The following is a 144,179-nucleotide window of genomic DNA, read 5'->3' on the forward strand; positions in this document are numbered from 1 at the left end:
TTTCCTTTCCTCCACCCAGTTTCCTTTCTCTGAGGCAGGCTATTCTGGTTCATTCTTTACTGAGTGTATCATATTTTGAGGTCCCAGGTTTTGGAGGAGTATCTCACTCTGACCTGATATTTATGTCAGTCCTATGCTTTGTTTTTAAAGTTTAGCAAATTCCATAGTCTTTAGAACACAAGGATTGTCAGAGTCCTCTTTAACAGTTATTTCCCTGGATTCATGCTTTTTGTCCCACAATCTCCTCTTCCCACTCCATTAAACTTTATTTTGAAATTTTTCAAGTCTGCAGAAGTTTGAAGGAACATTATCGCTGCACCCATATATCTTTTTCACTATTTGCTATTGTCACATTTGCATCATATACACACACACACACTTTACCTAAACATTTAAAATAAAATACTTCATCCTAGATATTTCAGTATGCCGTCTCCTAAGAAACAGATGTCCTGTATAAGCACGACCCATTATTACACCTAAGAAAATACACACTCCGGATCATTTAAGAGTTCATATACAAATTTCCACAGGTGTGCCTAAAATGTCCTTAATGGCTAGAATTGTTTAATTCAAGATCAAATGTAAACTCATACACTGCTTGCTGTTTCATCTAGGATAGTCTCCCCACAGTTACTTAAACAGTTAGTTTAAGAATTTATATCAGAAATCTCTGTAATGCCCTATATTCCACTTCTAATTATTCCACATAAGATTCAGGTCAAACACTTCTGGCAAAAATGCTACCAGTGATAGGGTGGAGCTCTGAGCATCCTTCTTCCTTCCTAGCTCAGCAACACATTTAAAGGGTTTGTTTGTTAGTCAATCTTATCCAGCATTTCAGATGTTTTATGTTATCAGCGTTCCTCAGGGCATGCAGTCTGCCATATTGTCAAAAACTGATGCCCCCTCTATGCTGCCTTTCCAAATCACCAACAGTAACATATTTATAAGTGAAAGAATAGTGATATATTTATCACTACCTGAGGCCAGGTAATAGGAAAAGAGGACACTTGAGACAAAACCTGGCATTAGGTATTGTAGCCTACTGGTTCATGTTTGCATTTATTATCTCCTAAAAATCTATAGCAAAATATGGGTATTTGCTGGAATCTTTAGAAGTCTATATATTTAAGAGTTGAGGATAGGTTTAAACATCTTGGGATCTTGTATTAAAGTCTCTTCTCATCCCATCATCAATAAAAAGGGAGAAATTACATTTCTAACCTCCCCCTTTTCATGGCAATAGCAGGAAGATATAGGAAAAAGGAAACTGAGAACTTACTATGGGCTGTATATGACTATCCTCGTTTCACAAATAATCAAAAGTAAAACTCAGAGTCCACATAACCAGTAAACCTAAGTTTGGTTTGAACCTTTTAGTCTGAAATGTTGAAGTCTGCCCAGTAGACAAAATTCATGCTTTTTTCCACTGTACAAAATGCATATAGAATGGTAACAATTTGGAACATTCATTCTGATGTTTTACTTTATTAACATAAGCTCTGTATAACCTAAAGAAAAAACAAAGTCAAATTTCTTGAAAGAACGGTCTACACTCAATCATCTAACCTACTGCACTCTTGCTGCTGCTCAAACTGGAACAGCTCTTACCAGCGTCATCTATGGCTTCTAAATAGTTAACTTCATCATTACTTCATCTCTTGTTCTAGGACTTGTTGTCACTGGTACTTCAAACTGTGGCTCTCCTGGCTTTCCTCCATGACTAATCCATAGTGCCCTTGTGGAGTCTTTTCCCCTAGTTTCCTCTATTATTAAGTATTCTACTCTTATTCTATACATTTCCTAGGCAACATCATACTCTTACATTGTTTTAGTTATCAACTATTATGCAAGTGGCTCAGTGACAGTTGTTTACTGAACGCCTACCGTGTGCTAGGCATATTCATGATGAATAAAACATTTCTGTTGGATCTTACAGCCCAGGGATTTCTCATGAGCACCAGAACTATGGACCTGCACCTTAATTTTCCATAGGTACCTTCAACTCAGCAAATCCCCAAACTAAACTCATTCTCCTCTACTCGTAATCTTTTCTCCCCTGATTATTTTAGTAGATACCATATAAAATATACCTAAGGCAAGTACATGGCCCCAGTTATTGGTCTATTTTACTTTTTAAATCTAAAATTTGACTATTTTCCATTTCCACTGCTAGATAGCCTAGTTTAGGGCTAACCTGGATTACAGCCTACAACTGCCTCTCCACTTCCAGTCTTCTCCATAACTCATTCTTCATAATTAAAACGATCTTTCAAAAAGGCAAGTCTGATTATGTCAACTCTCCAAGCCCCATCCTGCTTAAAATTCTTTTCAGAGACTCCTTGTTGCCCGCAGTGTAAGGCCCAAGCCCTTTAATGTTGAGTTTCAAGACACCCTGCATGAAAAGGACTCTGCTCATTTCTTTAGGTTAGTATTTTAATACTCCAACTTACACTCTACTCCAGCCAAACTGAATTTTTGGGGTCCTGGAATACACAGATGTTCTTTTAATTTTCAGGCTTTTGTAATACTTCTTTTTCATTCTCTCTTTACCTGGTCCACTGTCCTATCTTTCATGAATGAAAGAGAATGCTTCCCTGACCAGCAAAATTGGGGGTCAGATCCCTTCCCATGCGTTACTATCTACATTCTGTGTTAACCCTATCATAGCACTCATCATTCTCAAATACAGTCTAAAGACTTGTGAGGGCAGGAAGGTATTTTATCTTGTTCATGACTGTATCTCCAGTGCCTGGCACATAGTATATATTTTAAAAATAAGTTTAAATGATTAAGTCCCAACTCAAAAAGGAAGGAAAAAAAATTCATTTGAAAATGTTTTCAATTTTCTAATTTAATAGAAATAACCAAAACAATGTGGCTTTCAAACAAGGCTTTAAACTGATCTAATACAACTTCTACAACACGTTCCAGAGCATTATAACAAGAAATATTTACAGGCAGCGAATGCATTAAATAACCAGGAAAGGAAAAGCTTGCTTTTATTACACACCAGCAAAAAACACAGGAAGGGAACAATTAGAAACTGTAACTTTGTTTAAAAAATTAAATATGATTATTTAGAGAATACAATACCACAGAAACAGCACTTTTTCTTTCAGAATCATACTGAAGGATAGTTAACTATGTGCAAAAATAATAGTATTTGTAGTAATGGTAATAATGAGGGGAGGAGACGAGCTGAAATACTGGAAGCAAGGAACTAGTAAGGCTGTGAATTTAACCCTTTCGTGTGTAGGTATGTCTACATAGAAAATTAACAGGCTTTCAGATTGCACAAAATTTTTTATAGGCGTATTTACATATTTCACTGTGATTTAAAACATAGTTAATGCCTACATCTCTCAAACCAGGAGCAGACATGCATTTCGTTCTTAAGACCGAAATTTAGGCCACACTTGAAAGGGAATATTGCAGTGGCACTTACAAAATCATTTCAGTGCCTTCCCACACACAAATTTGGTGAATTTAAAAATCAAAATTAAAAATGCTGTTCTTTTAAGATCACTTGCTAGAAAAGGGCTAAATGTAATTTTGCACATTTTGTAGTTTGATTATAATAAATGTATCCAAATTGACTAATTTTTGAAGACAATTTTGTTTCTCAGACACAATAAAAAAATATATAAAAGACCACAAAGGCAAACACAAGAAACTAAGATGGAAGAAATGCTATACATGCATTTGACCAAGTAAAAGAAACCATTATATCCAAGAGTACGTGTTGAAATCTGAAATGTCTACATAAACTGTGGCATATAAATTTTTTCTTAAAAAAGTACCTTCAATTTTTTTTACTCAAATGCCTACTTTTAAAAAAATATGCAACTTTCCCCAATTTTTAAAATAAAATGCCACAATATAGTCATTAGCTCCAGCATACATTTAAATTTCTTAATTTTTAAAAGATAGACTGGGTGATATGCATACAAACTTTCCTATAAAATCACCATCCAGGAGGATTATGACATGCTATTAGGCAACAGACTTAAAGCAGTGTTATTGCTTTATCGAGGAGGAGATAACCATGGGAAATAAAGCATCCAGGTCTGGTATGTGATCACACTGTGATATACCTTAAGCTTTGGATCACCTCCAGCAGACTATTAATATAGACGGGATGAATTAAGAATTCATGGGATGAATTAAGAACTTGATTGTTTTAATCAGAGAAGTTGGGGTGGATGGATTTTATAAAACTACTCACTGATCCAATGTTAAATACACAAATAAGCAGTGCTGACTTCAAGAAATGAGATTTTTATACTTCATGTGTTGTATGTGAGTGGGTAAGGGACTTAAAAGGCCAAGGGAGAGCAGCTACTCCCATTTTGAATACTAAGAGACTGTTTAACATATGGTAGGCTACAGCCCAAGGGCTGAGTCAGAAACCCTAAATCTACTGGCTAATTAAAACTAATCACTAATAGTTACATGGCAGGATACCTGCTGAGGTAATTAATAAATCTATAATTTCCACACTATAAACCCTTTGCTTGTATTTAAAAGCATTATTTCTTTGGATTAACTGAAAATCTCAAAACTGTTACAACAAAAAATCAGAGTTTAAAATTCCCTTATAAGAAATGGAAGTCAGAAGGTACCTTGTTGATTCCAAAAAAGAATAACTTCAACAGTGGATACAATGCCTTAACCTTTCTCCGTGGTAATGAGTTGATGTTTCTATATAGAACATGACCTACAATTTAACCATACTTTGGAACACACACACTTCACCTTGCAAAGCAATCCGAAGCAATTCCTTCACTCAGTGAATCAGCTGAGCCAACTGCTAAAAAATAAAAATTTAGGCCAATGGAACACGCTGAGGGACACTTTGTTCTTAGTGTTCTGAGGGGAAATGAAAGCAATAAAGTATGGTGAAAACTTTGTAAGCCTTTAAGGAAATATTTAATATCTCCAAATCTAAAACACTGCCTTTAAACCAAACTGCTTTTCAGGGATTGATACTCGATTCTTGTCTTTTTTAAACAAATTAACAGGAAAACATGCTAAGATTATCTGAGTATCAATTTAAGTTTTTGTATTTTTTTAGTTACTGCTAAACAAATTGGCTTATAAACACAATGATTAATGTGCAAGAAAAATCTTAATGAACTCTAAGGTGAACATCTTCATTTAATGGTGGTTTGTTGACAGTTATACAATTTAATAGTAATTCTTCAGCAGTATAAATTATCTTCTGTTAACAGAAATGGAGCCTAGTAAATGCTGACAATAAGTGGCTTTTAAAGAACCAATTTTAAATTAAAAGAAAAAACCCGAAAAACTCCATCTAACATGGAAATGTTTTGAAGGGAACATCTTACCTTTTAAGGCCTCAGATACCAAAGAAATAAATATTTACTTAGAATTTTGTTTTTCCAACCCTGTTGGTATTACTTATTATCTAAGAAGCATAAAAAGGATTCATATGAAGAGCAAACATGAAGTATTAGAACTTGATGGCTTGGCAAAGTGAAGTTATACTGTTACGCATCTCTTTCCAAAAATGTGCCCTTATGTAAGTCTCCTGATAAACTGAAATCATGATGTGCTGGGGAAGAGGAAACACGCTCTGATAAAAAAAAAACGTTTTAAAACAATTTTCTCCTTCTTGTAAGAAAACTTAAGATTTTGAAATTTGAGAAAAATGATGAACTTTAAAACATATACCAAACTGTTTTAACTTATAACAAAACTAAAAAAGAAGCTAAAAGAGAGTCACAGAATGAAATAAGTCAACAGCAATAATAAAACCAACACACCATCAAAAGGCTTGACTCATATTCATGTTTACCCCCACCATTTGTTAAAAGAAAAACCCAAAGAAATTTGTATAATAATTTCTTTATAGCACTTTATTTGATTCAATACGCACTAAAAAATATTTACCTCTTAGACAATTATGTCAACTTTTTTCTGAGTAGTCTACTGTCTGAGCTGTTTATGCTGAATTTTTAAAAAGGCAAAAATGATTTGCCACAAATCTGCTGACATCTGAAAAATATCTAATGGCAAGTCTTCTATTTTGGTCACTTTACATTCTAACATGTCCATACAAAAGTAGGACTAAAATTTTTAACCCAACAAAAGAGAAGCCTGTACACAGTCTAGAACACACATCTTGGATCTGAGCATCACAAATGAAGAGAAGGAAAATGAAACAGAGCCAAGGTGGTTTATCTGCCTCGGGTGCTGAAATCAGAGTAGTAAAGGTGGGTTTACTCCAGTAACCATTCAAGTGGGGATTGATTGGCTCATTTTCAGGATATACTTACAGGTCTCTTCTAAGTCCTTTAAGCCCCTAGTCCATGCAAATGTCCCACTTGGTGGACGGATGAGTTATCTAACCCCACCGGGTTTATTTCAATATTTTGATATTTTAATATAAGCTGCTTCTTGAAGATTTTCTGAGAAGTCTGTTCTCTATTAAAATAAGATAGAACCTCAAAATATGAATGTGAACATTAGAAATAGACAGCATATATTACAAATCCATTCTTGATAGGAACATTAGTAAGAATACATATTAGCTTAAAAAACAGGCTCAGCAAATGTTGCTGATCTGCCAGAAGTTTTAGTTCACTATTTACAAATAAGACAAAGTGAAATACAGAAAATTTTACACATTTGGTAGTTGACAGATTACTGTTTGCCAATAGTGGTCTATCAGAAAACTGATATGAGGGAAGACTGGATAAGAGCCAGTTGTCACCTTCTCAAACAAATGTTAAATGTACAGAAAACTGCATTATTTTCAATTTTCAAACATTCTGCCTTTCATGGGAATAACTGTATGATCCGATGATTTGATTGCGAAGTGCAATTCTGTGAAGTGTCTTCTGGAAATGACTACTGTAATTACATGATCTGCTACTGAAAAGTTACTATATTTATTTCAGTGGACCATTAAAGGTGATTAAATGACGATCAATGGTTGTGTTTCCTAGACTCTTAACTATGAATAGAAAATTAAACTACTGTTGAGTTCTTTAAACCAATATAAAAACTAAGGCCCAACAGCATCAAAATCAGAAAAAAAAATATATAATGGCATGATGTAGGGCACATCTGCACTGACATCAAAGTGGAATCTGAACAACTTGATTTTTAAGTAGAAAATAAGCCAGTATGTGTGTGGAGGGGGAGGCATAAAGTTGTTTTAATAACTGCACTTTAGTCCAAAGAGATAATTTAATAAGCAACATGATCCTCAAGTACTCGAACACTCAGTATCCTGCACCAGTCAACACCAAATGATCGTCAATGTCTGCCCATTCTAACAATGAGTCCTCTTTAGTAACAGAAATCTTCAAATCACTTCACTTTTGCTTTTGTTTTTACTTTTAAAGTTGCAAATAGAGTCCTCTCCCCTTTTCTTGACAAGAATGTGTTTTCTGTCCATTATTTCAATCTAACACTGTGTAAAAGCTATCAGTTTCTTCAAGGAGGTGCCCACTGTAGGCAGGATATTCCAGCAACACTTAAATAAAAGTTTTTCTTTTCTTTCTTTCTTTTTAAACAATTGATTTAAGTTCATATCATTTTACTTTATATGTACTGGTCTCTCATCTGACTTTAGGCGTTTTCTGCGGGGCTGTATAAAGTCTTCGTCAGAGTCCTCAGTTACCTCACCATCATCCTCTTCCTGCTCAAACTCTGGCAAAGGTGCGAAGGTCCTGTCTGAGTAGATCTCTGTGAGTTTATCTTCAAAGTACAATGCAACTGCTTTCCCTGCCTGAGCTACTTCTGAATCAGCCTGCAAGCAAAAGATAGGAATATTCACCTATTGGTAATGCATATTCCTTCACCAAGTTTGCATGGTCTGAAAAGCTTACCTTCAAATTAATCTCTTGTGTTTCTGCATAAACTTGAACAACTTTCATCATCTAAAAAGGATACCAGAGTCAAAAAAAAAAGGGAAATTATAATCCTTTCTAAAGTTATAAGACTGCATAGGATTGGTGACGAAAGTCAGCCATACTAGGAGGAACAAATTGCTATTACCAGATCAAGTGCTTTCTAAAATTATACAGAATACGGACCCACTTTCTTTACAAAGCTACTACTAAAGCTACTGTGAAATTCTCTCAAATTCTGAATTAGTGGCGTCAACCTGAATAGGAGTTGGTCTGACTACATCAATCTACTTAAGTGGTTGTTGAAAGTTTGGCCGTTTTTAAAAGAACACTTACATTTGTTTTACAAATTTTTCACTTAATCAGAATTCTATCTGTATGGCAACTGGTTAATCATAAATTATTTAACTACTATTAAAGCAGTTAAAAGGGGTCTTCTTCCCAGCAAGTGCTAACTATGGTTCATCAAAGCATATTTATTTGAAAATAATCTAACTGGATTGAAAAATAAGACAAAACTTGGGACTGTATTAATTTAACTTTGAGCGAGTGAGGTTTTACTATATTCTTTGTGGCATATTACTATAAAGGTGACTAAACTTTTCACCTAGTAAGAAACTTTTTGTTTAAATTTTTAAAAGTCACCTAGATGCTTCCAGAGGCAACTCTGAGTACATGTTAAATGATTCAATGTGATTTTTTTAGTTAATATTCACATGGCACCCAAATTTCATCAGTAATAAAGATTTTAGTTATTAATCTTTTTGAAGATTTTGTGGATCCTCATCCAATTCCATTTTTTTCTCCTATAATAATGAAAACATTCCTTAACAATAAGAGACTTGACCTTTCACAAAGAAAACAAAAATTTCCTTGAAGGAGGTATATATCTACCACATTTCTTCTGAAAGTATGGAGAGCTCATCTTTAGTCTCAAAAAAATACATAACCAAAGTTAATGAAAGTCACATTGCTGAGATCAGAACTCAGCATTATATACTCAGAGCTACTATTCAGGTGAGCCACCTGAGTTTATAATTTTAAGGCTCTATTATTTATATGGTCAATAATGAAATCAAAGGACACTAGTACAAATACCTTTCCTAAATGTACTCAAAATCATTTTAATCATTGTAATCATTTCCCACAAAATATACTTAACTACAGATTACTTTCTATACTTATCTGAAGCCTCAACATGTTCAGGAAGGGGTATTCAATAATATTCCTAATTTATTATATTATATTTAAGTATATACTTCAAAATACATGCAGTAAGCTTTCTTCTTTGGAGCTGTGGATGCAATCAAATTTCACTTCTGACAGAACTGAAGCAGAATAAATTTTTAAAATCAACTTTGAAAATTTCTTGGCAGAAAAAACAAAAAACAAAATAAGCAAACAAAAACTAGCAATCCAAGACTCTATAGTTTGGAAGCTAACATACTTCATTAAACCTTTCACAGTTCTTGAAGATCAAACGAACATCAGCCACAAAGTCATCTGGGATTTGGTAGTGTTGGGAATGTTTTTTTTGCAGCTTCTTTTTCACGGTGGATAAATCCATTGGTTTCTTTATAATTTTATAGTAGTTTGGTATCTAAAGAAACAAATAAGAATATATAAGGATTCTCCAAAAATGCCAAAGTGTTTAATTTGAATTTGGAAATGCATGGCACATTAATTTTAGAGAGAAACATGTGTTGATTATTGAGCCAGCTGCATGCAAATTCTGAGTAGAGAGAATTGTACTTTAAATCTTCTGCCTCAATCACATCATGAAAATCAAATCATATTCAGAATGTATGGCGGTCTATGGTTAGTGAGGGACCCACAGTTCTATCTTTAATAAGTAAATCTGGAAAGAAAGCAGTCAGCAAGGGCAGCCAGCCACTAGTGTTAAGGACACCAGCCCATCCAAATTGTATGACTCCTATTAAAAAAAGAAAAAAACAGATTCCAAAATGTATTATTATTATTATTATAATACGGTATCTTTTAAAAGAGAGAACCTTGTAACATAAAGAACTTCGGACACAGCAATAGAAGGAAAAAGACTGTAGTAACACAATTCAAGTTTTATTAACCATTTAGTGATCATGCCGGGGAGTTCTGACCCCAACTCTTGGCCAAAACTTTGTAACCTTGGGTAATAACTGAACACAGAGAAACTATTTAAACAGTTATGAAAATAAAATATTGAAAAGTCATTTTCTACTGAAAAGCCCCTTAACTTGAAGACCAGGCTTCCTGGTATCAGATGATTACTATTCAAACAAAACATCTTCCTTGTATCTTTTTGTACTTTAAAATCCATTTCTGAGCCTAGCTAGTAAACAGATTACTATTTCAATGCTCTGTAACAGGCCTGGTATTCAGTAACATCTTAATTCAACAAGTGATGGCAAGTAAATAAAATACATGCAGCATATTTTCATCCCATTTATGAGGCCCCGAGCATCCCTGATATTCCTTTTATTATGGGACTTTGAAGCCTTTATTCCTTACAAAAGGTTCATTTAAGATAAACAAAGGGTGTTGGCTTGCAAAATTTCCCCATAGTCTTTTCTTAATCTTGACTATTCATAAAAGAGGATTTATGAAGGCAGAACCAGTGTGAAAGAGTCAACTTTACACTTTTATTCAAATTAATACTTACATAGAAATTATTTTCTCCCCAAAGTACATATACTAGAATCTTAGAAATAATTTAGTCCAATATCCCCACTGTAAGTTTAAAAAGTAGAGGCAGAAAATTTTGTAATTTCCCCACAGTTATAAAGCTGGTTAATGGCAGAACTAGGAGAAGTAGTTAAGTCTTCTAATTCCTAGTTCAAGACTCTTTCCATTATATTTGTATCCTTTGTGTCCATCTTAAAAATAAAAGAGAACACTAAATTCATTGTCTTCATCATAGCAACAAAAATCTTTAAAAACAAACTCCAGTTTTAACAAGTGAATCTCCATTTAGTCCTAATAACATCAAAAGTACTTATTAATAAGAAATTTATCAGCTTTTATTATGCTAAAAAATTTTACATAGGCTACTGAATCCTAAAAATAATCCAACAAGGGAAGAAACAGTTAAAAAAAAAATTAAAAAAAAAAAATTGTGGGGGGGGGATTAGGTTTATTATTATTAATTTAATGGAGGTACTGGGGATCGAACCCATGGCCTTGTGCTTGCCAAGCATGTGCTCTACCACTGAGCTACACCCTCCACCCAGTAGAAAAGAGAACTTGAGCACCTTGGTTGAGGTCAAGAAGCCTGAGTTTTAACAAAAGAGTTTGGGCTCTGGCCTTAGACTGTTTAAGTATTATACTCAACTTCTTTATCAGGAAGGTACTAAGGTAAACAACTCACCGAAGCAGGAACTGGTTCCTGGAATTCAATACTTAATTCATGGCAATAGAGGTAAAGCAGAAGACGTTCACATTTCTGGCCCAAGAAAAGAAAGGAAAACCCATGAAATGTTTCCTCCTCTAGTAAGATATTCTTGAGAATGAAAACTTTATCAGTACAAAGTATTATTACAACAAACTGAACATAAGCCTCCCACATTACTACCTATCCAAGTAAATATATACACCCAGAGAAAGATACCTTGCTTCCCGTTTAGTTTTGAGACTGTAAGTTCATTTAAAATAGGTCAGAAGATAGTCAACGATAGAGTGCCTTTGTTCTTATCTGATAACTCAAGTAATTCATCTACTATTACCTCAACTATTTATGCAAATGGATAGGAGTCATAAAAGCAACATACAGCATTTTGTACAACAATTTATCACTGTTGCTACTCATTATAATTCCCCAAGGAAGGCAAGATACATGCTACTCCCTTTCTTGAAGGGATTCTTCTGAGGTTCAAAATTAAATAAAACCTGTCCGTGTCTTCTTAATACATTTCTAGAATTTAAAAAATAAAACCAGAAGTAAATTGAAATGCATTTTACATTTATAGTTTCTATTTGCTTATACTTCTTTTAATATAAGTTTGTATACTCTAAACACATACCTTCTCCTCAAAGACAGTGGAGGGCAGATTTTGCAAGTTTATACATCAGATCAAAGCCAAACATAACTGTAATGACCACAGAATTATGTGAAAGATATTTTGTCATTAGAGATCAGACTACAGACCAGATCAGCAGAAATCTGAGTGAAATGAGGAGAGGAATTTGTATTTCATTCTTCATACGATGGGAAGCTATTAGAGGATTTTAAGTAAGGAAGTGATAGTTTTTAATATGTAAACAAGTCTATGCACTGCATAGAAAATGGACTGTAAGTGGGCAAAAGTACAAACAAGGAGTTCAGTGAAGAGATTATTACAATAGTAGTGCAGATGAAAAACTATGATGACTGCCTAAGAAGAATAGTCAGGGGGGAAAAAACAGTATTATAGTCATTCCTGATTCTTCTATTTCTAATACATTTCTGGCTTGAGCAACAGAGATGACTGGTGGTACCATATGATAATGGGGATTATTGAGGGAGGAATGCAAGTTTTTTATGTTGTTATTAGCTTGTTTTTACTGCCTTTGCTTTCTGAAGGAGAGGATTAAAAATCAAGATTTTGGTTAGGAAATGCTAAGTGTGACAAAGCCAGACATAAGAGCCTGGAGCTGAGGGCTAGAGATAAAGATTTCAGAAGTCATGAATACACCATCAGATGCTGAGCTTAAAAAGTGAAAATTTATCAGGTTACATGTATATTACACTGAAGGAAAAAAAAAAAGACATATAGCCAGACAACTACAGAATCCCTAATAATAATCAACTTTTTTGACACTTACCCTTTGGTCCACGGGACTTAACCCCTGTGCAGTTTTCCCCTTCTTAGTATGTTGCAAGTTATCACAATCATATTCAACTTCTGGTTTCCCAATATCCCTGCAAAATGTGCATATCCAGTCTCCACTAAAGAAGGAAATAGGCAATTAGTCCATGTAATCATGATAAAACCCTAGGGAAGCTGATTTCCTAAAGGTAAGTCTACAGTTTCTTTCCAGTTCTGTGGAAAAGAGAAGTTCTGTTTTTGCCAAATCTCATAAAGTGAAGTTGGATGATAAAAACCTCCCAAAACATTTCCATTCTTCAATTGATTACTTTCTGGAAAGCAATATAAAGCCAGTATCTCTGTATTCAAAGGGAGTCTCTTCATAGCACAAAGCTCAAGATCAGAACTTGCAGCACAGGATCAATTCTCAAGACCCTGGTTTTACCATCACAATGACTCCATATGCATGAAGAAGACAAGAGCACAGGATATGGAGTTCTTCAGGTACCTTGTACTGTTTTGGCATGTATTAAACATGCCAAAAAAACAATTCTTTTTTCATGACCAGTCTTTTAAATCTGCTCAGTCAATGGTTTTTTTATATCAGGATTTCTATTAAATCATAAATTCCAATATGATGACTTCAAAAGCATTCTCCCCTTTCCCTCCCCATATATATTTATGTGTGTGTCTAGGGATTATACTAAAACTATGTCAACCATTTCAGTTCCTTCCAAAGCACCTGCCTTTGAGAGAAAGCTTTCAGTGGCAAAATTCTAACATTCCAGATGTTACTATCCAAAGAAGCAAAAAATCTGAAGTCTTAGTTTCAAGACCAAAATGCCAGTGCTTTTCTTTTCTAGAAAAGTTAAAAAAAAAAAAGGCCCTTCTTACATCTATGGCAAATGACTGTATCTTCTAAGATTTAAGTAAGAATTGTAATTCTTCAGAAAAAATATTCTGGCACTCTTCATACATTCACTACTTTTCTAATCCTAAAGGCTGAATTTTGAAAAAGGGGAGCATTATTCAACTAAAATTATTGCTCCTCAGGAATCTGAGAAGAAATGTGAATTTTCTATCTATAGGTAGAAAAGAAGCTGAGTTTTCCCAAGGACACTGGTTTACTTTCTTTCACGTAAAGAATTTGGGGTAAGGACTGGTGAAGAAGGAAGGCTAAAAGAAGTAAGTATGATTCTACTATTTTTGATCTCTGAAATCAACTGGAGATGAAATTGCAAGAACATAAAATATGTTAAATGTAAGAAAAGAAAGAGTCTTCTAATCCAAACTCTGCCACCTGAAGATGCAGAAATTAATGTCTGAAAATTAGTGAACTGTCCAAACTAATTAAGTTAGTTCACTACAGAATTACAACCAGACTACAGGTATCTAACCCAGATTTGTTCTACTCTATTAGCTAGTATCATCAGCTAGTCTTGGGTGCCCACCAATCAATGTTTTAATGCTTGAAATCAGACTTGGATGCCATGGGGTCATACAGCCTGAGGACAATGCTCATACTTTGCCCCAGTCTTTATCTTTACTCCAAGTTCTTCTCTTCTAACTAAGGAATTCAGTTAACTGCCCATTCCAAAGTTAATGTCTAAAAGACATTCCAACTAGAGGATCAAAGAAAAAGTCTGAGAAATCTACACACAGTGCTTCAGCCAGGAACTACCAATTAACTGCTCCCAGTGGTCAAGAGGAAGCTATTCCTAAAAGAACTCAAGACATTCAAGGTGTTTTTACAAAGTACTTGTTTTTTCTTTAAAATGCCTTTTGAGAGCTTTCAAACATGAGAAAAATAAGTCTTTGGCAAGATCCAAATAGAGTTGCCTCAAACTGAATAGCATTCACAAATAAAGCCATTATTATAGACCCTATGAAGATTGATGGCAATAAATAAAAAAATTATCTTCAAGAGGAAATCAACTAAGTTTCTCAACACCCTAATCCTTTGCCCCTCATAATTTAGTTTTATCTCATTTGCCCAAATTAAGTATAAACTGGAGGCCAGGAAATAGTCTATTTTTTATCATTAAAGCACAACTTAGACCTTGGACATTTCATCGTTCAGCTGCTTGTTTCTCTAGAAAGTAATGGAATAATAGGCTCCCTGTTTTATAGAAGTATTATGCACTGGCTAAGAAGACTATCTGTCCTGATTAACTTTGTTTGGGGGGGGGTTGGCTTATAAAAATAAACAACAACGAAAAATCAGTTATTTCACTGGTACCTTGGAAAGCTAAGAAGTGTTGGAACATGACAAGTTAGATGAAAGACCTTTGGACACTTTTCACAGCACAAGAGATCCCCTCCATTTTGGCAGACAGCACACCAGTCTTCATTTGGGTCATCATCTTTGCTGTTGCCATCTCCTCCAATCCTTGTGGACCTGTGCATGAGGCTTCGAATTGGGGACTTTCCATTGACGAGGCTATTGAGCCCTGACTGTTTGCAGCTTTCATTCGTGTCTGTAGGTTCAGTTTTCACGTGGTTTTCCAGGCTTGCTAATGCATCCAACTCACTCTCCAGATGCAGGTTGGTAGAGAGAGGTGGTGTCAAGCTACTCTCAGGACTACTCAACTAAAACAAAGCAAGGACAAATTCTTGAGAATCATTTAATCCTTATTGTAGGCAGTATGTGTTTAGTTTTGTCAACATGTATATACAACATGATATACTGACATGATTATTTTGAAATTTATTATTAATTATAAAATTTGACATCCTATTAGTAACGTAAAAGAATAAAAATAACCTCAAAATTATTTAGGCATGTTAATGTATGATTTCAGCAAGCAGTATAGTATTAGTTCACTTGAATAAAGGAATTAATTAAACTGTTAGACAGACTAACTGGGAATAAGTACAGGGTTATACTTTTCCTGCCAAGAGCTGACTGTGATGCACTATTTTTCACTCAATAATCTGTCGCATAGCTTTGTAGAATTTTGAAATATTCTTCTGCCCACTTATTTTAACATACTAAGATTACGACAGTGTAAACTCTTCCATCATCCTTTTGCATCCAGTTTTTTGGAGGTACTTTCCAAACCAAGTTCTGAATGAAGAGGTAACACTGCTCTCTAAATCTACATAAATTGCATTCAATATACTGATACCCTGAGCTGAAACTTCTATGTGCCAACCATGTGGGAAATGAGACATATGCCTGGGTAGGAAGGAAAAAACCAAGATTAAAATTTCTAAACAAAGAGACAAAGAGGGACTTGGGCCTTCTTTCATATAAATTTTATAAAATGTTCCATCTGAGGAACTCTAAAGTCATTAATAATTCATAAGCCAAAGGCAATCTTCCCATCACAAAACTCTTTGATCGTTAAACTTCTTTCATGTCAGCAGTCTTAATCCTGAGCTCATAGGTCTAGGAAAATAGCCAAGGATCTTTTTGTAGCCTGAGACTCAGTGTAACTACTGAAATGATTAATAAATTTAGAACAAGAACCCAAACTAAAAGATAATTTGAAATGAGTCCTTAATACAAGGACTTAAAACAAGTAAGTCTTTTCTGACCAATTACAGCTGACACTTAGATGAAAAAGATCAGTTAGAAAAAGAGAGATTTGGCTTGTACCAGGCATAAAAATAAAAAAAAAATGAATAAATGCCCAAACGACCACTATTCAGATTAATACACCCCAAAATGGAAGAACTAGTGAAATGATCTCCTTAAATCCCTGACAGACTCCAGGGGGAACTTACCATGCAGGCACTCCTCCTGCCATCCTCTGTCTTTTCTTGTTTCACGGCTCCTGAAAAGCTGCATATTTCATCTTCAGTGCCAGGTTCTTGCTTGACCTTCACTTGATCAGACTTGAAACTAAGACTTGTTTTTTCAGCAGTTCTTCCTGACGACCCACAGCTAATAAAAACAACAAATAAAGATCACATATTTGTAATTGTTTTTATATACACTATACAGTCAAACTTGATGAAATTCCTTAAGTTATATGAAATGTTCATTAAAGTGAAAACAATTTATTAGCTTTATAGCAGATAAGGATATTTCATAACACAGTTAAGAGGAGTATGGTATAAACATAGCTTCAAAATTTTAAAAACGTAGATCGAACTTTCAGAAGACCTTAGAAACACATTTTATGGTCTGAGGCACTTATTGTAACTCATTCACAGAATCTAGGAACAATCATTTTCCCAGGCTTAGTAGTACAGAATATCAGTAATTGCTCCTCTCTCTATGAAAGTTCAAATTCTTCTCTACCCTCAAATATCTGAAGGAAACAAAATCAAAAATGGTGATTCATGAAATGTTCTCAAAGGAATCACTGTTTTAGCCTCTGAGTCTTTACCTGAATTGATGTGATGATAAGCTAAGAAGACAGGTACATGACTAATCAGTTCTATCTAGACCACAAAGCAAAACAACCGGCAAGGGAAGTGAGTAACTAAGACTGCAATACTGCCGAGAACAAAAACATCTTTCACTCAATTTGTACTTTTAGAAGAAATGTACTGATTATTTAAAGTGTAATTCAAAGCCAAGAAAGTATATAATTTAGGACCAGTCTTCAAAATGCATATAACACATATATACAAATAAAAAATTCATGTATCTTAAATAAAGTCTTTATTACATTGCACTAAATTATTCAAACTAAAGAGTAAAAATCAGTCAACATTTATCTTTAACACAACACACACACACACACACACACACACACTCTCTCTCTCTCTCTCTCTCTCTCTCCCTACCCCACCATTTCTTAGCTCTCTGTCCACCAAAAAGACATAAGAAACCATGAATAACCAGTAGCAGTATGTGTCCCTAGTACCCAGGAGACTGTCTCAGAGCACCATTTCCCCATTAACATGACCAGGATTTTAGAAATGGCTTGATTTCAGGCCTATGGCAAGAAATGTACAAGATGAATCTGGAACATCTAAGAGAAAACAAGAATGCTTTCAAAGACTATTGGGGTTAGAGCAAAAGAACTAAGAAGCTAACTTGAAAAAGCTCTGACAGGCCAAATATGGAACAATTTAAGCACCAATAAAAATAACATCTATAATTTTAGAACATAAAATATGTTTAAATGTATGAGCTCATAAAGTTAATAATACTCATTGGTCACTGTTGGAGGGTACTGGGAATCAACTCATTATTATAAAAATAGGTAAATAAGGAGACAAAATCAATGTATTCTGCCTTTAAAATTTATTTATTTATTTATTTATTTATATATTGGAGGGAGGAATTTATTTCATTCGTCTATTTAATGGAAGTACTGGGGATTGACCTCATGCATGCTAGGCATGCATACTACCACGGAGCTATACTCCCCCCATTCTGCCTTTTTTATAATCAAAGAGTTGACAGAAAAAAGTTTCTGCTTACAGAAGTATTCTAAACTAATAATTATTAAAGCATACCTTCTTTGTTTAGCATTTGTAAACCAGTAAAAAGAAAAGAGCTAAGGCAATGATCATTACTGGCTGTTACCACAAAAAACAAACAAAAAAACCAACCAGACATTTTGTGATCCTGATAGAAGCACACATCACTACAACAAAATATTCTTCCCACCTAGTTCCCTCGAATCAAACCTGAAACTAATCAACCTCCCTGATCTAAATACCAATACAGAGAAAAAAAGAACAGGCAAGTGTATTTAATGACAAGATGGGGAAATGAGGAAAACTCTGTAAGAGAAACAATACATTTCCTCAACAAATATATTGAGTTTGACCTCAACACATGTGTTGATGGTAATGATGGAGTTTACCTGAATCTGATTCAAAGAAACCATTAAAAAAAAAAAAAAAAAAGCATTTGTGAGAAAAACTGGGAAATCTGAACATTAACTAGAGCTCTATTGATGTGAGAGAGCAAGCAATTAAATTTTTTTAGGTGTGATAATAGTTGCATGGTTATAAAATTTCTAAATCCTTATCTTTAAGTGATAAATACTAAAACAGTCACAAGTAAAATGATAAAATCCCTGAGATTTATTTCAGAATAATTCAGACCAGGGCGGAATGGGTGCGAGTATAGAAGAAATAAGACTGGTCATAACTTGATCATTGTTGAAGATAAGTGAAAAAGTATATGGGATTTCATTATAATAGTCTACTTTTTAAAATATGTATTTGAAATTTTTCTTAAGAAAAATAAAGCTATTAATAATTTAATACTCACCTGCCTCGACTACCAGTACTAGAAGTACTAGGGGGTCTCACAGGTGTGTGAGAATTGGATAAACCTGAAAAACAGAAAGTCAAATGGGTATGTATGAGGGTAAGAAAATTCAGAATTCTACCTACTAGTTACAGAATTCAAGATTATTATAATGCAATTTAGCAATTCTTGGAAATCAGACCTAGTCTTAGTCTGTAAGTTAAGAATGTCATGTATAATTGTAGGCAGCGATCAATCCAGTTTCTCTCAGCTGAGCCCAGACACCATTCTCAGAATCCTCTCAGAGCAACACTATTTAATCCATGAGAACTACTAGATCAAGAGAAAGCTATTTGCCGTCTCACCCCGTCATTAGGTAAATATCCTACTTATATTCCTATTAATTATTCATTCCTTTAAAAACCCTGGCATACGTATACTAAACCTAAAATATAATGATTCCAAAAAATGTATTAATGATACATCTCATGAAAAACTCTTATTTTAAACCTGAACTGTTCTTACTCTAGAAATAATGAAGTGGTTATATTTCAGTAAGAAAGGAATAATCAATTGACACCAAAAAAATATATCCCATAACGACTTCTGCACTGTCAATTTGTTTAGAGTTGCTTTAATCATTCATTCATGTAAAAGGGTCAATAAAACTGGGATTCTGGAAGAGAGCAATATCTCATGGACTTGATTAACCACACTTTAATAGTTTTCAGTAAATTTTGATGGTTTTTTTTTAACTGCTAATTGAAAATTTACTTGCCCTTCCTCAGTTTTTGCCTTCTAAACAATTTTTCAATTTTTTTCATTATTTAACAACATGTTTTAAACTTGGGTTGAAACCAAAGAATTCTTCAACTGACAACCTGTACTGTAAAATATAAGACATGGAAAGTAAATGCATCTATAAATCCAGCAAAGAACAGGAAAACAGTTAAGGGTTGGGGGAGGGGTACATTAGAGTTCTGAATAGTATACACTACAGATATATATTAATATTATTATTTCAGTTCACTGAAGCCTGCCCACATTATTTGAAGAGAGATAATAGAGCAATTAGGGAAAAAAAAGTTACTATAATAGTTATGTCTCAACTTGGCAGCTGTTTGGTCAAACATCAGTCCAGATTCTGCTGTGAAGATATTTTTTAGATGTGACTAACATTTAAATCAGTAGAATTTGAGTAAAACATAATGACACAGGCCTCATCCAATCAGCTGAAGACTTTAAGAGAAAAGAATGAGGTCCCCAGAGCAAGAAGGAATTTTGCCTGGATTCAAGACTGTAACATCAACTTTCCCCTGGGTCTCCACCCCACCTATCTGCCCTGCAGATTTTGGACTTGTCAGCCCCAACAATCACATGAGCCAATTAATTCCTTAACTTCTCTCTCTACACACACACACTCCCACGTACACCCCCTTTCCTATTGATTCTGTTTCTCTGGAGAATCCTGACTAATACACATACTGAAAGATACTTTTTTAAGGTGTTGAAGAAATGAGGCAGTACCTCAGCTGACTTTACCTGATGATCCTGGAGACAGGGCAGAGGGTCCTGGGGAGGGATTCATGGTGCTTGTGGGCTGTGGGGGTAGGTGACTGCCTGAGATGTATCTACTTAGTAGATTATCTAAACTACTTGAACCAGCATCTTCCAACTAAAGAAAAAGAACAAAGATAAATTTGCTTTGATTGAAGCAGAGGAGAAGTTATTAATTTCATTATCATAATCAACTTATGCACACAGTTTACTAACATATTATCCTATATCAAGCTCAGCTTAATTGTTGTTTCCTTAGGCTTCCCTGAGGACCCACACAGTATAAAGGTGAATTAAGCTGTAATTAATATTATTCAATAAATACCTGGCTGCTCAAGACAAAACCCAATAATCCACCAAATCCTTTATGATTTACTATGAAAATAGTTCTTACACAAATTGACACTTTAGCCTTTTCTCAGAGTTGATGCAGGATCCTGTTTTCAACATCCTCATCCCCTAGCTCGCTACCTTTATTTCAATAACCATAGTCCTGCCAACATCACTCGACCAAGTATGTATCAACATGATTAAACATCTAACTTAAAAGCTTTAAAAAGTCTTTATACTCAACAAAAAATCCTTAGCCTGAGATACAAGGTCCTTTATTACACACACAAAAAGGGCGCAGTCAACAGAAGAACTAAGCCCTTTCCGCACTTATAGGCAGTAGGTTAAAACCAGAGGATCTGGCGTGGTGACTGCAGGCTGGTTCCCAATTTGAACCTCAGTTCCCTAGCTTTAAAACATCCCACCTACAATGAAGAACTGTGATGATGAAATAAAAAAAAATTTATTTAAGAAACAGTAAATAATATTTAATCATGAAAATTACCTTAAGAAAAATTTTACACTATTCCATTATAAGAGATGACCAAATTATTCTATCTTAAATAACTGCTAATCTTCTTGCTTACTGGTCTATTTTTACCCACAGTTGCCACTTTTAATCTTCTCTTCTACTAGAGGCCAGATTACTTTTAAGGCAAATCTAATTCTCATTCAAAACAGAAAACTGAACGTATTAATTTGCTTCTTGCTCTCCTTTCCTCTCAAAATCACTATTTTCAAGGTTATAAGAAAGGAAAGAATGCCTCAAAGTAGAAATTTTGAAGAAAACTATAAATATAAACCAAGATAGAACTGGATTAATAGAAAAAATGATCAGAATAAAGCAGCTCACAACATATTACAGGCAAGGGTGGACTCTGCTAAAGTAAACTGTTTTCATCATAAATGTATGTTGAACCTATCAACAATGTGGGTATAGAGGGAACATACCTCAATATAATGAGGGCCATTTATGATAAGCCAACAGCTAACATCATACCTAACAGTGAAAAGCTGAAGAAGTGAAATCCTCTCCTGTAAGATCAGGAACAAAACAAAGATGCCCACTCTCACCACTTTTATTCAACATAGCATTAGAAGTCTTGAAGCAATTTGGCAAAATAATAAAATAAAATAAAATAAAAAGGCATCCAAATTGGAATAGAAGAAGTAAAACTGTCACTATGTGCAGATGACATATTATATATAGAAAACCCTAAAGACTGCATCAAAAAAACTAAATAAATGAATTCAGTAAAGATGCAAGACACAAAATAAAAATACAAATATCTGTTGCATTTCTATACACTAACAATGGACTATAATAAGAAATAGAAATTAAGAAAACAATCCTACTTACAATCACATGAAAAAGAATAAATTTAAGCAAGGAGGTGAAAATATTTCTACACTGAAATCTGTAAGACACTGATGAAAGAAACTGAAGAATACATAAATGGAAAGATGCTCTGGGCTCGCAGACCGTAAGAGTTAATATTGTTAAAATGTCCATAATACCCAAAACAATCCATAGATTCAATGCAATCCCCATCAAAATTCCAATGGCATTTTTCACAGAAATAGAACAAACAACCCTACAATTTCTATGGAACCACAGAAAAACCCCAATTAGCCAAAGCAATCTGGAGAAAGAAGAAAGTTGGAGGCATCATGGGCCCTGATTTCAAACTACATTACAAAGCTATAGTAATCAAAACAGTATTGTATTAGCATAAAAAAAGACCTACAGATCAATGAAACAGAATAAAGAGTCCAGAAATAAACCCACATATATATGGTCAATTAATTTACAACAAAGGAGCCAATACACAAAAGAGAAAGAACAATCTCTTTAAGAAGCAGTGTTGGGAAAACTGGACAGCCACATGCAAAAGAATGAGACTAGACTATTATCTTGCATCACACAGAGCAATCAACTCAAAATGAATTAAAGACTTGAATGTAACACCTGAAACCATAAAACTCCCAGAAGAAAACATAGGCAGTAAACTCTCTGATGCTGGTCTTGGCAATGAATTTTTGCATCTGATTCCAAAAGCAAAGTAAACAAGTGGCACTACATCAAACTAAAAAGCTTCTGCACAGCTTCTGCACAGAAACCATAAAATGAAAAGGAAACCTAATGAATGAGAGAAAATATTCACAAATCATATATCTGGTAAAGGGTTAATATCCAAAATACATACAGAACTCATATAACTCAACAGCAAAAAAACCAAACAATCCAATTAAAAAATGGGCAGAGGATCTAAATAGAGATATTTTCCAAAGACATACAGATGGCCAATGGGTACATGGAAAGATGCTCAACATCACTAATCATCAGGGAAATGCAAATCAAAACCACAATGAGATGTCATCTCACCCCGGTTAGAATGGCTATTATCAAAAAGAGAAGATATAACAAGTGTTGGAAATGATGTAAAGAAAAGGGAACCCTTGTACACTGTGCTGGGAATGTAAATTGGTGTATCCACTATGGAAAATAGTACAGAGGTTCCTTAAAACATTAAAAGTAGACTATCATATGATCCAGCAATTCCACTTCTAGGTGTTTATCTGAAAACAACTAAAATACTAATTTGAAAAGATATATGTTCACTGAAGCATTATTTATAATAACCAAGATACGGAAGCAACCTAAGTGTCCACTGATAAATGAATGGACAAAGCTATAGATGAATGAATGAAGAAGATGTAAAATATCCACATACACAATGTAATATTAGCCATAAAAAAGGAAATCTTGTCATTTGTGATAATGTGGATGGACCTGAAAGCATTATGCTAAGTGAAATAAGTCAGACAGAAAGACAAATGCCATATGATCTCAGTTATATGTGGAATTCGAAAACAAACCAACAGACAAAAACAGAATCAAACTCATAAACGCAGAGAATAGATTTGTGGTCACCAGAGGTGGTGGGTGGGTGAATGGGTGAAAGGGATCAAAAGGCACACACTTCCAGTTATAAAATAAATAAATCACAGGGAGGTCACATACAGCACGGTGACTATAATTAATACTCTACTGCATATCTGAAAGATATGCTAAGATATGCTAAGAGAGTAAATCTTCAAAGTCCTCATCTCAGACACAAATTTTTAAATTATGTATGGTGACTTATGTTAACTAGACTTATTGTGGTAATCATTTTGAAATGTATACAAACATTGAATTACTGTGTAGTACAACTGAAATGAATGTTATATGTCAATTAATTGAGGTAATTAAAAAAAGCAGGGTAGAGTGCATGTTTAGGATGCATGAGATCTTGGATTCAATCCCCAGTACCTCCAATTAAAAAAAAAAAAACTAAACTACACAGGTCTTTCCCATAAAAGCCCTTAAAAAACCCTCATGTCAGAGACATAAAGGGCTAAAGATGAGTGTGCTGTGGGCTAGCTAGAGGGATGATTAAGGGATATTAGTAGCTGTGCCTGCCCGGTGGTCATAGCTACTGGCTAAGGATTCACTGGTAAGCTATAACTAAAGCCAACTAGAGGATTTATGAAGAGGGGCAGTTCCTAATATGGGCCACAGGTAGAAACTGAGCTATGTCTCACCTAAACACAAAGGAGGAGGGGATGATTCAAAACGGATATGAAAGTCCCATGTTACCTACCTCTACTCCTACTCCTTTTATATTCTCCCACCTGCAATCTATATATCTGGCCAGAGGAAACCCTAAGGCTAAAAGAGTGGAAAGATTAGGAAGAGGCAAACCACACGTACATAAAAGGGCTTCCTTGATGCCACTACACCACCCATCAGGGAAATGCTAGCTGAAGTATTTACCTCAAGGTTTTACCAGATATGGATGAAGGGTCATTATAAATAAAGTTATACATCTAATTGAAAAAACATTCATTCATTTATTCATTAAACCAGTGTTTTTCGAGCACCACTGAATACCTGCATAGAATAGGTAAGTGTTACGTAATTTCTCCAAATTCAAAGGAAAAAGACAATCCACAAAGGAACTCAAATAATCAATGAAACTAAGGATACCTAACCACAGGAATAAAAGAAATCTAAATGAAATCAACAAATCATTTTTACCTACCATCCTGGTAAAGATGGAAGACAGCCAGTGTTGGGAACTACAGTACAAAAATGGGTATTCTATAACATTTAAATGTAAATGTGAGTGTCAGAAAGACACACATGGTTTTCCCAGGACTTCATAATATCCAGTATAGTATCCAGATAAATTAAATTACTAAGTATGCCAAATATGGAAAATTGATTACAAAGATTTTAATAAAATAAAAAATTAGAATACTATATTAAATATAACCTAATCTGAACAGAATCTAATATTCATTTAGCTATTCAAAAAGTATTGAGGTTCATCATGTACCCCTTCCAATCTGCTGGAGATGGATAGTAGAGTGAAGTAAAAAATAAGTCAGGTTGAGAGAATTCTATTTAAATCAACACCTACTCTATACTGGATGGCTGTAATGACCAGTATTAAGACTTATCAACAAACACCTGAAATAGCCTTGTATTTATTTCCTGTTGGCATTGCACAGTTAATGCTACCTTGTCTGCTTCCTGTGTAACCTCCCTCCACTATACCATGGAAACTACAGTATAGGAAGAAAAGTTACTGATTCTTCAAGAGATGATAGGTTTGCTTCCCCTTCTATTTTTGGTTCATATGGTTAACTACTTACTGTGGCTGTACGTTAGTGGTAACCACCTCTAATTGCTTTTAACAGTGGGTGACAATAACAAGTGTTAGCAAGGATGTGGAAAAACTGAAATCCTCACACACTAACACTGCTAGTGGGAATGTAAAATGGTGCAGCCACTGTGGAAAATAGTTCGGCAGTCCCTCAAAAAATTAAACACATTCACAACATGACCCTAAAATTCCACTCCTAGAAATTTACACAGAGAACTGATAACTTATGTTCACAAAAACCTGCTTACAAATGTTCACAGCAGCATTATTCCTAACAGCCAAGAAGCAGAAACCCAAATAAATGTCCATCAACTGATGAATGGATGAACAAATGTGGTAATTCCATAGAATAGAATATTCAGCCATAAAAAGGAATTCGGTACTGGTATATGCTACAACGTGGATGGACCTGGTAAACATGCTAAGTGGAAGCCAGACACAAAAGGCCTGATATTGCATAATTCCATTCATACAAAATGTACAGGAAAGGCAAATCCATAAAAAAACAAAGTAAATTAGTGATTTCTAGGGGCTGCGAAAGAGAGAAATGGAGAGTGACTACTAATGAGGACATGAGTTTCTTTTGGGGTGATAAAGAGATTCTGAAAGTGGATAGTGGAGATGGTTGCATCATCTTGTGAATATACTACAGACCACTGAATTGTACATTTTTTAAAGTTAGAATTTAGGGTATGAATTATATCTCAATTTTTAAAAGTAGACAATACTTTAATAAATAAGTAAATAAAAATAAGGCCAGGCAGCTATCTGCAAGGAAGAGTAAGTTCATAAAAAGAGGCATGGAAAACTAAAGATGGGGGGGATACATTCCAGAGATTCTTGTTTTGATTTCAAAGCTCTTTTGAGCAAGATAACAAGGGAAGTCTAATAAAGACCCATTTCCTTTTGATGCTCAGCTTTTCAAAGATGTGGAACATCTACTCTTCCTCCATTTGCTCTCTATAAGAAAGAACTAAACCAAGGTCAGAGTGGCCCTAGCAAATTAGGTTAAGTTTGACATTAGCAACCTTCCTTCTCCCTTTGAAGGTTTCTCAAGAATTGGAACCAAGTCTTGTTTCTTTTTATTCTCAACACCCAAGCACTTTACATGCACTGAGTGCTTAGTAAAACTTGAATGACTCCTTTAACATCGTACCTATCTCTCTCTGGTTGCCCAAAGCCTCTCAGTACGCTCTCTGTCCATGCCCACAAACCCAAACTATCTCCCTGTTATTTCTACAAATAGTGGGGAGAGAACGAGATTTGTAATTAGAAGCTGGACTTTGAATTTCAAATTATCCATTTACTGGGTAACTCTGAGAAAATCACTAACCTCTCTTACTCTCATCCATAAAATAGGGGTATTATATATCATATGAGATGATTTCAAGCATTAAGCTGAAAGTTTGTAAATTATAAGCTTACATTTAAAAATTTTATTTTTTATTAATATATTTCAAATTTTTCCATTCTATATAGTCCAGTACTCTCAGCACCATTCACTTAACCAAAAAAAAAGAACTTTCCTATTACCAGGGAAGCAATCAAATTAAGAGAATTCACGAGTTAGTGATTTTGAAACAATTCTGAAGTTATAGAAACATCCTTTAAAACTAACTCTTTAAAAATCCACTAAATACATAAAAATATTAAATTGTAGCCACAAAGAGAGTCATAGGTCACAGTGTCTTAGTTTCACTGCTCGTTGCTCCCATGGTGACCCTTGACCCTAAGTAACTCATACAACGCATGAGATGACTCAGTATAACTTCAAATTTTATATTTACATTTAGAAAAAAGATTATTTACATGAATTTATGAAATTTCAGAAGGCACTGAATGGTATTTTTCTTCAGGAAAATGCTACAGGTGAAAGGGACAGGACAACTCAGAGGTCCTTCACGCTCTATCTTCTAGTCCTCACAACTACCTTCTCTCTCAGTATACCCTACAACATGCCAGGTATCTAGACCTTCCAGCCTCTTCCTTTCTCAGTCCAACCTGTATGCACAAGGGTTGGCTATCCCTTCTGTACCTAACAAAAGACTGACAAAAATTTGACTGTATTTCAGCACTAGGCCTCCTTTATGGATCTAAATGTATACCAGAAGTGCTTCATTCAACACACAGTCTGCCTGTCGGCAGATAATACAAAGATCAGCAAAGCTGACACCTTGTAACTTTAAAATATTGAGGAGTGCTAGTTTTTAGCATGTGTAACTTTTAAAAATTTAAATATTCATATTCTACTCTTTGGAAATTTCCCAAAAAAATGTTGCTCCTGAATTTAAAAAGAAAAACCACCAAAAATATATACTCTAACTCCCTAATTAACACAAGTTTTTTAATCTTTCATTCAACTTAAATACAAACCTGTATGGGTGGAATATCTGGCAGCGATGGAAGGTTTTCTGGATTGGTAACTGAGGGAATTAGTTCTATTGCTGTAACAGATGGGCTGGTGGGACCTCGATTTGCATTTGCCATTGTAGCTGTAGTAGGGCTGGTTGGATTGACTGGGTTGTTGTGCACTGACACAACAGGAAAGGGTCCAGCATGCCCTGGGTTTGAGTGCTGTTAGGAAAGAAGATGTTATCATTACTTGATCTGCCAGGATATTCTAATATGAACTAAACCCTGACAACAATTTTTAGTTTTGGAAGGATACACAAGTTTAGTGTTTGATACCTATGGCTGAGACAAAGAAGTAAGCACTCTAAAACTTAGGCAAGGAAAAAAGAAGTCAAACTTAGCCTTTTCATTTTTCTACTCATTTTTGTGTAGCACTTAGGAAAAAAAATAGACTTGCTAAAAATTGTATCCTGTCAGCCTAGTGATACCATTTTACTTCAGAACAAAGATATATATAATAGATAGTCTGGAAGCCCCTAAAGTTTTCAGATGTCAGACCAGGAAAGCCACTGTTCTGTCTATATTTCACTTGGACTTTTTGTCTTTTTTAAAATAAAAATTAATTGTATAATTGTGTATTATGTAACTGATATAGCAGAAAGAACAACAAATTTACAAACAGAAACATGACATCAATTCCTGACTCAAATACTACGTGACTTCAGACCAAATCATAATCTCGGTAATTCAGAAATGTGGATAATGATTAATGAAAATGGATGTCTGTCTTTAAGAGGGCTGTTATGAGGGTCATTTAAGATACTATATAGATGAAAATCTTTGGGAAATAAATTACTATATACATAAATCATTCAAAATATTTAAAAGCTTAACATTCTAACGTTCAGTGATTTCTGTAGGGGCCCAAATGTCTAAGGACAATGTTCTGTGATAGTTGGTCAGTATGACTCTGTAGCTTCTGCACCCTTCCAAAGGGTTTACCTGCTCCCTCGTGATACTTGAAGGCTTTCCATGTACTAAGAGGTACGTGGGTATGTGGGTATGTGAACACTTTTAAGGAAATTAAAGTCCAGATAGTCAACCTTCCTATGTCTCTTTTCTGAAGAAAACTCAATTTGCCTAAGAATGGGCCATGGTCTGTAAGTTCTTTTTTTTCAACTACTTCTTTCACAACTACCCTTCTCCCAAAACAAAATACAAAACAGCACATCTCTAACCCACTCCTAATCTTATCCAGCATACTGCCCCAGGGTTTAAAAAAAAAAAATCCTCCTGGAGAGACAAGCAAAGGTACAGTTAGAAAGGAAGGTGTCAAGCTGTTGACAAAGTACCTGGCTCCAAAACCTGGGTAACAAATCTCTAAGTGGGTTCTGGTAATCAACAAAAATGAAGAAAGATCTGAAGATGCTGTTAACTGATAAAAAATATTTTTTAAATAGTTTTGAATTCCCAGATACATATTTCTGTGAACAAGATTCCCAAGTACCACATGAAAACAAAACAAAACAAAACAATAAAAACTGATGATGAATTCTGACTTACTCTAACAAGGTAACAGACATACAAACATGCATAAATGAATAGGAAGAGGCTCAATCTCTCTCTCATAAAGAAATGTGTATCTAAAAGAATTTTATTTTTTGTTTCCTAAAATTCTTAAACAAGGTAAATATATTTACCTTGTTTAAAAAACTGTATAGGAATAACTGTAATGAAAATGTGGTCTAAAGAAAAAGTTTTATTAAAGCTTAATAACAGCATTATCAACTGGAAATTTAAGAATTTTAAAGCTGAGAACATCTTTCCAGTGGAAATTGCAACAAACTGATTCATATATCAAACATAAACATACTAAGATGAAATTCTGTAAAAGCAGATGGGAAATTCAAGCCCAAGGAGAAAAGGGAGTATAAAATTTAGACTTTCAAAAAGAACTTGCTACAGTATTTGGGACAATAGTGGATCCATTTACAAGAATATTATAATGTCAATATTTACAATATGCTAGACAGAACGTCCTTTGCAACTATTTAAATTTAAAGTTGCAACGGAAGCTTTAAATGTCAACTTTCAAATATGACGGAATGTGTATTTTTCAAAAGTCTTTCCAGAGATAACTGGACCAAAAGTTGGACGACCACTGCTCTAGGACAGCACTTGTCCAACTTCAGTATGCAGATCGATCTGTCAGTAAAAGTTCACACATTTCTGAGTACTCCCCTCCTAGAAATTGATTCAGTGGTTATGACTTAGAATCTATATCTGACAAGGTCCCCCAGTCATTCTGATGGTCTTTAAAGCATGCTTTGAGAAACATCACTTGAACAATTATAAAATGACCTTTTTTTTATATATAACTAGAAATCCTATGTAAAAGTAGCCTCATTTTTATAATTATACCTCTTATACAAATATAATCTACTATTCAAGCAAAGATTAAAAAACAAGTCTCTAAACACACTTATTTTTAAGAGTAGGCATATCTATCCTAAAAGAAGCAATACTGAGTAAAGAGAAGAAAAAAATTACATATAACATAGCTCTACTGTTTTTAAAGTCCTTTTTATGTATTAGGTTCAAAATGTCACATTGAAAGATCAGAGGAACAATTTCAGGAAACAAATTCTAATCTAGATTTTACAATTCTCTCTTGTGACTACAGACAAAAAACAAGTTCCTTTGTTTCTCACTCTGTAAAATGAATTGGTTAGACTAGATCATGGGTTCTCACCCCAAAGTATACAATGGGTTTAATGATATCAAAGAAGTTCTTTAAAATTTAATACAAATGTTATGTGTATTTTTCTGGGACAAGAAGATACACAGCATTAATCAAATTCTCAAAGGTATCAAAGAGCCGTCCTCCCCAACCCACAACTGATTAAGAAAACTGTTGTCTTTTAGTTTTAAAATTATATGATTCTTACAAATGTAACTCTAGGCATACTTGTCTTTGGAGGTGTGGCTGCATCATGGAATACTGAGGGCCGCTGTGCCTGGGTATCCCTGGTATTCGGGCAGCATTCTGAGCCAATCTCATCTGATGGGCTTGGAAAGCTCCACAGTTCATGTTGCCTCTTTGCATTGCTTGCACACTGATCAATCTTGGAGGCTACAAGAGGTAGAAATTGCACTTATGTAATAATATTTATAAAACTATCTTTCAATTATAAAATGTTATTGTAAAAATAATTTAGTGAGGATAGAAGAGCATAAACTAAAAAATGTAAGTCATTCTCATCTCTAGCCTCAATCTCCTCTCAGTATAGGTATGTGTTTTAAAGCCTACCTGCATTAACTTAATCAACACTGCATTAATAATTTTAATGGGAGAGGGGAGAACAGGAGAGGTACAGGGATGGGAATAATTTGAACAAATGCCTAAAGAATCAGACCTTAGGCAGAAACAACATGGGTCTTTGGCCCAAAGCCACATGTGCAAAACAAAAAAGATGTGGCATGGAGGATAAAAATATATATATCTCCACAGTACTAGAGTTAATTTTGTTTCCTATCATACGTATTTACTTTTTGTCCTCCCTCATAACTCCCCACATCCCTGCCACACCCAAGGCAAATATTTAAACTGACCTCTGGGCGCTGTCCCTGCTAGTGACTCTGAAATGTGTAACTCCTCTATATGAGACCGAGTGTAGCCCTGAGGTCTTCATAATGGTATCAATAACGCAGTGACATAGCTCTCACCTGCTGCTGTAACATCTGAGGGGCGGCCTGCCTGGGGAGCTGCTGTGTGGCTGCTGTTGTCGTTGGAACAGGTGCAGGCGGCTGCTGCATCCTCATCTGCTGCAGCTGCTGGTGTTTCTGTGCGTACACTTGCTGTTGCATGTGCTGAAGTCGAAGCTGTGCTAAGTTAATCTGTCCAGGGGTTTTACTAATGTGGTTTGTCCCTGGAGGAACTTGCCCAACTACAACGTTAGGAGTATAACCAGGAGCTGGTTTACTCTCTATTACTAGATTACCTGAAGGATTTAAAAAATAAGAATAATTTGCATAGAATCAACTAACATCTACTTTGTGGATTAATCATTATATTTTCCTCTTTCCTTTGACAACTATCAGCACTCAAAGCTTCCAACAGCACAGAAAGGATGGGAGCTAGGTTTAAAGGTGATGAAAATCAGAAACCTAACATAGTCCAAAGCCAAATAACTGGCTTTTGATTTTTCAGAATATATTATCTATCCTTATTTTCTATTTGTACAGATGTACAGAAAATTAAAGAGACCTGAAAGACAGATATTACTAGAGGAGGCCCATCTAGTCAGTCTAAATCAATTCTCCGCTGACAAGATTTAAGGATACTCAAGATAACTAATACTGATTCCGTCTGCCTTTGGATTGTCAAAATGTGCAGGGCAGAGTACTAGACTGCTACAAAAAAACTTTTCTGGAAAAATATTGAATGTTTTAAAGCATTTATATCCTTGGAAGTAACAAATTTTCCTTGCTTCTTACAGAGTCAAGTGCTTTCTAGGAACAGAAGGCAAATTTTAGGAAGGTTTGATCTTAAATAGAGTTGGCAAACCTTTTTCCTGTAACAGGCCAGATCCTTTAGGCTTTGCAGGCAACAAAAGATCTGTTGTATACTCCTTGCTCTTTACTTGTTTTTACAAGTCTTTACAACGTAAAAACCAAACTTAGCTACCGTGTTGCACAAAAACAGTTTACCGATGCCTAATCTAAGGGTATAGCCAAACTTGAATATACACAAAGATTACTTTTCTTTTTTAAACAAAAGGCCATTCACCTCTGCTTTTACACTTTCAATGGTGAGGACTTGACTACTTTGAAAAATGAGTTTAACCAATCTGTAGACAGCTCTACTTGTTGGTTAGCTTGGGGGGTTTTGTTTTACTATATTGAGTTGTTTGTCTAGCTGCAACTTTCACCTATGGTCCTTAGGTCCACACTGTGGAGTAACAAAAGCAAAGTCCATTTCTTTTCCATGTGAAAAGAGCTACCCTTATCTTTCAAACATGCCTCAGAACAATGGCATGTGGACACATCAGCATCCTGGAGGTCCTCCTCAAGTGGGTAATTTGGTACAATTACTAAGCATCTAAAAAATTATTCCAGAAAACAAAGACTCATTTGCTAAGTTTTTGATACGAAACAGTCAATATCAATTTTAAGAAATGTGGGGGGAAAGTTAGAAATGAGATACACATTTTTAAAAACTACATAGGAGACTCTCAACATTCTTAATGATGTAATAAGCACTGCTGAAATGAGTTTCCAATGAAGAACATATTTTCCAAAAAGTTTACATGTTAGAATGAAGTTTAGAAACTTTAAGTATCTGTAATTTGTTTTAGATGCTTTCTCCTCCTAATCAGTGTTCCAAGTTATAGCCATAAAACTAATTATTTCTCACCTAAATTGACTACATTCTTTGCCCAGAAGGTGGGATCACAATGGAAACGTATTGCTCCATTAGCAGCAGGGACAGGATCACACCGTGCTTTCAAAATATGGCGCAATTGAAAAGTAATCTTAAAGGGAAAAAATTCACATTAGTTTTAAAATTAAATATCACTTAAGAAAACATACAAGATAAAGACATGAAAGCTCATGTAGCCCCACAGTGTCTGTCTCAGATGAGACAGTATCAGTGTTTAAAAGACTATCTATATGAACAATCAAATGCACATGCTTGAATTTCTGCCATTTCTGGCAATAAACTACATTATACTACTAGGTAACTTCAAAACCTATGATTGACTTAAAACCTACTGTATGATTCCGTTTATATGAAATTCTAGAAAATGATAGAAATCAGACTAATGGTTGCCTAGGACCAGGGATAGAGGGGAACAAGAAATCTTTTGTTAGTGATGGAAATTTTCTGTACTTTGATGTGACTGTGATTACATATGATTACACTTTAAATGGGTGCAGTTCACTGAATGTAAATAATATCTTAATAAAGGCAGTTTAAAGAAAATAAGATACTATGTATGTGTCTCACCAGTCGCTTGCTGTACAGCAGTGCTGTGCTGCTGCCACTCGCAATTGCCCAGTTTGTGAAGTTCATTACATGCTTCACCTGCCGGGAAAGGCCTGTGATGTCGTTCTGCTGCTGTAGCAACTTCATCTGTCTCTCTTTTGTAACATTCTGAAACAGAACAAGAGGTTCACTGAAGAATCCTATATGAAAAAAAATCAACTCATATTTTCTATTGCAAATGAAAACAATACCTGTATTTTTTTAAATGGGATCACTTAATAAGCTCCTCATTATTTAATGAGTCTATGATCAAGGAAAAAGTCACTAACAAAAGTGGGACTAAAAGAGTTCTCTAGGCTAAAACAGACATTCCACATATAGAAATTAATACTAATGATGTCTCCCTTTTCCTTCAGAAGATCAAAGTATCTGTTAAAAAGTGTCTACTAGGCTAATCCAACATACAGAGCCTTCACGCGACATCTGAGCTTACTTTTAGAAACAATTTTATATAATCAGTACACTTCTCAGGCCAAAGAAAATTCTGTGTTACCAGTGCCACCTACTGATGTGGAATGAGGCTGAAGTTAAAATCTTTTTTAAAATATTTAAGACAAAAGGAGAAAGATGAATTCCAGAGTTCTAAGAGGAGAGTTAGAGAAACTTCTCATTTGACAAAAATTCATAAAGAACAAGGGAATAAGTGAAGATTGAAGGAAAGACCAATTTGGCGAATTTGCTGCAAAGGAAAAACAAACTGCTTTCTGGGAATTAAAATTTCCAGAAGGGAGAGGTGATGCCCTATGTCCTTTGACAGTCAGCATGCTAAACTACTTGCCTCTTTGTTCTTAACCACTTTCTTACAAAAATGACTCAATTTGTTTACTTAACAACTTTTTCCCTAAGGAAACAAGTTGCTCATTTCAAAATGTAAATCAATGGATAAAAATATTCAACTGACAAAAATTTCATTTACAACTTTCCTGGAAATCATCCCTTAAAACTTAGGAAAACCTCTAGTTTACAAAGTTTAGAAACATATTACACTAGGAAACATCTATTGCTTAAATTATTAGCATGTTAGGAATATGTGGCAGATTTATCATTAGGTATTTGTGTATATATTAGCATTTATTTATTATTCATCTTTTTATTCAAAAGTTCTTGAAACGGTTTCAGAACATTACTTTGGACCTAGAGTTAAAATGTATTTACAGTAAATTAAAAGGTATCAAAAAAAATTGCTTGCTCATGTTCTCCATTTACAAGATTCTTTTGAAAACAAAAATCTTATATGGTGAAATGCAACTTGACTGGACATACAACAGTTGCAGGAGACCTCAAAATTTAATGGTATGTGTGAGAGTATTTTTAACCTCACAATTGTGTCTCAGTGACAAGATGTATTTCAAAAGACAGAAATTCAGAAATAGTACTCTGCTGCCATAATTTCTTTTATTTGTATGTGACTGTATCTAATATTTCCACAATATTTTATGATGGGGTGGAATAGAAAAAAATCTATGAAAAATGTGAGATTAATAAAGGGAAGGGTTATAGCTCAGTAGTAGAGCATATGCTTAGTATGGACGAGGTCCTGGGTTCAATCCCCAGTACCTCCATTAAATAAATACATACATACGTACATACATACATACATACCTAATTACATACTCCCCCCCAAATTGAGGTTAACAGTAATTAAAAGTTAAATAATCAAATATTCACATAATTTAAATTGTTACTATTCAATGTTGCTTTAAACATAACCCCGTATCATCTAAGCCTACTTAAAAGCACAAAATTTGAAAACTCATCAACTATGGTCAGTAAAGCCTTTGATTAAAACTTAATTTGCATTTCACAAATTGACTGGATTCTCATCTAGAAATTTACATCCACAAATTAATCTCGAAACACGCAACACAAAGACTTAATACAACAAAACTATCAGTAAGTTTATAAATTTCAACATGAGCAGCATTTTTAGCAAACTATGGAACACCTAAAAAAATAAAGTGAAGCACACACATGAGTCAGTAAGACACCCAATTCACATGTAAAAGTTAAACCGAGGACCCAACTTGTGGGGAGAAGAGAGGATGTGGTGGGTCAGCTTTGTCTTCATTTACATCACATTTTTAGTAATAATTCTTTCACTCCTAAGAGGACAATACTATCTCCTAATTTATACAGCTAAAATCAGTGTTATTAATTAAATTGGGCTGCAAAGTAACTAACTTGAAAAAGGTCAATTTTCCAATAAAAAACAAACAAAAAAATTTTCAATTTACTTTATTTCCATACTCCCCCCAACCAATCGAAAAGAGCTTTCAATAAACATTAAAAACAGCTAAAGAGCAAGAGAAGCAAGTTTTTGTTTTATTTTGGCTTTGAACCATACCTCTAGCTGCTGTAAGAGAGATTTTCCTTTCTTATTAATTTCATTGATAAGGGTGAAAATGGCCACTTTAATTTCCTGTTCTACTCGTTTGTTAGTCTCATTTACTTCTTTTATCCTGAATAAGAGAAATGCATCATTAGGTTATCGACTTATCCTATGTCTCTGAATCATCAACTGTTACAGAAATTCATCCAACTGGGCACTTAACCGAATAATTAAAATTAAACCTTTGTCAAAATGTACAATTTATGTTTTGGCAGACCTAACCACTCAATTTGGTCCAAACAAGTTAAATATGTAGATAAAGAATGGATTTAGTGACTTTAAATTAAGTTCATAAAGGACAGTTTATTAATCTGGATGGCAATCTCCTTTAGTTCCTATGAATGTGATATACAAACATCTGACATCAACGACTGCTGGTTAGTGCCAAGTGTGGCACATTGGTTCTATTTAATAGTAATGCTTTCTAAGAGCAATGTGCAAAAAACCAATGCTGTAACTGATACTATTATCTTTTGAAACAGTAGGAAGCTTAGAAGTATTTAGTCTCGCTTATAATTTAACCACTTCAAATGTGAATTCAGATACACCCCTTTCATAGGTTCTTCTCAAAATGGTTTCCTATTATATACAGTTAAGGGAATAAACATTTTCAATTCTTTTTTAAAAATACGTTAGATGTTTTAGAAATAGGTATAAGTTCCCATGAGGTTACAAAAGTTTCGGTTGCAAATATGAAATAGCTGCTATCTTGCTATTTATAAAGTAGGAAGAGAAGACTCTCACTGATAAATATATAAAATGTTAACAATCATGAGATGGCAATCTTCAACTTCTATACATTCTACTTCTGTACGAACTATAACCGACACTTTCAATTCCTAAAATTGCCTTTCATTTGCCAAATTCAAATTTGAATAACTTTAATACTCTGTCAAAAATGTAGTATTCCTTCCTTTGTACATCAGTGCTGTTGAGGCACTTTTTGAAAATTTTATTCAGTTGTGTCCTTATCTTAATTGAGTGAACACATTTTTTTAAATGAGAGTGCTGATAACTAGTGATGAGAAATATATGACTCAAACTTAAAATGATTCGGCCAAAAGTTGGAATCATTAAGCATGCTGAAAGCAGAGAATAGTTAGCCACAGTCAAACTCTCCTGGATTTAAGCACAGATACTGTATGTTCCATTGTGAAGGAAGGAAAAAAACAAATGTACATTACAAAGTGGAGAAAGGTCACTGAAGAATCTATCTAAAAAGAAGAAGTATCATTAGAGATTTTAATACTTTTTAAAAGCTTTCTGGAGATGAAATAATCTCCCCAACCCTTTGCAATCTTGTAACACATAAACCTCACGTCTCTACACAGCTTCAGGAACATATATACAAAATATGTACAAAATATATATATATAAAAATATGGGACTGCCATATGAATTGTCTCACTATCCTTTCTCTGAGAAGGACATGTATCTGTAATTTATGAGAAGACAGTTATCTTCTCCAATATCACCTACAATATATGAGCAATATGAAAAACCATTCTGAGATAGCCATAAGAACTAACCATGACTAGTGCATATGTGTGTATTTACACATTATCTACAGCCTCTGAGGAGCCTTTATTTTCCTTTGGTATCACTTTTTAAGATGAAAGTTGTAACACCTTACTAATGTCTAATGTACTATTTTCTAATATAATGTACTATTCATTCATTCATCTTCAATATTTTTGAGTTTTATGTGCCATTTTAAATAGTCATAAATTAATTTTAATATTCTAGAGAATCTAGAAGTCTCAATTTTTGTGAATCTAAAGAATAAACACATACCAACCTTATTCATACCTTTAGGAACATAAGAGTTTTAATTACGCCAGCTCCAAGTGCTTGTCTTTAAGGACTCCCTAAGAGTCTTAATCTTCTCATTTAAGGAACTTAGTCCCACTTGTTTTATCAATAAATTTAGTTTATTTAGAAATGAACCAAAATGGAATTTTCAAAAAACAGGTGGTATTACTGATAAAAATAATAACAACAGCCAAAATCTGAAGGTTTACTATGTGCCAGAAACCGTGCTATATATGCGTCTTATAATAATACCACTAAGTACGGTTTTACAGATGGAAAATTAATTTGTCCACTACTCTTCATACTCTCTCTTCTTCCACAGTCTCTAGTAAATTTTGTAAGTCAACTCTCTACATCTTAATTGTGTTTTCTACATTTAAGGCTTACAAACACTAGAGTCATATTAATTATAAAACAGTCAAAGATGTATCCTAAGACTATTCAAAATTTTAGTCAATTAAATTTTCCTTAATTAACAAATACTATAATTCAAAACTCAAGCATACCATTTACCCCTCCAAAAAGTTTTCTATATATGCTTAATATAATATAGAAGGAAAACAAATTTAAACTGGACGCACTGTGTTTAATGATCCTTTAAGTGATATTACAGTTTTAAGGAAACACACTTACCTATTCTGCACCTGAGTCGCTGCAAAATGAACGTAATTCTTCTTCTCAAGAAGCTTAGCCAGTAGATTCTCAATTGCACCTTTCTGGTTTTGAAAAGCTTCTTCCAAAAACTGATATCTTTAAAAACAAAACAAAAATTACATTTAAAACAAAATTTATGATTATGGTTTGGAAATAAAGAACTGCTGCATTGAGTCAATCTTGAAATCTTACTTAAATGACCAACATTCTGTGCTGGCCACACACCCCTTTGTCATCAGCAATTTTTAACCACCAATTCCTTCCCTCTTAATCCGACCCTGAGAAGCCACTGTAAGACAAAAAGAATCACTCAAAACTGAGTACTCTTACATTAGAGTTTTGATTCAGGATTACATTTTTTTTAACTCCAAATAGTGGCATAAGTTGTATACATTTTAAGTCATAAAATACAACCACATTATATAAAATACCTTTAAAGGTGAGAAAATCACCTACAGTTTCAACATCATAAAACCACTGCTACTACTGTAATATATAGTTCCTTAGTCTTTTTATTACGCATTTTTAAATGCAAGTGTAATCATAACATACATACAACTTTGCATGTGACTTTCATTTTTTAGCTTGTCTTTACAATCACCACTTGAAATAATTTTTTAGTTCTAGATTGTAAATACTGTCAAACTTTTCCAAAAGGGTTCTATCAATTAAAAATATGACCAATACCAGTTTTACTGTAACTTTGTCAACATAGTGGTGTATGTTAAGATTTTCTAATACTATAATAGAGAAAATTAGACTTAATAGTAAAGACTACAGTTCTTCGGTTGCTAGGAAGGCAAAATGGTTTTCTTTGCTAGTTTTATTATCTTTGTGTAAATTATTCATTAAGTCAATAAATACTTTTGGGCTTCTTCTATATGCTACGAATACACAGGTTAAAAAAAATCTATTATAAGGGGGCAGGGAATAGCTCAGAAGTAGATAGTATGCTTAGCATGCAGGAGGTCCTAGGTTCAATTCCTCAATACCTCCATTAAAAAAAAATCCATTATTGTACATATTTTTATAATAAATAGGAACAAATATGAAATGATACCACACTGTGAAAAGAGCTATACTGGAGGCATACACAGTCTGCACAACAACGCAGTATCTAAATCTGACTCAACACCAAGGAATGCTTCACAGAGAAGTCACAACAGTATTATCCTATGCTAAGTACAGAGGCATATCTGGGGAACTACACATATGTTAATATACCTAAAGAAAGCCAAGCAAGGGTCATAATATGAGACAATAACCAATAAAATCCAGAACCAGACTGTGAAGAGCAGGGTATACTATGCTAATTTTTGGATTTTAGTTTTTCAGTAATGGGAAACCCTTGACAAATTCCGAACAAGATGTAATAATCAGATTTACATCCTAGGAAAATTATCAAACAGAAATATAAAATATAGAACTGAAGAACAGAGAAAGGGAAGACCAGCTAGAATTCTAAGACAATAGCTCAGATGAGGTATCAGGGTATGGTACTAACTGGTATAGCTGAACAAACAAGTTTGAACAGTGGAGTCTGTCACAGAGATCGGCACTTTTGGTGATATGGGAGTTTAACTAGAACCATATAAAGTAAGGCCTGTGGTATGACCAAAAACTGAATGCCAAGCTAAGGTCGAGTCAAGAAAAGATCACTGGAAATGAGAAGTTCAAGGTACTACAAAGTTATAATTGTCCACATGGACACTAAAATCATTAAAGGCCAAAACTGAGACAAAGAGGAAGACTATGAGCATCTAGACGTTTGCGCCTTCAGTGAAGGTCTCAGTTAAGGTGAAAAGGCTATGTATTTGTTAACAAAAGGAAAGTTTGCTAAGTGGTGGGGTCCAAGAGGTCAAGAAAAAAATGGAGAGCATTAGATGAGAAAGTTTAGAGCAACAGGGGGATCGATCGGTGTTACTGAGAACAGCTGGCAAATGAGATTTTTATTTTGTGCATTAAGAAATTTTTATTGTATGCACAGGGAACTATATTCAACACTCTGTGGTAACCTATAATAAAAAAGAACATGAAAATGAATATATGTCTATTCATGTATGACTGAAACATTGTGCTGTACACCAGAAATCGACACATTGTAAAATGACTATACCTCAATTAAAAAAAATTTTTTTATTGTAGTAAAATACACACAACAAAAAGCACTGTTTTATGATTTTTAAGAATGTTTTTTCAAGCAAAAGAAACTCTGTCTAAAATTTAAAGTTTAGCACATTATAACACATAGATATTAAATAGCAGAAAAGCATGTGAGTTATTTTAATTTAAAAGGCTTTTAAAAGAGGCTCTACTCTTAACACAGGTGATCTAAAGATTGTTCCTTCATTGAAGGAACACTTTATTTCCTAAACCATAATCTCTGTGGTATGTCCAAAATAAAATTTTACTTTGTTTAATCTGTACAAATAGAACAGGAATATGAGATTATAATGCTAACCCTTTTGACTTAAGCTTTACATTGTGAGGAAGGATCTTTGGACCCAGAATTTAATTTATGTCAGCAAATGAGAAGGCATTTGGTAGAAAAGTCAACTAGTATCATAACACACAAAGTTTCAATTCATAAAATTTAACCCTGTATGTCTCTTCTCGGCCTTTTGGCTAGGATCAAATGTAAAATTTAACGCTGTACAAATTTATTTCTTTTCTCACTTCAAAATAAATGTTTTAGAATTCTGTTTCTAGAAACCTCTTGCTGCATTCATGTGAACATGCAGCAAGCAGACATACCATGACACACCGAGGTGAAAGTATGTGTCCTTCCCTTCCCTCATACAGAAGCTGACATCTGCGCCGGATGTTAAAGAGTGAGTAAGAGCTTTCTAGGTAAACAAACTTAGGAGGGAGGCAAGAGCTTTCACTGGGGGAAAAAAATCTCAACGTACAGAAAAGCACACAGTTCTAAAGCCTCTGTCATTTTCAGGGCTAAGGAAAAGAACACAAAGCTAGAAGCGTAGTGAGGTACCAGATGCTAAAGAGCACTGTACATTTGAAGTTGGATTCAGATAAATAATAGTGAACCATCAAGGGACTGACTGAACACTGATAATCAAAATTCTCTCTGTTCACCTGAGTCAATTTCAACTGTATTAGGAGAAAAATACTACTTGAAGCTTGGAAAACAAAGAAACAATATAGAAGTAGTTTTGGCTACAAGCTACTTCTGATTCTCTTAGCTAACAAAATTAACTAACACTGGATGTTCTTTTTGAACTTATTAAAAGTTACAGTTGAAATACTGCAGGAACGGGGGGAAAGATGAACAACCAATAAATGAACTAAGCATAATTTTGTTAATATGTAAATACATGACAGCAATTAGATTTTGTTTGTTTGTTTAGGGTCGGGGGGATTAGGTTTACTTACTTATTTTTTTAGAGGAGGTACTGGGGATTGAACCCAGGACCTTCTGCATGCTAAGCATGCACTCTATCACTTGAACTATACCCTCCCCCAGCAATTTCTTAGATTTTAACCTTGCATATGAAGCAGTGATTCTTAACATGGGATTCTTAGTCACAGTGAGCTAATTTCAGTATTTCAAAATGTCTTGGTAAAAATTATGCTTTTCTATGATTTAGGCCTTATAAGTAAGACCTTCTGTGATTTTGGCTAGAATTATAAAACTCAGTTTAACACGTATTACCCAATAATAATATTATGAACCATTGATTATTATGTTTTGGACAGAATTATCATGCTTATATATACTTTATTATTAAAAAATAAATTATTATTTAATGTAGTTTTCTAAGAAAAGAAGCTTTTGAAAATATGGTTCTCATAAGTAATGTGAGAATCACTTAGCTAGTAACTGCAAACTGTAACTTTTGAATGCACATGTAGAGTCTGATTAGGTCCTGAGTTATACAAGGATGCTACTCTATTTGCCAAATAATTACAGTATTATCCTTAGTAATTGTCAGAGTGTTTAACAATAAGATTTTACTCTGGCACTTCCAGAGAAACATATCATCTTAGTTTGTATCCAAACTGAAAATGAGGGAAACATTTTTAAAAATTGATATATGTAGTAATTCTGATTCTGTTTCTTTCTTAATTCAGCTACTCCGTAAAACTTAATAAATATGAATCACATAAAATTACATAAATTTCCATGCACATATTAAACTACAGGTTTAATCTCACTGAAACTACCATCCAATAGCAAAAAGTATCCATGTAGAGCCAATTTTGTTAATGTAGCACTCACTCTATCCTCAAGATTACTCTGAAAAAAATCCCAAGCATCTTATTTTATCCAGGCATTTATCAACCTAGATATAGAAAATTTTTAGGCACTGCTAAGTATCTTACATGGATTCTCTCACTTAATCTTAGAAAGACTTAATGACTAGATAATATTACTGTCTTCACAGTAATAGATGATTTGGACAATCTACTGTGTCTCAGTTCTTCAGAAAAATATGTAACAATCATCTTTATCTTACAGGACTATTCCAAGAATTGATCAAAACCACATAAAGCAATAAACATAATATTTTGTTTACTAAAGCACAGTAAGGGCTTAAAACTAGGTACCATTGCTACTTTAGCAGTTAAGAGACATGGAGAATGGTACAAAGGAGTCTAACATACAGATGTCAGAGTTTCAGAAGGAAAGACAAGAACGCAACAGGTGCATTATTTGGAGAGATTATTAATTGAAAGACATAATCCAAAGATTAAGAAAATCAAATCAAAAGAGGTAATCCTAAAAGGCAATGAGAAAACAAAGACAAGTTACCTGAAAAGAATAACAGGTAGAAAAGTTTGCTGACCCCTTAAGGGCAAAAATGCAATGTACAGATATAACCAATGTGCTGACTACAAAAAAACCCTGAAACCTACATAAAATACTATGCCCAGCAAAAATATCTTTCAAAAATGAAAGCAAAATGCAGATATTTTTAGACAAACTAGAACAACATTCACTACAAGTGAACTTTCGGCAGAGTTGGTGGTTAATCAGCAAAGGGTGTCAGGACGCTTGGGGAAGGGTACAAAATGCAGAACACTTCATGAATTTGCGTGTCATCCTTGCACAGGCTCCATGCTAATCTCCTTTGTATAGTTCCAATCTTATTATGTGTGTTGCCAAAGTGAGCACTACCAGTGGACTTTTACTGAAAGATTCTAAAAATAATAAACTTCAGGCAAGGAAGATGAACCAAGGCAAAAGGTCTGGGAAGTAAGAAGGAAAAAAAAAAAAAAAAAAAGAAAGTGAGGTAAAGAAGTGAGAAAAATCTTAAACATTATATAAAAATCAATAATAGAATTTTCAGCAAGGGTTAGAAAACAGAAAGAATATAATACATGATAATTACAAGGAGCAAAGGAGAGAGAAGAATAAAGTTTTATTTTTAAATTAAGGTATAGTTGATGCACAGTATTATATGTTTCAGGTGTACAACATAGTGATTCACAATTTTCAAAGATCATATTCCATTTATAGTTATTATCAAATATTGGCTATATGCCCTGTGCTGAACATTATCTCCTTGAAGCTTATTTATTTTATATATAGCAGTTTGTACTTAATCCTCTGAGTCCAAAATGCCCCTCCTCCCTTCCCTCTCCTGACTAATAATGTAGTTTGTTCTCTATACCTGTGAGTCTGTTTCTTTTAATTCACTAGTTTGTTGTATTCTTTAGATTCCACATATAAGTGATATCATACAGTACTTGTCTTTCTGTTTGACCTATTTCACTTAGCATAATACCCTCCAAGTCTATCCATGTTGTTGCAAATAGCAAAATTTCATTTTTTATGGCTGATTAGTATTCCTCTATGTGTGTGTGCGTGCGTGTGTGTGTATATGTTTAGACACCCCACATCTTCTTTATCCATTCATCTGCTGATGAACATTTGGGCTGCTTCCATATCTTGGCAATTGTAAATAATGCTATTATAAACACTGGGATGAACGTGTATTTTCAAATTAATGTTTTTGGTTTTTATAGATATATGCCCAGGAGTGGAATTGCTGGGTCATATGGTAGCTCTGTTGTTGGTTTTTTGAGGAACCTCCATACTGTTTTCCACAGTGGCTATACCAATTAACACTCCCACTGACAGTGTATGAGGAGGGTCCCCTTTTCTCCACATCCTCGCCAGCATTTGTTTAATCTGTGGGTCTTTTTGTTTATAGTCATTCTGACAGGTGTGAGGTGGTATCTCACTGTGGTTTTGATTTGCATTTCTCTGATGATTAACAACAATGAGCATCTTTTTATGTGCCTGCTGGCCATCTGTATGTCCTCTTTAGAAAAATGTCTATTCAGGTCCTCTGCCCATTTCTAAATCAGATTGCTTGTTTTTCTGATGCTGAGTTGTATGAGCTGTTTATATATTTTGGACATTAACCTCTAATCAGTCCTAACATTTTTAAATATTTTCTCCCAGTCAGTAGGTTCCCTTTTTATTGATGGTTTCCTTTGCTGTGTGCAAAAGCTTTTAAGTTTAATTAGGTCCCATTTGTATATTTTTGCTTTGTTTCCTTTGCCTCAGGAGCAGGTTCAAAGAAATACTGCTACAATTTATGTCAAAGAGTGTCCTGCCTATGTTTTGTTCTAGGAGTTTTATGGTGTCCAGTCTTAAAGTTAGGTCTGTAACTCACTTTGAGTTTATTTTTGTATTATGGTGTTAGAGAATGTTCTAATTCCATTCTTTTACATGTAGCTGTCCAGTTTTCCCAGCACCATTTATTGAATAGACTGCCTTTTTCTCTGTTGCATATTCTTGCCTCCTTTGTCACAGATTAATTGACCATAACTCTGTGGGCTTATTTCTGGGCTTGCCATTCTGTTCTACTGATCTGTGTCTGTTTTTGTGACAGTACCACACTATTTTGATTATTGTAGCTTTGTAGTAGAGTCTGCAGTTAAGAAATGTGATGCCTCCAGCTCTGTTCTTTTTCAAGATTCTTTTGGCTATTTGGGGTCTTTTGTGTTTCCTACAATTTTTTAAATTATTTGAATTCTGTGAAAAATGCCTTTGATATTTTGCTAGGGGTTGCTCAGAATGTCTAGAGTACCCTGAGTAGGATGGTCATTTTAACAATATTAATTCTTCCAATACATGAACATGATATACCCTTCCAAGTACAGGTCTTTTACCTCCTTAGCAGGCTTATTTGTAGTATTTTATTCTTTTTGATGTGACTGTAAAAGCAATTATTTCCTTAATTTCTCTATGTGGTAGTTCATTGTTAGTGTATAGAAATGCAACAGATTTCTGTATCCTGCAACTTTGCCTAATACATCGATGAGCTCTAGAAGTTTTCTAGTAGGGAATGAAGTTTTAAAGTGGTCTAAAATTATTAGGCAGTGGGTGATCATATTAAGCTTATACTTTGATAAGTGTACATATTGTAGTTTCTAGAGTAACAACTAAGAGAAAAAACAGTACAAATAACTTTGAAACTAGTAAAATGTAAGAAATGGAATTATGAAAAATATTAGCCAATCCAAAAGAATAAAAAGGGGGAATGTAAACTAAAATGGGAAGGAAAATAAGAAATGATGAAATGAGATGGTAGATTTAAATGAAAGTAAGCAACTGGAACCTTGAATAATGCAAGAGTTAATCTGCATATAACTCACTGCTAACCCTCTGAATTCATGGTCCCTCTGCATCCAGGGATTCAACTAACCACAGACCACGTAGTACTGTAGTATTCACTACTGAAAATATCCACACGTAAGTGAACCCATGCACTTCAAACCTGTTATTCAAGTCAACTGTTGAACATTAAGTCAACTAAGGGCTCCACTAAAGGATAAAGATTCTTAGACTGAATTTTGAAATAATCCCACCATATTTGTTCATAAGCAACAAAGAGATCATAAGGAAAACAGCAAAGTAGAAAGAAAAAATGAAATGAAAAAGGTATACCATGCAGTACTAGCCAAAAGAAAGCTGGCAACCAAAACAAAATTCAAGGCTAACATGACAAGAGATAGAGGTTGACTCAAACGGTTCAAGTCACCAGTGAGATCATTTTAAGTATGTATGTTACTGACAACATAGCTTGAATATATAGAAAGCAAACAGTGATAAAACAAGAAGAATTTAAGAAATTCAAAATCATAACTGGAGATTTTAACACATCTCTCTTAGTAAAAGAACAAACAGAAGACCTGAGGATACAGACAGAACACAACATACCTGAAGACTACTATACTTGAGTGTGGAACACTATAGCCTAAAGTGCAATATACATTTTTTTCAAATTCACACAGAACCTTTAAAGAAATTAATTTTATACTAGGCCAAAGGTCAGCAAACGTTTTGTGTAAAGGTCCAGACACAGTACATATTTTTAAGTTTATAGGTCCTAATGACTCCATCACAACTATTCAATTGTTCTTCTCCCTTCATAGTGAAGAGAGAGACCATGGTAGCATGGTTGGACTTGGCCTACAGGTCATAGTTTACCAATGAATACACTAGGCCATAGAGTGTTAACAAATTTCAAAGGACTGAAATCATGCAAGCCACATAGTCTAACCACAATGCAAATAAATTAAAACCCATCCCTCCTCCAAAAACAGGTAAGTTTTCCACGTGTTTGGAAGTTAAACAAAAAACAAAAAGCTAATCTATAACCTAATCATTGTTCAAGGAAAACATTATAGTAGAAATTAGAAAATATTTTGATTTGAACTGTTAAAATATCACATATCAAAATGTGAGATAGGGCTATGGCAGTACTTAATAGGAAATTAACATTTATTAGGGGAAAAAAAGATGAAATTTAATAAGCCAAGCATTCATCTCAAGAAGGCAGAAAAAAGAAAAGTAAAATAAACCCAAAGGAAGTAGAACAAATGAATCAGGATGAAAATTGAAAATAATGAGGAAGAAAATACAACTTACTAGAGATCAACAAGCCAAAAGTTGGTTCTTTGAAAAGACTAATAATATTGACAAACCAATGAAAAGACTGATCAAGAAAAACAGATAAGGCATAAATAATCTCAGGGGTTAAAAAAGGGGTCACTATCACTACAGATCTGGAGGCATTAAAAGGATAGTAATAAAACCTTTTATCAAGATATTTAAAATTTAAGATAAAATTTGGACAAATTTATAGAAATTTAGAAAAAAATGGACAAATTTATAGAAAAAATATAATTTTACAGAACCGATATAAGAAGAAATAGAAAACCTGAACCACAAAGAATCTAAATCTATATTAAAAAATAAATATAACCACAAAATTCCTATCCAAAATACAGATCCTAGAGAAACACATGAACCACATGCACATGTATCCCAGGAGACATGAAAGAATGTTCTTATTTTGTATACCAGTCAAAACTAGAAACAATCCAAATTACTATCAATAAAAGAATGGATTAACTATAGCCAAGAGGTTCTGAAACTTTCTCAGATCATGACGACTTTTAGCGTCTCAGCAATTTTTTTCAGAGAACTAGAAAGAAATACCTAGTAGTTCCATTTATCAAGTAGTTAGGTAAAACAAAAAACAAAAGTCCAGATTTTTAAGGACACTTTATTTAATCCTTAAAATTGTTTTTTTTAAGAGAACTCTGGGACAACATGAAGCACACTAATACTCCCATAATAGGGGTCTCAGAAAGAGGAGAGAGAGATAAAGATCCTGAGAAAATTTTTGGAGAGATAATAACTGAAAACTTGCCCAACTTGGCAAAGGAGAGTCACCCAAGCCCAGGAAGTGCAGAGATTTTCACACAGGATCAACCCAAAGAGGAATACACCAAGGTACATAGTAATCAAATTGAAAAAAAAATTAAGGATAAGGAGAAAATATTTAAATCACCAAGAGAAAAGCAACAGATAACATGAAAGGGAATTCCCATAAGGTTATCAGCTGATTTTTCAGCAGCAACTCTACAAGTCAAAAGGGAATGGCACAATATATTTAAAGTGATGAAAGGGAAAAATTTACAACCAAGAATACTCTATCCAGCAAGGCTCTCGTTCAGATTTGATGGAGAAATCAAAAGCTTCACAGATAAACAAAAGCTAAAAGAGTTCAGCACACCCAAACGAGCTTTACAATATACATTAAAGGAACTTCTTTAGTCATCAAACCATAAGAGAACAAAAAGAAGAAAGGAAAAAAAAAAAAGACCTACAAAAGACTGCTTTGGCAATTCAGGTTCTTTTATGGTTCTCCTGAGTTAAGTTCAATAAACAAGCTTCTTATTCTCTAACAATAAATGTACCTCATGAAAACAGTATGTTTGGATAGGAAATCCTGATTTGTTGCCACAGCCATTCCTAAGAAGACTGATGGTAGATAGGAATTTATATGTCATTTCTACCAGCTATTTGGATCACATCTGAAAGGCTTTAGAAGAACTTACAGAAAAACTAAAAATCGAGTTTGGCAAAAGTTCTTCTAAAGTAGTTGTTCTCAATCTTCACTGAATAACAAAAACCACCTGAGGTGATTTATCAGTATTCTTAATATACTGTAAAAAATGTTTGATACCCAGGGTGCAATTTAAGATTCCTATTTAACAGTCTAGAGTAGGACTTAGGCATCAGTATTCTTTTTTAAAGCTCTCTAGGTAGTTCTAACATACATATAGGATTGAGAATATCAGCTCTAAATCTTACATATCCTTCTGTTTTTTTTAAATTTAAAAAAGCCTAATTCCTAGAAAAGCTATTTCTTTAGGAAAATATTTTAAGAGAAATTTCACTTATATAGTTCCACTCAAATGACCACCACTATACTATCTTACTCTTTAACAAAAATATCTGATATTAGATTTTAAGCAACTACTCTCTCATAAACTATACCGATCATCAAAAAAAAAAAAAAAATCCACAAACACCCTTCTCTATAGGAACCTGAAATCAGGGATAAAAAAATTTTAAGGTGGAACAAAGGTGACTTTCACTCAACCATGACAGAGTAACTGGTACCAGACTAGCTCTGCCACCAAGAACTATAAAATAAGACAGAAATACATGACACAACTGTATTCAATCATTGGACTATAGGCAGAGAAATCATGTAATTCTTTAGAGCATCTATCTGTCTGTAGACAATTACATGATGGCAGCAAGGAGGCTGGAGATCAAGCAGAGCACAGAAGTATCTCTGAACTGAGGAAGCAGAAATCAGGGTTAGAGACTACTTAAGCTGTCGGAATCCATGGAGCAAGGCACTGGAATGGAAGAAACTGTGCAGGGTGAGGCTGGGGAGTGGCGGTGAAGGGCGAAGAATAAGTGAATTCCTCAAGTCCTTAGCCAATGTCTGGGCTTTACATACAGAGGATGAGCTCATGCAAGGCTTAACAGAGAGCAGCTGCTATGAATTCCACGTTGTAACAGAGAAACTAGAGGTCAAGCAGTTTTGGAAGGCAGAATTCCAGCTGAGCCAGTGGGGGAAGAGATTTTGTTCACCTCCCCAGGCACCTGAGAAAAGCAGAAAGGCCACACCTTACACAAAAGGACTATACTTGGAATAATTTACTCCCTAGGCCTATGCGTCCTAACAAAGCCTAAAATCAAGCCTTGGTAAGATCTTACAAGAAATAGAGTTTAGAAGTTGAGAGAGGCTTGGGAAATACCTTGGCTTGCCACAGATCCTTCCTAACAAAGGGTAAAACCAAGCTTACACACAATCAGTGTGATCAGACAGTAATTTAAGTGTCTACTAGAACAACAATCAACAGTCTGCAGAGGAAGATAAAAGAATAGAGTTTCTATATCATCCACAATGTCCAAATCTCAATTAAAAATCACTAGGTATTCAAAGAAACAGTAAAGTATGACTCAAAGTAAAGACAATAATACTGAATAGGAAATGGCACTTAGATGGTCCAAGTGCTGTATTTAGCAAAGACTTCAAATGGAATACTACATATGCATTAAAAATTTAAATGAAAACAGGTTCTTAATGAGTGAACTGATAGGAAATCTCAACAGAGAAATGGAAACTATTTTTTAGAAAAAGGAAACTCTAGGAAAGTACAATAACTGAAATGAAATAATTCACTGAATGGGTCTGATAGCAAATGGGAGATGGCTGAAGAAAAGTTGAGTGAAAATGAACACATGAAAAGTTAGGAAGTCTGAAGAAGTGAGAGAAGAGACTGAAGGAAAATGAACAAAGCCTTAGGGACCTGTGTGACAAATCAAATGTCTAACACATGTGTAACTGGAGTCCCAGAAGACAGAATGCGGAGAGAAATTTTTTTTAAATGGCCAACTTTCCAAATTTGATGAAAACCGTAAACATACAGATACAAGAAGTTCAGTGAACTACACACGGGATAAACAGAATGAAATAGATACCTTAAAACATCATGGTCAAATGGCGAAGACCAAAGAATCAGAGAAAATCCTGAAAGCAGCCAGAAAACTGCCAGACAACATTCAGGCAAAAACAGTATGAATGATGTAATTAAAAACAAAGGCAGCCAGAATACAAAGTAATGACAGCTTTTAAATGTTCAAAGAAGAAACTGTCAATCCAGAATTCTATAAATAGTGCAAACATCCCTCCAATGAACAGAAGCTGAGAGTATTCACTGCCAGCAGACCTGCAAAACAAGAAATGCTGAAAGAATATTCTTCAGGACAAAGGAACAGTAGAGATGTAGAGAGATGAAGAAAAACAGTAATGGTAATAAATGGGTAAATATGTAAGACTGAGCTTTTACTTTCTCTTCTCCAAATTTCCCTACAAGACTAAACACTAAAAAAAAATTATAAGGTAAGATTTACAATGCATTTATGAATAAATGATATGGCATTAGTGCAAAGGATGAAGACTTGATAAACCGAATTATTCTTTTGTAAGCTTACTATATTTGTGAAGTGCAAAATTGTACAATACTTTAAGTAGGCTTAAGTTAAAGCTGTGCATCATTAGCCCTAGAGCAATAATTGAAAATAACAGAGGTATACCAAAAAAGCCAAAAGTGGATATAAAATAAAATACCAAAAAACAGTTTTAACTTAAAAGATGGCAGGATATAAACAACAGAACAAGACATAAGAGAAAAAATAAAAACAAAGAGTAAATGGTAAACTTAAACCTATCAGTATCACTAAATACATTAAATGTAACAGGATTAAATATTCCAATTAAAAGAGGAAGAGCCTCCAATTAAGAGAAGGGGCCCTCAACTATTTATGCAATGAAAATATACACATATAATTGATAATTCTTATATTCAAGGAGCTCTACTAGCTTTTTTTCCAGTATCTAAATTAACAAATATTTGTTCAATAGAGGAAATGACTAAATTTGTGTCAAGTACTGTTCTAGGCTCTTGGGACTCAGTGAATAAAACAAAGACACCTACCCTTATGAAACTAATATCTAATGAGAATTACAAAAAAAAAAGCTGTAAATTACAGAATATGTTTAGAAGGTGATAAGCGCCACATAAAAAAGAAAAACAGCAGGAAATGGAGGATTAGGAGTAAAGGGGAAACCTCCAATTTTAAATACAGTGATCAGAGTTGGTCTCACTGGCAAAGGTACATTTAAACAGAGACTTGATGGATATATGAAAGTTAGCTATGCAAACAAGTGGAGCAAGAAAGGTCTAGTTAGAGAAAACAGGAAGGCAGCAGCACCCCTAGCACGTTTTAGAAACAGCAAGAAAGCTGGTGTAGCTGTAGCAGAGTGAGAAGAATAGTAATATGTGAAATGCATGTGTATAGGGCTCTGTAAGGAATCTGACTTTTAGTCTGATTGAACAGGAGAACCACTGCAGGTTTTGAGCAGGGGAGTGACACAGTCTGAGTTGAGAGTCACTCAAGTCGTTTTGTTAAGAATAAACTGAAGGGCAATAGCAGAAGCATGGGGACGATTTAGGGGACTACTGTAGTAATCCACACAAGAACTGATGGTGGCTGAGACCATGAGGTAGTAGAATTTGTGGGATTTGGGGATATATTTTGAAGGTGGAGCCAAAAAGATGTTCTGATAAGTTTGGGTTTGGGTATGAGAAAACAGTGAGGTTGAGGATGATGCCAAGATTTCTGGCCCATGCAATGGAAATGCAAGTGCCACAAACTGAGATGGGGCAAGGCTAGCAGTAAAAAAGGTTTAAAGAAGTTATCAGTTCAACTTTGGATATACAGTTGACCGTTGAACAAACAGAAGTTAGGGATGTCAAATGACTCTGCAGTTAAAAATCCTAGTACAACTTTACAGTTGGCCTACTGCATACACGATTCCCCATCTGTGGATTCAACTCAGATCGTGTATACTACAATTACATATTTATTGAAAAAAATCAACATATCAATGGACCCATGCAGTTCAAACCTGTGTTGTTAAAGAGCTTCCTGCATTATAGTTGAGAAAGCAGACAATCAAGTAGAATAGACAAATCTGAATGAAAGCTCAGGAGAGTGCTGAGGTAGAAATAGAAATTTGGACATCACTGGCATATGGATGGTATTTAAACCCATAAGACTGTAGTTGCAGATCAGAGTAAAAGGCCTGGCACATCCTATATTAGGAATCCAGAAAAAGAGCAAATGAGACAGAGAAAAAATAATCAGTGTGGTAAAAGGAAAACTAAAAGAATGTGGTCTCCTGGTAGCCAAGTAAATAAAATGTATTAAGGGAGTGATCAACCACGTCAAATGTTGCTGATATACAAGGTATTAAGATGATGACCGAAAAGTGATGTCTAAGTTTAGTAATGCAGTGGTTACTGGGTGACCTTAGAAAGAACAATGTTGGTAGAATGCTGACAGTCAAATGTGTAACATATTTAAGAGAGAATGGGACAGGAGAAAATGGAAGCTATGATTATAAGCAATCCTTTCAAAAATTCTTGCTGCACAGAAGGAACAGGGACAGTTGCTGGCAGGCAAAGTGGGTTAAACAGAAAGTTCTGCGTTTTCTTTCATTTTTAAAGTTGAAAGAAAAAAACAAATATTGAAAACTGATGGGAATAACTGCTAGAGATTGAAAAAACTGAAATCGGCAGAGTAGGCCAAACTGCTAAAGCAATATCCCTGACTAAATAAAATGTATATTCATTGGAGCAACTGGCTATAGAGTTCAATTAAGATAATAGAAATATGGAAACATTGGTGCAAGTACTTGGTAGATAAGTAGACATGGTAGAGGGACTGTAGAAGTGCTCTTTTGATTGCTTCATTTTTTTCAGTGAAGTAGGAAGCAATACAAATACCTGGGAGTGAGGATAGAGGATGAAATGTTGGACATTTAAGACAGAAAAGATATGAATGTACAGTATGATTGACAGGCAACATTAGGATCCACCTGAGGTTAAGTGATTGTGAATTAAGAATGAGACCAATCAATCTTATCATCTGTTTTTTTCTCCTGTGATGTTCAGCTGCCATAAGCAAAGCATGATAGAAGGGAAGTAGCATTTAATCAGGATGGTGGTTTTGCCAAGGGAGTTTAACCAAGTGGAATATGAGACTCAAGGCTAAATGCAAGGGAGTGAAAATGATTAGCCACGAAATTAAACTGAAAACAGGTTAAGTGAGAACATAAAGAAATGAGGTAAAGTGAAAGGGTAGTACAATATCAAAATAAGTCACTGTATGTTGAGTAACTGTTGAAGTCTGGTACTAAGCAGAATAAGCCAGAATGATGGGAGATGTGCTCACGAAGAGGAATGCTTGAAATTGAACAAAATTACTGGAAATGCCAAAAGTCTAGTATATGAGCATGGGTGTGAATAGCAATGTAGAGGACATAAACCTTAGAAAGGAGTTCAAAAACACAAAGACCAGAGTGTCAGAAAGATCAAAATTATGTACATTAAAATTACCAGGAATTAAGACAATAGTAGCTTACCACTGAGTTTAGGAACTTAAATCTGTAAGAGATAAAAGAGGAATGACCCAAGAGTTTTTATGTGACAGTACCAATGAGGGATATGAATGATGACATGAGATTAAAATCTGGAGATTTTCAAAGAGGAAGAATAGTCTAAAAAATAAGCAAAGAGAAGACCTACCTCACACCTCAAGGCCCAGTCATACACGAGATATCAAAGAAAAAAACCACCATCCATTAAGGGAAAGCAGTGTCCTAGGGTCCTGTTTCCATTATAGCAAAGGAAGTACAGAAAGGGATCAAAGAGGCTGAGGATATAGATCTTGCTGATGACAAACCATGAATCTCATAGAATAAAGTGGCAGAGATACAGAACTATCACATGGAAAGCCTAGGGGAATTAAAGTATGGTAGATGAGGGGAAACCTGGGAGTGTGGGGCTTTTCTTGAGTGACAAATAGGAATAAAGAATATAATAACATTAGTCCTAGCAGATTTAAAGCATGTAATATCGCAGAGGGTGCAAATATTGGTGGTAAAGAGGGGTTGGGCCTGGGGCTTTCTCTTTTAATCTGTTAATGGAGAAGAGATTCTAGTTCCAGCAAGTCAACCAATTATCTTCACTCCAGATGAGGATAGAAGAGTCAGAATCATGTGGTCTTAGAATGTGAAGGTTTAGCCATGATTTTCATTTTAGGAGAAGCAAACTCACTCTAAATGTATATGTTACATCCTTCCTCATGCTGATAGAGTTAAGGCAACTGAGAAGTTCTGAGAAGATACACTGAATGTGAGTAAACTCTCCACCTGTGATGATGGGGGCAGAAGGTCTATAAGATGCCTTCCAAAATAATAGGTCTTCTTAGAGTTAAAATTCAACACTTAATAACACCATCCACCCTACTTCTATCGTGCTCAATCTAATTTTATCATAAAATAGTGTTTATATTATCACAAAATCTCAGATTTAATATGGTCAAAACTTAACTACCAACTCCCTAAATGCACCTACCAAACCATGTCTTCTCACAGTCTTCCCAACCTCTTTTAAGTTGAAAGCCCAAAGTCTTGGTGTTATTGATATCTATCTCATACAACCCATAGAGCAGCAAATCCACACACCCATTTCAGGCATCAAATCCAAATTCAAAAAATATATAGAATTTGATTACACTTTGCTAACTCCAATGTTAGTACTCTAGTCTAAACCACCATTATTTCTTGACTTAATTACTGAAAACCAGCCTCCTAATGAATCTGATTCTGTTCTTTCTCTTCCTTTAATCGTTCCTCACTACAGGTAGTGTGATCCTTTTAAGACAATAATCAGTCAAACCATTCCACTGCACAAAAGCTTGAGCATTTAACTCAGAGTAAAAGGCAACATTCTTACAACAACCTAGAAAGCACTAAATAATTTGGCCCTTTCTGCCCCTCTGACTTCATCTGATAGAAATCTTTCTCTTGTTCACTGCACTCAGACCATACAGTTCCTCAAAGATGTCAAGTAAGCTATCTCTGGCCCTCTGCACTTGCTTCCTCTCTACCTGAAACATGCTCTTCCTTGCCAAATTTAAGCAAGGCTGGCTCCCATTCTTCCTTCAGTGTCTACTCAAATCTCACCTCCCCCTTGAAGCCTTTTGAAATCACCCTATTTAAAATAAAAACTTACAAGCGCAGAGAGTTCCACAGAGGATGAACCCAAGAAGAACACACCAAGGTACACAGTAATCAAACTGATAAAAATAAAGATAGGGAGAAAATATTAAAGTCAGCAAGAGAAAAGCAACAAATAACATTCAAAGGAACTCTGATAAGCTTATCAGCTGATTCTTCAGCAGAAACTCTACAGGCCAGAAGGGAGTGGCACAATATGTTTTAAGTGATTAAAGGGAAAAACTTACAACCAAGAATACTCTATCCAGCAAGATGGCGCAATCAAAAGCTTCACAGATAAACAAAAGCTAAAATAATTCAGCACCACCAAACCAGCTTCACAACAAATGTTAAAGGAACTTTAGTCATCAAACCACAAGAAAAGAGAGAAAAAAAAACAGAGAGAGAGAAAGAGAAAAAAAAAGACCTACAAAACAAACCCAAAACAACTAACAAAATGGCAATAAGAACATATGCACCGATAATTACCTTAAATGTAAATGGATTAAAGCTCCAACCAAAAGACAGAGACTGGCTGAATGGATATGAAATCAAGACCTGTATATATGCTGTCTACAAGAGACCCACTCAAGAGCGAGAGACACATGTAGGCTGAAAGTGAGGGGATGAGAAAAAATATTCCATGCAAACAGAAACCAAAAGAAAACTGGAGTAACAAGACTTATATCAGACAAAATGGATGTTAAAATAAAGACTATTACAAGAGGCAAAGAAGGACACTACCTAATGCTCAAGGGATCAATCCAAGAATAAAATGTAACAGTTGTAAATATATATGCACCCAACACAGGAGCATCTCAATATTAAAGGCTATTGTTAAGAGACATAAAAGGAGAAATAAACAACAACACAATAATAGTGAGTGGGGGACCTTAACATCCCACTTATATCAATGGACAGATCATCCAGAAAGAAAATCAATAAAGAAATACAGGCACTAAATGACACATTAGACCAGATGGACTTAACTGATATCTATAGAAACCAACAGAATAAACATTGTTCTCAAGTGCACATGGAATATTCTTCAGAATCGATTACATGTTGGCCCACAAAGCAAGCCTGAATAAATTTAAGAAAACTGAAATCATATCAAGCATCTTTTCTACTCAAATGCTATGAGGTTAGAAATCAACTACAAGAAAAAAAACAAAAACTGCAAACATGTGGAGGCTGAACAATATGCTACTAAACAACCAATTGATCACTGAAGAAATCAAAGAGGAAATCAAAAGAATACTCTGAGACAAATGAAAATGAAAACACTACAATTCAAAACCTCTGGGACACAGCAAAAGCAGTTCAAAGACAGAAGTTTATAGAGATAAAAGCCTACCTCAGGAAACAAGAAAAATCTCAAGTAAACAACCTACCCTTACACATAAAGCAGCTAGAAAGTAGAACAAAGAAAACCCAAAGTTAGTACAGGAAAATAAATCATAAAGATTAGAGGAGAAATAAATGAAATTGGGGCCCCCCAAAACAATATTAAAGATCAATGAAACTAAAGGCTGGTTCTTTGAAAAGATAAACAAAATTGATAAACCTTTAGTAACATCCATCAAGAAAAAAAGGGAGAGGGTCCCAAAATAATAAAATCAGAAATGAAAAGGGAGAAGCTACAACTGACACCACAAGAAATACAAGGGATCATAAGAGGCTACTATGAGCAACTATACACCAACAAAAAGGACAACCTAGAAAAAAATGGACAATTTCTTAGAAAGGTACAATTTGCCAAGACTGAATCAGGAAGAAATAGAAAATATGAATAGGCCAATTACCAGTACTGAAATTGAATCAGTAATTAAAAAATTCCCAACAAAAAGTAGTCCAGGACCAGATGGCTTCACAGGTGCATTCTACCAAACACTTAGAGAAGAGTTAACATCTATCCTTCTGAAACCATTCCAAAAATTGCACAGACAGGAACACTTCCAAACTCATACTATGAGGCCACTATCACCCTGATACCAAAATCAAACATACCACAAAAAAAACAAACAAAAAAAAAAAACAGGCCAGTATCACTTATAAATATAGATGCAAAACTCCTCAACAAAATACTAATAAGTCAACTCCAACAATGCATTAAAAAGATCATACATTATGATGAAGTGGGATTTATCCCAGGGATGCACATCAATATCCACAAATCAATCAATGTCAACACCACATTAACAAACTGAAGAATAAAAACCTGATCTGAATCTCAACAGATTCAGAAAAATTTTCGATAAAATTCAACATCCATTTATGATAAAAAAAAAAACTTTGCAGAAAGTGGGCATAGACAGAACATACCTCAAACTAACAAAGGCCATATATGACAAACCCACAACTAACATCATACTTACTGGGGAGAAGCTGAAAGTATTTCCTCTAAGATCAGGAATAAGACAAGGATGCCCACTCTTGCCACTTTTATTCAATATAGTTTTGGAAGTCCCAGCCATAGCAATCAGAGAAGATAAAGAAATAAAGGGAATCCAAAATTTTCCGAATTGGATAGAAAGGTATACTGTGCTCTTAGATTGAAAGAATCAATGTTGCTAAAATGGCCATACTACCCAAGGCAATATACAGATTCAATGCAACCCCTATCAAATTACCAACGACATTTTTCACAGAGCTGGAATAAAAAAATTGTTAAAATTTGTATGGAAACACAAAAGATCCTGAATAGCGAAAACAGTCTTGAAAAAGAACAGAGCTGGGGGGAATCATGCTCCCTGACTTCAGATTATACTACAAAGTTACAGTAATCAAAACAGTATGGTACTGGCACAAAAACAGACACATAGATCTATGCAACAGGATAGAAAGTCCAGAAATAAACCCAGGCACTTATGTATCAATTAATCTGTGGCAAAGGAGGCAAGAATATGCAATGAAGAAAAAGGCAGTCTATTCAATAAATGGTGCTGGGAAAACTGGACAGCTAACTGTGAAAGACTGAAATTAGAACATTCTCTAACACCACATACAAAAATAAATTCAAAATTGGGGGGAGGGTATAGCCCAGGGGTAGAGTGCATGCCTGGCATGCACAAGGTCCTGGGTTCAATCCCTAGTACCTCCACTGAAAAAACAAAAACAAAAAACTGTCAAAATGGCCAGATACTATAAAACTCTTAGAGGAAAACATAGGCAGAACACTCTTGGACATAAATTACAGCAATCTTTTTTGCAAATTAGCTCCTAGAGTAATGGACATAAAAGCAAAAATAAACAAATGGGATATAATAAAACTTAAAAGCTTTTGCATAGCTAAGGATACCATCAACAAAACAAAAAGACAACCTACAGAATAGGAGAAAATATTTGCAAATGATGCACCTGACAAGGGACTAATTTCCAAAATATATAAACAGCTCATATAGCTTAATAACAAAAAAAACAAGCAACGCAATCAAAAAATGGGCAGAAGACCTAAATCGACATCTCTCCAAAGAAGACATTCAGATAGCCAACAAGCACATGAAAAGATGCTCAATATCACTAATTGTTAGAGAAATGCAAATCAAAACTACAATGAGATATATCACTTCACACCAGTCAGAATGGCCATCATTAAAAAGTCCACAAATGATAAATGCTGGAGAGGATGCGGAGAAAAAGAAACCTTCCTACACTGTTGGTGGGAATGTAAATTGTTGCAGTCTCTACTGTTGTAGAGAACAGTACGTAGATTCCTCAAAAAAAAAAAAAAAATTTGACTTATCATATGATCCAGCAATCCCACTTCTGGGCATAAATCCAGAAGAGAACAGAATTTGAAAAGACGTGCACCCCAATGTTCACAGCAGCACTATTTACAATAGCCAAGACATGGAAACAACCTAAATGTGGACATCCACAGAGGATTAGATAAAGATCTGGAACACACATACAATGGAATACTTTTGTAGATTCTGTCTTTAATTTGTGACCAATAGCTTGTCATATTTTTTAGAACATCATAATTTTGACTTTATATTTCCTTTTGTTCCTATATAATCTTATGTCCTTTCATGCCCTTTCATATGGGTGGCTGTGTCAATCAGAAACATGCACAGCTGTAGTGACTAACAGTGGCTCTGTAGGCAGTTGATGGTGTTAGTTCAACAACATCAAATTAAGAGTACCTGAGATGATCTCAGCTTTACCCTCATGAGCAGATAATGGTGTCAGAGTTCTAGGCATCAAATACAAATTCAATGAAGGAAAAAAGGAAGAAAAAGGCTGACCTGAGCAACATTTGTCCTGTTTATCATGAACGTAAAAACTTTCTGAAAATCACCTACTAAGCAGAATTCTAACTTATATTTTTGGGGCATAAACTGTGGATCAAAGCTACCATAATGCCAGGAATGCTGAGAAAGGAAATAGCTTTTCTAGTTTCTATATTTGAAACTAGACAAGAGAGGTATAAGTTGAGTATTCTCAACTATCCCACAATGTATGGCATATGGCATATGGCATATGACAGTGGCTCTCCTCAGAATGTCAGATGATACTTCCATTCATTCATATTTCAATGTACTTTAAAACTGCTTAGAATCATGTGAGAGCGAGCAGAACTTATGAACTGATGGGCTTCACTGTAAGGCAATCTTTTTAAATCGAAATGAACCTCAAATGGCAACATTAAGAGGACTCTTCTAATTATTCACTTTCTCTAGAGCATGAAAAGGCCTCTAATTCCAGGAAACAGGGTAGTGAAGAACAGTGAAACAGAAAAGTGTCATTACAGGCAATCTGGAAGCAAGCTGGGAGAAGTGAAGGTCCCACAGTTTAGAGTGTAGATTTACGTTTAATCTCCCTAATTTCAGTAAAGTACCTTATACTCACCCTCCATCTGGGCCTAATTTCTCCAAGAGTCTCTGATCTTACTTAGAGAATAAGCCCTACTTTTGTCATACTTATCACCTCTAGATCCTGAACCACATAGGTGTCTGGGAAATAAAGAAAATGGCTTCATTTACACCTCATTTGCATGCCCTTGGGTTGTAGCTCATTCAATTCTAGTAGGTCAATTATCAGGTCCAACAAATATTCAATCAATTTCCCTGGTTTTGAAAAACTAACAAATCTCTATTGACGTCTCTTCCTTAATTAAGTCTATACTTTTTAAATTTATTTACTAGAGGGAGGGGGGATAACCCTATGGTTTAGCTAGAAACTATGTAGTGTTCTGAGGTACAAAATTTTACAAAGTTCTATAGATGCTTTCCTTTTTTGAAAACTTCCAAGGCCATAAAGAAAACCAAGACCTCAATAAAGTTTTTTTTTTAAAAGAGAAAAATGTGTAAGTCACAATGTTAGTAACAACAGTTAGACTGTTACAGAGTACTTACTGTGCTAAGCATTTTATAGGGACAATTCTCCACTTAACCCTCACAGCCACCTTATAAGGTTGGTACTGCGTTTTCCCCATTTGTAAGATATACAAGCACGCTCACCACAGTTCATCATCTGTATCACTATACTATGCAGCAATCGTCTTAACAGGGGTGCAGGGGGATGCAAAACTATAATTATAGAGTGTATAAGTCAATAATAATTATGGAATAAGGTTACATTTTAACCAAAGGAAAATTCACATGTTTTTAATGAAATCAAGATTCAACATAAGAATCCTGAAAAAAAAAAAAAAAGATAAAAGAGAACTGTGAGAATTAGAATACTTCAAAAAAATAAACAACTTCAAAAACTAGATCACTAAAATGAAAGACAAAAGACTCAAATCTATGGCTTGGCTAATAAAGAATAAGGAAATAACTCAGCTATTCAACATTATAAACAAGACAGAGATATAACCACAAGTTTTTATAAAATCTTAACAGTCTGCTTATTTCTAAGTAATATATTTTTAAAATCTCTATTAAATAGACGATTTTCTAAGAAAATATAAATTATCACAATTGCATGAGTAAGAAGTTTATACTGTATAGCACAGGGAACTATATTCAATATCTTGTAGTAACTTATGGTTAAAAAGAATATGTATGTTACTATATGACTGATATTGTGCTGTACACCACAAATTGCTACAACATTGTAAACCGACTATACTTCAATTAAAAAAATTAAAATAAAAAAAAAAAAGAAAGACCTGCAGCTGCTGCAGAAATAACCAGAACCCAAAGTCAAATGCCTCCAGAAAAACAAACAAACAAAAAAAACAATTGCATGAGTGACTCAAGAGGTGGGAAATTCAACTTGATCAATAAGCATGTGAGAATCTGAGCCCCTTAAAGAACTAGCCCTAAAAAGCCATAAGTCCAGACAGGGAAATGGGATGGGTAAGATGGAACAAAGGTATTAGGAAAGAAAACACACAGAAATGAACTGGCTTTAAGGTTAAATAGTTCTCTTGACAGTGTTCCGTAAGTTAAGAAACAGCATTTGTAAAGGCAGAGAAGTTTAAAACAGAAGGTTTCCTACTGTAAGAGTGCAAATAGGAGATAACAGATTGTGTAGTTAAGAATTTAGCCTTGCCCAAAGAGAAGTGTGGCCTTTACCCTCAGCTGCTGGGAACGCATCTATAAGCCCTTGAAATGTTCTGCCTGATAAAAATGTTTTTGTTTCCTTGGGGCCTTAGGCCACAGGCTAATGATATGATTTACAGTAGGGTCTTTGGGTCACAGAGTATTAGCTCAACCTCAGGAGAGTCTGGAGACAGGTCAGTCAACTGGACAGTGAACTGTATCTACAATGCAGAGCTCCAATAAAAATTCTGGACACCAAGGCTCATGCAGGACGCCTTGGCTGGCAATATTCTGTTCATGCTGTCACACATCACTGCCAGGAGGAGTCAGCTACATCCAGAATTACACTGAGAAAAGACAACTGGAAGCTCCACATTTAGAACTCTCCTAGACTCTGCCACATGCATTGTTCCCTTGGATGATTTTAATCCATATCCTTTCACTGTAATAAGCATTAACTGTCAGTATACAGCTTTCAGTGAGTTCTAGCAAATTACTGTATCTAAGGGTAGTCTTGGGAAATCCTGAACTTTCAAGTGAACTGTGAGAAGTGAGTATGGTTTTGGGGATCACCATATTCTGCAGTTGGTATCAGAAGTGAGAGGAGACCTGTGAATTGTTCCCTAACAAGCAGTTGGCATCAAAAATGGGATTCACTAAAATGACCCTGACTCACTGAAACATGTGGTTGAGAAGAGGAAGGAAAAAATGACAGAGGTTATGAATCTTTGATTCCTGGATGACTACCTATCTAGCCACTCATGGTATGTAACTGCAAATGCAATTACTAGAGGTAAAACTTACCAACAGAATTTAGAAATGGTAGACCCAACACCATAGGAGTTGAGTCATTGGATAAACAAGGAAATACAAACTAATTAAGAAACAAGTTCATTAAACAATTCCTTGGTTATTGTTATCTGTAGTAGCTAAAATGAAGAAGGTGTTGGGACAGATCCTGACACTGGGCAAAGCTCAGTTTCAGCCAGTCTGAGCTATGGCCACTAGCCTCAGGGCCATTCCAAGGCAGAAAACTGTGCTGAGATAGAAGACAGCACCTCAAAAACTTCCACTTACAATGTAGTTCAGGTTGAGGAAAGACAAAATCAAGAAACTGATAAAACCAGGAAGTACAATGCAAAGGAACTGTCTCACTGTATGGACTGACATTATATGCTTCCTGAAAAAAAACCTCTACTAAAATACTGTGAGACTGACTAATTATGTAGAAGCAGTATCTTTTTAATATTATAACAGCTTTATTGAGGTATAATTTATGTACCCCACAATTCACCTATTAAAAATTACAATTCAGTGGTTTTGAGAATATTCCCAGTAGTATAACCATTACTACGATCAATTTTAGAACATTTTAATCCTCCGCAAGAGAAACCCTGTATACATTTGCAGTCATTCCTCATTTTCCCAACTCCACCCCAGGTCTAAGCAACCACTAATCTACTTTCTGTCTCTGTGGATTTGCCTATTCTGGAACCTGCATATGGAATCATACAATATATGGTCTTCGTTGACTGGCTTTTTTCACTTAGCATACAATGTTTTCCAGGTTTACTATGTTGTACCATGTATCAGTAATTACTCCTTTTTATTGCCAAATACTATTCTATTATATGTTTAGACCACTTTTATTTACCCAACAGTTGATGGACATTTGAATTGTTTCCACTTTTTGGATATTATATCATTGTGAATGCTGCAGAATAGAAGAGCAATGTTTGAGTTGATGCAGGATCCGCAGCTCACTACCACTGTACATAATCCATATATAATCTAGACACACAGCAGGTCATTCCCAAGGGGACAGCCAGCCTGGTGAACTAGATAAAAGCCCCTGTAAAGATTGTTTACCATCAGACAGGTGATTATCCATCTCATATAGGTGCTAAATGGAACTCCCCAGAAGAACTGGCTGATATACTTCTCACACAAGCCATGCCAGATTAGCATTATGAAGATCAGGATATTCATCTACTGAGCATGCCTTTTACCAAGGTCAAGGTAAACAGTATGATTAAGGAGAACCCTTTTACATGGGCACCTCCAAGTAATTTTACTTCTGCAAAATCTAGCAACAATCTGAGAAGCCTTATCAGATTTACTGTCTCAGCTTTATGGGCCTTACAGATGCTAAGAAAATTAGAGTAATTCATGAGAAAATAGGAAAAGATAAAGGGGAGAGTCAAAGGTTTTATACCAGCAGGAAGAGAATCTTTAGATGGCTGTTTTTTTTAAAAAAAAAAAAACAGAGAGGATGAATAAAGCAGACATTGATGGGGTTTAAACAAAGATCTTAATGCAGTGCTCCTGGAGGTTGGGTGGACCAAAGGAAGTCAATGTTGGTCCTCAACATTAAAGGGCACTAAACAACTCTGCTGTATTTACCCCTGGACCAAGAAGTTGTAAAAGCTGGAGGGCAAAGATGATAATGAGAAACCTGACCTTGTATTGCCTGGAGAGACTGTTTCATGGATTACTCAAACTGAAGACTGAAGGAGAGGCCAGGGTCTTCTGGCTCAAACCTCAGCTGAAGAAGCCAAGGCAATATGCACTTGTGTAGGTAAAACAGCCGGGGTGGTGGGGATGTGATAAGAGACACTTCCGGGACTCCTTGGCATGGGAGCCCAATACTCTAAGACCCTAAAACCTACTGAAGGTCTAATGGGGGCTAAGGTTAGACTGGGACGAGAGGGATAGTTGATAGGATTAAGGTTAAAGTTTGGATGAAAGTTGGAACAGCTCATACAACTTAATAACAAAAAAACAAACAAACAAGCCAAAAATAAGCAGCAGACCTAAACAAGCAATTTTCCAATGAAGGCATACAAATGGCCAATAGGCACATGAAAAAAATGCTCAATATCACTAATTCAGAGAAATGCAAATTAAAAACTACAATGAGGTATCATCTCACACCAGTCAGAAGGGCCATCATTAAAAAGTCCACAAATGATAAATGCTGGAGGTGTGGAGAAAAGGGAACACTCCTACTCTGCTGGTGGGAATGTAGTTTGGTGCAGCCATTATGGAAAACAGTATGGAGATTCCTCAAAAAACTAAAAGTAGACCACATGATCCAGCAATCCCACTCCGGGCCTAATTTCTGGAGGGAACCCTAATTTGAAAAGATATATAAACCCCAATGTTCATAGCAGCACTATTTACAATAGTCAGGACATGGAAACACGCTAAATGTCCACTGAGAGAAAACTGGATAAAGAAGTTGTGGTATATTTATACAATGGAATACTATTCAGCTATATATATATATACATAAAAGAATAATTCCATTTGCAGCAACAAAGATGAACCTGGAGACTGTCATTCTAAGTGAAGCAGGCCAGAAAGAGAAAGAAAAATACCATATGATATCGCTTATATGTGGAATCTAAAAAAAAAGACACAAATGAACTTACAAAACAGAAACAGATTCACAGAGAACAAATTTATGGTTACCACTGGGGGAAGCGGGGTGGGAAGGGAAAAAACCGGTAGTTTGAGATTTGCAGATACTAACTACTACATATAAAATCAATAAACAACAGATTTATATTGCATAGCACAGGGAACTATATTCAGTATCTTGTAGTAACTTATAATGAAAAAGAATACCAAAACGAATATATGTATATGTATGACTAAGACATGCTGTACACCAGAGATTGACACAACACTGTAAACTGACTATACTTCAGTAAAAAAAGAGGGGGGAGAAAGTTCAAATATATGAACAGACTTTATGAAATAGTTATATCTCTCCTTTATGTGAATATATTATTGAAATGGATATTAGGTCTGACTGGTATTATAAAAGAGAAGACATAAGTTCACCCTAAGGCTAGTCTTGATTAGACATGCTAAATAAGAACCACTAAAACTGTCCAAGTCCACTGAAGTTAATTTGAGACAGTATAGGATACCTGAATGACCAAGAGATTTTGACTTTAATGACGAATTAAAGCTGGAGTGCCAGCACCAATGAATTCTCTGTACAATAACCATGTGTACCCTGTGAAAAAAGTAAATGGCTCATTAAGAATAACTGCAGACTATTAAAGTTTGAATAAAGTTGTGCCACCATAGCATCAGCAGTCTTTGATATGCGTTCCACAGTACAAAAAATATATATACAGCAGGTTAAAAGAGTGGGACTCAGTGACTGAACCTGCAATTTTTTTTTCTTTAACACTGAAAAGGAGCCAACAATATTTTTCCTTCATGTGGAAGGATCCTAATTTATGTTTATTATACTGCCACAGGGTTATTTCAATTTACCAGCTTACTGGTATAATCTGGTTAGAAGGGATTCAGACTTAACGCAGGTCCTGAGTATAATCAAACACTATACTGATTTCATATCAATAGCAGAAACTAAAGACAAAGGTAGGACTGACTTAACTGCAATGGTGACACACGTGACCAACAGAGGCTATTGCTAAATACAGCAAAGGTTGAAGGACCTACCCAAACTGGTGAAATTCTTAGGAGTGATACAGGCAGGTGTTATCCTTGACATTCAACATGTGAAAAAAAAAAAAAAAAAAAAACTGCTTTTGCCACCTACCCCAAGAACTAAACCAGAAGCCTAACATTTGGTTGGTATATCTGAATTTTAAAGAACACATATTCCACATCTAGGAATATTACCAGCACCGATCAATACAACTACCCAAAAGAAGGTTGCATTTGAATGGGGGCCTGAACAAAACCAGGCCATGTTTGAAATGTAAAAAGCAGTATCTCTCTTGACGCTTTTGGGTCCCTGTGATCCACACTCAGACACGATTTTATAGTATTGGCAGCACATTCTTATGCAGACTGAAACTTACGGCAAAAACCTCTGAGTGTCACTTAGAAAAGACCCACCAGAATTTTGGACCAGAACATTTCTGGATGCCGCAATAAAATTTATATCATTTAAGAGAAAATTATTAACTTGCCACTGGGCATTAAGACAGACTCTGTAACTGAAGGACATAAAATAACCCTAAAACCTGGCTCGTAATGTTTTGGGTGATAGAGGAATACTCTAATAAGAAGAGTTATACAGCCATGTAAACAGAGATGGTTTGTACAGGAACATGCAACCAGGAAGATGCAAAGAGGTATCTATTTATTTTATGTATAAGCAAGTAGCTGGCCTCTTTTCTCCTAAATCTGACATTGAAACCACCTGAGGAGCTGCTGAATGCTATGATCACATAAGTGGTGCCCTATAAACAGCTTGGTTTACAGATGGTAGTTCTAAGGTGAACAGACAGCATTCTGTTTAGAAAACCATCACTCTAACGGAAGAAGGTAATAACAAATCGTATCAATGAGCTGGACTGTATGCTGTTATCCCCTATGTTCAGGTTTTTACTGAACTCTGCACTTGATGTTGAAGAGAGGGTAATCATATGGACTGTTTCTTAACTTCACACAGATGATAAAGAGAAAGAGTTTGGTAAGATTCAATAATGTATGCTATACTGAACACTTTAAACTCTGACTACAGGGTATCACTGAAGAGTGCTTTTAAAGGGGGTGAGGTAGGGCACAACTATACATTAGCCAAATGATACTGGCAGCAATGTAAACAGAATGAATTTGACAAGGGAAAACTCAAAGCACGGAGACTAGTTGTAAATGTGTTTTAGTAATAGGAACTTAGGCTTTTAGGTCCAATGACACTGGTTCTGCAGTAGCCTATTCAGAAAAAATTTAAAGTGTGAACTAAAGAAAAGGGAGGAACATTCAAGAGATAATTAGTACTTCAATATAAGTGGTAAAGGAAAGAGATGAAGGAAAGGGAAGGAATGAATCACGGCTAAACTTTGAGAGAGGGGTGGTTGAACCTATTCTTTCACAGGAAAGAGGATGCCATGTTCCTATTCTTTTTGCTTCACAACATCAATTTAAAGGGCCATAAGAAATCTAAATCCTCAAAGATCCAACTGCAGCTGTGAGAAAGTAATTTAATGTCTTACTGAGATTTATTACAACACAAGGGTAAGATCTGGCCCTGAGCTGAAGGCATCCACAAGATTAGTCACTTCAAGTAAAACATTAGCCAATTTGCAAGTAAGATGAACATTTTGTAACAAAGGTACAAAAGTTTAAAGTAGGACTTCTACACAAATGTTCTGTAAACAGTGAGAGGTGCCTAGAAAAAGAAAAAAGCATTAACTTTATGTGGTCAAGTGTGAGCAATTCCATACACCGTATTCTATATTCTGAATACCACATGGGAGAAAACAAGCACACGGGCGAAAACAGATCTGGAGTCCAACTGCCTATGTTCAAATCCTGGATCTACCACTTATGGTGACACCTTGTACAGCTTGCTAAAAAGCTTTCTGTGAGTAGGCTGGCTCACCTTTAAAACAGTCAGGATACCAGTACCAACACTTCATGGGTGGTTGGTGTGAATTAAATGAGCAAGCAGCATTCAGAAAAGTGCCTAACACAAACTACAGATGCAATAATTGTTAGCAGATAGGATTCATGTACCCTTTTCTTAAAGAGGATTCTAATGAATTCCAATGACTCTAACAAACTAAAAGCTCTAAGACATCCTTTAGTTAATAGGTTTAGGTGTGGTTAATCCAACTTAACACCTGACTAGAAATTTCAGTAGTTTTCAGAACAGTTCAGATGTAACAGGCTGGTGATAAGTGAATACTATTGCATTCTGAGGGTAAAGAGGGTTGAAATACAAAACTATGTAGCAATGAATTAGCAACTATGCTTATTCAGATGCTTATAAATCCTTAGTTTTTCTATAAACTGTGTATCTAACGTGATCGGTATATTTATGTTTTGATGTTAAAATGGGTATCAGTTAGCCATACCCATGGAAATACTACCTTTTAAGATGACAGCCCACAGTCTAAATCCCACAGTATACTTGAAAAAAGTGTATTTGAACCAGAGGCATTGAATACAAAGAAATAATACAATTCCATTCTTGCAACCCAAATCCATGTACTGATATATTTTCAAAAAATATTCATAAGACAATTAGACACAAATATAGAAACCATTAAATAACTTATCAAAAACATATCTTGCATTAGTAAATAAAATATACAAAACTGAAAATTTTTAAATGCTAAAAAAAATTATGAGATAAATATCTGCTTTAGGGAAAATACTTAATTTTACAAGAACTTTTAATAATACTTAATAAGCAATTATGATTTCTGTACCTATGTTCTTTGTGTTCCAACAGCTGACAGTCTCTACACGTCAGTCTATCACATGTTTCACAGAAAAGTTTCAACTGTTCTTGTTTGTGTACAGGGCAGAAAACAGGGCGCTGACCAGATGCTCCAACAGACTCTGCAGTAAAATAAAACATACATTTTTAAACCAAACCAAATTTCTGTCTAACCTTCTAAATTCTTACTGGTATCAAAAGCTTATAAAGATAAGTAGGAATGTTATACAGGCAAAAAGGGGAGATTAACAGTAATCATTAAAACTGCTTCTGTCTTACCTGAGACATCTTCTTTCTTCCTGATCAGGTGATCTTTAGTGAATTTTACTCTCTGATGTGCTTCAATACATGTCTTACATAGCCACTCTCCACATTCCACACAAAATCCAACTGCACTTGCATTGTCTTCACAACTAGTACATACCTAAAGGAGGAAATAAATACTAATCTACATTAAATTTACAAAATATAGATCCACAAAATTAAAAGGTGAAAATATCCCAAGTTGCTCTCAAATATACCAATGCCTTGTACCTAGAATAAAATTATTTTGTTATCCATTTATCTTCAACAAAATCCTTTCCCCTTCAGATCAAACATTCAGGTGGGCAAGAATCTAAGTCTCAGAACACAAAATCCACGTAAGATTTGAATTTTTAGGTAATGACTTTTTGTCTCATTTAACCAGGTCTGAGGGTGTAGAATAAAGATATCCTTCATTTTCAATTTGAAAGATGAAACTAAGGCAGAACTACCCTAAATTATGTAACAATCCAAACATATTTTTCTTCTAATTCACATTTTGATATCAAGATAGGAATATAAAGAAAAATTGAGAAACATACCTGTTCTGATTTCTCGTCAGAACTGCTAGGAGCTTCAGATGTATCTTTCACAAAATAATTATCCACAAGGTCTATCTGTCTGCATTCTTGGCGGCATACTGGGCACCGTATTACACCAACTACAACACAAAACAACATTAAGAAATATCCTTCAAGGAAAAATAAGGAAACTGTACATGATGCCTGTATGTAACCTATCCACTCAAATGTTATAGGCAAGAACAAAGAAATAAGCATTAAGAGCTGAGTAAAATAAGTTATTCCACTGAGGTATATTCCTTTGGGGAAAAATGATAGCCTATTTAGGAAAAGAAAACAGTATTAATATGCAAAAAATTTTTAAGGTGCTTCTTTATTACAATATGTAGTTGGTTGGCTGAATAATGGCCCCCAACGATATCCAGGTCCTAATCCTTAAAAAACCTGATTCACTCTATATGGCAAAGAGGATTCTGCAGATGTGATCAAATTAAGGATCCTGAGATGAGAATGCTGTCCTGGATTATTTCATAGGCCCTAAATGTCATCACAAGTGGTCCAGTAAGAGGGAGGGAAATGAAAATTTGACTACAGAAGAAGAGGCAATTGATAAGGAAAGACAAGGTTAGAGTAATATGCTCTGGAGACGGAGACAAGTCAAGGAATACAGGTGGCTGCAATAAGCTGAAAAAGACAAGAAAATGGATTTTCTCCTCAGAGCCTCCAGAAGGAACCAGACCTGCCAACACTTTGACTCTAGCCAGTAAAACTGGTTTCAGAAACCTGAACCTCCAAGAACAGCAAAAGAATAAAATGTGTGTTGTTTTAAGATTCTTAAATGTATGGCAATTTTGTTACAGCACCAAAAGAAAAACACAATCTCTCATCTTATAAATTCTAACTTGGTTTAGAACTGCTTAAATTTAAGTTAATGTGAGAAGAAAGAACATCTGTGACTTAACCTGCTAGTGTTCTACCATCTATCAGGACAGATAAACATGCTGAGGTAACATATGGAAGTTACAGTTAAGAACTAGAAAATAGCACCATAGTCGACACAACAAACTGACTACTATTGTCAACCATAAAGTTGAGGATATAACTTAAATGATACAGCTCTTGCTTTTAAGAAAGTGTTCAAGACTAGTATGTAATTTTTACAGTTATTCCATGCACAACGATAGGACGCACTATACAAAGACAAGGATATAAACAGAGTTCCAAAGAGTTGTACGTATACAAACTACAGAACCTTGTATAAAACTGTAATGGAAAAAAAAAAAAAAAGTCATGGCTAAAAGTAGGAATATCACTCAACAGACATATATACAATGTTAAAACAAATTCAAATTTACAATTATATATTTGAAAGCAAAATAGTTTTTATAATACAAAATGCATCTTGCTCAAAGGAAATGCACAAAAACAATTTTTCAAATTAAAGGAAGAAACAGTATGGTCAGGAGAAAGAGGAAAATGATTATATATATTTTTGTATCTGAGATGGCATGAGTTACACCTGTTCAAGAAACAAAAGTATAACTACAAAGGAGATAAGTAATTTAGGGGCAAAAATACATGAGTAACTAACTTCTTATCGTGAATAAGGTAAGTTTTCACTGAAGAGGTGGCACTTACACATGGTCTTGAAGAATCAACATGCATTTACTAGTGTACAAGAAAGAGTTTACTTGGTTGGCCTGGGTTCCCTAAACCCTACAAATTCCTAAAGAATGCCTATCTTCAATATCGGCCCTTGACTGGCTCATGGGAGATGATCTCTGAACCCATGGAATATTATGCCTGATAAAAGTGTTTTTGTTTGCCTAAGGCCTTGGGTCATCTGTATTCAGTTTGACTTTTGGGGTCAGCTGGAGTCCAAGTAGGTGGTATCAGTTCTGTGGAGGCTGCATCCCTATGTGACTGATTCCCCAATAAAAACCCCAGACACAGAGGCTCAGGTACACGTCCCTGCTTGGCAATACTCCTGCATGTTGTCAGACACTGTAACTGGGAGACTGAAATATCTCCCTGTGCAACTCCACCGCAAGGAGATACCTGGGAGCTTGCATCTGCTTTCTCCTGGACTTTACACCATGCACTTTTTCTCTCTGCTAATTTTAATCTGCATCCTTTCACTGTAATAAAATGCAACTATGAGCATAACAGTTTTTCTTAATTCTGTGAGTCCTTCCAGCAAATCACTGAATCTGAGGGTGGTCATAGGGACCCCTCAACAAAACAAGGAAAGGAAGAAAGAGCATGCAAATGAAGAATAGCAGGTACAATGTTCAAAAATGGAAGAGAAGAAAAGTAGTCTACAGACAGAAAAATATCTGTATGCATACATAATTATATATATGTAAAATGTTGAAAAAGTTAATTTGCAACATCTAAATGAAGGAATATCTCTGAAGAGACATTCTGTTCTGAGCAAGAAACATTCAATATTATGAAAAATTACCATTATACCCGTGTAAATAAATGATTTGATTCAAGTCATACCAAGTGTTTTGTTTCTTTGAACTCAACAAGCTGATTCTCAGATTCTTAAAATTTCTACTTCAGTCTGGCAAGCTGACATCACTGTTCATAAAAACATAAATTCACCTTTTCCTCATTCCAAACTCCCCCTTAAAATAAAATTAAGGGATTTAAAAGATAAGTTACATAAGGAATGGGGGAATACATTTGAGAAAGACTCTTATTTGCCATAAGGATTTTCAGAGAAGCTTGGAATAAAGAAATTTGAAGCATGAAAGAATTCCCAATGAGACACAAGGAAAATTCAAGACTGCAGCTGTCAGCGAGTGTCATTCCTATGCTGACTACTTACTTCTGTCAGAATACCCAGAAGTCAAGGTGCCTTATCACCAAGACAAAAAGAGCTGAAGCTTCTTTAGAGAACTTTTTTTTCTATCTGCATCTATATTTATAAATAAATTTAAAAATTGTATAAATTTTTGTGTTGAAAATGAGAGTCATTCTCCACTTGAGTTTATGAGTAAGTATTCCCTTGTAATTAGTGTAGATCAGATGAGTGTGCTCCTGACTCAATCACTCAGTACTAGTTGTCATGGTGAGTTTTGATTATTATACAACTGAAACCCAAACTTCAAAGCCAAAGCTACTGACCAGTTTTATACATAATGTCCTTAGAACTGATTTCATTACCTCAAAGCTCAAGTTCTGAGAGTCTCATTCATACCTATTAATTTCTTTTAAATGCCAATTTACTAAAATGTGTAATTACTGACAGGGGGCTGGTGTTAAAGGCCCGAACAGACAAGCCTACGAACTAGTTTATCTCCACAGTGTTATTTTGTTAAGTGGAATTCAGTTTCAGTAAATTGGTGGACTTCCATTCAAGATGGATCACTAAACAGATGTGCAAAGACCACCTGACCCCGACCTGAAACACAGAAATGACTAACCTACAACAAGTTTATGTGTAGATCCAAAAATATACAACTGTGTCTACAACCAAGAAGGCAACGTTTTGAAGTGCCGGAAACAAAAAGGGCACTCAAAGCCCAAGTGGTAAGGCACTGATGCAAGTGGGCCACAGGGGTTATCGGTCCAGCCACTGGAAACATGAAGTGACACAAAGGTTGAAGGTGAAACTGAGCTCCCTCCATAAAGCCGTGGGGCAGGCTCTAAGTACTCTATAACCTAAAATCCTTGCCAGCCCTGGAGTCAACCACAAGAAGTCAGAACACCAAATCAGCTTCACACACAGATGTGTAATCAAAGTGTGTACGGTCTGCACAGTACACAGAAAAGCCTAGTCAAGAAACTAAGAAGCTTGTCTAGTAGAGCTTTCCAGGTTGCTGAACTTGTGGAGATTCGGGGAGAATGACATATTCAACGAGCCTAGAAGTTCCACACCTCTTCCCACATACCTTGGCCCATGCATATCCTTTTTCTGGCTGTTCCTGAGTCATATTCTTTGATAATAAACTGGTAACCTATCCAATGTCAGAGGACTTAAGGGAAGTTCAGGTAGTGATGCAACGTCCAGCCCTGCACCTTCATGTCCTGGCACAAGTTTTCCTGGGACTTCAGAAATGCTGAGTGGAAAATTGGGAGTGAATCTATTATAAACCAGAGGAACCCAAGGAATCCAGTCCATCATACTAGTCATCTTCCCCAAGGCTGAAGTCAATGTTTCTCTTCTATTCTCTAACCTAAGTTCAATATCTTACTTAAAATCTCCTCTTCAATCAATCCAAACAAAATGTCCACAATGCAGAAGTCATTATTTTTGCCAAATATCCACTTCTCTTCCTGGGATTCCTATTTAGGTGAATTCACATATTCATTTAACAACAATAGCAAAAAGAAGCTTGTCTGGACGCTTACAAACATGAAACCATCTCATTAGAACACCTCCCAACCCAAGGCACAAGAGGAACTTCCACTGAAGATAAGCTCATAAGTAAAACTACAGTACACATGAAGAAACCCAATACTATTAAAGTGAGTCAACAAACACAATAAACCAAGAAGTAAAAACCTAAACCACAGAAAACAAAACAGCCTGAAAAAGACTTCAAATATGTGTAAATTGTTCAGAGACATAAAGTGACAAACAGAATCTATGAAAATGGGCAGATCTGAAAAGAATCAAAGAAAATAAAATATTATTGAATAAACTCAAAACACAAGTAAGAGATAACTGTAAAGAAAATTATTAATGTATAAGATAAATATGAAGAAATCACATAGAATTCAACACAGGGATAAACAGAGACAAATTACAAAAGCAGTAAGCTAAAGAACTGAATGAGGAACTCCAGCATGTGCCAAAAGTTCTAAAAGTTCATGAAGGAAATGAGGTAGAGATACTACAGAGATAATGGCTGGAAATTTCAGAACTGAAGAAATGAGACCTCAGATTGCAATCCAAGTCTTGAGTAGGCTAAATAAAAAATAAATCTGCACCTAAACATAGCAAAGATGGAAAAAAAAAAAAAACACTCTTAACAACTACTAGTAACAGAAGAAAATCAGACTTAACAGATGACCTCATCAGTAAAAACAAACTGCCAAAAGAAACAGGAATATCTTCAAAGCTGTTAGAGAAAATAACAGTCAACCAGCAATCTGTATCCTGATAAAGATATTATTCAACAATAAGAGCTAATTAAATTATCGTACATATAACAATACTGCTATATGAACTGCTAATTCACTGCTATAAGAATAAAGCATTAAACTGAACCATGTAAAACTGCCAATAGTAGACCACTTATAACCTGCAAGTATAGCAATTTTACAAAGTTCACCCTGATATTTACTTTAGGAACATCAAAAAAATATTTAGAAGTGAGATATAAAAACTAATAAACAAAGGTATAAAACACATTGGGGGGAGGGTACAACTGAGCAGTACATGTCTAGCATGCACAAGGTCTTGGGTTCAATCCCCAGTATCTCCATTAAATAAATAAACAGACCTAATTACCACCCCTCCAAAAACATATTGATATCTACATATCCATGGGCTAAAAGTAAATATTATATAAATATTAGAGGTTACAAAATAAGAAATTAAAATATCAAAATACGGTAATCTGTTCTAATTAAACTACAGCTTTAAAAAAATCATCCTATATTGGTGTGATATGTATGTACACCCAGCCAAATTTAAAAAAATTAAAGAATGACATCTTAATGAAATTGAAAAAAAATCATTCTAATTACAGTATGAAGGGAAAACAGACATTAAAATTATGCCAATTAAAATAAGGTAAAGCCTTGCATTAACAAAATAAGCAAGGTCCTTAAAACTCAATCACACAAAATAGAGAGTCAAGTTTCAGAAATTCCAAGAATCTCTATTAGTTGGCACCTGTTTCTCAGTATGATTCACAAAAACTGGCTCATGAGACTACTAGGGACACAGGGGCTCTCTCCTAGTCCAACCACGCTCTACCTTGTTCTTCCCCCCTCATCCCACCAAGAATTTTAACCTGCCCATTTGAAAATGAGAACTGTGCTGGGGACAGGGGATAATCATGATCAAATTATATCTATATTTGCATTAGTAGAAGGTTTCACTGTAGTATTTATTGAGAAATTTATATTAGTTCATTTAAACTCTGTAAAGTAGGTTCAATTACTATCTCTACTTCAAAGATGAGGAAATTAAGGTTCAGAGACATTAGACAATGTTCTCAAGTCATATGACAATGTAAATTGAGGGGAGGGAAGACCTAGACCTGAAACCACAATGTCTGAACCTATAGCTCATGCTCTTAAAGCCTATGCTAAACTAGCTTTCTAAATAAAAGGCTTGTCTATTAGTAAAAAAATGAGAGACTAAACCAAGGCAGTCACAATAGAAATGTAGAGGATAAATTATTACTAAGGCAGAATTGACTGACTTAATGAATAAATGTGTGATGATGGAGATGTAACAGTTACAGCAAGGGAAGAAATTAGACATTCTAGAATTGCAAGTTCCTGGTATAGATAATTCATGGATAATTACATAATTACTCAAAGTGAGGGGAAAGTAATTTTAGTCAGAATGTAATGAGTAAGTTTTGGACAGACTGTTTAGCAGAGTTCTAGAGCTAGAGTGAACTACCAGCATGTAAGTAGTAGTGCAAATGTGAAGCACAGTTATGATTAGTGAGGGAGAATAGGATCAAGGACAGTATCCCTTGGTATACTAATATTTGTAAGTCAAGCAAAAGAAAAGGAGTCTTGAGATTTAGGAGACAGATTTCAAACATTTTCAACTGCAAATCACAGTAAGTACATTTTACAGCAAAAGCCAGTGCACAAACACATATGTGTCAGAAATAAATGAGAACCAAAAAGGGGTCAACTACTTTTTCCATGAACAATTCATGATCTTGTCACCACTGTACCAATTTACTTTTAGAATTACGTACTATCCTTAAATGTCGACTGACTCTTGGTGTGACCTAACAATCTTTTTATTCAGCTCTAGCTTCTCTTTCCCATACCTTGGAGCAGTTAGTCCAAATCTTCAATCATCAACTCCCCTCCTTTCCCTTAGAAAATAATGCTGAATGAAAAAATATAAACAGGTTTCAGGTGGAGAAAGGGGTGGAAGGGAATTTACACCTATGGCCTCCAATTACTTAAGTGGGAGGCCAGATCAAGTGATGAGAGTGAGAGTCTTGTGAGCTGAGTGTTGAAAGTTTGAATTGAGTAATTCAGGGAACAAGAGACTGGAGAGAATAATGAGATTACCAGGTAGTACCAAGAGCCTCAAGTTTGAAAGGTACAACCATTCCCAACGCTAATTCCTCCCTCCACTTTGCACCTATCTCTTGTTCATCTCTGATTCTTTCCTGTGTGCACACGGTAACAGGCACTGATGAAGAAGTACGTATTTTCTCAGAGGGAGGAAGGCAAAAAATAACTAGATTCTGAAGCAACAAGTCACTGATCTTTTCTACAGAAATTTTAGAACAATGAAGGTAGCAGCAGAAAGATCTTAGTATGAGTATGGGGGAGTTGGAAATGTGGAATGTTAAGTATGTTACCCATTCTTACAAAAAAAAGTTGACAATCAAGAGGGAGAAAGAGACAACGTACTGAGAGGAGAGGCAAAATAAAAAATACTGCATTACAGGAAAACAATGGACATATAATATAGAAAATAACTAAAATAATTGATTTATAATCAAATTAGCTTATCTCTACAAAATACCATAAATTTTCACAAGTCAGTTTTACCACTGTGGTCATCATTTTGTAATGTATAAAAATACCAAATCACTATGTTGTACACCTGAAAATAATACTGTAAGTCAACTATACTTTAATTTTAAAAATCGAATATTTTATGTGTACATAATATTTATAACATATATGCAGCCTGAACATAATAAAACAAAAACTCAAAAAGCCAAAGACAAAAATTTTTTTTACCACTAAATATAAAATTGGCTTAAGCTGAAGTCACAGTTATATATGGCCACTTATGTGCACAAATGATCATATAAGACCTGACACTGACTATGAAACATAACAAAATACATTTAGGAAATACATTAATAATCATGGATGTTATCATAAAGCCTCTTGGTATTCTTTAAACTTCCTAATTCTTAAAGATGTATCAATCTTTAAATTAAAATTTAGAAACCTCACATACTCAGAAAATTATACGTTCATTACCAAATATAGCAATCTAATTCCAATACTCAGCATTATCTGAAATAGGGTTCCTGTAGTTTTTTCAATATTGACAGAAACTTGTGTAAAAATAACATACTTTTAAAATCGGTAATGTGGACAAGTTATCGTCTGCTATTTTTTAAATGCAGTTTAAAAAACAACAAACAGTTTAACCAATAATTTATTAAGAATGATTTTTATATTTTTATAAGAAAAGAAGGAAAAGGCTACAGGGATAGTATTTGGACTACACAGCATAAATTATTACTATTTGATCCTTTACAGAAAAAGTACTGAATATCTAATTTGAATGAATGATTTTTCACTAACTCAGAAACAATGCCATACAACCAAAAACTTCAAGATAGTTCTTGAATTCAAGTACTCAACTCCAAAACTATAGGAATTCTGTCTTCTTAGTGGGCACATCTCACAGAATAGAGGGCTTCAATTTGTGTATATGTGAGTATATGTGCTTATGTGAGTAAACTTCCATGCACTGAAGTTTTCTCTACTCCCTTTTTGTGGGGGAAGGAGGTATGGAACAGAAAAGGCCCAGTGGAACCTGGGGTCTTGACCATGAAGAGCCAGAATTCCATGGCTGCCTGGTCCACTACATCTGTTTATTCACTGCCTCCTTTAGAAGACCATCTGAATTCTGCACGGACAGGCTCAATTGTTCAGTTTCTGGATTGTGTGAAGACTGCTCCAACCCACGCTGTACAAACTGAGCAGGGTAATAGTAAGGCTCTGCTACTCTTGGGACAAGGTATTTAATTTGAAAATACATTCAGTACTGGGCAGCTGAAACAGTTTATCATGTCTTCCATGGTCTACTCATTCACCATGACCAATAAACACCACCTCCCATAAACTTGACCCTATAAAGAGAGCCATACTAATGAATAGGCAAAGAACAAGTATATTCCATTTGAGGAGGTTCAGTAACTTGAGGGAGACCGAGGTGAACAATCAGAACCAGCTGACTGGCTCCTACTGAGGCAAAACTAATGGAAGAAATAAGAGAACTTGAGTAGGGGGGAAAAAAGGTACTAAGAACTCTCAGAGAAATGCAGTTAAGAGTATACATCACAAGTATAAAGACAAGAGCTCTGCTGGAATTAAGTAAACATGATTATCACACTTCTTTTAAATTTTAAAGAGATTAATAAAAGGTAATTCCTAAAAAGCAAATTGATCAAATTAAAAAACACAGCTAACAAAAGAAAGGTTTAAAGAGAAAAGAATAAACAAATATATACTAGCAAATGAGGGTGGGTGGAAGGAGGTAGAACAAACAAAACAGGGAAAACAATAACAGCCTTAAATAAATGTAATTTGACTTCAAAAAGCATTAAATAGGACAAGGAGGAATTTTATTGAGCAATAAAGGAATAAAAAAGGATACAATTCATAAACTGTCATAAACTTTAATGCAACAAACACGATGGCAGCCACAAACAAAACGTAAAAATATACAAAAATGTACAAACATTAACAGTAAAAGATAAAATTTAGCAGCTCTTGAACTTATTATTTCCTTATCTAAATTCTAAAATCCAGAAAATTTTGATAAAAAGTTTAGCTTTAAAACAAACTTAGTGTGGGTGGGAAGAGACAGACTGGGAGTCTGAGATTGCTAAATACTGACAGGTATATATAGAACAGATAGACAAGTTTATATTGTATTGCACAGGGAAATATATACAAGATCTTGTGGTGGTAGCTCATGGGGAAAATGAATATGAAAGTGAATATATGTATATTCACGTATGACTGAAAAATTGTGCTGTACACCAGAAACTGACACAACATTGTAAACTGACTATAACTCAAAACACACACACACACATACATACACACACACTCTTAATGAAAAAGACCCGATCTGAACTGGCATGAAACTGTATCTGTAGTTACCCTACTTAATGCAAATATCACTGCAAAAATACTACAGTAATTGATTGCAAGGATCCTGCCACAGCCCAGCTGAGAGGTTAAGAACTGTCTTGCCTCTCTAAAATGTGAAAATTTGTGCATCCCAAAATGCATTTGACACCAATTTGAATCCTGAATAGAGTTGTTTAACTTAAAAATAATAAAATATTTTTGTTTTCCTATGTCTATAAAACTTTAATCATATAACTTGGTCATGACAGAAGAAAGTAGAAGGTTTTACTGACCACACGTATGGACATAATCCAATCCAATAACCCTAAAAATACACATTGTAATTGACTGTACTTCAATTAAAATAAAAAATAAATAAATAATGTAGACTCTGGAACCAGACTAATTAGGTTTAAATTCTAGCCCCATCCCCTTCTGTGTTGTGTGACTTTGGGTTAGTTCCTTAACCTTGGAGTCTTGTAAAATAGAGATGGTAATAGTACAAAAAAAAAGTACCTATCGCAAGAGGTGCTGGAAGATTGTATGTGCTAATAAACATAAAATCCAACACAGAGTTAAGTACTCAGAAAATGGCAGCTATTATAATTAGCTACTATTTGTCTCAAAGATTTTAGAACATCACTGTGTAACAGAATTTTCTGTAATAATGGAAATGTGCTATATCTGCACTGTCCAGTGCGGCAGCCAATATAACAGGTGGCCACCAAGCACTTTGAAAGAAGCTTGGTGCAACTGACAAAATGAAATTTTAAATTTAATTTTAGTTAACTAAAATTTAAACAGTCACAAATGACTAGTGGCAATGGTACAGGGCAAATCAGATCTAGAAAATATAACATATGAGATGTTACTTTTTAAAATACTAAACATTTTTTAATTTTTTGACAAAATGAAATTACAAAAGGAAAAATCAACAGCTAGCCAACTTCCACTAATGGAAGAATAAAAAGCAAATCCTCCCCTCAAAATACAGGTATAAAACACAGAAAAAATTGTCACACATAAGCACAAAACCCCCATCTACTTCAAATCACTGGGAAATAACTATTAGACAAAATGAGAAGTGCTTATTCTACAAAAAATGCTAGAGTTTCTGGTAAAACCAGTGGAAGGCACTGGCCTTCTTGCCTGAGGATGATTCTATTCTATGATCCCCACTTCAACTCCAAGTCTGGTCTGCAAGATCAGTAGTTTAACTAGAGTGACATTGGTCATAAAAACAGCAGCTTTGTTCTCATACATACCATATATAAAAATAAATTCAAAATGAATTTTAGACCTAAATGTAAGCCCAGAAACCATAAAACTCCTAGAAGAAAACATAGGCAGAACACTATTTGACATAAATGGTAGCAATGTTTTTTTGGATCGGTCTCCTAAGGCAAAGGAAACAAAAGCAAAAATAAACAAATGGGGCCTAATTAAACGTAAAGGTTTTGTACAGCAAAAGAGACCATTAACAAAATGAAAAAACAACTTACTGAATGGGAGAAAATATTTGCAAATGGTATGACTGAGAAAGGGTTAATATTCAAAATATATAACAGCTCATATAACTCAGTATCAAAAAAAAAAAAACCAATTAAAAAATGGGCAGAAGACCTGAACAGACATTTTTCCAAAGAAGATACAGATGACCAACAAGCACATAAAAAGATGCTCAACATCGCTAATCATAAGAGAAAGGCTTATCAAAACCACAATGAGGTATCACCTTAAACCTGTCAGAATGACTATTATCAAAAAGACCACACGTAACAAACGTTAGCGAGGATGTGGAGAAAAGAGAACCCTTGTACACTGTTGGTGGGAATGTAAATTGATGCAGACACTTTGGAGAGCAGTATGGAGGTTCCTCAAAAAACTAAAAATATAACTACCATATATGATCTAGCAATTCTACTCCTGGGTATATAGCTGGAAAAAATGAAAGAACTAATTTGAAAAGACACATGCACCCCAATGTTTGTAGCAGCATTATTTACAATTGCCAAGATATGGAAGCAACGTTAAGTGTCCATCAACAGATCAATGGGTAAAGAAGTGTTTGTGTGTGTGTGTGTAAACCATGGAATACAACTCATTAAAAAATGAAATTTTGCCAAGAACATGTGTGGACCTGGAATGTATTATGCTTAGTGAAATAAGTTAGACAGAGATAGACAAATACTGTATGTTGCCACTTACATGCAGAATCTAAAAAATAAAAGAAATGAATGGATATAACAAAACAAACAGACTCACAGATATAGAAAACAGAATAGTGCTTACCACTAGGGAGAGGGAAGGGGGAGGGACAAGACAAAGGTAGAGGATTAGGAGGCACAAACTACTATGTATAAAATAAATAAGCTACTAGGATATATTACACAGCACAGAGAATACAGACAATATTTCATAATAACTTTAAATGAAGTATAATCTATAAAAATACTGAATCACTATGTTGTACAGCTGAAACCAACGTAACTCTGTAAATCAACTATAATTTTTAAAAATAAAATTAAAAAATTAAAAAAACAGCAGCTTTGCTGCTATCTGAGGCTGGGGCAGGAGGGCAAGTGTGAAAACAGAATTGTCAGCTAAAAATAGGTATCCAAATTAGGAAAGAACAGTTTTGCTATACTGAGGTTAGGATCACAGCTAAAGCAAGCAGTGACCCAAACACAAATTAATGTAAGATACTTAAAATGAGAGAGTCACGGAACAACTGAAATAAATTCTCACACATACCTGGCTAACTAAAAGGGAGACCCAAGAAAAGCCCAGTAAAAACAAAAGGTGAAGTGAGACTAAAAACTGGCTGCAATTTTTAATGTGTTTCCCAAACCACAGAGATGAATCACTAGTGGTGTGAGGCTGATAGGCTCAAGGTATTTGATCACAACTTCCACCCAAAGCACTGGCTGACCACCAAGCTTTGTAGATACAGGAGCAAACCACAGGAAGCCAGGCTAAACAATAAAAATAAAAATACTGAAAAGAGGTATCAGTGGCTACACTGTACAGTTTCCATTACTTTAAAACCAAGTAAGTTATTGAAAAATGCTAACAACCCACAGAAAAATAAAGAGAATTTAGAGTTGCTAAAATATATATTATAATCTAATTGAAGAAACATTTAAAGAAACAGAAAAGTGTGACAATCTCAGTGGGGAGGAAAGTCAGTCACCTAATCAACTGAGTCCAGACATTGAAGTTAGCAGACAAAGATTTCAAAGCAGCTATTATAAACATTTCCAAGAATAAAGTAAAATATGACAGTCGTGCCTCAACATACAGGAAGTCTCAAGAGAGAATTACATATTATAATGACAATCCATAAGATGAAAAGCAAAATATCCAAAATAAAAATTTCATTATATATCTTGGCTCAATAGCAGACTTGAGTGAAACTGTAGATAGATAAGAGGGGAAAAGATCAAAAGGAAACAGGTTCTCAGAGACTAGGAAGACAACATCAAGAATCCCAACATAAATGTAATGAGAAGTTCCAGAAGATCAGAGTAAAGAATAGGAAAAATGCTTGAGGAAATAATGACCAAAAATGTCCCAAACTCAAAATACATTAATCTGCAGGTCCAAAAAGTTGGAAGAACTCTAAATATAATAAAACGAAGAGAATCAAACCTTGATTTACCATACTCCAACCGTTGAAGGGCAAAGATTTTCTAAGAAAATTTTCAAAGCAGGAAAAGAAAATTCATCCCACATAGGGGAACAACAGTAACATTAACATCTGACTTTTCATCAGAAACAATGGAGGCCAGAAAGCAATGAAATGGCATACTTAAAGTAACTAAAAGACTATAAAACAAAGAATTATATATAAAGCGAAAATATTCTTCAATATGAAAGCAAACTAAAGAAATTCCCAGATAAAATTAAAACTTAGGAGAATGTCACTGGCATATGTATATCACAAAAAAATAATAAAGTCCATTCAGGCTGATAAGAACTGAAATCAGACTGTAACTTGGATCGACACATGGAAATGAGAAGCACTAGAAATGGTAAACATGGAAAACATAAAAGACTATTTTTCCATCTTGATTTCTTTTTTAAAAAACCCACAAGCTTGTTTAAACCAATAATCATAATAATGTGCTGATGGTTTTTAAACATATAAATTGAATAATATGACAACAGTTACAAAAGAGAGGAATGGATCTATAGTAGAACAAAATTGCTACATTTTAACAAAATTAATACAGTTGTACCTTGAAGGGGCTTGTACTAAATTAGACATATAACTGCTAGAGCAACAACTAAAACAAAAACAAAGTAAAAATTCAATGAGAAAATTTTAAAGAACGTTAAAAATACTGGTGAACACAAAAGGTTTAGTAAAGGAAAGGAACCAAGAAATGACATGACAAAGATAGAAAATAAACACCCTAAATCCAACCATATCATTACTTAAATATGAATGCACTTGGCATACCAATGAAAAGGCAGAGATTAAGCACAAAATCCAACTACGTGGTATCTAAAATAAACAATTTTTGACTCAAAGACACAACAGACTGAAAGTAAAAGAAGGGGAAAAGATACACCATGAAAATACTAACCAGAAGAGAGATGGAGTGGTTAACATTAGGAAAAAGAGTCTCAGCTAAAAAGTATTACTAGACACAAAAATACACATTTTATATGCCAAAGGGCCAATACATCAGAAATATATAAAAATTATAAATGCATATGCACCTAAAAAATACCCAAAGCAAAACTAACTGAATGAAAGGAGAAATAGACAACTCAACAATTTCAGCTGGAGATTTCAATACTCATTTTTTCAGGAATTGATAAAACAATTACGTTAATAAAATATAAAAGCCTTGAACATAGTAACCAACTTGATGTAACTGATATGCATAGAACACTCTATGCAAAGATAGTACAATACAAATTCTACCACAGCACAAATGAAACATTCTCAAGGACAGATCATGTATTAGTCCAAAGATGGGCACTAGTACTAAGGCCCATGGGCCAAATCAAGCCTGGTCTGTTTCTGTATGACTCACAACCTAAGAAATGGTTTACATTTTTCAAAGAGTTCTGAAAGGTTTTTTCCTCCTGACACCAAATACCTGTTGTCTTTTCTAACACCACTTCTCCAACTCTCTGACATCAAGTGAGTGTCTTACAATTCAATTCAGTTCTGATCCTACCTACCCAGAGTTAGCATTATACTCTATCTCAGTCTCTCCACTCTCCCCAGAGGTCCAGGAACATTCAAGCCCCACCCTCTTATCACACGGTTGGTTTCTCCTAACAGCACACATCCTGAAGCTATCTAGTAGACCCACTAAGTCACTTATTTAGCATAACCTCAGGTATGGTTAAAAGGGAACTTTCATGAATAATGAAAGATGCACCTACCACCCCTATCATTCAGTCTTATAAGTTTGTTTCAGGAACAAGGGACAAAGACCAAACACGTAACTCAAATTGTATGGGGGGAAGAGGAAGTGGGACACAACAGAGATCTTGTGTGGTGTATAAAGCCTAAAATATATATTATCCGGCCCTTTAAAGAAATAATTTGCCAAGCCTTTGCTAGTTAATAAGAGAAATCTCAATAAGCTGAAAAAGTCTGAAATCATACATAGTATGTTCTCCTACCACAACTGAATTTAATTAGAAAGTAACAACAGAAAGAAATACTGAAAGCCCAGATTTTTGAAAGTTTAAAAACTAAATTCTAAATAACCCATGGGTAAAAGAAGAAATCACAAGGACAATTAGAAAATATCTTGAACTGAAAAATGAAAACTAATATATATAAATTCACAGAATGCAGCCGAAGTAATACTTAAGAGTCCAACAGAAATTCTGCCATAAAATGTTCTGTATCTGCAACATCCAATGGGGTAACCACTAGACACATGAGGTAAGTAAACACATACTAGAGTGACTGAGGAACTCAATCTTCAATTTTATTTAATATTTACTAATAGCCATATATCAGAATTAGCTAACACATTTGACAGCACAGGCTTAGAGAAATTTATAGTTTAAAAACATGCTAAAAAGGAAAAAAAATTTTTTTAAATTGAGGCATAGTTTACAATGTGTCAATTTCTGATGTATAGCACAATTCTTCAGTCATACATGGACATACATACATTCATTTTCATATTCTTTTTCACTGTAAGCTACTACAAGATATTGAATATATTTCCCTGTGCTGAAAAAAATTTCTAATCAATAATCTGAACATGTCCCTCAAGAAGATCAAATCAAACCCAAACTAAACAGAATGAAATAAAGGTGAGTAGGTATCAGTGGAAGGAGAGGGGATGAAACTCAAAGATGGTTCTTTGAAAAGACCAACAAAACTGATGAACAATTAGCTGGATGGGGGACAAGGTGCAGGTAAGGAAGGGAAGGGGGAAAAAGAAGAGGGGTAGATGGGGGACAGAGACACACACTGAGATAGACTGATATAGAGGTTAAAAAAAAAAAAAAGAACAAAGATTACCAAACTTAAGAGTGAAATAGAGGACTTCAGAACAAACTCTACAGAAATCAAAAGAATTAAGGGAATATTATGAAAGTTTTTATACCAACAAGTTAGACAATTTAAATGAGCCAAATTCCTAGACAAATACAAAGTACCAAAACTGGCTTAAGGAAACAGAGAAACTGAATATACTTATATCAAGTAAAGAAACTGGATTAAGTAATTAAAGCTTGCAAAATATAAAGTCCAGGCCCAGTTGGTTGTTTCAATGGTAAATTCTCAAGGAAGAAATAATATGAACTTTATACAAACTCTTTAAACTTCTAAAGATGTGTCTTTAAAAAATACAAAAGGAAAGAAAAATTCACAAGTCATTTTAAGAGGCCAATATTACCCACAGACAAAATATCACCAGAAAATTACAGAGTGGGAACAAAGATATAATCTATCAGAAGAGGAGACAAGGATCATTCCCAAGTTTCTTGCTTAGGGAAGTGGAGTGATTACTCAATAAGAAAGGGCTTACAAGAGGAGATTTGGAAAATTCTGAGACAAGTTCATTTTAAGACATCTGAGATGCATCTGGGTCATTCAAGAAGAGACATTAAAGAGGCAGCTGTGTTAAACAAAACTGTACTTAAGTGAGATTGCATAAGGATAATATAATGTTTTATTCTGAAGTAATGGCCTACCTGACAAGATTGCATGTACTCTCAATAGCTTTCTAGCTGAAATGTTGTTTTAAAATTTCTGGTAAAAAACAATACAATCAGCATTTCATACCTTACAGATTTGTAGGTTTAAATGAGTGATCATTATATAACCATTTATATTGTTCAAAATTTCAACCTCCATGTTTTTATACTTTCAAAATAATTACAAAAGTTGAAATGGTGAAAAAGCATCTTAGCTAAATAATCTTGATCAAGACTCTCTGACTTGCAAATTTTCTCACTTGAAAAAATAAATTATATTGATCATTCCTTCAATTGTTAAAATTAAATGCTTATTTAAGTCTCTCAAACTCCAACATGATATCCTGAGAACCAAAATCATCTAACACTGCCCTATACAAAATGGGAATTTAAGAATTCAATGAGTCATGATTCTATAATTTCACACCTATAAACTGTAAAATGTCAGAAATCCTCAATATATCCACTTCAATAAATGGTGTTGGGAAAACTGGATAGCCACATGCACCCTAAAAAGAATGAAAAGAATGAAAGAATAAAAGAAGGAAACTGGCACCCTATCTTACACCATACACAAAAATCAACCCGAAGTGGATTAAAGATTCAAATTTAAGACTAGAAACTATAAAACTCCTAGAAGAAAACACGATTGGTAAGCTACTTGACATCAGTCTTGGCAAAAGTTTTTTTTTAATTTGATTCCAAAAGTAAAAGCAACTAAACAAAAATGAAAAAGTGGGACTACATCAAACTAAAAATCTTCTGCACAGTAAAGGAAAATATCAACAAAATGAAAAGGTAACCTACAAAATAGGAGAAAGTATTTGCAAATTATATCTGATAAGAGGTTAATGTCCAAAATATATTTAAAAAAATTCACAAAACTCAATAGCAAAACACAAGAATCCAATTTAAAAATGAGCAAAGTAACTTGAATAGATATTTTTCAAGAAAGACATACAAATGGCCAACAGGTACCTAGCAAAGATACTCAACATCACTAACCATCAAGCAAATGGAAGTCAAAACCACAATGAGATATCACCTCAAATCTGTAAGAATGGCTTTCATCAAAAAAACAAGAGAGAACAAGAGTTGGTGAGGTTGTGAAGAAAAGGGAAACCTTGTACACTAATGGTTGGAATGTAAATGATATAGCCATTGTGGAAAACAATATGCAGGTTTTTCAAGAAATTAAAAACAGAACTACAATACAATCCAGCAATTCCATTTCTGGGTATATATCCAAAAACAATGAAAAGAGGGTATCAAAGAGATGCCTGTACTCCCATGTTCATGACAGCATTACAATAGTCAAGATACGGAAACCACCTAAGTGTCCACCTAAGAAGATGTGGTGTGTATGTGTATACATATATACATACACATTCACACACACACAAAGTGGAATAGTATTCAGCCATGAGAAAAAAGGAAGGGAAATTCTGTCATTTGTGAGAACACAGGTGGACCTAAGTAAAATAAGCCAAAGACAAATATCACATAGTATCACTTATATGTGGAAGCTTAAAAAAAATGTTTGTTTTAAGGTCAAACTCATAGAAACAGTAGAAAAGTGGCTGGGGAGACTAGGGGGAGGAATAGAGGGATAGAGAGAGTTTAGTGAAAGGATACAAATTTTCTGCTATGAGATGAATAAGGACTGAGGATCTAATGTATAAGATGGTGACTAATGTTGATAACACTGTATTATATAACCGAAATTTACTCAGGGAGTAGAACTTAAATGTTCTTACCTATATAAATATAACGTGATAGATGTGTTAACTGAATAGACGGTGAGGAACCATTTCACGAGGTGTATGCATATCACATTACAATGTACATTCTAAATATCTCACAATTCTGTCAACTATTCCCCAATAAAGATGGAAAAAAAAATCCTCAGTATTTCTACTATCATCATCTTTTGGGGGGGTGGATTAATTTATTTTTTAATGGAGGTATCAGGAATTGAACCCAGGATTTCATGCATGCTAAGCACATGCTCTACCACTGAGCTATATACTCCCCCCTCCATGGTCATGATCTTAAATAAAGGACCTTTTAATTGAAGCCAACAATTTTTTCTTACCTAACCTACTGAGAAAAATCTCCATGTCAGAGGGTAGTAACAGGGAGCTGAACTTCTATCTCTACCTGGCAATAACAAGAAAGAATAAGGTGGTGTAAAGTAAGGCAAGTCATCACTCTATTTCCTCTCTCTGGTATGCTAAGGTCCCAGGAGTAACTAAAATTCTACTTTTTACCTTGCAGCAAAAAGGTAATGTGAGTTAGCCCTACGCTTCCTCCTTCTCTAGCATCACTGAGGCTCAGCGGAATTGAGTATACATGGCAATAAAGTTGTATGAGTTGGTATCCCACTTTTGTTAGGAAGAAGCAAGTGGGAACTGAAATTCCAAGTCATCAATTTGCAACAAGGCAGTGAGAGTCAGCACTCCACTTTTGCTAGCACAGTGACAATGGGGCCCAGCAAAGAGCGAACATACACACCCACGTGGCCATCACGTCTTCCACAGGAAGACTGCTTGCTAAAAAGATTAAATATGAACTCAAGTATCAGAATATGATATCCAAAATATCGCAACACACTCAAAAATAAGTCAAACTAAAAAAAAGACAACTAATATATGGTCAACAGAATCAGATGTTAGAACTATCTGACAAAGTATTTAAAGGAATCAGCATATAAGTGCTTCAACAAGCAATTACAAATTCTCTTGAAACAAATTTTAAAATAGATCAAAGAGAAATTACAACCAATACCATAGAAATACAAAATTTCATATGAGAATACCATGAACAACTATATGGAAACAAAATGGATAACCTAGAAGAAATGGACAAGTTTCTGGAAACATACAGTCCACCAAGACTGAATCAATAAGAAACTGGCCACTTGAGCAAACCGATTACTAGGAATGAAATTGAATTAGCAATTTAAAAACCTCCCTACAAACAAAAGTCCAGGACCAGATGGCTTCACTGGGGAATTCTACCAAACACAATAAGAAGAACTCACACCAGTCTTTCTCAAACTCTTCCAGAAGACTGAAAAGGAGGAAGTACTCCCAAACTCATTCTATGAAGCCACCATCACCTTGACACCAAAACCAGACAAAGACACTACCAAAAAGGAAAATTACAAATCAGTATCACTGATGAACACAGATGCAAAAATCCTCAAAAAATATTAGCAAACAGAATCCAACAGCACATAAAAAAGATCACACACCATGATCAAGCCGGGTTCATCCCAGGAACACAAGGATGGTTCAACATACGCAAATCAATGTGATACACCACATCAACAAGAGAAAGGACAAAAACCACATGATCATCTCAATAGATGCAGAAAAAGCATTTGATAAAATTCAACACCCATTTATGATAAAAACCTTTACCAAAGTGGGTATACAGAGAACATATTTCAACATAATAAAAGCTATTTATGACAAACCTACAGCCAGCATAGTACTCAATGGTGAAAAACTGAAAATCTTCCCACTAAAATCTGGGACAAGAGAAGGTTGTCCATTCTCACTACTTCTATTCAATATAGTCTTGGAAGTCCTAGCCACAGCAATCAGGCAAGAAAAAGAAATAAAAGGGATCCAAATTGGAAAAGAAGAGGTAAAACTGTTACTATATGCAGACAACATGATACTATATACAGAAAACCCTAAAAACTCCACACAAAAACTACTAGAACTAATAAAAGAATTCAGCAAGATAGCAGGATACAAGATTAATGTACAAAAGTCAGTTACATTTCTTTATACTAACAAAGAATCAACAAGAAAAGAAAGTAAACAAACAATCCCTTTTAAAATAGCACCCAAAGTAATAAAATACCTAGGAATAAATTTAACCAAAGAGATGAAGACTTATACATGGAGAACTACAAAACACTGTTTAAGGAAATTAAAGACTTAAAAAAATGGAAAGATATCCCATGCTCCTGGATTGGAAGAATCAATATTGTTAAAATGGCCATAATGCCCAAGGCAATCTACAGATTTAATGAAATCCCTATCAAATTACCCAGGACATATTTCACAGAACTAGAACAAATCATATTAAAATTTATATGGAACCACAAAAGACCCAGAACTGTCGAAGCATTACTGAAAAAGAAGAATGAGGCTGGAGGAATAACCCTCCCAGACTTCAGACAATACTACAGAGCTACAGTAATCAAAACAGCATGGTATTGGTAGTAGAACAGACATACGGATCAATGGAACAGAACAGAGTGCCCAGAAATGAACCCACAAGTTTTTGTCAATTAATCTTCAACAAAGGAGGCAAGAACATACAATGGAATAAAGACAGTCTTTTAATCAAATGATGTTGGGAAACCTGGACAGCAGCATGTAAATGAATGAAGTTAGAATACTTCCTTACACCATACACAAAAATATACTCAAATGGATTAAAGACTAAAACATAAGATAAGACAAGACACAGTAAGTCTCCTAGAAAACATAGGCAAAACATCTCACATAGATCTCAGCAATGTTCTCCTAGAGCAGTCTACCCAAGTAATAGAAATAAAAGCAAAAATAAACAAATGGGACCTAATTAAATTTACAAGCTTTTGCCCAGTGAAGGAAACCATAAGCAAAACAAAACAACCACCTAACTGAATGGGAGAAAATATTTGCAAAAGATGAAACTGACAAGGGCTTGATTTCCAGAATATGTAAACAGTTCATATGACTTAAGAAAAAAACAAACAACCCAATCCAAAAATGGGCAGAAGACCTAGACAAGCAATTCTCCGATGAAGACATATGAATGACAAATAGGCACATGAAATAATGCTCAATATCACTAATTATCAGAGAAATGCAAATCAAAACTACAATGAGGTTATCACCTCACACCAGTCAAAACAGCCATGATTCAAAAGTCCACAAATGATAAATGCTGGAGGTGTGGAGAAAAGGGACCCTCCTACACTGTTGGTGGGAATGGAGTTTGGTGCAGCCATTGTGGAAAAACAGTATGGAGATTCCTCAAAAGACTAAAAACAGACATACCATATGACCCAGCAATCTCACTCCTGGGCATATATCCAGAGGGAACCCTAATTCAAAAAGACACCTGCACCCCAATGTTAATAGCAGCACTATTTACAATAGCCAAGACATGGAAACAACCTAAATGTCCATTGACAGATGACTGGATAAATAAGCAGTTGTATATTTATACAATGGAATACCACTCAGCCATAAAAATGATAAAGAAATGCCATTTGCAGCAACATGGACGGCCTTAGAGAATGTCATTCTAAGTGAAGTAAGCCAGAAAGAGAAAAAAAAATATCATATGATATCACTCATATGTGGAATCCAAAAGAATAAAAAGACAAATGAACTTACATATAAAACAGAAGGAGACTCACAGACATAAAATACAGACCTGTGGTTGCCAGGGAAGAGGGGGGGTGGGAAGGGATAAACTGGGAGTATGAGACCTGCAGATACTGACTGGTATATATAAAATAGATAAACAAGTTTATACTGTATAGCACAGGGAAATATATTTAATATCTTGTAGTAGCTTACAGTGAAAAAGAATATGAAAATGAATATATGTATATTCATGCATGACTGAAGAATTATGCTGTATACCAGAAATTGACACAACATTGAACTGACTAAATCTCAATTAAAAAAAAAAATCAAAGAAACAGAAGTTACAGAAATTCCAAATGGAAATGATGGACCTAAAAAAATGTAACAATCAAACTAAAAATCTTGATAAATGGCCTCAACAGTAAAGTGAAAATGACAGAGAAGAGAATCATTAACTTCAGAACAAATCAACAGAACTTACCCAAAATTTTTTCGGTGGGGAAAAAAAAAACAGTCTCAAGGACCTGTGAGACAATAGGAAAACAGCTAAAATTCATATCATTGGCATCCCAGGAGAGAAATGAGTGGAACTTAAAAAGTATTTCAACAAATAATGGATAAAAAAATATCCCAAATTTGCCAAGACACAGACCTGCAGAGATCCTTAAAAATTCAAAATAAGATAAATCCAAAGAAATCCACACCAAGAATCATTAAGTTCTGAAAGCTTGCAGGCAAAGAAAAAATCTTGAAAACAGCCAATAACTGCATTACAAGGGAATATCAATTCAAATGACAGTGGATTTCTCAAGCAAACCAAAGGCTAAAAGAAAAGAACTCAAACACAAATCTTATATGCAACAAGAAATATCCTTCAGGAATGGAGAACTAAAAAGATATTCTCATGAAGCAAACTACAAAAATTTGTCACTGGCAAACCTACCCTTAGTGTATGATTAAAAGAAGTCTGCTAAACAGAAAAGGCTTATTAAAAGAAGGAACATCAACTTTCAGAAAAGAACACTGAAAAGGCTAAGAATGAGGGTAAACATACTTCTTCTCACAGGTCCCTTTCTCCACACAGCCCCAATATATAAGGCACAACTCTATTCCAGGCACAGTAGGATAAAAATACTGGGGCAATTTGCTCACTTGCTTGTAGCGCAGAGGTTCCATGCCAAAGAAGAGGCAAGCCAATAAGACCAGAGGCAACTGTACTCCATCTAGCACCCTGCTCATACAGCAGAGAAGTCACTCCAAGAAGTGAGCCACTAGACCCACCTACAACTCCAGAGTAGTGGCTCAGAGAATTTACCCAGGGAGGCAGACTATATAAGAAGAGAAAGGTCTGAAGTCCTCCCCAAAAGAACAGACTTAACCTGGAACAGAGTATGCAAAAGTTGAACTCTAAGAGCACTTGGAAACAAATTTTTGATGGCAAACAATTAAGAGAAAGCTGATACTTTCATGAGAACAATAAGCTAAACCACAAGCCAGCTGGTTTATCAGAGACCCAGGGAACCTAAAATGGAGCTCGCCTGGAGTCATAAAAAACCTCAAAGACAAACCTCAAAAACTACCTTGAAAAGGGATCTGAATTTCATTACAAGAGACCATCATAAAAGTTATGTCTCAGGGCATTGTCAAAAACAACAGAGCAACTAGACCACAATTAGTGGAGTCTAACAGCTTAGTGTAATACCAAAAGAGGTAGAGAGCTTAAAAGATCAAGAAAATTAAGAGTCCTCCTAATATCATGACATCCCAGGGTGACTACACATGCCCAAGATGATGCCCTCTGAGAAGAGATCTCAGAGGCTTCATATTGTAGTGAAAAATAAACTTGACTTAACTAAAATGACCTAGTCAAGTCATCAAACAAACAACTGGCAGCCCTGGGGCAGGGGTGGGGGAAGTGGGGAGGTACAGTACCGCAAAAGAAGGCAACAACAGAAAAGTGGAACAAAGGATATAAGACAAACAGAAAGGAAAATGCAAAATGGCAGGCAAAAATCCAACTATATCAACAGTAACATTAAGTGTAAATAGATTAAACAATCAACCAAAAGACAGAGATTGTTAGGCTGTATTAAAACCAAAACCAAAACCAAAACTAAAACCCAACTACACACTGTCTACAAAAGATACAATTTAGATTCAAATACACAAATAGGTTCAAATTAGAAGGGTGGGAAAAGATATCACCCAAACAGCAGACATAAGGAAGGTAGTGGCTATACTAATTACAGTACTTCTAATCCCCAGAATCTATTGAAGAATGAAAGATCAATGTACAAAACTCAATTGTATTTTTATGCAGTGAGTGAAAAATGAATATGAACTAACAATCTCCAAGAAATGAAATTAAGAAGACAATTTCAATTACAATAGCATTAGAAAGAACACAATACAGTTGACCTTGAACAGCATAGGTTTGAACTGCACGGGTCTACTTACACGCAGATTTTTTTCAATACTAAATACTACAGTACCACACAATTCACAGTTGGTTGAATCTGCAGATGTGGAACCATGGATATGGAGGAAATAAACCATGTATACAGAGGGTGCACTATTAAGTTATGCACTTTCACCTGCATGGAGGATTGGCACTCAACCCTCACATTGTTTAAGGGTCAGCTGTACTTAGACACAAATTTCTTAAAGCATAAAACCTATACTCTGAAAACTATAAAATACTGTTGAAGGAAATTATAGAAGATCTAAATACAGGTATACCTTGAAGACACTGTGGGTTTGGTTCCAGACCATCACAATAAGCAAGTATCACAATAAAGCAAGTCACATAAATTTTTTGGTTTCACACTACATATAAAAGTTACGTTTATGCTGTACTGTAGTCTATTAAGTGTATAACAGCATTATATGTTAAAAAAAAAGTACATACCTTAATTTAAAAATACTTTATTGCTAAAAAATACTAACCACCATCTGAGCCTTCAGCAAGTCATAATCTTACTGCTGGTGAAGGGTTTGAAATATTGTGAAAATTACCAAAATGTGACACAGAGACATGAAGTGAGCAAATGCTGTTGGAAAAATGGTGCTTACTGTCTTGCTTGATGCAGAGTTACCACAAACTTCAATTTGCAAAAACCACAGTATCTGCAAAGCACAACAAAGCAAAGTGTGCTGGTAAATGTAAAGATCTCCTAGGTTCATGGATCAGAAGACTTAATATTGTTAAGATGGCAATACTTATCAAAACTGACTTACAACTTCAACATATAATCTCTATCAAAATCTTGGTTGGCTTCTTTGCAGAAATTGACAGGTCAATGCTAAAATTTATATGGAAAGTCAAGGGACCTAGAATAGCTACAATAAACTTCAAAAAGAACGAAGTTGGGGATTTACTACCAAATTCAAATCTTACTACAAACCTACAGTAGGCAAGACAATTTGCTACAAGTACAAGGATGCACATAAATAGTTGTACCCTGCTATTCATGGGAGGATTGGTTCCAGGACCCCCATGGATATCAAAATCTGTAGATGCTCAAGTCCCTTACATAAAATGAAATAGTATTTGTATATAACCTACACACATCATTCTATATACTTTAAATCATCTTTAGATTACTTATAATACCTAATACAACATATATGCTACGTACATAGGTGCAAATACAACACAAATGCTATATGTAAATAGTTGCCCGGGTGTTTTTGCTCTTCATAACTTTCTGAAAATTTTTTTCTGAATATTATCATCTACAGTTCGTTGAATCCACAAATGTGAAACCTGTGGATATGGAGGGCCAACTGTAGATGAATGGAATGGAAAAGTCCAGAAATAAAAATTCACTTTTATGGATGTTAAGACAATTCAATACAGAAAGAAGAATCTTTTCAATAAATGGTGCTAGGACAATAAATATCCATATGCAAAATACTGAAGCTGGATCTTTACCTCACATACAAATTTTACATACGAAAATTATTTCAACTGCATCATGGATCCAAATGTAAGAGCTAAAACTGTAAACCTCTTAGAAAACATAAGTGTGCATCTTTATGACCTTGGGTTAAGAAATGCTATTTTAGATATGACATCAAACACAAGAGCACAGAAGAAAAAAATTAATTGGACTTCATCAAAGTTCGGTATTAGCATAAAACCTTTTGTGCTGCCAACACTGAATGTAACTCACGTCGATGAGTTGTATGTTTAATAATGGGTAAAGTGGCAAAAATTTTGTTACATATTTTTCCACAAAAAAGTTTTTTAAAAAATCAAATGTTTAAAAATACTTATGTGTAGCAAATGATATCATCAAAAAAATGAATGACAGAAGATACATGCAAATCAGATCTAAGTTTACTATCCGGAATATACAAAGTAATATGACAACTTGATGTCAAATAATCCAACTAAAAAATGGGCAAAAATTTGAACAGACATTTCCTCAAAGAAGATATAAAAATACAATAAGCACTTGAGGAGATGCTCAACATCATCAGCCATTAGGAAAATGCAAATCAAAACCACAATGAAATACTACTTCACAACCACCCGGAGAGCTCTAATAAAAAAGACATAATAACAACTGTTAGCAAGATTATGAAAAAAATGGACCCTCATACACAGTGCTGATGGAATGTATAATATTATAGCCACACTGGAAAACATTCTGGCAGTTCCTCAAAAGATTAAATATAGAGTTATAATACAATCCAAAGATTCTACTCCTAAATACATATACAAGAAAAATTAAAACATACGTTCATGCAAAAACTTGAACAAAAATTGTTCACAGCAACATGATGCATAACAGTCCAAAAAGGGAAAGCAAATCAAATGTTCGTTAACTGATGAATAAACAAAAAGAGGAATAGCCATAAAATGGAGTATTATTTAAAAAGAATAATGTACTGACACTGCTACAGCATGTATGAACCATGAAAGTTTTGTGCTAAGTAAGACAGTCACAAGAGACCACATACTCCATAATCCCATTTACATGAAATGTACAGAACAGGCAATCTACAGAGACAAAAAGGTAAATCAGTGGTTGTCTAGATCTGGGAGTGGGTACTGTGGGTTAATGGGGAGTGACCATTAATGGGTATAGTGTTTCTTTTTGGGGTGATGAAAATGTTCTAAAATTGACTGAGGTGATAGTTACACAATTCTGTGAATACACTAAAAATCACACTTTAAATGCATGAATTACAATGGGCACTCTGTATCAGTGGGTTCCACATCTCCAGATTCAACCAACCACAGATTAAAAAACATTCAAAAAAGAAAACACCTCCAGAAAATTCCAGAAAGCAAAATTTTAATTTGCCACATGTTGGCAACTATTTACATAGCATTTACATTGTGTTAGATTTTATAAGTAATCTAGAGATGATTTAAAGTATAGATTATATGCAAATACTACACCATTTTATAAGGACTTGAGCATCCTCGGATTTTGGTCTGGGGTCCTGGAACCAATATCCTGAGGATACTGAGGAGTAATGTATATGGTTTGTACATTTTATCTCAATGAAGCCCTTATATATATTTTGATACATTTTTAAAGCCTTATCTTAATATCAGATCAAATAGATTCCAGGTCAAAAAATATCTCCAAGATATATTTTTAAGTGAAAAAATTAAATAATGTTATTTATATAAAAGAGAAAAATGGTTTTTATTTGTATTTACATAGTGTCAAGTCTTTAAAAAAAAAAAGGCATAAAAATGAGGAAAACATGTCACAAAATAAACCACAAGGACAGCAGTCTCCAGCATGAAAGTTGAAAAAAGGCAGACAACTACCTTATTCTCCCTGAGCAGGGAACACATGCATTGGACAACTTGAATTTTCTGCCATTTTGCACAATGTCACAAATGAGAAAGTGCCGCAATGATTGACTTTGGGGTTACAGATAAATTTCAGTGAGTAGGAAAATTCTAAAACCCAGAATTCACAAATACTGAGAACTGATTCTAAATAGTTTTATAATCTCTGGAAGGAAAACCAAGTATTTTTTAAACTTCTTTTTTTTTTGTTTGTGGTAAGATATATATACACAAAATTCACTATTTTAACCATTTTTGTGTATCCAATTCTGTAGCATTAATTACATTCACAATGTTATGCAACCATCCAACCATCACCAGCTATCTGTTTTCCACAGTGGCAACACCATCTTACATCCCTACCAGCAACGTACAGGGTTCTAATTTCTCCATATCTTTGCCAACACTTTCTGATTTCTTTATTAGAAACATCCTAGTAGATGTGAAGCAGCATCTCATGGTTTTGATTTACATCTTTAATGACTAATGACCTTGAGAATCTTTTCACGTATTTATTCACCACATGTATATCTTCTTTGGAGAATTGTCTGTTCAGATCTTTTGCTCATTATTTAATTGGATTCTGTATTTATTCTTATGTTGTAAGCATTCTTTATATATTCCAGGTACTAGATTCTTATCTGAGTCTCTCATTCTGTAGGTTGTTTTTTTACCTCCTTGACAATATCCTTTGGTGTACAAAATTTTTAATTTTTGATAAAGTCCAGTTTATTGATTTTTTTCTTTTGTTGCTCACACTTCCGGTGTCATATCAAGAATCCATTACCAAATCCAAAGTCATGAAGATTTACCCCATGTTTTCTTTTAAAATTTTTATGGGTTTACATGTCCTTGGATTGGAAGAATTAATATTGTTAAAATGGGCCATACTACCCAAAGTAATCTACAAATTTAATGCGATCCCTATCAAATTACCCAGGATATTTTTCACAGAACTAGAACAAATAATCCTAAAATTTATATGGAAATCACAAAAGACCCAGAATTGCTGAAGCAATACTGAAGAAAAAGTATGAAGCTGGAGGAATAACACTTTCAGACTTCAGACAATACTGCAGAGCTACAGTAATCAAAACAACATGGTATTGGTACAAAAACAGACATATGGATCAATGGAACATAACAGAAAGCCTAGAAATAAACCCACAGACCTTGAGTCAATTAATCTCTGACAAAGGAGGCAAGAATATACAATGGAGTAAAGAGAGTCTCTTCAGCAAATCGTGTTGGGAAAACTGGACAGTTGCATATAAGTCAATGAAGTTAGAATACTTCCTCACACCATACAGAAAAATAAACTCAAAACAGCTTAAAGACTTAAACATAAGGCAAGACACTATAAATCTCTCAGAAGAAAACATAAGTAAAACATTCTCTTGACATAAATCTTAGCAATGTTCTCCTAGGGCAGTCTACCCAGGCAATAAAAATAAAAGCAAAAAGAAAACCAAATGGGACCTAATTAAACTTATTATAACTTATAGCTTATTTTGCCCAGTGAAGGAAACCATAAGCAAAACAAAACCACCACCTACAGAATGGGAGAAAACATTTGCAAAAGATGAGACTGACAAGGGCTTAATTTCCAGAATACATAAACAGCTCATACAACTCAATAAAAAAATTTTTAAAAACCCCAATCCAAAAATTGGCAGAAGACCTAAACAAGCAATTCTCCAATGAAGGCATACAAATGGCCAATAGGCACATGAAAAAATGCTCATTATCATTAATTTTATGAGAAATGCAAATCAAACTACAATGAGGTATCAATCACCTCAAAACAGTCAGAATGGCCATCATTCAGAAGTCCACAAATGATAAATACTGCAGGAAGTGTGGAGCAAAGGAGACCCTCCTACAGGAGGGTAGTTTGGTATAGCCATTATGGAAAACAGTATGGACAGTCCTCAAAAAACTAAAAGTAGACTTACCATATGATACAGAAATCCTACTCCTGGATATATCAAGAGGGAACTTTAATTCGAAAAGATAAATTTACCCCAAGGTTCACAGCAGCACCATTTACAATAGTCAAGACATGGAAACAAGCTAAATGTCCATCAACAGATGACTGGATAAATAAGTTTTCGTATATTTATACAATTCAGCCATAAAAAATAAAATAATGCCATTTGCAGCAACATGGATGAACCTAGAGATTGTCATTCTAAGTGAAATAAGCCAGAAAGAGAAAGAAAAATACCACATGGTATCACTTATATGTGAATCTAAAAAAAAGACAAACTTATTTACGAAACAGAAACAGACTCATATAGAAAACAAATTTATGGTTATCGGTGGAGGAAAGTAGGAAGTGATAAATTGGGAGTTTGAGATTTGCAGATACTAACTACTATACATAAAATAAACAAGTTTATACTGTATAGCACAGGGAACTATATTCAATATCTTGTAGTAATAATCTATAGTGAAAAAGAATATGAAAATAAATGTATGTACGTATGTATATAAACGACTGAACTATTATGCTGTACACCTGAAATTGACACAACACTGTAAACTGACTATACTTCAATTTTAAAAAATGGGGCAGAGAAATAGAACAGGCAAAATGGAATTTAAAGTCAAAAGCATTAATAAAGACAAAGAGATGCATTACTTAATGAACAACAAATAGCCATTCACTAAAAGGACTCTATGTATCTAAAAATACAGCTCCAAATATATAAACTGAATGTTGACAGAATTAAAATGAGAACCTAATCCATAATCATAGTGAGAGATTTTAACACATCTCATTCAGGAACTGATAAAGTAGACAAATTGACTAGGGATACAAAAGATTTGTATCAAATGAATAAAATAATAAAATTGAGCTAATATATACATATATAAAAAACACAAACCAATTTGATAAGGCTAAATACTGTATGAATCCAACTATATGACATTCTGGAAAAGGCAAAACTATGGAAACAATAAAGGGATCAGTAGTTGCCAGTGGCTGAAGAAAGGGAGGGATGAATCAATGGAATGCAATATTTTTAATGCAGTGAAACTAGTCTGTAAAATACTATAATGGTAAGTCCATGTCATTATACATTTGTCCAAACCTATAGAACATAAAATACAAAGCAAACCTTAATGTAAACTATGGACTTTGGGTGATAATGAAGTTTCAGTTTAGGGTCACTGCTTGTAATAAATGTATCATCATGGTGGAAGATGTTGATAGTGGGAGAGGCTCGGTATGTGGGGGGGAAGGGGGTGTATGGGAACTCTCTGTAATTTAACTTTGCTGTGACCTAAAACTAGTCTAAAAAATAAAGCCTACTTGTGAATTTTTTTAAAAAGTTTCATAGGTTTAGCTCTTATATTTAGGTTGTTGATCCATTTTGAGTTAATTTTTTTTAATATGTTGGGAGGTAGGGGTCCAAATTCATTCTTCTGCTTGTGGAATCCAGTTGTCCCAACATTATTTGCTGAAGAAATGATTCTTACCCCGACTAAATGGATTTGGCATCCTTGCCAAAAACCATCTAAGTGCACTGAGAGGATAAATAAACTATTAATACATGCTATACGTTAGAGAAGATAGGAACTGAATGAGGACAAGGGGTGGGAAGAAGACTTTTCACTATTTAGCTTTGTATAATTTTAAAACTTTTGAGCCCAAGTGAAAGTACTACTTATTCAAAAGCTAAAAAAAAATTCAACTTTTTAAAATACAATTAAATAGGCTAGCCAAAGAATAGGATGTATATCTGACAAAAGACTCATGCTTGGAATATATAAAGAATTCCACAAAAGCATTTGGGAAAACACAAACAATCCATAGGAAAAATATATGGGCACCACTTGAACAGGCATATCACAATAAAAGATATCCAAAGGCCAATAAACATACAAAAAGGTACTCAATTTTACAATTTATCAGGGAAACACAAGTTGAACTACAGAGTTATACTACTACATATCCATCAGAATAGCTAAAATGCCAAAAAGACAAAAAATATCAAGTATTAGCAAGAATATGAAGCAATTAAAAATCACAAACATTACTAGCAGTATTATAAATTGATACAACTTGACACAACATTGTAAAATGATTATAAATCAATAAAAAATGTTAAAAAAAATAAATTGATATAACCACTTAAGAAAACTGGCAATATCCAGTAAAGCTGAATGCACGTGCAACTAATGACTCGGAAAGTCCACCCTAAGATACATCATCAACAGAATGTGTGCATATGTTCCCCAAGAGACATGTTAAACATATTCATAATAGGAAAAAAAAATGAGTAGTAAATAGTAAAAAAAAAAAAAACAACAAAAAATAATATCCACCAACATTTGAATGGATGAATAAATTTTAGTATATTTATAAAACGAATGCTGTGAAGACAATGAACAAACTACAATCATAAGCAATGTGAATAATCTTACAATGCTGAGCAGAAGCAGTCAGTCAAACGAGTACACATTGTTTTGTTCTATTTTTAAAAGTTTTAAAACCAGCAAATTAACCCATGTTGTTAGAAGTCAGGATCATAGGTAGTAACTGGAAGGGGACACAAAGGGCATAGACTTATAGGGTGCTAATAGTGTACTTTCTCACTGTGGTTGCTGGATTTACAAATGTTCTTACTTTACGTATATTTACTGGACTACATATTTAAGATTTTTACACTTTTATTTATGTATATTTCAATAGGATATTTACTTTAAAAATTATACATATCATTAAAAATAAACCAATACTTTAGACTCCCATCACAAAACTATTCTGTATGAGTAAATCTGTTTACTACCATGCTCTCTACTATAAAAGGAAAGTTTTCATACAACTTTTCTTTGGCATAAGATTGCCTTTTTCCAAGCTTCTGCAAAGATAAGCAAGTTCCATTATGTCTTATGCCATATTAAATGATCCACTGGACTCAGCAGTGTATCAAACAGACATCAAATGTGCAATTGTAACAAAAATTAATTTCACACTGTTCAAAATTTGGCAGTAGACCCATAGGTCTACTTATGAAATGCTCAAGTGTAACATGCTGCTATGACATACCACTGAGAACCTCTGATCTAACTCCATTTTGAACATGTAAAAACCCGAGTGTTTCTAAAAGTGAAACACGTAGTTAAATTTCAGAAGTATATCATAACATGGTTTGGTACAGAATTAGTAAAATTATGAAGGCACCTATATTATAGGTTAAATAGGCTTTTGTGATCTTGCTAATCACCATTTTCTAGCATTTCAATCCACTTACCAAATTTGAGTACACAATTCATACTTTGAAAATTCTCTGCGTTTTTTTCTTCTCTAACTAGATGGTAAAAACAATACTGATCATTCTAATGATGCTTAATTCTTATTAACAAAATACTACAATAGCATTTACTGAAATACTCTAAAGGAAAAGTCTACATAAGTACTTCAACTTTTAAAACTACGGTATCAGTCAAACTAATTATAAATTAATTATATTCAACTCAAATAAAAGTGACTAACCAGATTCTGAATAAGGACAAAGGTAGAAAAGTGGTAGTCTGCCTGGTATTATCTGGCCAGGAAAGAGCCTTTTTTTTTTTTTTTTTTTTTTTTTATAAAGCTCAAATTTTACTGCTCTTAGGCTACGCAAGCTTTTATACTCTGTAAGCCTTATACTAGTTAACCTGCCTGGCCCCTGAAGGTATCTATCTGAAGCTGGTCTATTATCTCCACATGGGAAAGCCACGTTTAGGTAAAATTCTACCTCTGCCTCAGTGGGTTCGTTTGTTTAAAAAAAAATTTTTTTTTGAAGATACCATAACCTGAAAGAATTTTTATAAGTAAATACAATAACATGAAAAAATTTTAACTTGGAGCCGATCTTATTTTACAGATAAGGAAAGAGAAGTCTAGTCAGATTCAAACAAACCTGCCCATATCTAATTCTGTCCTGCTGGTACTAATTCAGATATCCTACCTTGAAACCATACAACAAAACTGGGGGTGGAAAACAGAGAAAGAGAAAACTGGATCAATGTTAAAACAGCCTGGATTGCAGCCAAAAGCATGAGCCAAAATCAGTCACATATCATGCACATGAGATCCTCAGCTCCCAGGCATCTTTAAGAGTAAAAGCAATGAATTTCAGCCACGACAAATTTCTACTTCTGAACCATATTTCAAAGTAAAAAATCTTGGTTTCATTTTTTAAGAAATCCTGCTATGATGAGATATTCCATTTTAAATTTTCTGATTTCTCTGTCCATTGCTTTCCTGTGAATTGGGAATACTATGTCTGGTACTTAGTCTGGAATTGTCCACATATGTTGTACTCTTTCAGCAAAGCTATAGTAAAAGTGTATAATAGACACTTTGCCATGTAATTCAAAACAAAATAACCCACATTCCACTGTGCTTTAAAAGTGTGACGTTTGAAATCCACTTTTCTCTTCTCTCATTTGAAAAGATAGGTATGCACCAGTAATAGAAGTATTTTTGTAAATGTTCTGCTACAGCCATACATATACCTATCGAGTTATAATTGCATCACTGCAATTTGTAGTGCCCCAAAAGCAGTACAAAGCAATGAGTACCAGATAGTCTGTCACAACTACTCATGCTGCCATCGTAGTATGAAAGCAATCATATACAATACATAAATAAATGGGTATAACTGTGTTCCAAAATTTTACTTTATGAACACAAACATGAATTTCATAACATTTTCACATAGGACAAAAGACTCTTGATTTTTTTCAACAATTTGAAATGTAAAAATCATCGTTAGCTCACAAGTCATATAAAACCAGGCAGCAAGCTAGATTTGACCCATGGGTCATATTTTGCCAACCCCTGATCTAAAGTAAGGTCCAACAATTAACAAGTACAGAACTTCCAATTAGAATTTTAGTGCCTTACTCAAATAGGAGAATGAAGGATTATCCACTGCTTGAGGAAGTCTCAAGACAAAAAGAGATCAAGATAAAAAGAAAAAAAAGATTAGAAAATAAAGTTAAGGAGATCTTTCAGAACATCAGTTGAACAAGAAAACAAAGAGAAGGAAAGCATAAGAGAAAAAGTAAGAGAGAGTATGAACCTAGAAGTGCTAACATTCAAACAGTAGCAGTTCCAAAAAGAACGGGGGTGTGGGGATCGAGCGGGAAGAGTATGAAGGGAGGGGGTCCAAATGAAAAAAATTTTAAGTTTAAATTTTTTTTTACCATAAATGAAAATGATAAGACTAAGTGAAAAAGCACAGTGCATTTTTAAAAATGATGAAAGGAAAAAAAAAAAAAAACAAACAGACACATCACTGTATTTCAGAACAAGGATAGATATTAAAAGGTTCCAAGAGGTAAATTAAACAAACAAAACCCAACTGGGGTTGTACAAAGGAGCAAAAATCAGACTAGCATCAGCCATCCTGATTACTTTAAGACACTGAAAGAGATATTTTCAAAGTTCTGAGGGAAAAAAAAATTTAACCTAGAATTTCATATCCAGTCAAACTACCATTTAAATGCAAGAATAAAATAAAGAGAAGATCAAAAATGCAAAGGCTCAGAAATTTTACTCTTAGCAATTCTTTTTTAGGATGTACAAACATGGGAGTAAACAAAGAATGGAGAAGCCTGTGTAAAGTAATTAGAACCAAGAGTCTCTTCAGAAAGTGGGCTTGAAAGATTATACTCTCAGTTATAAGGGTGCATAAGCAAATAATGATCGTAAAACTTAAAAAAAATTAATAAATCTGACCAATAGCATAGGAAAAAAATGTTACTGTCTGGTTTCAGAGTGAAACAAAAAATTTCTCCTGAGAAGTTCCAAATTCAAGTTAGCCTATAAAGTAAACTCCAAACCAACATCTGCCAGTTCCAAGCAACACCAAACTAAAAACTTCAGTGATTTTGCACTGGTGGCACCTGAAAGAAGCAAAAACTCTTTGGAGGCTCGCTCCCAAACACCAGGTCAAGCAGGATTTATAGTTAAACCCCTAGTAAACATGCTCACAATCCAAAACTATAAAAACACTGGAAGACACCATCTACTATAATCAGAAGCAAGTAGACAGAAGCAAGTAATAGTAAAATGAGATCTCAAGAACTTCAGATAATGGAATTATAAAATATAAATATGAAATCAGTATACTTCAGATATTTAAAAATAAAAAGGAAAAGGAAAAACAAGAAAACAAAGCAAACACAGCTAAATGTAATTTAAGGGAAACCATTTATAGTAAAAATAAAATATAAAGTATATAGGAATAACTCATAAAAGATATGCAAGATTTTTCTAGAGAAAAAAACTGTATGATATTCAAAACTAAAAGATTTAACCAAATGGAAAGGCATACAATATTTATGAACAGGCAGTCACCGTATTGTAAAGATAGCACTTTCTCCCAAATTAATCTATATATTTAAAATACTAACAAGTTTTTCTAAGTGAACTTTTCACAAAATGATTCTAAAATGTATAAAAGCAAAAAAAATCAAGATCTGTCAAGATAATCTTTAAGATGAACAAAGTATATGTGAAGGGGAATTAAATTACCTTAATGAATAACAAAAGTTTATGATAGCTTTACAATAAGAAATAAAGGCAGAAAAATGAGGGAAAAACTGATTTTTAAAAAAACTCTCCTACATCAAAATACAGCATTCTAAAGAGTAAAAGAAAAAGTCAGGTGTATTAGTTACCTATTGCTGTGGAACAAATTACCCAAAAACTTAATGGGGTAAAACATTACAATAAATCATTATCTCTCACAGTTTCTTTGAGTCAGGAATTTGGGAATGATATGGCAAGTGGTTCTGGCTCTGAGCCTCTAATGAGGTTCAGTCAGATGTCAGCCAGGACTGCAGACATCTGAAAGACGACTGACCATGCTGGAAGATCTACCTCCAAAGAGGCTCATTCACATGGCTGGCAAGTTGGTGCTGGATGTTGGCAGAAGGCCTCAGCTCTTTACAGAACTGCTAGAGAGGCAGCTCTTTTCACCCAGAATGAGGAACCTAGAAAGTAAGGAAAAAGCTGTATACCTTTAGTGAAGCCTCAGAGATAACAGTTAATTTTGCCATATTCTCCTGGTCACTCAAAGAAGGCCTGAGTCACTGAGCAGAGACTATAGGAGGGTGTGAATACCAGGAGAGAAGAACACAGAGGCCATCTTAGAGGCTGGCTACCACGCCAAGCCACAGTGAGTTCGGAATAAATTTTCAACTTAAACAGCCAACCAAGGATCAGTATACAGAACATACCAAGAATTCTTGCAAATCAAAACCAAAAAAAGTAAGCAAACTAAAGAAAAACAGAAGACATGTGGACAAGTAATTCAGAGGCAGCAACATAAATCACACATAATGAGCATTTAAAAAGTATTAGTCATTAGTACCACATAATTCACACTATTTACACATCATTAACGCATAAACTTTAAATATTTTTCTAAAAATGATGCATTTATGGTCATCATCCTTGTTTTTTCCCACTTCCCCTTGGGACCAATGTTCATTCTAGACACTGGCTAGGGATGAAGGTACAGTTTGTGGCCACAGAAGAGATATAGGTTAATGTATCCAACACTGTGAGCCCAACCTTAGAACTTGTCCTCAGAAAAATAGTGACAGAACTCAGTCAACCACTCACAAATATTGGGGGGGGGGGTGTCAATACATCTACAGTGAGCTATTTACAAATGGTCAACTTTAGTTACTTAGCACTTTTTTCATCTTTACATTGTTTTGGGGCAAGCTCTTTATGAACTGTGATGGGTACTCCAAAATGAAGGACTATAAATGTATGAAACTGCCACCTTCTACTATTCAATGTTCTGACATTTTTTCCAGTGGCTCTACATTATCACTTTCTTATTGTCCCTTTAAAGAAGCAGGTCTCAAACTTTTTAGTCTCAGAATCCTTCTTACACTCTTAAACATTGAAGACCTCAGAAACCTAGTTTAGATGGGCTTTATCCATCAATATGTACAGCATTAGAAATAAAAATGAGAATTTTAAAATATTTAATATTGTAACAAATAATTGTTAATAACTAATGTTTCATTAAAAATATTTTATTAATTCATTTAAAAAGAAACTTATTGAATGTTTAACATCTTTATCAGAAATAACTATAATTTCCAAAACAAAATCTTTTTTAAAGAGTGGCACTGATTTCACACTTTTTAAATTTCATTTAGTGTCTAGTTTAACAGAAGTCTGAATACATGCTTTTGCATTTAATCTGTTGTGATCAGTTGTTTTGAGAATATAAAGAAAACTTGGCCTATTACAGCTATGTACTTAAGAAAGATGAAGATTATTTTAATAGCCTTTCAGACAATTTGTGGATATTCTGATATAATTCAAAAATTTTTAAGTGTATTTATTTATTTCTAAAATGTCAGTTGCAATGTGAAATTTCAAACTATACTGATGAATTTTACTACTCCCTTACATTAAAATCTATTGGTCTATTTTTCACTTTGAATGTTTCCTATGCATGATTTTGTAACATCATGCATTGGTCATTTGGAAAATATTGGTTCACTATGTAGATCTTCCAAATGTTGACATTTCATTGCACAATACCAAAAAAAAAGTGTTTAATATCACTACCAATCTCATTAGAAAAGCCTTTAAATAATGAGAAGCTATCAAATCCATGGTAGCAGATACAAGTTTCCAAAATCCTAATTTTCATTTAAAAGCTCAATTTTCATCATTGGCAATATATGTCAGCTGTTTTCCTTGAAGTGACAAGGCTCAAATAAATCATTTCTAAGAAAATGGCTGTCAAATATCTATGCCTGAAAACCACAGTTTGTTAATCATTCCTTCAAGTAAAGATTATTTTCCAAGAAAAAAAGCAGCTAATTCAGCTTGGAATTCAAACAACTGCACAAGTACTTCTCTTATTGCACTTCAGTCTGCAGCAGAAGCACTTTACGCATTATCCCATTTCATCATACAGAATATTAAGGAGCAAGATTTTAAAAATGTTTACTGCTTCATCAAGGACATAAAACTAACATGATTTTTTACTGTTTTTGGTAGTTTTACTCTAAGTGTGTGGTGGTAAAGATACAATGGCTTTTAGAATAGTTTGGAGGTACTATCTTAATTCCTGTTAAGGTGCCTAGCAGTTTTACCCATCACTGTTTTTTGTATCATTAATATAAATGTCAGAACAGTGAATAAGGCAAATGAATCAGTGTTACAATGAAAACAGTTTCAACTGTGCCAGCACCTGAAAGGGTATAAGAAACAATCTCCTTCCAGGGTTCCGTGGACCAACTTCGAGAATCACTACTTTAAGGTATTATTCTCATTTAGTGTCTGCTAAGAGGTGTATACATGAGGAAATGAAAGCAATCAGATTCTCCTAAACTAAAATTTTTGATGTACAGATACCAGACCTTGTACACACTTAGGATTTACAGCAATAGTTCACAAGTTTTTACATTATTTAGGTAGCTGAAGACGTTTGGAATGCAAATGACTTTGTCAGATGTGCTGTACTTCATTAGATGTCAGAAAAACCTAGAAAAAATACCAACAATTTAACTTCTTGCCTCTTCTTTCTGCTTACTATGAGATAATCACAAAGACAATGAGGGACAACTGGAAGTCAACAAAAATAACAGTAGCACAATTTATTGGGCACTTACCAGGTGCCAGGCAATGTACTAAGCAACTTACAATGTACTAACTCACTTAATCCTCAAAATAATACTATGAAATACGTATAATTATTCTTCTTAATTTATGGATGTTCAGTAATATATTCACAATCATTCAAGTAGTAAATAGTGGAGCTCAAATTCAGGTAGTCTGACTTTTTTTTTTGATGCTGAAGCGTCATTTTTTTTTCAGGTAGTCTGACTCTTGAATTGCACGTGTCTAACCAACCACAATGCTAGAAGTTGTTAGAAGTGTTTTTCTTTGACACATCTTTAGTAACTAATTGCTGATAACTATATTATCATTCAAAAACTCAAGTCTGTTTATGTCAAATAGGGCATTAAAGAAAGCAAGGCCTAAAAAAATCCCCTGAACAGATAAGCCACATTCAGAACTAGCAAACTGCCATATATTACACATACTCATGGAGCAAGAACTTCCAAAAGCTCAAACAGAAGACTCCGCAGAGTGGCTCACCATGCTCAGTGGTAGAACAGATCCACAGTGAGCAGGTACTCACTACATCCAGAGGTGCTCCCTCCCACTTCCCACGTGACTGTTGCCATCTTATTAGACTTTTCACAAAAAGTTGAAGATTCATAAATAGAATCATTTTCCCATGTTGATTCTTCCATTATTCCCCACAAAAGGTAAGAATATTAAACTTAAATAGATGTAAAAAGTTAGCACAAAAGGCAATAATAGAATCACATAAGTTTACTAGACAGGAATTAAACTTTACACTGCAGACCTGGAGAGGCTATCTAGGTGACATAAATTAATAGCAGAACCCAATGCAAGTTACTCTCAATCCAGATCTTCATCCACATCACCATGCTGTCTCAGAAATGCCCTACTGCAAAAGTCTCATCTCCTTCAAGAGTTCATTTGAGTTTGCTCAGATGCATCAATACATATTTGTATTTTTATACTGCATTATACATTATAGATTTGTACATACCCACTACAGATAGCTATTCTGACTCAATCTGAAGTAAACCTAAAACAAGTCACAAAAACACTTTAAAAAGTTCACTACTGACACTCAACAAATTTTAACTAGTTCTTCTATTTTGATTTTTTGAATACTCCAACAGCACATAGATCAGCCTTTCTCAAAATATTTAAATTCATGTTTCTCAAAAGTATGGTAGGTTCCAGAATCAGAATTACATGATACTTGTTAAAAATTCAGATTTCTAGAGTCATCCCCAAATCAACTGAAACTGTCTCTGAAACTCCCAAAATTGTATTTTAAAAAGCTTTCCACACAGCAAAGGAAACCATAAACGAAACAGAGACAACCTACAGACTCAGAGAAAATATGTGCAAACGATCCAACTGACAAGGGCTTAACTTCCAGAATATACAAACAGCTCATACAACTCAATAACAACAGCAACAACAACAACAACAAAAACAAGCAACCCAGTCAAAAAATGGGTGGAAGAGCTAAACAGACATTTCTCCAGTGAAGACATCACAGATAGCCAACAGGCACATGAAACGATGCTCAATATTGCTAATTATCAGAGAAATGCTAATCAAAACTACAATGAGGTATCACCTCACACCAGTCAGAATGGCCATCAAAGAAGTCCACAACTGATAAATGCTGGAGAGGATGCGGAGAAAAGGGGACCGTTCCACACTGTTGACAGGAATTTAAGTTGGTGCAGCCACTAGGAAAAACAGCATGGAGATTCCTTTAAAAACTAAAAACATACTTACCCTATAACCCAGCAATCCCACTCCTAGGCATATATCCGGAGGAAACTCTAATTTGAAAAGATACATGCACCCCAATGTTCATAGCAGCACTATTTACAATAGCCAAGACATGGAAGCAATCTAAATGTCCACTGATAGATGACTGGATAAAGAAGCTGTGGTGTGTATATATACACAATGGAATACTACTCAGCAATTAAAAAAGAAAAATGCCATTTGCAGCAACAACATGGATGATCATCATACTAAGTGAAGTCAGTCAGAGAAAGACAAATACCTAGGATATCACTTCTATGTGGAATTTTTTTAAAAATGGCACAAATGAACTTATTTATAAAACAGAAAGAGACTCACAGACAGAAAACAAACTTATGGTTACCAAAGGGGAAGGGTAGGGAGGATAAATTAGGAATTTGTTATTAGAAGATACAAACTATTACATAAAGTAGATCAACAACAAGGTCCTACTGTATAGCAAAGAGAATTATATTTAGTAGCTTGTAATAACCTATAATGAAAAAAGCATATATGTATGTACAACTGCATCACTATGCTGTACACCAGAAACTAACACAACATTTTAAATCAACTATACTTCAATTAAAAAAAGAAAGGGGGGGGGGGACTCTCCAGATGATTCTTATTCATTCAAAGGCTATTTATTAAACATTCACTCTACAGTATTCTAGTGGGAAACACAGAACAAATGAGTACACAAAAACAAGTAAACATTTTGGATTTTAACTGTGCTATGAAGGAAGAAAGGTACTATATCTAAGAGTGACCTGGAGGACCACAGCTGTCCCCAATAACCTCAGGAGATTGGTTCCAAAACACCCATCAGGTACAGAGAGCCAAGTGTACTTTAAAAAGAGCAGCCAGAAACAGAATTTTAAGGGCAGTTAAAATACTCTGTATTATAATGATGGATACAGGTCATTATACATTTGTCCGAACCCACAGAATGTACACCACTAAGCGTGAACCCTAACATAAACTGTGGACTTTGGGTGATTGTGACGTAGGGCCATTAACTCTAAAAAATGTACCACTCTGGTGGGGGATATTGATAATGGGGGAAGCTATGTAGGTCTTGGAGTATATAAGAAATCTCCATACGTTCCACTTAATTTTGCTGTAAACCTGAAACTGCTCTTAAAAAATAAAGCCTTAAAAAAATTAAAATTAAAAAAAAAAAAAGCAGTCAAAGGAAGGTCTTTCTGCAGAGGCAACATCTGAATCCAGGAGTCCTTCATTCAAGAGCAATGGTTCTCAAACTTGGTGTGCATCAAAATCACCTGGAGGATTTGCTAAAAAAGACTTCTGGTTAGAAGGTCTGGAGTGGGGTCCAAGAATATGCATTCCAAACAAGACCACAGGTGATGCTGATGCTGCCAGTCCAGAAATTACACTTGGAGAATCACAGATCTAGAGCTAACAGCTAAAGGGTTTGAATAACACTGGTGTGTTAAAAGAACAGAAAAAAGGCCATTAGGAGGGAAGGTAATGTCACTGTTTCAGAACCACTTAAGTGGTGAGTTAAACTACCAGCTATGGCTACCCAGACCAGAGACGGAATCACAGGTTGTTCAATAATACCTTATACTTGCAAAGAATTTCACAGTTTATAAAAGCACTTTCATATTCATTATTTAACCTGACTCAGTGAAATATAAGTGAAGGACTATTAGCTACATTTCAGAGATAAAGAAACAAGTACAGAAACATTATGAACCTGGGGGAACCAGAAAACAATTAAGTGGCAAAACTATGTCCCTTGACTCTAAATCCAGTGTTCCTTCCAGAACATTATGTTCGATTTTTTTTAAAGAGTAAAGCAAAGGATACATACAGGAGTTAATACTAACAAGTTATTTTCTAGACTAGCTGCCTAAAAACATGGTGGCTTCCAGACTTAATTTGTTTCATATACTGGTTAGAAAGCCACATTACCTTAAGATTGACAATATAAGTCCCATCTATTTATTTCTCTTAGTTTAAAAACAAAGGATGGAGAAATGGAGAGGGAAATTCAGACTATTCTTCTCTCTCCTGCATAAATAACAGAGAGACAATTTCATAAACTCAGTTCCTCAGCCACATCAACCAAGCACAATTTTCATCTTGTGTTCCCTCTAAATCTCTCACCTAACCCAGGGTCCCACAAGAACACTGAATCCCAAATGTCTTACTATACTCATGAGGCCACAAGCAGTTAGTTATATACCCATTATCCACCCTCTATATACCCATTATCGTTTAGTATCTTCTCCGTCAATCAAATCCTTACTCTTAACCTAACAATCTTACCTGTAGGTCTCAATAATACTCCAAACCCAAAACTGAAATTATATCCTCCCTCCACCACATACAACATACATACACACACACACACACACACACACCTGCTTCTGTGCCTGTTTCTTTTATATGCATTAATAGCACTGCCATCTACCAAACAATAAACCTGGAACTCAGCCTAGACACGTGTCTCTCTCATACCAATCTCAATTGGCCCCTTATCTCCATTCCCATAGCTACTTACAATTAGCTACCACTAATAATAAACTAGCAGCCATTTCTTAATAACTACCATGTACTAGTGACTTTACACACTTCATTCTATCAGTAACCCTAGGAGGTCAGTATTTTGTCCTTGTTTCACAAATGAAAAAACTAATGCGTCCAAGTCACAAGTAGAAAGTAACAAAGTAGGCATCCAAACGCAAATGTTTCTCCCAAAGCCTGTACCTTTCCCCCATACCAAAATGCTTCTTTCTTTAATACCTGATATCAGTCCCTTTACTACTTTCTCCAAATGCTAATTTCTCCCCTAGATTACTGCCACGATTGTCCTAACTGGTCCTCCTTGGTTCTTTTCTTCCTTCCCTTCAATATGCGAAGTAGTCTTTCTAGATCACAAATGTGATCCTTTTATCCTACTGATATAAAAATCTGCTGAGGGCTCTCTTAAGTCTAACTACACTGTATACACTCTACAGGATGAATCACAAACCTTTTAGTACAGGTCCACAATCCCCTACCTGCAGTCCCAAAATTCAAAAGCGTCGAAATTTTATATTTTTTTCCTGTTTGCAATAAAACCCACTCTGAATTGCAGAAGATTATCTATCACATTAGAGTGATAATTCACATGGTTCACTGCAGAAACATTAATGTTTGATAATAAGTTGTTAACCCAGACCCCTCTGGAGTGTTAGAGACTTTACCAGAAAAAAAGAAAATTTCCAAACTATTCTGAAGTCTAAAACACACCTGGTCCCGAGGGTTTGGATAAGGGATTGCAGACCCCTTACCTATTCAGCTTATCAGGCCAACCTAATTTCCACCAATCACTTTACACATTCCTTAGCTCCAGGGATGTGTAAGGTGTCCTGTGTCCTGAATACTCTCCAACCCAGTAAGCTACTCACCCTTCAAGAAACCTGCTCAAGGGTTTCCTTTTAAGTGAAGTCTCCCTGACCTTCTCTTGACTGTGCCACAACCACTGTACCAAGTACCCACCTCCACCGCTACACCTTATATGTTTGTTTCCCCTATGCTGGACTGTGAATGAGCTCCTCATTGAGTATTTTATTCAATCCTAGCACAGTATCCGGAACACTGAGGGTTCATTAATGTCCAAGGAACTGAAATTCACGCCCAGCTCTCCCTAATTCCCCATTCCCTTCAAAGTTCATTTTCCCCTAACATGCAAGCCCCTCACAGCTATTTTGTTTCCAGAGTTCCTCCTTCCCAATGTCATCTTGAAACTACTTTCTACCAGACGTCTTCTCTTAGCCCCAAATTCTCCAATGCCTTTAACCTCTATTTAATCCCTAGTCCTTCTCTCCCCTAGCTTTTAACAAGTCAAGTCCTCTCCCGCTAAGGTAATTCATCCTCACAGCCCTTATCTCTTACCCACTCCCTCAATACCACTCCGTGCTGGGCCTTCCCTCCAAAACGCTTCTCACAAGCGGTTTCCCAGAGCCCCTCTTCTATCACAGTCCGGTCCACCCGCTCCCGAACCTGCGCTCGGCCCGAGTCCACGCCTTCCCAGCCCGCATCCGCACATCGCAAACCTCCCCTGCAGCCGGTGTCCCCTCCCCCCGTCTCCTGCAGCCGGCACCCCTCCCTTCACCATTCCCCGAATCTCTGGAGGGCCAGCTTCTCTGGAAACTGTCCCAGGAGCAGTGTCGTTCACCTCTCAGACCCCTCAGGACCACGCCGGTCCGAGAGGCCCCGGGCCTGAGCACCTCCTTCCCCAGAGCCTCCTCGGCCCCGCAAATCCCCTTGGGCCCAGACTGCGGGCAGGGCCTCACGCTCACCTTGCTGGATGTCGCCGTTGCTGCCCCCCGGAATGGGCACGTTGAGCTGGCGCTCGGGCTCGGGCAGGCAGCGCAGGCAGAAGGAGTGAAGACAGGGCAGCAGCTTGGGCTCCGCCTCACGCCGGCTCTGCAGGCTCTGCTGACACACCGCGCAGGTGTCCAGGAGCGAGGCTGGCGGTCCAGGCGGCGGCCCCGCCGAGGGACCCGGAGCTGGAGCCGAGGCTGGAGCTGGGGCCGGCGTCGATACCGCCCCTCCGGGAACTCCAGGGCCCACCGAGGTTGCAGGGGCTGTAGCAGCCGGGGCCGAGACCGAGGAGGCCGCGGCCACCCCCCCGTCGTCGGGCCCGGCCGCGCCGCTCTCCGCGCCGGCCCTGCCGCCTTCCTCCTCCTCCTCCTCCACCAGAACCGCGGCGAGAGGCGGCTCCGCCTCCTGCGCCGCGGGCCCAGCGACCCCGGCAGTTACCGGCGCGCTGCCGCTGCCCCCGCCGCCGCTCTCAGCCTCGCCGCCGCCTTTGTTTTCCGCCATGTTTTCCTCTTTGAACCCGCCGGACCGCCCCGCGCCGCCCGCCGCCGCCGCCGCCGCCCCCAGCCCCAGCCGCAGCCGCAGCAAGAGCGGCCGCCGAGAGCGAGCAAGCAAACGAACGAGCGAGAGCGCGCGCGCACGCGGCGCCCCCACCCTCGCGTCGCGCAGTTGCAGGAGGGCGGGCGCGGCGCGCGCACGTACGCACGGACGTCTTCCGGAGGGAGGCGGGAACTCAGGGCGCGGGCGCGCAGCCGTCCTCACCGCCCATCCCGCCCTCGAGGGCCGGCGAGTCGAGTCCGTACCCCGGCGCTTCAACCCTCAGTGAGCCTTAAAAGCCAAAGGCAGTTGACGCTGAACTACCTGGCCGGGGGTGGTTATGAGCTCGGACGCAGCGGTGGTGCGGGAAGAAGAGCGGGAAAGGATGGAAGGCCGGGGCTGGTTCCTGCCGAGCCAGCGTCTCCCGGGCGGCTCGGTCCCCAGAGGCAGGCGTGTCTCCGCGGAAACCTCCCTCGGCGCACGGTCAGACGCCCCCGCCTTCTGGCTCCAAGGTGCCGACCTCCTGGGTGTCTCTGCTTTAACTGGCTGCGTTCCTGTTGGTGCTTGTACCTCGGAGGAGCAGTAAAGCGAAGCTTTTTTTTTTCTTTTTTTTGACTGGTGGCGTACCAGAAATAGGCCGAAAAGATCTAGTGAGGACGAAACTCTTTAACAGCTATTTTTAGCTTCTTAAGGTGATTGATTCTCTGACGTTGCTACATATCAGAAAACCAATCAACTGAGCAGCTTTTTCAAAGCAGAGATGTGCCAGGACCACACCCCAGACCTGCATCAGGAAGTGGGGGAGAGCTGATGAATGCTGAAAGTCGCTTTTGCTGAATCTGATGTGCGTCAGCTTGGGGAGTCACCGATCTAACCAATATTAATGTCTCGAGAGTCCCACTTAGTGTCCTGGTGAGACTGCAGTTACAAATGCCCTCACAGTGTCGGTAATGGAAGCTTCCAGGAAGGGTTGTCTTTATTTGAGAAACAAGTACGACGGCTTTTTAAATATTAGGATCATGAAGTAGGCTTTATTTCCTCTTCTGATAGTGTTTTCCCAGGAAACTGTTACTCTTGAGCTGGTGTAAGTCCTTAAAATAAGCCACCTCAAAATGTTTTTCATTTATTCGTCAAAAAATACTGACCCCTTACTATGTGTCAGGTAGTGTTTTAGAGATGCTAGGATTACAGCAGAGAACAAAGAAGATCCTTACTTTCAAGGCGTTTGCAATCTAATGGAGGAAGATTGACATAAATATATTGCAGAAGTATATATACATAGATAAATGCTATGAAGAAGAAAAAGTAAAAGAGATTAGAGATGATTGGGGAAGTCCTCTGTTGATAGGTGAACAAGCCTTGTGGTCCTCTTGCAACAGAATGTTATAGGCAGTGGGCTAAACAGTACGAAGGGCCTGAGGCAGGCAGAGATTTTTGGCTTGTTAGAGGAACAGCAAAGAGTCAATGTGGCTGCAGTGGTTTGGAGGAGGGAAAGAGCAGTAGAACATAAGAGAATTAAAGGAGCCAGGACATATACAGAAATGGTCTTCAATTTTTTGAACGTTTGTGCCCTTGAAAAGAACTTTGAAAAACTATTTTCTCCCCTCAGACATATGTTGACTCTTAAAATTTTTTGTAATAACTGTAAATATTTGCAAAGAGTGCGATTTCTGACATTTTGCAATACTAACATTTTTCCATTGTCACATTACTTTTTTTCCATTGTCACAAAACTTTTTTCCAAATTCACTTCAAAAAAATAAATTAGTGGGCCAAATTTCTCAAGCAATATCTTTGCTTCCTTGAATTTTTCTTAACCTTTTGATGCCTGCTACCATTGCCTTTATTAAAATCTAATATAATCAAAATGAGTATATGTATATTCATGTATGACTGAAGCATTATGCTGTACACCAGATATTGATACAACATTGTAAACTGACTGTACTTCAATTATATATATATGTATATATGTATATATATATACAAAAAAATCTAATATAAAAGTGTTTTTGGAGAGGCAGCATGGAGGCTGAATCTGCTCTGGAGCCAAAGTGCCTGGTTTGAAGCCTCGTTCCACCACCTACTAGCTGTGTGATTTGGGTAACTTAGCTTGCCTGAATTTCTTCATTTGTAAAAGGGCATTTGCTCACAGTAAGACCTACTTCAAGGTTGACAATTAAATATTTGTAAAGTGCTAACAGTACCTGGCGATTAGAAACATGAAATGAATGTAAAAGTAGACCCAAAGTTCATGAAGGGAACAGAACTGGAGGGAGAAACAAAGGTACCTCAGAGAAAAATCTCAAGAAGAGAAAGCATGCTGTGGGCTGAACTGAGCAGCGGGTATAAGTAGAGGCTGTATCCAGCCATTCCCCTAACCTAGACTGTCTTTTACCTCGACCTGCTTGCCTGAGCATTATAAGAAAAACTCAGTCCTACTACTCAGCCATAAAAACCAACAACATAACACCATTTGCAGCAACATGGATGCTCCTGGAGAATGTCATTCTAAGTGAAGTAAGCCAGAAAGCTAAAGAAAAATACCATATGAGAGCACTCATATGTGGAATCTTTAAAAAAAAAAAAAAAAACCACAAACAAGGCATAAATACAAAACAGAAATAGACTCATAGACACAGAATACAAACTTGTGGTTGCCAAGGGGGCGGAGGGTGGGAAGGGATAGACTGGGATTTCAAAATTGTAGAATAGATAAACAAGAGTATACTGTATAGCACAGGGAGATATATACAAGATCTTATGGTAGCTCACGGAGAAAAAAATGTGACAATGAATATATATATATTCATGTATAACTGAAAAATTGTGCTCTACACTGGAATTTGATACAACATTGTAAAATGATTATAAATCAATAAAAAAAAAAGTTAAAGAAAAGAAAAAAGAAAAACACAGTCCTGAAATAAAGGAGAGAGCTATCAGTAGGTGTCTAGTAGCTCTGCTTTGGAGAAAACTTCCCTGATATTGCTGGTAACCGGAAGTGAAAAGAACTTTTCAGGTGTCCAGAAGAAAACGCCCTCAAAGGGAATGACATAGATAGGTGAGCAATGGTGAGCATAATTCATCATCTAGACATAGGAGATTGGCAGCAGTAAGGCAGAGTAGCCCAAGATCAGCATTAGGATCTGCAATGGCCAATTCTACCACTTCTGGACGGAGCAACCATGATCGGCAGCAGGAGTGGAAGAGACCATGAGGACCAGGAGAGGAATGCTGAGCTGCAGTTGAGATTTGGGGCATTTCTGTTAATGTACCTTACTTGTAATCATGAGTGGGTGAGGCCAGGGGATGTAAAGGTGACATTTTGTGATTTAAAGTTCACTTCTCTGAACACAGGTACATAGGCACATGTAACTTGGACTTAGCAGGAAGTCCAACTTCAGAGCAGACACATTTCTAGTGCATGTGTCGCAAGAGCAAAATTAAAATGGTGATGTTGAGGAGGGCAAGATTTTTGTCCAGAGGTATGCCCAGTGCTGTGGAAAAGAAAGGCAAACACAAGAAATGATCTGTTTTGGCAGAAGACAGGTCAGGCCCCTGGATTCTCTTATACTGATGACAACAAGAACATCACAAAGGCATCACCTAGGGAGAAATGCATTTGGAGAATCCCAAGAAGTACATCCCTAGAATGAAAATGGTCTTCACTGGCACTAAGAAGAAGGCAGGAAAGGCAGACTTGATAGTTTATCTCAAAGCCACTAATGAGTAGCAGTTGGCCCTCTGCCTTATTTCTTACAGAACAGAAATGTCTCAACTTCTTTTCTGTGTAGCATATTTAAATTCACCTCATATACCGGAATCAGATCATGAATGGCTGATAGAATATTTTTGTTGGACAGTCCTGATTTAAATAATGTTCTCTTGTGGTTAAATTAATATGATCAGCTTTTTGAATTTTGATAGTAATTCCAATTCAGCAAGCACTATCACTGTTTCCCCCTTCTAAAGATATGATTGGACTTGCTTGGTAATGTTCACCTTTTCACAGACATGGTGAATGCCATCTCAAAACCTATAGGTTTTTGGTTTTAATTTAGATTTATATAACTGATTATATGAATATAATATTTAAATGTTGGGGAAGTCCCTTTATTGTCTCAGAGAATTTAGCAAGACTCACCTGTGTTTCAGTCTGTGTTCATCAGGCTGTGAAGGGCTGAAGATAAGGTAACAATGTATACTTTATCTTTTTGGTTTTAACTATGCCAGTCTAAAATCCCCTATATCTAAAATGTTTCCTTTTACTGAATGAAAAACATTTTAGTGTGGTTTCTGTATAGCTATTAAACATTTAGACTATTTAACATATAACATATAGACTATTTAACATTAACATAGACCATTTAACATATAAGACAATTTAACATTTCTCACATTTTATAAATGATCTATAAGGTCAGATGCTTTTAAAAGTCAGTGTGACAAGCTTTAATAGCAAGTTAATCTTTACTTTTAAAACCTTTATTACCTAAGTGAGACTGAGTTATAATTCAGGATTGTCTTTAAACAGCTGTTCAAAAACACATGAAACTGTAAAACACCAGTATGTCAATGATTGGTAATGGTGTTTCTGCAAATTTATTAGAAGGATTAAAGTAGAGGAGATATACTATCAGCACACATTTGTAAATTATGTGATCATAAGGCTTAAGATAGTTAAAAACAAAATCATGGAAAATATAAAGTTCACTTCTCAGCATTTCACGATGTTGTGCAAAGTGCGCTTTGACTTTCAGGTGCTGTGTTGTCTAAGTTTGAGAGCCACTAGTACCAAGAAAAAAGAGACAAATTGCAGAATTCTGAGTCTGGTAGCTAGTTCTTTGGCTGTTCTATATTTCTAAGGCCTTCCAGGGGCACAGTGGTAATCCCAGTAGTAAACACGACATTTGAATAGCAGTTTACAATTTGTAAAGTGACTTCACACACATTATCCCTAATTCTTGCAACCAGTAAGATTCATTCCAGTTTAGACAACAAACAGATTTCATGAGTGTACTGTAATGTATTAGCTGTCTATTTTTACACAATAAGGTTGTTTCTAATTTTTTGCTATTGAAACAATACTGTAATAAACATTATGATGAATAATACTTTGCGTGTCTATAGTTTTTTTTTCTGAATATTCCTAAAGATAGAATTGCTGATTCAACAAGTACACCCATTGTAAAAATTTTTAATATATAAATTCAAAGGGTTCTCACTACGTTATTAAATAAATAGATTGTGTTTGATGTATTTTGCTACTATAAATAAAAGTAAATTAACATGCAATCTTTTTTTCAAATTTGTTTCTCTCTCTAAAGATCTCTTTCCTCATGTCCCACTCATTCCTCTATCTACTCTGGCCTAGCTCCCAACCCCATCACCCTGTCAACACAACTCTTGATAAGGTCATCAATGACCTCCATGCTTTTTAAATCCAGTAGATGTATTTTATTCCTAACCTTACTTGTCTTTTCAGTGGAATTTCACAATGTTGGCCATTCCCCCTTCTGGAATCACTTACTTCCATGGCTTTCTTGACACCACGTGCTGCTGGTTTTCCTCCTACCTCTTGGACTGCTGTCTCTCTTTCACAGACTGTGTCAGGGGTCCCCAAAACCAAACTAGGAGAAGTCACAGAACTCAGAAAAGCTGTTATAGTCATGGTTATGGTGTATTACAGTAAAATGATACAGATTAAAATCAGCAAAAGTAAAAGGTCCCTGGAAAAAAGTCCAGAAGAAAACTGGCACAAGGTGCCAGGTGTCTCCTCCCAGTGGAGTTACTTACACAGGCTCTGATTCTCCCAGCAATGATGTGTGACAACACGTTTGTGAAGTGTTGCTGATACTGAGCAGGACCCTGTAGGCACCCCTGCCAACCTTTGCCTCTTGTTTATAGAAAAGCTGAAGTCTTCCAGGCCTCCCTGAGTCATAGAAGAGCAGGCTCAAGCAGCTGATTAGGACAAGCCTGTAGGCATTGGGGGATGGCAATGATTCTGAGCATCTATCTCAATGATTAACTGAGATTATTCTTCCATTTCCCTTCAAAACTTTCAAGGCTGAACAGAATCTTTGGGTCCACCAGATTGCAGGCATTCTAATTAAAAGCAACTTTCCTTTTTGGCACCAAGGCAGTTGCCCCCAGGATCATACCCTTGTCTCTCCCTCAGATAGAAACCAATTTCTTTCATCTAAGTCTCAGGAGGCAGCTGTAGAGAAGAAACAAGAACTGGCTAGAGTCCACCAAGTCCAAGATGATGGAGGATTTGACTTCTAGTCAACCTTGCGCTTCATTATATGCTCATTGTAATGTATTAGCATGCTAAAAATGACACACACACCAGCGCCATGACAGTTGATAATTGCCATGACAACAACTGGAAAAGCCCATCCAAGGACCAAAAAGCCCATACAAAGACTGATTGGCTCCATCACACCCAGAAGGAGGATGTGATGGCAGAAGCCTCCCATAAAAGTCCACATGGCTGACCTGGGCCAGAGCTGTCTCTACCAGCCATCATGGCTGACAGCTCCCCACTGGAGCAAGCACCTTTTCCTCACTCAAGTGCTTTTCTTTCCTTCTCCCTGCTTGAGCACTTTAATTCCTTTTCCTCTTTTGAGAAATAAAAGCAGTTTTTGCTCTGTCCCTCTGCCTCAGCTGTGATTCCTTCCAGCCAGCAGGCAAGGACCCACACTTTGGTGGGCCTCCTAATTTAGGGGTCTCACTATTGGCTAACATTGCCAAACAGGGACATTCACCCAAGCCTTGGTATTCCGGATTTGTATTGGGCGTAGGGGAAGAGTCTGTCCCATAGGCATGGATCACCCACACAACTGACCTCAACTGCTTGAATTCCAGCCCACAGAGGTCAGACTGATACAGCATGGTCCAGGGCCGCAGACATGCTAAAACAGGTGTTCAACACAAATCACATTGATAGCATAAACAATGGGGTCAAAGTGATACAGTCTGGCCCAAGACCTTAGGCATACAAACCATCTTATTAGGCAGAGTATTCCAAAGGCTCAGAGGTTATCTCTCAGGAATCAGTCAAGGATTAGTTCTAAAAGACAAGCCCTTCTTTGGAATGTGCGGGGTTTGAGCAATCTAGGCCTACTAAGTTAACCCTTTGCTGCACTATTCAACATTGGACTTTCAGAAATACCAACTCTAGACCCCCTTCTCTTCTCAATCAATTTTCTTTCTCTAGGCACACTCATCCATGCTACAGCTTCATTTGCCATCCATAAAATAACTCCAAAGTATATGACTTTAGTCAATTAATATCTCCACATGACTGTCTCAAAGGCACCTCAAACTCAGCATGTCCAAGACTCAATAATCTTTTCCCCAAACCTCTTCATCTTCTTCCATATTCCTTATCTCAGCAAATGGTGTTACCACTCACTTATTTGCACTAGAAAGACATATTTAGAAGATACATTATCTGATTTTGACAGATTAGATACAGGAAGGATCATCCTTGAAACCTACTTCTTAGCCCTTGTATCTAACCTATTACCCAGTCCTGTCAATGTGACTTTCTAAATATTTCTTCAAATCCTTCCATTTGTCTCTATTTCCACTGTCACCACCCTAAGTCAACTTATCACCCTCAAAATATCACAACCCTCATCTCCACATGCACTGTGACTCCACTGTCTAAATTCCCCTGTCCCCATTGTCTAAACTTCATTAGAATAATCTTTTCAAAGGAAAGTGATCCTTGCTTCGCCAATCCTTATTCTCATGGCTTTCTCTTATTCTTAGGATGAAAAACAAAATCCTTAAGGGCCAATAAGGCTGTGTTTTATGTGGCCTGGACTACCTCTCTAGCCACATAATGTTCCACTTTCCCCTTGCTTCTACATTCTAGCTACATTGGCCTTTCACTTTCTTCATTGTGCCATGCTCCCTGTTGCCTTAGGGCCTTTGCATGTTCTGTCCTCTACGTGAAATAATTATTTCTCCTACCACCACCACCATCACCCACTTTGCAGAGTTAATGCCTACTCAAACTTGAGGTCTGAGCTCAGGCAGTACTTCCTCAGGGAGCTCCTGTCTAGATCAGTTTTCTTAGTTAGATCCCTGTTTCTTTCCTTCATCACTACCTGTGAGAAACAGTATAGCATAATGGTTATGAGCAGGGGCTAGACTGAAAAAAAAAAAGCAGGGGCCAGACTATCTGGGTTTGAATTCCAGCTCTATCACTTATTGGCTATGTGACCTTGGGCAAGTTACTTAACCTCTCTCTGACTCAGCTTCATTATCTGCAAGTGGGTATAAGAGTGGTGGGCATAATAAAAACTATATACATATAACAGTACATGTAATACATTATTTATGATTAAATTAATTCCTGGAAAGAGTTTGGACTAGGGACCTACAAATATAAGTACATAATATTTCATTTTATCATTAAGGTCTCAATTTGTAATAATGCATTCGTTAGTGTGATTATCTGATTGATATTTGTCTCTCTCATTAAACTCCATGGAAACAGGGATAATATATGTTTCTGCTTTTCATTCTATTCACACATAGGTGCTCATAAATATTTGATAAATTAATAAGTGATTCTTAAAGGTGGAGTTATACTGGATCAAAAATTGTGCATATTAAATGTTTTCTGCTCAGAGGAGGGTTTAGTTTGTTTGTAAGAATGGAGAGACTTTGACCATGTTTCTGCTTAAAGAAAAGAACTAACAATAATCTATGGTTTGAAAATAAAGGAAAGAAAGGAAACTTTTAAGAAAGAATCTTGGAGAAAATAGAATGTAGAACAAAGAGGGGTAAATTAGCCTTGGATAAGAGAAAGAATATCACTGCCTTGAAATTATGGAAAAGAAGATAGAGTACTGTGGAGATGTAGATCACTTTGTGCCTTTGGGATGTGGAAAGAAGAGGAGAAAAAGCACCTGCAATCTCTGAGAAAGAAGCAAGGCTGTAGGCTGAGAGATGGGCATCAATAAGGTTAGTTGGGCAGTTAGACTCCTTTGGGCTGCAAGTAATAAAAATGGTGGAAAGAATGGTTATTGAGAAGGCAATCAGTAATGTCTGTTACAACTGATAAATGTTAAAAACAGTCACTGAGCTCATCTTCTTCTTTCCCTTTCCTTTACTCTTCCCCAGCAATTCAGCCCAGAAGCCATGAAGTGGGATCAACTATGTAGGTATTTGTGCCTGAGATGGAGAGAGCTGTGGTCCAGAGCAGAGAGTCAAAGACTGAGCAGAGTTTCCCCTGGGGGACAGGGGTCAGCCTCTGCAAGATGAGGAGAGTGGCTACTACATGGGAGGGTGGGCCATCAGGAGTCTGGAGAACAAGCAGGGTGAAGAGGGTGTCCATGCAGGGGACTATTACCCAGCACAGACAGCAAAAGCTAGAGTAGGGTGAGGAGGATGTCCACATGGGGTGGGGCACCCAGTGTGGGACATCAGAGCCAGCACAGGGTGAGGAGGGTGGCCAGGCACAGAGGGATGACCTGGCCCTGGTATCAGAGCCCAAGATGGATGAGGAAGGCATCAGTGTAGAAGAAAGGTCCAGTGTAGGGTGTTGGAGCCTGAACAGGGTAAGGAAGACATCAAAAAGAGAACAGCCTTCCATGGGCATGGGTTGGCCAGCATGGGGTAGCCCAAGAGGGTTACGGATAGGAATTGTCATAATATGTCAGAGCTTCAGTGGGGTGAGGACATCCTCCTCAGTTACAAATATGAAAAGAGAAAACTAGAATGAACTCTGCAGTGCTGGGTTGGAATTGTGGTATCTATGTGTCCTATTGGATGCCAATATTTAGAAAGATAGCTAAAGAAATAAATATAGACATAAATGTATGTTTGTATATGAATGAGAAGCAAAAACTTTACCTCTACTCTCTTAAGATCTCTAGCTGGACCTGAAAATTAAGTTGACATAAGACGGAATAGGAGGAGAAAAGCATACAGACTTATGTAATATAAGTTTTACATGACATGGGGACCCTCATAAATGAAGAACCAAAGCGACAACAAAACCTAAGGGCTTATATATTAGGTTGAACAAAGAGAGGCATTGTGGAAAAGTGACTAAAATATATGGGGAGACTAAAGGAAGATAAGAATTACTTTAACAAGATCTATTTGTATAGAATTCTCTCAGCCTCCCCGACTCCCCACCTCTGGTGATAAGAATGTTTCTTTCCTCATGTGAGAAGGAAGACATCTTTCATATGGGGGTTTCATCCCCTGCTTTCAGGTAGAAAGGGGAAGTCAGTGCACCCGTCCTGCACCTGCTGTTTCTTAAGAACTTTTTGCTCAAAATAATCTTGAGACCAAAGTAGAGTATTTTGGGGTGTCACATTCTGCTACCCTTCATATATATGCATGTATGTGTATGTGTGTATATAAAACATAGATTCCTTAGGCCTGTCCACTGAGAGGCTTGGGAGCAACAATAACCCAACAGCCATAAATATACATAGTACATATTGTACATCAACCATACCCCAATCTTTTAAAAAGTTACATTAAAAAAAGTAAATGTTACAGATTCACAGCCCCTCAGTTACAATTCTAAAACTTCACAGATTTTGAAAATCAGAAATTTTTTGGTTTTATAATATTTGACAGTAAAACCTGACTTCTGCTTTAAAAAGTAAATGCACCTAGCACCAAGATCTTAGATTTTAAATACCTTTCTCTTTTAAAAAGAACTTGGTCCCTTGGTGAAATGGCTGATTCCAAGGCTAAAGTAAAGGCAAGAAAACACAAGATGAACCTGGAATATCTTATTGTTGCAGGAAGTAAGGAAGTCCTCATAGAATGATGGCAACACATTAAAAGGTCAGAGTAACCAGCTTGAATAAGCTCCCAATAGCCAGATCTGGAACAATTTGAGTATCAAAATAAGTAATGATAGGAACAGATTCTAACCCACTGAGTATAATAGAAAACCATGAATCCAAATCAATGAAAATAAGCAAATAAATGGAAACTTTGCTGAGGAAATTTTTTTTTGCCTCTCTCATTAAGGAAATTTGAGGAAATTTCATTAACAGCCTCAAAGTTTACATGTTTGTATAATTTCATATCTCATTTATACTTACATACTGTCAAAATATTACTCACAAACTATTAATTACAAAGAAAAAAAGATTAAATTTTTAGTGGAGAAGACTAGCAGACATTGCCATAATCAAGGAATTGAATTTAAGCCATCAGTAATGAGACAAATCAAAACTGTATTAGGATGACATGAGAACCCAGAACAGATTTCTTTTACACTCCTGCTAGAATTGTATAACCTGCACCTAATCATGATGAAACATCAGACAAATCCAGACTAGGGGATAGTCTACAAAATAGCATGTTTCTAATCTTCAAATGTTTCAAGGTCGTTTGGAAACCATGTTAAGAAGATGGCAAAGCTATGAGATGGAAGAAGCCTGGGCTCTTGAACCACAATCTACTGATCAGGAACGTTGGTTTTGGAATTTATGGGAGTGATAATTAAACTTCTGCTTGAGCCACTATTCATTTGGGGGAACAAAAGAAAAAGTATCAAGGTCACAAATATCAAGAAGAGACTGAAGAACTATTCCAGGTTGAAGAACATTAAAAGACATGACAAAATGCAAATCAAAACCATAATGAGATACCACTTAACATATATTAGGATGGCTATTATCAATAGAAAAGAACAAGTGTTGGCAATTTTGTGGAGAAATTGGAACCTTTATGCACTGCTAACGGAAATGTAAAATGTTACAGCAGCTCCGGAAAACAATATGGCAGTTCCTCAAAAAAATCATGCTTAGAATTATCAAGTGATCCAGCACCATCTTTTCTGGGTATATATCCAAAAGAATTGAAAGCAGGAACTTGAACAGATATTTGTACAGCAATGTTCTTAGTAGCATTAATCACAATACCTGAAAGTGGAAACAACTCAAGTATCCACTGATGAATAAATGGATAAACAAAATGTGGAATATACATACCATTATTTAGCCTTAAGAAGAAACAAAATGCTGACATATGCAACAATGTGGATGAATCTTGAACACATTCTGCTAAGTGAAAAAAGCCAGGCACAAAAAGACAAATCTTGTATGATATATGAGGTACCTAGAGTAGCGAGATTCACCGAAATGGAAAGTAGAATGGTGGTTGCCCTTGTATGGGAAGGGAAAAATGGGGAGTTACTGCTTCATGGATATGGAAAGATAAAAAAATTTGGAGATAGATGGTGGTGATTATTGCACAACAATATGAATGCATTAATGCCACTCAACTCTATATTTTTAAGTTGCTAAAATGGTAAATTGTTTTGATACAAAGGACATTTCTGGAACAACCGGTTAAACTTGAATGGATCTGAGGTAGTAGTGACATATGGATGTTAATTTCCTAATTTTGATGGTTGTCCTGTGGCTATTTAAGAGAATATCCTTGTTTAAAGGAAATACATGGAAATGTTTGAGAATAATGGAGAATCATATCTGCTATTTGCTCTCAAATGATCCAGGAAAAAAAAAAAAAACAAACCCTGTTTTTGTGCTGTGCGTATAACTCTTCAATAAACTTAAGATTATTTCCAAAAAAAACTTTAAAGGTAAAATAAATAATGGAAATTAGCAGTCATCTGTTTAACAGTTGAGAAAAATGAATCCTGGGTTAGTTAAAACTAGCCAAAGCATCAGGAGTTGAGCACAGGTCTCTTGGATTATAATCGGGAGCACTTTCCTATACAGTTAATGAAATGTTAATAAAATAAAGACTCCACTGGTAATAGGTATTTTTGTATATATGAGGTTTTGTTTGTCAAAGGTTGGCTTTTTTTAACTACCTAGCACATTATTGTGTGATGAGTCACTATCCCCCCAGACAATGTATCCTCAGGAAAGATAGCCATAAATTAATAATAAGGAAAAAAGAATGGAAATAGAAAAGCAAGTCTGGTGGACAAAATCTTGTGTCTGTATTCTGAAACTAACTACAAATGATTTTTAAATTTTTTTGTTACTTTGTATTATACTTGTCACAGAAATGTGCGGGCTTACCAGAGGATAAGCTTTAACTTCCCTTAGTGGGAAGTACACTGCAGTCAAACAGGAAGTGCTGCCTACCTATTTTAAATTACTTTTATATTTTATTTGGGCTTTAAAAGACTATCTTTTATTATGTAAATATACAAGTTAATCACTGAAAGGAATGGTCCAGGAAGCTTGTTTGGGATTGGAATAGAATTGCTAAGTATATTTATTGCTAATGTCCCTGAAAAAGCAGGGAAGAATTGGGATCCAGAAATGGCCTTGGTGGGTAGGAGGGATGTTCTGGGGCAGTTCTTTCCATTAAATGGATAGAGCAAGGATGTCAAAGGTCAGAGGCCATATCTGGCCTGTTTTGCATGCTCCCAGAAGGTAAGAATGATTTTAGTGGATGAATATTTGTAACTGTTCTGAGCCCCCAATTAAGTAAAATGTTATTCCTAAAAAAATAATTTCATTCTTCTCATTGGTAGACCTTTAATTTAAAAGTGCGTATAACTTCCTCGATTTTGCCTCTTGGCCTTCAAAGTCAAATATTTACTATCTGTTCCTTTACAGAAAATGTTTGCTAACCTATCTCTTCTACAGGTGGGCAATGGTCTATGTTCATATGAAGAATGGAGTTGTGGCAAATATTGGAGACTTAATTGTAAAGAGTTGTCTGCTAAGAGTGATGGAAAAATGGCTGATAGGGTCTAAAAGAGTTGTAAAGTTTTGAAATGATTGCTGTAGGAACTGCCCACATATCATAAAGGGACAGTTCAAGTCATGGAAAAGAGTTAGATTCTTAATAAGTGATGTTTGTGTAACTAGGCTGTCATGTACAGCAAAAAGAAAATTAGGTCATCACTCTTTTGCCAAATAACTTTGGATAGATAAATATTTGAAATGTGAGAGAATGAAAACATTAAAGTACCAAAAGAAAGTTTAGGTAAATATCTTTTATAAATTTAGGAGAGAACTGTCTTTTGAATCTTGATGAAGATTTAAGAAACAAAAGTTGAAGTTGTACATTTGACTCCATAAAAAATGTAAAATAGGTATAACCCTCCTCCTTTAAAATATGCAAGGTTAAAGAGCAACCCACAAATGGAAAAATATGTACATAACATACATGATAAAGGGTTAGGATTGTGCTTCTTAACATAACAGTGTTTTTTGTTGTTTATTTTTTAAATTTTAATCAGATGGGGTTGATATTCTTTGTTCTATGCAGAGTCGATTAAGTGGCTGCCTTAGTTATGCACATGTAACTGGTGAAGGCACCCGCTGTCCTGCAAGGAGGTCCTAACAAAACTTTTTTTGCGGGGGTGGTGTGTGTGTGTTTCCTTCCCAGTTAGCAAAAACGTCTCACCCTTAGTTTTGCCTGGTGAGTCACTGGGGATGAGGTGAATCAATTTGCCTTAGAAACCTAATACCCATAGGAAAGAAGAGACCAAGAACCCAGTTTCTGCTCCTCAAGTCTGAATTAAGGAGAATTTATGTGGATGTACAAAGACTTAATAGCAAAGGAGAACCGAGTAGACACCAGTTCTCTCTGTATTTGGCTATTAGAAGAAGAATCTGTTGCACTTTTGGCTGAGTGAACCCCCCTTAAGATACTTGGACAATCAGTGGAGAGGAGGGGAAACCACAAAGAGGAAAACTAGACTTCCTTCTAACAGGGCATGTGGGAAGCTTAACTACAATAGAGAAAACTAATAAATGTAACTAACCACATTTGTACCTTGTACATTTGTAGAGCAGATCGCATACTAGTTACATTACTAACACAAAGAACTCTTAAAACTCAAGAAGAAAAAAGCATTCAATATAAAATAGACAAAAGCATGACTAACCAATTATATAAGAATAAAAATAAATGGATATTAAGTGTATGAAAAATATGTAAGGTGCACTGGTAATCAAAAAACTATACAAATAAAATGTGGTATTATTTGTCACAGATCAGATGGTCCAAGAAAATATTACTCAGTGTTGTGTATGTGAAAAAAAAAATATTCCCATAAACTAAAAGTTAAGAGGTATGACCAATTGTCATTATGTACTATATATTTTTTTTTGTTTAATTTAAGAAAATAAATAGAGGTAGGGTTTCTAAGGAAATAATTGGGCAAGCACCCAAAGATACGAGAGTGTTTGCTATAGTGTTGTTAGATAATATATGATTCATAAGTATAATAGATTAATTTGTACCTTGGAGTAGAGTTCAATAAGTGAGCTTGGTGCAATGCCTTCCAAATTTATGAGGGGGAGGTATAGCTCAGTGGTAGAGCATGTGCTTAGCATGCATGAGATCATGGGTTCAATCCACAGAGCCTCCATCAAAAAAACAACAAACAAACAAAAATCCTAAATATACCTAATTACCTCCCCCCCCAAAGTAAAAAACAAACCCAAACAACCAAATTTATGAGTCCTAAGATTTCCCTTCTGGTTAATGTCTTTATTATTGGAAGCTCATTCACTGCCCTCCATACCAGCTCCTACCCGCAACCATGCCTAAGTTGCAGGAAATTCTGTCAGCTGTTCATAGCAAGAACAAAAGAAAGTGCCAAAGCTGAGTGAGAAGGAAGAAAAAGGGGTGAAACCGAGGGTAATCATCAGATCCATTAAACTATAACTTGTTTAATAAATAATAAACTGTAGCCTGCTTTCACTGATCAAACTCACTTTGTTTTTCCAAAAACTTGCATATCCTCCAGGCATCAGGTAGCCTAAACAACAAGTCACGAGTCTAAAGATGTTTGCCCAGTTTGTTTTTCAGGAACTTGGAATCAGCTGTTACCCACTTCGAGCCGATTAAGACCAGTTGGGACCTCAGACCCACCAACTCGGCATGCTCACGTGTCCAATTGGTGACTATTCGATGTTAGAGGGCCAGAAACTCTGCCCTCAGAACATGCTAGCGCCACCATTTTCTAAACATGCGACCCATGAAGAAGTGTGTAGCTTAGTTTTGCCTGTGCAGCACAATGGTTACCTCATCAGTGTTTGGCTCACTATGTGCCAGGCAAAGGAATCTGGTCTGGTTACAGGAGGCACTGGGATCTCCTGGGCTACAGAAACTTTGTCTAGGGCTATAAGGAATGCCTGAACTGAAGGATGCCTCCTGGTCTTCTGTATTAGCACAAGGGAAATCCTAGTGGGATTCAAGTAACATATAAATGTGATTTACTCATTTCTAGAAAGTAGGCTCTTTCCTGGCCCCTTCCAGGTCATTACAAGCTCCACTTGGACCAGTTCATTTGCCCTTGTTCTTTAGATATAATGGAAACCATGTAATTTATCATCTAAACCAAAACACTTGAGAATGAAGGGGGATGCTATTAATAATTATGTTATGATTGTTTAGGAAAACCAATGCATGTACTCACCCTATTTAAATACCAAATGATTTCTCCGTGCTTGAGGGGAAAAACAGGTCTAATTGACTTCAGATATTAGTAGCTGTAAATTGGAGTAAATTGAAGCACAAATCAGATAGTTAGCTACCCAGCTAGAGAAACAGATATTGATTGATTTGTGAAAGACGTAGCGACACATGGCAGAACAATTTTAATAGATATCTATTTTATCGTATAATATAGTCCACTTCATTTTCTTCTACCTATATTCTGCTTCACAAATAGGCTGATTTTATTATAACTACTTTAACAATTTTGAAAAATGCTTTTGCTACTTCTTTAGATTTTTGTCCTTTTGTTACCGAGCCAGGTCCATTTGCCTGACAGATGCCGAGGTTTGCAGCAGAGATAGGGATTTTTCATGAGACAGCCAAGCATGGAGACAGGAGAACAAACCTCAAACCCGCCTCCCCTGAAGGTGAGCGATTTCATATACTTATGGGTAAAGGGCATAGGGCAGTCAGAGGGACAGGGGATGGTGACTGGAGGTAAGAAAGGGAGGTTATCGTTGCTCTGTGCAGGCGTAAGTGGGCTTCGTGCTTCTTCACAGGATGTATGTTCAGAAAATGGCAGCATTAGCATGATCCCAGGGTGGAATTTTTGGCCCTCTGACGTCAGAAGGTCACCTATCGGATGCGCAGGCCCAGTTAATGGGTTGGTGGTCTCAACTGGCTTGAACTGGACAAGAGCTGACTCAGAGTTCCTGAAAAACAACTCGAGCACACATCTTAAGACTCATACATCAGAGATGATATCTACAGAGGGGGGTGAGGGGAGTCCTGTGATATATTGTCTAAGCTACTTGAAGCTTGAAGGGCATGCAGTTTTGCAAGCTTGATCAGTGAAGACAGATTATAATTTACTAGACAAGCAAGTTATAGTTTAATAGATTTAACCAATGACCATCCTAGGTTTCCCTTTTACATATTTTAAAATATAAAAGGCAAGGTGTGGCAAATACAGTAGGTTGGTTCATTCAACCTTCATGCTAAACCCTTTGTCGCTTACCTTAATCTGACATAGAGGCTCATGCTCCCAGGTCCTCTTGTTGCGAAGTGTGAGCATGTGACTCACTTCTAGCTAATGAGATCTAGGTGGAAGTCTGCTACTGTTTCTTCTTTTTCCTTCTTCCTGTTTAAAATGTATAAACTATTTGATGCACAGCATCCGTTAGTAAGAAAGCAGAACAGGACTGCTAATGAACTGGTTTCTCCTTGCTGTATGTGTATGTTAGGTTTTGGGGGTGGAAATGTGTACGTATTCATATTTCTCCTTTTTTATTACACAAAAGGCAAGCATACTGTCTATACTGCTTTGCAGCTTACAATTTCACTCCTCATTAATACACAGAGATTGTCCTTGTTCTTTTTAATGGCCACATAGTATTCCATTATGTAAATTTAAAAAGCAAACCTCAAATTTGAATAAAAAGAAAAACAAATAAACTTAATTGTATATCAAATAATATAACCTCAGAGAGAAAACTCATTAACTGAAGTAACTTTAAGTGCAGGCTTTTCTCTGTATGCATTTAGTGAGATATAATTTGAAAACAAAATGGGCTACAATGAACTCTTAAAATTTTACTTAGAAGATCTGTTGTTGGTAGTGATAATGATGTTGCAACTCTGAAACTCTTGTATGTAACATAGGGAAAAGCAAATGATTGGTTCTCAGAACCACGGTTTTCTTTGTAGGAGAAGGAAAATAAAATACGGAATGGGGAAAGTGAGGAAAAACCTTGTGATGTCTGATTTGAATTGGAGGGGTCAGTGTAAACTTACAGGTTTTGTTTTATTTTTAAGTGCATTTCCTAGCTTTGTCCACTGAAAAGTCCTAGATGCAATGACAACCCAGAACAGTTTCTAAGTATCATTCTCCACCATAAAGAAGCAGAACTCCTTGGAGAAATGGATAAATCCAGATCTGAGGTAGAGAAGGCACAAGGCAAGCCTGCAATGTTTGTGCAAAAAAGCAAGAAACATTTAAAGACTATTGGGAACATTTCTAAAGGACAAAGAAGCCAATGTAAAGGATTTTAGTGGGACATAATTCAGTCCATAACACCAGTGATCACATTTAGTATCATATTAATTAGACAACCTGACCTTACTCACCTTCTGATATTATGCAGAAAAGGGCACAACATGTATTTTTGCTAAAATATTTCATTTACTGCACTAATGGGGAAACAAAAAAATAAATCCTGAATGTGAGACATTCTACAAGAAAACTGCCCCAGACTCTTCAAACAGTATACCTAAACTCTTTTAAAAGTCCAGGAAAACTGTTCTAAAAATTAAGAGTAAAGAGACATAACACCAAATGAAATTGTGATCCTTGGGGAAAAAAAGCAGCTATAAAAAGACATTTTGTGGACAAGTGGCAGCATTTAAATATGAATCTAATATTAGATGATTAGACATTATTGTTTATTTTCCTAGGTATGATAAAACTAATGTGGTTGTATGAGAACATCCTTATTCTAGGAAGACACAGGCTGAATTACTTAGGGGTAAAGTGCCATAAAACCTGCAGCTTACTTCCAAAAGGTTTAGTAATAATAAATGAAGTAATTAACAGTTTAAAAATAATAGATTGAAATAAGAAATAAGGTAAATGTGGCAAAAATGGAAGCAATTGAATCTAGGTGAAAAATGTTCACTGTGCTATTCTTTTTAGTTTTCTGTAAGTTTGAAATTTTAAAAAATAAAATGCTGAAAAAAGGTAAGTATTATATAGAAGCCATATAAATGTTTTTGTTGTCAAAGTGGAAAAATGGACCCTCGGGAATGCCTTTGAAGTTTCCCAGGCCAATGTGGCATCTCTTTCATGCTCTGTGATACCAAATTCTAGAACTTCAATAAAAAGCTGGTTCTGACTCTTGACCATGACCCTTAAAAGGCACGAGGTGATTTCCAATGTTTCAGGATTATAAATATGTTTTATGTTTTATTGTTTTTATATCCTTAATTAATTCTCCACTCCTTAATTAAATGATAGCTTCTACTTTGGAAGACAATCAATACCATGGGTTCGTGGTTACCAGTTACATGGTTCCTTCTTAGACCTGGTTCTGTGCAGTCATGACCCAACTCAAGTCCACCTTCCCTGCTATTCAGCAGTTCTCTAGTCAGCTCCCGTGTGTGTGTGTGTGTGTGTGTGTGTGTGTGTGTGTGTGTGTGTGTGTTTTAAAGTTTTTTTTGGAGGGGGGAGGTAATTAGGTATTTATTTTTAGAGGAGGTACCGGGGATTGAACCCAGGACCCTGTACATGCTGAGCATGCACTCTACCACTTGAGCTATACCCTCCCAGGGTCAGCTCCTTTTAACTTACTAGCAAACAGTATGTCTTCTTCTTAAGACAGCAGTTCCATAAGCCCTCATTACACAATTATGTCTTCCTTTTCCTAAAATTAATATTTATTGACAATACATGAATATGTTATCTTTACAACATGGTGGAACATTACAAGTTTAAGTGGCTTGTGACCGTTTATATCTTCTTATTCTGTGCTACACACTGTTTCAGTAATAAATTAAAAAATACAAATATTCTTGCTCTGGTACATAGGGGAGCCAGACTCCAAAATATTTAAAATGTATAACTCATGATTGTTCTAAGAGCTATAAGGAAAATAAAGCAGGAAGGAGGAAAAGGGACTGCAGAGGAAATTATTTTGTGCAATGTTCTATAGTTTTCAGTGTATAAGCCTTTCACCTCCTTGGTTAATTTTATTCCTAGGAATTTTATTTTTTGGATGGTATTATATATGAAATTGTTTTCTTAATTTTCTTTTCAGATTGTTCGATGCTAGTATATAGAAATACAAATGATTTTTATGTATTGATCCTGTATCCTGCAACTTTACTGAATTCCTTTATTAGCTCTAATAGTTTTTCTGTGGACACTTGAGGATTTTCTATATATAAGACCATGTCATCTGCAAAGAGGGATAGTTTTACTTCTTCCTTTCCAATTAGAATGCCTTTTATCTCTTCTTCTTGCCAAATTTCTCTAGCTAGAAATTCTAGTACAAGGTTGAATAGAAGTGACAAAAACAGGTATCCTTGCCTTGTTCCTGATCTTAGAGGGAAAAGCTTTCAGTCCTTTACCACTGAGTATGATCCTAGATCTCAAATTTTTATAAATGTCTTTTATTAGGTTGAGGAAGTTCCCTTCTATTAGCAATGTATGATCTTGAGTTGGATTATTTGGTTATAAAGTACATTATTGGGACAATTGGTGAAACTTGAATGGTTCTGAAGTTTATGTAGTGTTAATTTCCTAATATTGACTATTCTAATGTTATATAAGAGAACACCTTGTTTGTAGGAATTACACACAGTAATTATACGAAATTCAGGAGAGTTGGGCTTCATGTCAGTAACATATGCTCAAATGAAAGTTTTCTGTATTATTTTTGTTATTTTTCTGTAACTTCACAATTATTTAAAAATAAATATATATTTAAGTAAAATTTTTGTTCAAAGAGACTCACCACAAAGTTTAACAAATGACAGAATGAGGTACTTGCAATCTAAATTCAGTAAGGGAATAAGATCTAGTAACTCTGGTAAGTCAACAAGGAAAAAAATCAGCAACCCCAACAGAAGAATAAGCAAAGGATATGAACAGATAATTAAGAGAAGAGCAAAATAAAAAAGCTACCAAGCATATGAAGAGATGCTCAGATTCATTGATAATCTGAGACATTTAATTTGAAACAAAAATGATACGTCATTTCACTGTTACATTAGCTGGGAACCTTCATGCACTTCGTACACCTGGTAACACCCTTTTAGAGAGCATGTTTTTTTCAAATTAGTCAAACTAAGGGTATTCCTTTGTATCCAACAATTTCCCTCCTGGGTGTGTATCTCCAGCAGTTTCCCTTTGGGGTGTACATCTCAAATTCTCCTGTGGGCCTATGCAAGGAAATATACAAGAATATTCACTGCAGCGTTATCTGTGATCACGAATAACTAAAGGCTGAGTGACCCTGGCTGGGACAGGGGGTGCTCACCATGGAGATCTATGCAGAAATTGGTAGCAGCAGACTAGATGTATAGCTAGCAACATGGATGGTTCTTAAAAACATGTTTTAAGTAAAAAATAGTAAGAAACAGAATGATACTGTACATTCGTAAATGGTGAAGATAGTAAATTTTACAGTTTTTTAACGACAGATAAAAAAGAATGGAACAAGAGGTATTACAAAACACTATCTTTCATCTCTGTTAATTAAAAATAACTCATAGTAAAAAGCTGTATACATTTTGTAAGAACAAATACAAATAAAAATGCACTTTAAAAAATAATTATTTAAATTATTTATCATCTTCTAATTCCTCTGCTTCCTTTGATAGATGTGGTTCCCTCCCCTACTTTTTCTTCCTTTCAAGCTAGCTCTACTCTCTTTATTTTAATCTGTGAGTGCGTATTTCCTTGGGTGTGATGACTAGTCTTTTTAGCAATGTCCATTGGGAAAGGTTGGAAAGGCACACCATAGTCTTTGTCAACCCAGAGAAAATTTAGGTAGAGAAGGGGAGCAGTCCTAGGATGGAGAGTCTTAGGCACTACAAAACTCACAATTCACGCCACTTCCCATTGCTCTAAGCAGCAATGAAATCAGTCAAACTCTCCGAGAGAAGAATCATTTGGAGAAAGCACTCCCTGGATTGTCATCTACCAGCCATGGTGGTTTGGAGGTTAAGAGAGCAGTAGTGCCCAAGGCCAGCCCATCCCCACCGCTGTCCTAACTCCTCGCTCCAGCAGGGTTTAGTACTGTGACAAACCCACCCCTGGACCGGAAGTACTGGACAGTAAAGATTTCTACACTAAAGGTTGGCAATGATTGTCCCAATGCCAGGGGATGGCAGGCAAGAGGTATGTAAACTGTTTTTCTCCAAGTTATACTTTCATGGCTAAGATAATGCTCTTTGTCCCAGGGTGCAACCACCACCACCATTACCACCTTAATTCCCCCAACACACACACACACACACTAGTTCAAAACAATCTTTTATCTGCTCAGCAGGTTTTTATGGTTTGCTTATTATTTCCTGGAAACCCATAGTTTCTCCAAGGTTAATCTCAAGGGGAGGAGCTAACCACCTATCAGTTTCACCGCTTTGGTCAAAAGATGCCACTAAACACACTGGACTGGTACTACAAGAAAGAAGGGGACTTGGGACGGGGTATCGAGTTAAAAGGGAATGAATGAATAGAAAACAGGAAAGAATGAATGTAAAAACTATGGGGCAAAAAGTCACCATAGTATTCTGGGTTTTATCATAAAAAATAGTAATTCTTGCCCCCATTACACTGTACTCTGATTTCTACAACCCCTATCATTCAACTTTTTTGGATTTTTCTTTTGCTACTTATATTTCTAAGCAAAGTTTTTAAACTTTTATTTCTTGACTTTCCAATGTTAGATGCTCTCCATTGACCGCAGAGGGAGATTTATTGTGAAACAAGTATGACTTCAGTTTTAGAGTCCCTCACTTTCACAGACTTTTTTCAAGGACCCACTCTTAACTTCAAGCATGTAACTTTGCATTACTTTCCATAAAGAAACTCCTCGAACCATATGTCTCTGGCTCTACAAAACTTGAATCTATCCCTGATTTACTACCAACTTTGGACAATGAAGACTTAGTTAACTTATATCCTACCCACTTCAACACAAACCAAAAACACACATTTCCCCTCCTCAATCTTCCACAATTATGTTTTAAAATTTTAGTTCATCCTCTATGTTTTAACCCCCAAATGCTCTTCCTTGTTATCTTTTCCACATTATCCTGTTTTGTCTTGTGGATGCAACACTTTATCTCTCTGATAACATTGCAAGGTTTGTTTTGTTTTGTTGGTTAGTTGGTTGGATGGTTTTTTAGTTTAGTTTTACTCCCACGTCATCTCTGTTTTCTCTAAGTTCCTTCCTTCCTCATGGTTTGTTTTGGCCTCTTTCTTATATTGGAGACTTTCTTTAAATGGGTGGTGATCCAGTCACACTTAAGAATGAGGCACTTAAAAACTAATCAGGCACTCAGGTGGGGGGGTCTTGTAAATGGTGGGTGTGCCAGGCAGGCTCTAAAATGGCCCCCAGTGATCCTGACCTGGTAGTCATGCCTATGCAGTGAAGGATTAACCTTTCCCAAAGAGAGGTTGGTCTTTGCCCTGGGTTCCTGGGAGGTCATTTCAAAGCCCTTGGAATATTCTGACTGATAAGAGTGCCTTGTTTACCTGGGGGCCATGCCAGATAGTCTATGCTAACAATGTGATTTATGCTGGTGGCTCTGGACCATACAGTGTCAGCTCAACTTCCAGAAGGGCTAGAGATCACAGTCAGCCATGCGAGCAGTCAGTCATGTCTACATAACTGAGCCCCAGTACAAATTCTGGACACAAAAGCTGGGGTAAGCTTCCCCAGTTGGTAATGCTCCATATGTATTGTCACACACTGTTGCTATGAGAAGTGTGTGCTATCCGCACAACTCCACCGGAAGAGGAAGACTGGACTTAAAACCCTCCTCAGAGGGGGGGGTACAGCTTGGAGGTAGAGCATGTGCTTAGCATTTTCCTTGGGGTCCTGGATTCAATCCCCAGTACCTCCATTAAATAAATAAATAAGTAACAGCTCTTCTGGACATTGCCTTATGGACCTTTTCTCTTGGGTGGTTTTGATCTGTATCCTTTCACTATCATCAACTATAACCATGAAAATAACAGCTTTCAGTAAGTTTTATGAGTCCTGCCAAATTATCAAACATGAGGCTGGCCTTGGGGACCCCTACATTTGCAGTGCCTTTGTTTAACCCTCTCCTTTTGAGTGTGCACTGGACTTACTGACTCATTTCTAGCAAAAAGACTATGACTGCAGTGATGGGATGTCACTTCTGAGATTAGTTTATAAATAGGCTGCAGCTTCCATCTTGAGTGCTCTTTCTTGTATTGCTTGCCCAGGGAGAAGACAGCTGTCCTATCCTGAGCCAGCTCTGTGGAGAAGCCACTTGGCGAGGACCCAGCAACCACACAAATGAGCTTGGAAGCAGATCTCACTTCAGTTGGATCTTCAGATGAGACCACAGCCCTAGCTGACAGCTTGACTGCAATCTCACAAGAGATCTTGAGCCAGAGGTACTCAGCTAAGCCATGCCCTGATTCTTGACTCATAGAAACTGTGAGATAATCAGTGTTTGTTGTTTTAAGCCACTAAGTTTTGGAGTACTTTGTTACACAGTAGGCTACAATGTAAGGTGATCAGGAGGACATATGTATTGAGTATCCAGAATAGTTTTTACATGTAGGTATTTTTCCTGAGGCCATTCAATTCCTTTGTAAAAGAACTCTCTAATCTCCCAGAGAGCATATGCCTGGCTGCCTGAGTTCAGGGGCCAGAGCTGGAAGAGGGGCCTAACTTTCACTTACTCCCTCCATTTTTAGCCCCAAGGCCAATTCCTGCACTCGAGTGTGTCTGGTGTGCCTAATTCTAAAGGCTTTCCCATGTCATCTATTTGGAGAGGCTGTGCCTAGTTATGCCCAGGTGGGGAAGGAGCCTGGTGGGTCTAACTGTTCCATATGTAGACTTTAAAATGTTTCCTTGTTTTCAGCCCAGATCCTTGTTCTCAGCTTTTAAAGCAACCAATGTCATTCACAAAAAGCACCCTTAGAAGAGTTAGGGTTCTACCATGAAAAACACAGCTATAAACCTTTTAGGAGAGAATATAGAAGAGTATAGTATCTTCATGACTTCAGAATAGAGAAAGATTTCTTAATCTAGTTTTTAAAAATATAAATTATAAAGGAAAAAAATTATAAATCAGTCTACATGAAATATAAGAACTTTTGTCCATCCAAAAGCACCATATAAAAAAGTAGAAAGACAAGACATGGATAGTTACAACATGTATACCTCACAAGAGGTTCATAAGCTAACTATAGAAAGGCATCTTAAAAATCAGTAAGAAAACAAAGGCAACCCACTGGAAAAAAAAATGTGCAAAAAGCCCTGAACAGGCAATTCACAAATGAGGACATTTAACAAACAAATGAAGCAGTGCTTAATGTTGCTGGTAATCAGTGAAATGCTAATAAAACTGAAGTGAGTTACTGCAACACATTCATTGTGTACAGTGCAAATGACTATGAGCAGAAGCATGGTGAGTTAATTTTTATGTTCAGATAATGGAATACTAACCTTCCAAGAAAGTGCACAAACTAAAGATATATGTCACAAGGATGAATCTTGAAAGATGTTTTAAAATAAAAGAAGCAAGATACAAAAGAATAAATATAATATGATTCTATTTATATAAGGTCTCAAATCAGGCAAAACTAGGAATGTATACATAGATTGTAAAACTACACATATATATATATATATATATATATATATGTATACACACACACACACACACACACACACAGGCATACCTCAGCACTATTGCAGGTTTGGTTCCAGACCACTGCAATAAAGTGAATATCACAATAAAGTGAGTCACATGAACTTTTTGGTTTCCCAGTATATATAAAAGTTTAAGTTTACACTATACTGTAGTCTATTAAGTATGCAATAACATGTCTGAAAAAACAATGTACATACTTTAACTTAGAAGTACTTTATTGCTAAAAAATGCTAACCATCATCTGTGCCTTCAGTGAGTCATAGCTGTAACATGAAAGATCACACTGATGGCAGATCACCATAACATATACAGTAAGAGTGAAAAAGTTTGAAATATTGTGAGAATTACCAAAACGTAACACAGAGACACAAAGTGGGCAAATGCTGTTGGGAGAATCGGGCTGATATATTTGCAACAACATGGATGGACCTAGACGGTATCATGCAAAGAGAAATAAGTCAGATAAAGACAAATAAAATATGATTCCCCTTAAATGTAGAATCTAAAAAACAAAACAATTGAACAAGTGTAACAAAGTAGAAAGAGTCAGATACAGAGAACAGGAAGGTGGGTTGCTAGAGAAGAGAGGGATGAGGAGAGGAGAGAAATGAGTGAGGGAGATTAAGAGATACAAACTTCCAGTGACAAAATAAATGAGTCATGGGTATAAAATGTACAGTGTGGGGAATATAGTCAATAATTACACAATATCTTTGTATGGTGACATATGGTAACTGATGATCATTTTGAAATGTACAGAAATATTGACACACTATGTTGTATAACAGGAACTAACATAGTGTTGTCGATTATACTTCTAAAACAAACAAACTCAGAAAAAGAGATCAGATTTGTGGTAACCAGAGGCAGTGGGTGGGGGTAAGGGGAACTGGATAA

The 144,179-nt window shown here is 35.7% G+C and overlaps 1 protein-coding gene, 1 non-coding gene and 1 pseudogene across 4 annotated transcripts; 1 reads left to right on the forward strand and 2 right to left on the reverse strand.

Annotated features, from left to right (window-relative positions):
* Nucleotides 1-2,839: 2,839 nt before the first annotated feature.
* On the reverse strand, nt 2,840-117,474 carry TRIM33 (tripartite motif containing 33). 3 transcript variants are annotated; one of them, XM_010968863.3, is made up of 20 exons: nt 116,867-117,472; nt 70,721-70,839; nt 70,155-70,299; nt 69,865-69,997; nt 38,668-38,784; nt 36,178-36,292; nt 33,795-33,941; nt 33,201-33,318; nt 31,511-31,785; nt 30,753-30,917; nt 27,806-28,006; nt 20,373-20,505; nt 18,852-18,915; nt 16,397-16,556; nt 14,907-15,256; nt 12,684-12,807; nt 11,251-11,325; nt 9,334-9,486; nt 7,866-7,916; nt 2,840-7,786 (listed from the first exon to the last, which is right to left on the reverse strand). In XM_010968863.3, the coding sequence occupies exons 1-20, from the start codon at nt 117,390-117,392 to the stop codon at nt 7,574-7,576; spliced, it is 3,384 nt and encodes a 1,127-aa protein (XP_010967165.2). In that variant the 5' UTR covers nt 117,393-117,472; the 3' UTR covers nt 2,840-7,573. The 3 variants fall into 3 exon arrangements, with proteins under 3 accessions (XP_010967165.2, XP_074226334.1, XP_074226333.1); XM_074370233.1 differs by lacking the exon at nt 27,806-28,006 and having other exon boundaries at nt 116,867-117,474; XM_074370232.1 differs by lacking the exon at nt 7,866-7,916.
* LOC123612677 (U6 spliceosomal RNA) lies at nt 43,716-43,822 on the reverse strand. Its single transcript, XR_006719967.1, has one exon. It is a non-coding gene; the product is annotated as a U6 spliceosomal RNA (small nuclear RNA).
* A 3,401-nt stretch (nt 117,475-120,875) lies between the features above and the next one.
* Nucleotides 120,876-122,723, forward strand: LOC105079984 (cytochrome c-like; annotated as a pseudogene).
* The last annotated feature ends 21,456 nt before the right edge of the window (nt 122,724-144,179 follow it).

Source organism: Camelus bactrianus, chromosome 9, assembly GCF_048773025.1.
Source record: "Camelus bactrianus isolate YW-2024 breed Bactrian camel chromosome 9, ASM4877302v1, whole genome shotgun sequence".
Lineage (NCBI taxonomy): Eukaryota > Metazoa > Chordata > Mammalia > Artiodactyla > Camelidae > Camelus > Camelus bactrianus.

Excerpts from the sequence above, each read along its gene's own strand:
- TRIM33 (XM_010968863.3), bottom strand. The coding sequence starts at position 117,392 with ATGGCGGAAAACAAAGGCGGCGGCGAGGCTGAGAGCGGCGGCGGGGGC. Across the intron at positions 70,840-116,866 it reads CAACGGCGACATCCAGCAAG|TTGGTGTAATACGGTGCCCA; the intron begins GTGAGCGTGAGG and ends TTTGTGTTGTAG. Across the intron at positions 33,319-33,794 it reads TGCTGTACAGCAAGCGACTG|ATTACTTTTCAATTGCGCCA; the intron begins GTGAGACACATA and ends TTTCCCTTTAAG.